The 102,408-nt window shown below is 40.4% G+C and overlaps 1 protein-coding gene across 3 annotated transcripts; it reads right to left on the bottom strand.

Moving 5' to 3' along the window:
- Window positions 1-35,406: 35,406 nt before the first annotated feature.
- HAPLN1 (hyaluronan and proteoglycan link protein 1) lies at window positions 35,407-102,138 on the bottom strand. Of its 3 annotated transcripts, none has more exons than XM_067316282.1 (5): window positions 101,885-102,138; window positions 71,394-71,518; window positions 58,177-58,551; window positions 46,606-46,908; window positions 35,407-39,253 (listed from the first exon to the last, which is right to left on the bottom strand). In XM_067316282.1, exons 2-5 carry the CDS (start codon window positions 71,491-71,493, stop codon window positions 38,964-38,966), a joined length of 1,068 nt encoding a protein of 355 aa, XP_067172383.1. In that variant the 5' UTR covers window positions 71,494-71,518; window positions 101,885-102,138; the 3' UTR covers window positions 35,407-38,963. The 3 variants fall into 3 exon arrangements, with proteins under 3 accessions (XP_067172383.1, XP_067172382.1, XP_067172385.1); XM_067316281.1 differs by having other exon boundaries at window positions 101,979-102,138; XM_067316284.1 differs by having other exon boundaries at window positions 58,177-58,548; window positions 101,979-102,138.
- Between the last annotated feature and the right edge of the window lie 270 nt (window positions 102,139-102,408).

Here is a 102,408-nt window from a genome sequence, read left to right as displayed (position 1 = left end):
TGCCTGAGAGGTCGATGCAATTAGGATCTCATCAGAGACTCGGAATGGAAGAACCAGATGGGAGAAAATACACATTTCTGGAAATGCGACAGGTGGGTCTGCAAGACAGAAAGGGGCTGGCAAGGGGCTGCCAAAGGAAAGGGGAGCCTGCAAAGAGACCTTTGCAGTGAGAAATTTATTTCCAGGGCAGTGGTTGGAGAAACATTGTCTAAGTCTTGACCTATAGGTATGGTTAGGGTCCAGGTCAGTAATTCATTCCCGCAGCCAAAGTACTTGCACTGAGCATATGCAAAAGCCAACACACACATGTAGAGATATTTCCTTGACAGCTGGAGGCTGGAGCTGCAACAGCTGCTGCAAGTTGGAGCTGTAAAAGGCCCAGCAGCACAGAGGCTCGAGGTGATTGGGGAGGAAGTGAAGCAAGAAGAGGAGGAGCTACTAATTTAAGTGCTATTATGTAGCTTCTGAAAGCCTGGATTATGGTAGCAGCCTTGAAAGCATGACTTGTGGATATAATTAGATCCTCTGTGAAGATCCATACTTTGCTGCTCTAGTAAGTTTTACTTTTAGTTTTTATCTCATGTTTTCACGTTGTAGAGTGTGATTTTTGCATTCAGGAGTGCTATGGTTTTCTCTGCTAGAATGGTGTCTGTTAAATGCCTCTTACCTTCCCCCACAAAAAGAAGTCTTCCCACTATTGCATGTGCAAAAACCTCTTGGATGCTTTTTTTTCTCAGCCTGATCCCTGGCCAGCAGCTGCAGAGGTGACTCCTAGAGCTTCTGAGCAACTCCATTTGCTTTGGTGGGATTCATAGGCAGGGAGGTGCATACTCACGGTAAGAAGCAGGTCTGTGGCTCAGTCTAGATAGTAGGAAGGAAAAAAGGAGATTGTGTTTTTAGTTTAATTAAAAGGCTAACAATGCCCAATCTGTGGATTCCTGGGGGGTCCTGACCACCCGAGGTGGAAGATGACTCAAGCTGTTTGTAGGCTTCAACTCTCCAGATAGAAAATTGCTGCTTCATCAGAAAATGCAGAAAGGCTTGCATATCAAAAATGGCTGGAAAAATCTCTGGGCTTAGTGAAGTTTCATCATACCCCAAAAGAAATATATGGTCAGAGAAAACTTTTATGGTCAGAAGTAAACTTTTCATTATATTATTTATTGCAAGCAGTAATGCCTGTAGGCCTCTTGTAGCACACTGTTTTCCCTGAGAAGATATAAAAGGGATATAGATGATGTTTGGACTAAGCATGAACAAAAGCTGTGAGGCACAAAAAAGCCACATAAAGCTGTTGATGCCATAAGGTTGAAAAGTACAGTTGTTTATAAGGAGGACAGAAATACCATGCAGACAAAAACATGATTTGAACACTCAAACAGTAGTAATGGAATGAAACTTAAGAGCCTGCAAAACATCATCTGATGCAAATTTAGGTTCTCATCAAAAAGAAATGTGTTCAAGTAGGGAAGACATCAGCTGTTACTGTTATAGAGGCTAAGTTACTGTTTAAACATAGATAAAGAGAAATGGGACCTTGGGATGTGTTAGTGAGGAGTTTCTTGCAGTGATGGGAATGGATTCATACTACATGTTGCTGTGAAAGCTCCTCTGGATTTCTGGCCACCAATAGCCAGAAGAAATGACTTCAGGCTGGAAATGGTCCAGAGATTTACTTCTGGGATGACCAGAAGAATGGAGAAGTTGAAAGCAAGGCAAATGTGGGCTGTGGCCCTGCATCGATGCCATGATTTTACACAGCAGTTACACTGCTTCTAGTTTCAAGCTCTAGAAGTTGCATCACGTAGTGGTGAAAAGTCCTGTGAAGGTGAAAGTCCCCACTAATTTAAGGTAGGAGGTAATCGGTTTAGGAAAGGGAATAAAAGGTATGGTTGTCTTTAGTAGCAGTTTGGCAATTTCAGTCCTGCATTTCCTAAACTGCAGTGCTCAGGGTATCAATTAAAAATAATTGTTCCTACCTGGTAGAGAAATACATGGTTCAGTGACTTGGCAGAGGTAACACACAGAGGTTTGTAGCAGATCCAGGAAATAAAACTATGTTTCCTAAGGGTCCCATCCCTAAGAATACAGGACTTTGCTAAGAAGTCAATGGAAGTTTTGATTGCAAAGGCACTAGGATCTGAGGCAGGCTGGTCTTTTCAGTCTAAAAGGATCCTTTGGATCACCTATGTACTATGTTAATATTTCTTTTAGTAAGTTTTTAAAAAAGGAAAAAAGCAACAGATGTTCTTCCCTGATTGCATTATTTGCTTCCTGAATGACTGATTCCTTTGATAATGAAAACCATACCTGTTTTTCTACTGCAGCTTGCTCTTCTTTAACTACAGCAGCTTTTAGATGTGCTCAAATCCTGACATAGTACAGTGTGTTGGGGATTAACAGGGCGAACGACCCCTCCTGGTACTGTTCCCATATGGACCCCTTGGTGAGAGGGGAAACAAGCCCTAGGTTGTGTGACTTGGCACAGCTGCTTCTGCGCTGCCCTGCCTGCGCAGAGAGGCAGCCACGTCCAGGGTGCTGCAAGTGAGAGTGCTGAGCTGGGGTTAACATCCCTTGCTTCTTGAAAGGCCTATGAATGGCAATGTGTGCTGTGTTAATGAAATTAATCTACTTCTGAGTTTCAGATCATACCAGGCATGCGGTAAGACAGCTACAACCACTGACAGAACAGGGCTTGGGCCGTTGCAATCTCTCTGATTTAGGACTTGTGCATGCACGAAAAGGGAAAGCGAAAAACATAAATATCTCCTTTAGTGTTGCATTTCCTTGAGAGAGAAAGCTAAATGTTAGTGTTGACTACCAGGATTTTGAGAGGTGGGCAAATGGGCAGGGTGGGGTGATGGTAAAAGGCTGAGCTGAAGCAGGGCATCAGCTTGCTCTACCTGCCTCAGCACTGAGTTTCCTCTCTGCACAGAGTCTGCCTGTGCCCAAAGCAGCAGTGGAAAAGCAGTGGCCAGGCTGGTTATCTGCCTGAAACTGATGATGATACAAGGCTGATATGTTTGGCTTTGGTTCTCTCTGAGCTCGCAGTTGAGTGGACAGCTGAGAAAGAGCCTTATAATGCTACGCCGCCTCCGAGGTGTCTGGTGGGGCTCTGTAGTCAGTGGCTCCTGGGCTGCACACCTCAGCAACTTCTCTTTGCTTTTGGGGAAAATAAATATCTTTTCCTCTCAATAGGTTGAACAGGTCACACTGTCAGGGTATGAAGGGGATCCTAGATCTAGCACTTGGCTCAAACCAATTGGGCCCCATTATGTCTTGTGAAAACAACCTTCACTTGGTGTCTCCATGAGAATAGCTGTAGGGTGTCGGAACCAAGATCTGTCTGCTCATAAGGGTTTGTCACTGACAGCGACTGGTGGCAGATGTTTAGGGAGAAATATAAGAGTGAAACATGTTGTGACACTGTCTTCCCCCTGTCCCTGCAGTGTCAGCAGCCTGGCTCCCTCCCTGCACACCCTCTTTCCTGCCAGGCTGCCGTTTGGTCAGGCAGAGTATGAAGGAACGAAGTCATCAGAAAATAATATTGTTATCAAAGGGAATTACTAGGTCTGAGAGAAAGATACAGGAAGAATGATGGGAGGAAAAGAGCATACGTATTGATTTGAAAATGGAAAATTGATCTATATTAGCTTTGCGTTAAAGAAGAACTTGAATTTACACCAACCAGACCGTCCGGTCTCTCACAGGAGAGACTAGCATCCGCACTGAATGCATATCAGTATAGTACCTAGGTATAATATAAAACATAGACTATTGTAGTTTTCTATAAACAGGGCTAATATGTGTGGTCTTTGTTTGGTAATATTGTAACCATAGAGCACAAACAGAAACGAGTATTTCTCTTCTTAAAAAACTCCTATAATCCTATGGGATTATTACTTAATACAAACCTTTTAGTCTGTGTTTATACAAGTGGCTACACTTCCAATGACTTTCCAGTCCTGGAAAATTGTTAGGAACAGCTGTTTGTACTTGTAAAGACAGACATCTGAGTTTAAAATGACAGACAATGGAGATATGAAAAGATTTTTCAGGATACCTGAAGTGAGACAACATATTGCCTAAGTGAAATGACTTCTAAAGATAATCCTGCATCATTTGCTGTTACTCTTGAACTGAAGATTCCTCCTGCAGAAGAGACTTCAAATGTGAAAGTTAAGAAAAACCTTGGGGTTTGGTCTACAAGACTTTTGCCCTTTCTTTAGAGCATACTGGATAGCTGCTGACATAATTGCATGGAGAAGTAGATTTACCTTTCCTTTACCTTTCAGGACAATGCTTTATTGCCATATATAGTGGAAGCTTCATTTGTCGGGGGGGGGGGGATCCAATATTTATATTTTCATTGACTCAAAAGGGTGACTCCAAGGCAGAGTTAACAGAGCATCAGGGCTAGCCTAAGGAGAGATAAACAACACTACAAAACTCCCACCCTTTCTCCCTCACCCTGTCCCAGAACCACCTGACTCCTGGCATACCTTTAATCTTGGAAAGGCAGCAGTGCTGGGGAGGCTCCCGCGTTGCTGCTGCCGGATTTGCAGCAGGGGAGCAGCAGTGCCATGGTCCCCACTGGGCAGCAGTGGCTGTGCCAGCCTGGCCTCGCATGGCAGCGTGAGCCCAGATGGAGAGGAGTGAGAAATTAGGGTGATGGTGGGGGCTATCGTGGTGTGGGAGCACACCAGGTGCCCATGCCAGCCCAGTACAAGGGAGCCTAGGGGGCCCTTGCCACGTCCCATTGCACACAGACCTCCTGCTTTCCTTGCTATGTGCAGCTTGTGGTTTGGCTGTACAAAGGACCCAGGACTTCAGCATTAAGCTGACCTCATTCTGCAGTGTCCAAGATGATTCAGCTGTGTCAGCTGTTTATTAGCTGCAAATTCAGCACTAGTTATGTGCATGGTCCAGGAAATCGTGAGGCTACTAAGACAGTCTCAGTCCCTTCTTGCGGGAGCAAATCTCCTAAGCATTAAATGCTTGTGGCTTTTCAAAAGTGGGTGCAGATCAAAACCGTTGTCCCTGCGTGTTTGTGCGTTTGCAGCTTGGCACAGTGGCTCTCCTCTGAGGCTCTGCCTCTGAGACGTCACTGGCTGCTGCTACTCTTCATTTGACTTCGGTAGAGCTCACAGACCATGCCTTTCCTGCGCAGATGAATAATACTGCACGTTCAAAACAACTCTACCAACCTCCATGATGATAATCACCAAAGTTAATGCTTTGTTGTGTCTTGTTTTTGTTATCCTCTTCCACCAGTCCAGTGTTGTCCACCGCGGGAACGCGTGGGGTTGCCTCCTGACGTGTTCAGTCGCTTCTCAGGGCAGAGCCTCCTCTCTGGCTCTTGGCCCGTGTGTATATTCCTTGTGAAATCCAGAGTGTAAATGCCTCTGGTTGATCTCGCACCATGGAAGTCGCCCTTTGCCTGTAAACGTTCAACTCATTTTCCACAGATGATGAACAAAGAGCTTAAAAAGGAGGAAAGAATTTTCTCTGCAGCACAAATCTTTTTCATTCTAGTCTCTGCTACATCACTATTTAAATAACAAATAGTTTTAGCATTTAAATGCTAGTATCTCTTTACTTTTCATATTAGATATTTTTAGAGAGCTGTATACATTCAGATATAATGGTTAATATCCCCCCTGACACTCCAAAGTAAAGTTGAAAATGCAATAATTTGCAGTATATGTCAACAGATCTCTGCCTCCTCCATGAAGTAGGATAAATTAGTTAATGATGTCCAGCTTACTAAAAATTCATAAATGCTGACAGATTTGGGGGAATTATGTATTGTGTATCACCATAAGACACGTGTCTCCTGGTGTAAAGAAAAATTGAAAATTTTTAATAGGCCTAATTTTACTTTTGTAGAGTGTGCATCTTTGTCTGAAATAGTTATCTCTCATGTTTTAAGAACAGATTCAGTGAATAGTAATTGGAATCTTAGGTTCTTAAATTTGTATTAATTGGAGAAATTTAAGTCCCTCTTCATCAATTCTGTTGCCTTATGCCAACTACAAACTCTTCCAATGGAAGTTTTGCTATGATCCCTTTTGTGGCGTAATGTAGAGGTAATGGTTAATATAGAGCGTTGAAAATTGACCACCTTTTTGCTGTGTTTCCCAGTGTTTTATGCATTCACCCACTCATTGGTGTTTCTGTGCAATCCAAGCATAGGATAACTCAGTAAGGAGGCTCAGGAAGAAGCATGAAGGTCCTGGAACAGCCAGTTCCACCAGGTCATTAGCAGAGTATTCCAGCACACTCTTAAATCCTCCCTGGCGTGGGACTGGAGGATAAGTGTCAAGGCACACAGATGTCTAAGGGACTGTGCAAGATCACTGTCAGAAGGGTTCCCTTTTAAGGGAGGAGTAAAGGACTCTGGCGCCAGTGATTGATCCTGTTCTGTGGAGGTAGTAAACGAATCCATTGGAAACTCAGAGTGGAATATGTATTTGGATAAACTAGGGATTAATTGTACAGTTGAAGGAAAAAAGGGACCTCCCCTAGCCAGACCAAGGATTTATACCCACTTTAATTTGGGTTTGAAATAATTTAGTTTTATAAGAACTTGTAGCTGTAAGTACAATTCAAGTTTAACATAACCATACAACTTGTTAGGTAGGTTACTTTTAATTAGCAAAGGATTCAGGATCACCTTTGGCAGTTATTTCTAAGCTTATTGGACTTGAAGGGTGATGTGATCAAGGCTTGGTGCAAACCTGGATGAGCACCCTGTTGGGGGCTCCAGGCGGGCAGTGGTGGTGGGACACGCGGTGGCAGTGGTGGGACGCGTGGTGTCTGGGGGGCCACTGTCCTGGGGCTCGGCCACCCTCGCCGAGGGGACAGCTTGCATCACCTGCGAGAGCCCAAACTAGCGCCACTGGCTGCAAGAAGCCACGTTTCCTCTGTACCTCTGGCCCCCAATGAGCAGGGACAGGCCCAGGTGCTGTATAGATGCTGTCTGGGAACTGCTGCCCCTGGCTTAAGGAAGTTATGGGGAAAAATGATTGCCACTGTATAAATTTAGCAGTGGGTGATAATAGACGCTAACGTTGTACCAGCAAACACAAATTGAAAAAGTCATTTATTTCAACCTTACCTTAACAATGTGGGAAAATATCAGTTTTGGCATGGATATTTCAAACATATATATTGCATGACCAGATAAAGAAGAATAGCAAGAGAATAGAGAAATATTAGGAGAAAAAAAAAAATTGTTGTCTGGGGATAAGTTTTGATGGATGTTAGCAAGCCTCCTTCCAAGAGCAGCCTCTCTGCATCCAAGAATGAGATAAGCTCCAAGAAGTACTGGAGTACATAGATTTTATTAAACTTTATTACTTTTGCAGTTTCACACATATGAAGAATTAAATCCATACAGTTATGCCCTAGGACAAAACATATTTGGATGAAATATCTAGGAGGATGACCATAGCAGAAGCTAATTAAATTCTTTTCCCTTTTTTTTTTGGGGGGGGGGGAGGGTGGTGGTCAAATCTCAAAATATCTTTCAAATTTATATCCTATTTTTTTTCTTAGCAAGACTGCTTTTCATCTATTAATAGGATTGCTTTGGGTAGGTAGAATATAAGATTTATATAATCAGCAGATTTATGTAATCTATGCTGAAAAGGACTGCAGTCAGGAAGAAAAACATGGGATAGATTAAAAAATGAGCATGCTAATTGTATCTGCACAGTATGAGCAATGCCAACAAGCCGTGTGTGCGTATATGTGTGTATAATTTTTTTTTATAACTACATAGTGCAACAAGACCCTGCATAGAAATAGCTTCTGATCATAAATACGTAAGCATGAAGAACTCGGTCTTACAAGACTTCACTGCCCAGCAGCTCTTCTTACATTTTCTTCAGGTAGAGCTGGGCTTGTGTGAACTAGTTTTCAGTACTAAAAGGTTCAGTACACCCAAGATTTGAAGTTTTTCTCCAATATTTATTAATGTAATAAGCATCTTATTACACAATATAATTAACATTATACCCCTAGGCAGTGTTTACCAATATAAAGGCAACTAAATAAACAAATGAAGTGTTCATGTTTTGCTCCATTGTGTGTTTAGGAGGAGGTTCAAAATTAAAGAATGCAGCCATAAAATATTGCTCTCTGTAATCTCAAACATTCAAATAGAAGAAGTATCATGAAGAAACTTGATTTACTGCTGAAGCACAATCCAACTTCAGTTTCTAGGGTGTGTATTTTGTGGAAGCCACCAATACGCCTTTGAGAGCAGAAGTGGAGGCTGAGACAAGTCAGGTACTATTTCAGAAATATTATAGATGCACATAAAATTTGGTATTGCAGCAAAGCTCGCAGCTCCATCCAGGTAAAACAACCACCCTGAAATGTCAGATTATTTTTCTCTGTTGGCTGTGGATTTTACCAAAGTAACAAGAGGTCCATTTAAGGACCATTTGGTCAAACTTAAGTACGAAACATCCCAGAACACACACACACAGCCTTTTTTCTTCAGATGTAAAATGGCAGCTGACACCAGAGATTTCAGGAGATTGGCTAGGGGGATTTTAAAAAAAAGCTTTCATAATTTTTCGTAATGTGTCTGTTGAGAAGGATTTATAGAAGCACTTAGCACTGACCTGTTCCCCGTGACAACTCTGGGAGTTCTATCTAGGAGGAAAGTTCAGATGAGCTATGCATTCCTGAAAATCTTAATTCCTTTATGCATGAAATGCAGCTGGCTATAAAAAAAGATACAAATCTCAGAAGCAAGGCTTGCTGCTTCTGGGATAGTAGAGGAAAAAGCAGGCAAGCATGCCAAAGGATATTGTAGCACTGAAGAGAAGAGAGCATGTTAAATGCCAAAGAATAAATGGTTGGCATGCTTTTACAGTGGGAGGCTGGTTGATTGACAGTGAGGAAAAATCTGTGACAAAATTATTATGTGTATATTTATACAGGAATCTAGGAAGAAGAGGATTTCATTATTTTTACATTAAATTGGCTACACATATTATGATTTCTTCATGTGTACTGAGACATGGCATATTCCTCTAATTTGTCTTTATTTAGCTGTTTGAGAAGCAATAAAGCTAAGATGCTTTGAAATGCTTGTGACAACCTTCAGTTTGTTTCCTTGTCAAAGCTACCTGGCATGGGCTGGAGACATACCTTTTCTAAATAATATGTGGGATCCTTTTTGTAATTTAAGAGATCCTACTGGAGGTTTAGTGTCCACTGATTCATGGGTATTATTTGAGATGTATATACATGTATATGTGTGTCTGTGTATTTTTTTTCTTTTAATCAAATGTAATCAATGAAGGTAAATATCAACCAAACTAACCATAGCAAATTAATGCTGCCCATTGACTAAAACATGCAAATAGCAATACTGAGGACAGAGATAAGTCAATGATGGTGACTCTAACTAATTTTTGGCTCCAAATGCTCATGGTTTTCTAAACTCACGTTTTTGATAGCTTGGTCAGGCAATGCAGCAAAACTGCTGCACTGTGTATGTCTGCTCCTCCAGTGGGGAATCTCTCTCTCTCTCTCTTTTTTTTTTTTTTTTTCCTATTGCTATAGGTGAGGTGAGCACACCTGATTTGGGTCACCATGGGGTGGTTCTGGTAGGTGACCCCAGCCTGGATGGGGCTCAGCTCCAGCCTCGGCAGCCTGGCAGCTCTTGCTGGCTGAGATGTAATGTCCTCTGTTCATGGCCATGAGAAGTGTTTGAAGCTGTCATCCAGGATTTCTGCTTTCCTGCTGTACGCATCTTCCATAACTACTTCAGGCTTAATTATCTTTAACTCAAGCAGCTTATAAGCCGTTGGTGCAAAAGTGTCTGTCCTTCTGCCCTTAAGACTCTAAATTGATGGCCTTAATAATTCACTGTGATGGGGTGTTTTGAGTTAAAATATCAGTGCTTTATATGCCAAGACTTTCTAAATTAGTTTCTTTGGTATTTGCTCTGAGTCTCTGCTAGTTCACTGGCATTTTTATTTCCTGTTAGTGGTTGAATATGAGAAGCATTATTTTAATTAGCTCTGTGACTTGCTACCATCCTTTGCAATATGAGGTGTCTTTCTTGCAATTTGATTTGGCTTCTAGCAATGTCAGGCCAAATCAGTCTCAAATACTCCATCTGTTTATTGTTCCAGTTCGTAAGAAAGAGCAACATCCACTGGCCTATGAACTGATGGTTTCTTACAAAGGAAATATTCTGCATGCTTTCTCCACAGATACTCTTACATGGACCAGGAATATCCTTGAATTTTACAGTGCCTTTCCTCTACACTCTGTAGTCATGCTGGAGTATATGATAACTTTTCAAGTATGAATTGACTGCAAAGTTTAACATGGAGATGCAAGCCAAACCTCTCCAGTTTTACCTAAATATTGTTAGCTTGGGGGGGGGGGGGAAGGATTGCAACCCCAGGAGTTCTTTTTCAGCTTTCCTCTTAGACCAAAGGAATAAGAGAGCTTCATTTTCTATCTCTATAAAAATGTCCTTTTTCCAAACTGTATCAATTGGTTGAATAAAAGATATTGTATCTTCCTATAACCTTTGCCTTTTATTATGTTCTTAGACCACCATGGCTAAAATAGCAGATTTAATCTTAAACCAGAAACCCTGTTTCAAATGGAGACCATGCATTATGTGTCTAAAAGCATATTCCTTTTTCCTGCAATATCAGTCAGCCAAAAAGAAAGACTCTTCTTGCAGTTTCTACTTTTTCCCCTGACAATAAGTGATGAAGGCAGGATACCAAGGAAGGTGAAAAGCCAAGGGTAGGTTTACAAAACCATTGGGAGGATTTAGGACCACACGTACTATTTGCTTTCAGCAAGTCTTCTGCCCAAAATTCTTTTAGGAACCTCTGAAATTCTCTTCTCTGGGCTTTATTTACTTGGCCTGTCCACTGACAAGGACTGAACTTTTAAATGTCAATACCTATGTATAGCAGTGGCCATTATGTTGATATCCAGTTAAGCACCTAAAATATAACTACAACATTCCTTGCAGTTTGCATGGAAATTAGGACACTAAAACTCCCTCAGTGAAGTTCATTTCTTTAGCTGTTTTTTTTTTTTTGGTTATGAGTTGATCTTGTGTACTATTGTGAGAATGCTATTGTGAGAATGCCTGTGAAATACTATTTTATTTACTGTCCAAATGAAATAAACTGAGTTAATTTATTTCAGGTTCAGTACTAGTAATAGTCTTTCTAGAAAGGGTAAGGCAATTTCATACCTGTTATCAAATAATTGTATCTTAACGATGTGCTCTTTTGTTTGTTTTTTTTCTTCCTCTCTGACATGAGGAAGTAGTTATGCACCGCTTTAGACAACTCAGATGACCTCTGTCAGCTCCAGATGCTTTTTCCCTCTGTTCCTTTAGAGCAAGTGGCAGAACATGCTGCCTGCAGCAGAGGGGACAAGGCAGCCGTTTGCCTGGGCTCCTCTAGAAACACCAGTGCTGTGAGAGCTGCGGCCAGCCAAACCGCTCCACGGCCACTTGTCCTGCCCCTCTGCTGGGGGAGGACTCAGACGGAGTTTGAATTTATTGCAGCTTAGGACAAAATAATCGGGTTTTGGTCAGGTGGCAGAGGTCATGCTTTCCGGTATTGAGGTTTTCTTCCCAGGTCTGATAAAGCAGGCGCATGGTTACAGCTCTGCAGGGAAATCCTGGCCCCACCAGACCTCACAGTTTCTGGCCCTGCGGTGGCTGCATACAGTTTTTGGTGCTTCCAACCATTTATTCCCCATAGTGCTGTCTGCAACCAGTTAAGGGCAGCTCACTTTAAAAAAACAAAAAACAAACAACCCCCCCCCCCCCCCCCACACACACACACACTATAATAATAAGCTGGTGAGCAGAGAGTTGCCGAAGCGGGAGGCGGGCGGCTCTGGCAGCCCCCGCCACGCCGGGGCTGCAGTACCCCGGCACCGCCGCGGCGGGACCCGGCCGCAGCCGTCGTTCACCCAGGCCAGCGCTAGATGGCACGAAGAGGAGGGTTATTGCACTGGGCCCTTGCTTGCTTCTCTGGACACGGCTCCCAGCACCAGGTGTGGTGGGCAGCTGCAGGGGCTGTGCAAGCAGCCTGTGAGAAAGATTTATTTTTATTATTATTTTTTTTTATTTTATTCTTCAATTGTAGTGATGATTAACTCATTATAAACAATATACCAGCAGAAATACAAACGTGATAGTATAGCAATAAAACCAATGTGTTTTCCTGCTGATACCATGATACAAAATGTGTTGGTTTTATTTGCTATACTATCTCCTGTTTGTATTTCTGCTGGTATATAGAAATGCAAGCCATTTTTACAACTAATGGCAACGTGGAAAGTTTTTAAATGAATTCAAAGCTGCACTAGACAGTTAAGAGAAATCACACATCTGTACACAGAAAGCGCACAAACTCAATTTAACTATTCATCTTCTCTTTTATTATATTTTATTATATTCAGCTCCCACGTGAGATTTGGCACTGAATATAATAACAGAAAGTTTGGACTCCTATATTGCCTTTCAGACCTCTTTCCTTTTCCTGGCTCTAAAGGGGAGCAGCTTTATTAATTAAAATATGTGCCTTAAAATTTTCCCCAATCCTGTGGAATTCTACAGGTCATATTTGCAGCCTTCTATTATTTGCTCTTTGGAGACTCTTGGTGGGAGGGGAATTGCATGCATGTTATTTCTATTGAAATCACCACAATTGTTCAGCAGCATTGTGCACCTTGCTGTTATGTTCATTGCAGAGTTTGGCTGCCTTTTTTTAACTGAGTAATCATTTTAAATGGCTAGTTGGTGCCTGGGTCCCAGACCTAAAGAACTTTAAAATCATGTATGTCGCTACTCTAATAACCAACAGTGGGAAATGGATACTATTTTGACATATTGCTGTTAAACTCTTAAGGTTTTTGGAAAAGGAATTTAGGTGTGATATGGAAGAACTTGATCTACACAATGGAGATTTGCTGTTGAGGTTATGCACACTTGTTGAAGGTATATACACTTGAAAGTATAAGGAAAAACACCCTTTGGTGTAGGTTCAGCAAGTCTTCTCAATTTGAGGGCTTCGAAAGCCACTTTCAAGTGGCTTCCTCTGATGCACTAAAGCCTCCTCACTTTCTCTCTCCAGCCTCTTAGCAGCAGCTCAGGAGCTTCGTTCTCTGCCACCATCCCCACTCTGGGCCTGTGAATCAGAGATTAAAAAACACAAGTTTACAATATTTGTGGAAATAGTGGAGTTAGCCCAGCAAGGGTAAGAAGCATCTGTTAGTCTCTGTTAGGGGACTCTGCCAACATAATACATCAGCATAGGTACACCATTGGAGACTCTGTAATATAGATGTGCTTGTTGTGCCTGTAATGCTTGAAGTCTGTGAAGTTTAGGAGAGAGTCACAGAGAGACTATAATTTTCCTATTATAGGGACCAGAACTGCACAGGGTAGGAGTAGGCAGATGAGTTTTTGCATCTGCATGCAGTGCTGGGTATGGGTATGCTGCGTGCAGGTCCAGGGTTGTCTTAATCACTTAGCGAGAAAGAGTGTGCACAGACAAAAAGCAATGATCATTCAGGGCTGGAGAGAATGACTATGGGGAGCTGACAAGCTCTGTAGGAAAGAGTGCCTAGTAACCGAAGCTGGAGAAATGCAAAGAACAAAGTGGATGCGTTTTTCATAGTCTGCCCAATTACCACTGAAACAAACTGGAACTTGTGAAAGGGAACTTGTAAATTTTTCATGGTTTGATGTTATCGTGTTAAAGCTGGACACGCTTCTGCAAGTGAAGTATCAAACGTGAGTATGTGGTGTATCTAGAGAAACTTAAATGTCCCCTGATAACAGGAGATCAGTTACACCAAGGCTGACTTTGCATTCAGCTCCTGCGGCAGGACTAAGGTATGTAGCAAGCAGCAGGCCTTGCAGGGGGTGGGCAGGCCCTTTTTCTTTGAAAACCTGTCTCCAGCTCCTGGGTGCTGATTTGGTGTGCTGAGACTTTGAAGTTGCATGTGGTGCTGAATCCTTCCACTGAATTTTTAAGGCTTTCAGTTTTGGTCCCAGAACACTTCTGAACCTCATTACTGGCTAAATAGCAGTGCGATTTCTGTGTTTCTTTCTTTCTTTCTTTCTTTCTTTTTTAATGTTTATGTGGTCATAAATGATGTAGGAAAAGATGACTGGAATAATTAAAATCCTGAGGTTATCACGATCTTTCACAATTAATGCCTGCCTGGGGGAAGAAAGAAGCGTCACGTATAAATAGCATGGTTTAACTGCTAAAACAGAAATATGGAATAAAACAAATAAAAACAGGCTCTGGTAGGCTGAGGGTATAGTTTCAAGTTTAGTTTGATGTTGAAATGAGACTAGGGACTACGTATAGAGTGTGGAATCCAGCATTTCAGAAACATGGCTAAACTGTCTGATCTCACAAGATTTTTACTAAATATGATTATAATCATAACATCATTAATAAGATATCAGAATAAGAGGAACCTGTTTCTCAGTTTGGGTAGATCTGAAAACTTTTATTAATCGCCATAGGCCCAGAGTGTTGAGATCCAGTGTCTCAGGTTGGTGTACTGAAAAGTGAAGAGAGTAGTCTCCTCCGTCTCTCCCTGAGACGAGCCAGGGTGGCAATTCCAGATGTGCAAGGTGCTATTGGAGGCCTGGCCTGGAGCGTTTAATGATCTCCATGTCTGAGGCCCCCCCGGTGATGCATTTGAAGTCTCTGACTGTTGCTGAGAGAGTGGTCAAAATCAAAAAGAGATTTCAAAAGCAAAAAATTCCCATTGACTGGAACTTGTACTTCCAAGTTTTATGTGATATTAGTGCAATACCTTACTGAAAGTGTGACACTGGCATGCTGTCATTTACTTAGAATCAAAGAACTGGGTTGGAAGGGACCTCTGGAGGTCTAGTCCAGCCCCTTCGCTCAAGCAGGGTCACCTACAGCAGGTTGCCCAGGATCATGTCCAGTTGGGTTTTAAATATCTCCAAGGATGGAGACTCCTCAGCCTCTCTGCACAACCTGCTCCAGTGTGCAACCACCCCCACAGTAAGGAAAGGTGTTTGGTGTGTGTGGGGGGGGTTTTTTTGTTTGTTTGTTTTTAAATGTTAAATAGAGTTTCTTGTATTTCAATTTGTGCCCATTGCCTCTTGGCCTGTCACTGGGCACCACCGAGAAGAGCCTGGCTCCATCTTCTGTCTTTACTCCCCCCCCATCAAGTATTTATACACATTGATAAGATCACCCTGAGCCTTATCTCTTCCAGACTGAACAGGCCCAGCTCTCTCAGCCTCTCCTCGTATGAGAGATGCTCCAGTCCCTTAATCATCTTTGTGGCCATTTCCTGGACTTGCTCAAGTATGTCCATGTCTTTCTTTTACTGGGGAGCCCAGAAATAGACATTTCCTCTGACAAAAAAATTTAAGAGAACTATGACAATTGAGAGTTGCCTAAATTAAATTTAGTGAATGCTAAAGGAAGAATTTTTTTTAATTTATATATGTGCAATATAATATATATGAATTGAAACATGTTTGTGTACATATATATTATTAACCGAAAATGTTTGTTACAAGTGATATTCTACAATTGATATTCTCAAGATATATGTTGGAATAATCAGTTTCTCCCTTCTTCATAGCAGGTATATTCTTCATAGGGGTCCCAGGAGTCAATGTTGTGCATACAATACATATCTAATGTACAGTGTATACTTGCCATAAGGAGAAATGAGTTTGTGCTGAAGTGTACTCAGGATTGAAATGTGTTATGGTACAACTGCAAAGGTTAAATGCAGATTGATAGGTTTAGGAAGAGTATTTACTCCTTCACGAGTACTCCTGAATCAGAGAGACTGGGATTTTAACATGATTTCAAATAAACTTGCGCTGTCTTAGTAAGTGACAAGTGCAAGAGCATCAGAGAAAAAACAGGTGAACCATGTTGCTGACAGCAATACCTGAAGGCACAAGACTATGTGACCAAACCTTACAAAGGTTATTTGGAAGTTATGATGTTATGTGAAAGAGTCAGGCAATAATGCCTTTTGCCTGAGTGCCCTGTGAAACTGTTTCTGTCAAGTAATGTTATTAAATAGCCTTTTACTCAAATAAATAATGCACAGCTTGTGTATAATGATACTAGGGCCTGGGAATTAGACACTGTAAGGAGTGGAATAAGGCTGCTAATGTTAAAGGAGCAGTGTTAGAAGCCAGTCGGGATCCCTAGAGATGGAAACTTATTTCCATTTGGTTTAAACCTAACAGATATTTGATGGAAGCTCTGATTTTGTAAACTGAGACTTCAGTGACTGCTTTCTTCTGTGACCAGTCGAGACTTGGGGCATTTTGAATAAACTGCAAATGATCCCTTTTTAAACAATTCAGTCAAATTTTATACAGAGTTGATTTACATAATCATAAATGAATTAAACTTCCCCTCTAGGACCAGTGTTCAAAGGTCTTTTTAACATGACCTTGGAGTTAACAGCACTAAAAGTTGTTCATCCCTTTCTCTGCAGACCTGAGCATTCATTTCTCCCCAAGATACTAGTTTTAGCTCTTTGCCCAGGAGCGGTAATCCCAGAAGTAATGCTGGGGCATCCTGATAGCGTTGGAGGAAGCGGAGGTGGGCTTCCTCGCTGTTGGTACTGGGCTTTCTGCACAGTCATCATCAGTGTGCAGCAAAGCCTCGATGGGGGGTTATTTTCTGTAGTGATCTCAGCTAGAAGCCAGTGCTGAACCAAGCAGGGTTTGCGGTGCCATGCACCATGCATGGCTCAGTTAGAAGAGAGGCAGGATTTTAGTAAGCTTTTGACAGCTGTCCAAAGCTTTGACTTGTTCTGTGAGTTGACGTTTATGGCCAATTGGTTGTATTCTTATGCAATTGCTTGGAGATGCTATTTTAACTCTATCATGCAGCAAATGTCAAGCTAGCAAATATGAATAATGGCTTGGTTACACTTTGTTTTTTCTATCTTACTCATTCTGAAGAAAAAAGGCATTTGGTCTCCCTCTTGTTTTTTTTTTTTTCCCCCTTTATTTGGATATAGAATTAAAAAAACATATTTAAAGGATGGGTTGGGTTCATTAGTTGTCTATTTATACAACTGCAACCCCCATTCGAGCTCTGATGATACTACAGAAATTACCCACTGTTTATTGGGAAAAAAAAAAAAGTCCAACACTAGAAACAAAGTAATTATTTTCTCTTCCCTATTCTCTGGAGTTATATTTCAATTTTTTTTTTCTTGATCTTGATTTATTCATAATTTTCCTATGATATTTTGTTATATGAAAGACACTTTTGTTTTCTCATTCTATTCCTTTCTTCTTTTCCCCCACACTCCAGACTTTCCTGAAAAACTTGGTACTGATCTGTGCTTCCATTTTTGTTAGTATAGAAGTAAACTGGACAAATTGGAAACAAATGCTAATTTTAGAAATAGTGCAATAATTGATCCAAATAAAGTGACAAGCAGGCAACATACACCAAAAATTGTCCCCAGTAATACACCTGGGATCTGTACAGTCTTCTGTCGGTGGTACGGACCTTTGCAACTTTTGCATGGGTTCATATTTTTCCAAAGACATGTTTCCAGAGTAACTTTGCAAAACAAAACTAGTGTTCATATATAACTCAAGGTATTTCCGTGGAAGGTCATGTTTTAGGTCACTTTTTGTTGTTTTGTAGCAGGAAATAAATGATGGCGACCTAGAGGCCAGCCTGAAGCATGCTCTAGACTGAGAGCCACAGCATCTCCCACATAGGGAAGGAACATAAGAGGTAGACATGGGTCTGGTTCTAACGTATTAAAGGTGATTTATAATGACTACAGCAACTGTTGCAAATAACACTAAACATTCAAAAAGAACATTCATTATGTTAAACATACATTTTAGCTCATTTCTCCATCTCTCCCTTAAACAACCTCTAAGGTCTATGGAAGTTTTCAGAGTGCACAGTACCGGGATCTCTTTTGGGAACCAGTATAGTCTGAATATTGAGTGACACAAGCCAGTGAGACCTTGCTGTGTGTGATTAAGGCAAGAAGTCCAGATCACTAGGCTAGCCTGGAAATTGGGATCAGGGAGGTAAACTGAATCAGCTCTTTTCTTTTGATATTGGGGCTGGTGCAAGCAGTAGCACTTTGTTGCTCTAATACACAAGAGCAACAACTTTGTGAGTCTGTGCTACATGCTACATTTCCAGAATGCAGCATCCTCAGTGTATCTGCTCAAAACTTGTCGTATATTCCCTCATAGATCATAGGTAGGAAATGTATAATGTTCACATATTCTTCTGCAAGAGGAATATCTTTAATGCAATGCAAGCCAGCTTTCCATCTCCTTTGCATTGCCAGAATACTATAAAGGAGTAGAGTTCATGATCAAGTCCAGTATCTGAAAATGCCAAATGCAGCAGTCCTCCAGAGGCAAAGGTTAGTTTTACAAGCTAAAATCCTCTCTAGAGTAAAACTTCTTTATCTAAAACTTGTTTATTTTGAAAGGTCTGCCCAGGCCTCCAGCACTTGCCTTTCTAAGACAATTCAGGCTATCCTTGGAAAACTCCAGCTGTTCCCGAAAGAAAAAGTGTGGTCCCTGTGACACCAATTTGCCCTCCCCAGGACATCTCAATAAGGGCATATTTCTTCCTTGTCTCAGCTGATTCCTTCCCAGGGCAGGAAGCCCTGGTCACGTGTGCACTAAGGCTTAGGGGCAGGTATCTCCACTGCTTTTGCCTCAGGGGCAAAAGTATGGTCCAGGGTCCAGAGCCAGACCCTGACACCATTTCTTAAAGTTATTTGTACCTTGTTCCTTGAGCAGCACCATTTAAATAAGCAAGTCTCTCCAGCAGAGGTATCTCTTCTTGAAGTGTTTAATCACTTGTCTTCCCAAGATCTTAATGAGGAGTTAAGGTTTCAGAGTCATGGTATGACCGTAATGGACATGCAGCTGACCACAGTATTTTAAGTCCCATTTAACAGTAAAGGAAGTACAATTTGAAATCTGCTGCCTGTTCAAAGGGATGAATGACCAGCTGATAAAAGATATTCTGCATTATTGTACTGCAAAACCAGGGAGCAGAGACGCATAGCTCTGTAACAGAGGCTCCGTAACAAATGGGATCTGAAAGGAGCAGCGTTAGTCCGTGCATGTTATAAAAAAGTGCAAAACTGTGAGACAGGAATTTGGATAAGATACTTTCATGACTTCTGTGACCACAGCTGTGAACTCCAGCTGAGTTGCAGACAAAACTTGCTGATTTCTTGGCTAGAGACAGTAAGCAGCAGGGTCTTCTCTTCAAATGATGTCTGGCAGTTTATCTTGAGATGTCCAGTCAATGAGGCTAAATCAACATGCAAGATGAAGGGGTTAGTGATCTCTCTTTTCCCTCCTCTGTGGGCCTGAAGCTCTCTCCATCTGATTTATGAGTTCCTGTTGATTTCCAAATAGCCCTTGGTTCTCTCTGAAATCTGAGACCCAGAAGACCTTCTTGAAGTTTCCCCTTTCCACTCAGGGGGGAAAAAAAATCGATTTCCAAGTTCTCTGCTGAATGCTTTGTGCATATTACCCTTTTATCCTTTTACTATAAATTTTAGCAGAGGAGAGAGGCTACAGATTATTGCCTATCAGCCATCTTATCTGGTAGATGTCATTTGGAATAACCTATACTTTTGCTCTTTACTCATATAATTGAGTTTACTCTTAATCTATTGTGGGTACTGTGTGACTCCTACTACTGTAGTATCTCTGTGCCTGATGACAGTCTGCATGAAGTTGGGAAAAAATATTTCTATTTTACATGAGACACATACAAGACACAAAAAGGAATTATGTGCGCTCACACAGGACATTGCTAAAGAAAATGCTTGAATTCAGTCTGTACAAGTGTGAAGTGTCCTAACCACCTACACTGACCACTTTTTCTTCACTTTAGAAGAGACCTCATTGCAAGAGGGAGGAAGAGCCACTGATACAGTGACGAGCAGTCATGAAAAATCAATCCAAAATGAAGTTTTGAATAGATTTCAACTAAATTTATTGCTTGATGTGTTCCTGACAGGCCTGGCAGAGGCTTTTGAAAGTGCTGAAAGCTTGAAAGAAATTGATAGTTTGTATGAAATTTTGAAGCAGGAAGTATTAGTTGCATGTGTTCTGGTTTGGGGTTTTCTTTTTCTTATTCTTTCTTCCATAACCTTGATGCTGATTGAAGTCTACTGCTGTGACTGAACATGGAAATCTTGGCTGCCTTGCCGTAGCTTACCGAAGGACCTTGGCGTTTTTGTCAGGAGGGAAGTGAGCACAGCAGTAGTCCTGGGATGTGTGCTGCGCCTGCGATGTGGCTCAACTTCCCAAAGAGCTCTTACTCCTGGGTTTTGAAAGCAATGGTTCAGGTCCTAGCATTAGGCACAACAAAGAAATTGTCCTTTTAGTAAAAGCTATGTGATGCTTGGAAAATTTGTGAAAAGCCTTTCTGAATCTGTTTCTCTTTTTAAAGAGCTGAGCTGGCTGACTAGGAAAGTAGCTGGAGTCTGCTTCAAATCCACAGCCTCAAAGCACCAGAGGCTCTCGGGGCTGTGTGGCTTACAGGAAGCATTTGGCCATATCCCATCAAATATCGAGGAAATGCCCACTTGGGTGTCTGGAGCCAATTTTTTGTCACAAGTCTCTTTCAGTGAAAGAGTGTCTCTCTAAGAAGAAAGAAAACAGTGTTCATGGTTCAGTTTTGTGCAATGGCTAATTATAGAGAACAAGAAATATAAATAAGGGCTATCTGTGTATAAATAAGGCTGTGATCAGGACTGCTTTCCCTCGGAGGAGGCTACATCCTCGTTGTGGAAATCCATAACACAGATATTAACTCCAGTGCCAATGGAAATGAGTGTGTGACAGTCCCAAAAGAGACAGTAGAGCAAGGGTTAAAAGAATGGCATGTATTGACAATCAAGAACATGACTAACAGCAATAAAACTGATGAACACTGAGGAAAATATTGTTTATATCAGGACCAGAAGGCCAGAGCATCAGTAAGTCTACAGCACAGATGACTCATCAAGAGAAAATCTGTGCCCTGAAAACAGAGGGGCTGCAACAGCATTATGCCACACTTGCTTTGCTGTTCCTCTTCCTGCTGTCTCCAGAGGAAGACAGCCTGCTGGCATAAAGATACCCCAAATGAGGAAACAGTAGGCTGCAACCTTGTTTAAGGCTGAGGCAAAAGATCACCCTATAATGACCGTTGACTCCCAAAGAATTTAAAAGACTTATCCAAAAGCCAGTTTGTTGTCCATCAAGAAGAACCTAGGAGACATGAGAAGTTGATAGCTGGCCCTTGTCCTCTTTGTTGCACATTAGTTATACTGGCCAGGCTAACTGGACACATCCGTTCTGGTGCTTGTGAGTATGAGAAAATGACTGAGTGACTGAAGTTAGTTTTGTTTAAAACAAATAGCATGTTCAACTTTGAAGGTCTTGAATTAAGTTTTTTTTAAGATAGTTTTATACAGTGTCTTGTGGGTCTTGTCAACAATGCTGCTAATAGAGCATGAAGCAATTGCATTCAAAAAAGAGATTCCAGTATTTTGAGGACAGTAGTTGCTTTATGTCCTAAACTCTTGATGCTGTGCTTATCAAGTGGAGAACAATGATTTCTTCGCCTTCTTTTGTGCAGTGTATTTGATACAAGATAAGCTACCTGCACGCAGTTGTTCTGAGAGTATGAGAAATAGGACTTTTCAGGGACTTTTCAAGGCTTTAAGTTTTCTTTCACAAATGGAAGATCTTTGCTATCTTTCTGTGATAGGTGTCCGACTTCTGAATGCTGCTGCATTTTTGAAGGTGGTATGTCAGCTGCAAGCACTTCAGAATTAAGTGCTCTGTGGCTTCTAACCAAAAGAGAAGACATGAAATAATGTTACATTTCTGTGCTTTCTCCTTCGTTTTGTTTGTTATGATCAATCTCTGGGACAACTTACCACTGCCCTTTTTCATTAAATAATCTACTGAGCCAAAGCATTGTTCAGCCAAACATAGGTGCCAATGAAAACCGAGTCACATACAGAGTGCAATGAATCATTTGATGTTCAGCTGTGACCTCGCTCTTACTGCTTGCAGCTGACATATATGACTGTCCAGCACAATGACACGTTTTGCCATGGTCTGTGTTCAAGGGTATTTACACTCAGTGTTAGAACAACAACATTTAGAAGACATGCATTAGTCTGTATAGGGTAAATCCAAGCTAACACAGGATTTGATGCTGTTTTGTTGGCCTGAGTCTGCTGCGTATACTTGGAGCCTTCACTAGTCTACGCTGGAAATCTGAATAGGTTAAGTTGCATAATATACTACCCATGATGTTTGGGGGAATCTGAAAGGGGACAATTAAGCCAGTGGAGCCAGCACTGAACCAAGAGCTTTTTCTTAAGGCACCTGGGCTTGAGAATCCAGCGACTCTGGAGGGGTGGTGGGAGGCAGTGGGTGTATCCCCAAACTGTGGCAAGAGCCAAAGGCCTGCAAAGCCCTGAAGCCTGAAAGCACCTGTACCCAGTATCCTGGGAACAAAAATTTGCTGTCTGTATGCATCCAGGCAGGAAAACTGTGCTTTACTGTGCTGTATTTGCCTTTAAGGATGCGGGCATTGGCAATATTGCCTACAAGTTATCCTGACTTGTTTAGCTTAGTTTTTCTTTTTGTTTTCTGCTCTCTGCTGCAATTAGGAGCAGCCAGAGAGGCAGATGCATGTCAAAAGCAATGCCAAGGCCTGCCTACCCCGGACCGGAAGATGTGCAAGATCTCTGAGACAGCACTGAGCACGGGATCCCTAGAGCTGGATGATGCAGCACTTTGTGAAGATGCAGCTCAGTTCCCACAGGCAGTGGGAATCGCTCTTTTAGCATGGTGCTGCATCAAAGTTAATGAGCCCTGCCTTTCAGGACTTGTTCCCTTAGGCCCTGAGTTGTGCTGGGCACAGCTCTGCTACTTGTCGTCTCTTTGCAAAGCTATCTCCATTGTGCAGAAAAACATGCCCTTCAGTATCTCCAGAAAAATATTTGTCTTTGCTTTTGTTCCTAATTTCAGTTATTTTAAGTGCAGCTCCAACTGTTTAAATCACAAACTTATGGAAAAGTCCATGACAAGTGGTAATCAAAAAAGTAGCCTCTAGGTGTATCCGTGGTGTTCACTGCACTATGTGAAATGCACTCTGCTATCCTGTTTCTTCCTCCCTCCTTTCTTTGGCACAGGGCTGGAGATTGCTCAAACTCAGTGCAGGCTGGAGCACAAACTTCCGCACAAGTGCTCTCTAGTGCGGCAATAAGAAAAATTGGCCACAGCCAGGACAGACAAAACTATGTACACTCTCCTTTCAGTTGTCTCAAGAGTATGGACGAATCAGGACCGCAAACCGAGAGATGCCTTCAAACAAATGAGTTTGTAGTAAATATATACTTTCTAAATGGACTGGTGAAGATATGGAAAATTGTTGTGCCCCCCTTCCCCAACCTCCCCTGCTCCTCCATCCAGACAAATTCCCAAAATGGGAAGGGAGGGGGTGGGAAAGACATTTGAATTTGAAATGTTTAACTATGTTGCATGAAAACAGAAATTATTTCTTAAAAAACCTGCTGATACTTGAGTTTTCTCCCACATCCCAGCCTTGTCTCATTTTTCTCCTTTCAGACTGCTCTAGCTCAGTTTTCTCTGTGCAATGGTACACATATGCTGCAGGCCATTGCAAAGAAATATAGATTCCCAGATTGCCTCTACTAGGCAATGGCAGCATGGAATTCACTGTGAGTTAATTAGGCCTATATTTTAACACTTTTATGGCTGTGATGGAGTTGTATTTTCTGGTAAGGTCTATTTCCCCTGTACACATTCTGTTGCAGGTTTACTTTTCATCAAGGTGCTTTCTTCTGGCCCAATCTTGGCAGATTTCCACTGAACCCTTTTCCCTGATCCTTGTGGATACCTGACTTGGTTGGAAGGGCCCAATGCCATTCAGAAAGATGTCAACAGGGAAATACCTATTGCCTTTGAAAATGCAATTAGGCCTATGGGTTTTATTTATTTATTTATTTAATTCAGAAGGGACCATTTTCATTACCTTTCCTGTAGAATTTGGATGCCATAAAACCATGAAATTCACCCAGTGACTTCCAGTCCTAGCCCAATAACTAAAATATAGAGTTATTTGTAACAAAGACATCTGGTCTTCATTTAAAGACTAGGAACGTAATTGAAACTGATGGAGAATTTCCACATATGACAAATACCATCAAATAGATTAGCTTCAATCTGATTAAAACAATACTTTAGAATTTCTTTGACGTTATATTTATCCTTTTGGGGAGTGAGAGAAGAACTAACAGATTCTTTTTTGAAATTTCACTGTGAAATTATGAATTACTACTGCCAAGTTTTCATTATAATTACTTTTTATATTAGAAGTCAGTCACTAATTCAATATAAACTTAATGTAACTGGAGTTTCAAATATATTCAAAGCGAGGTTCTTAAATAACGATCTAAACTCATTATGAGCACAAACTGACATAGAGTAATAGCTACATGAGTAAAAAAAAAGAATTAAGCCAATAAATGAAGTGTGGGAATTAAATGGCACATCCTGAGTCAGTTTTCATTCATTGTTTTATTCACTAGTTTTGGTGCATATGTCTCTCTCTCCTTTTCACTAAATATAGCGTGTACTATAGGTCTAGTAGCACACACAGATCAGAGCAGCAACTGAGCATCTGTGGTCCTTTAAGAAGGTCATAGGATTATATTATGGCTCTGTCAAATGGACTCTCAGAGTCTGATGAGACAATGAGTCTAAGCAAATTCACATTTCAGTGATATATTCCAAATGTTAGTAATTCAAAAGCTATTCTGTAAAATACAATGATCATGGTAGAAGGGCTAAATGCAAATGCAGTGCTTCGAGTTACTTTGGGAGGTGGAACCAGGTGTCTGCGGTGTCATCTGGAGTTATGTAGCATTACTTGGTGGTCACAATTATCAGATTTTCCTTCCCAAACCCCTCTTCCATAAACAACAGAAAAGCAACAAAAACAATATTGATTCAACTTTGGTGAGTGTCAAAGTGCAGAACTCTGTAGTGACCTTACTTTGAAGGACTCATTTTTATTTTGTTTGGCCTTCTGGGATCTAAGTCTTTTTTGTGTTCGTATAGGTGTGCACCAGTGCAAGCTTTGGCTGAAGTCAATCTAATGTTACTGTGTAAATGTAGAGAAAGTGAAGGGAAAAGCAGGTTTCTAATTTTCCTCTATCATGTGGGCAGGATATGTCTTTTACTCAGACATGACAGCATGTCATGACTTTAGTCTGTGAATAGCTAAGAAGGCCAGGGCTACCAAATGGTATTCCTGGGGCTGGCTGTGCCAAGCGACCTCTTGTGCAGATGCAGATGGCGCACGTCGGCTGACCTGAGTGCTGTCCCAGCAGCTTGGCCGGGCAACGCCATGGGAAGCCATCACTCCCGGTGGGTAGGAGCAAGGCAGCAAGGAGAAGTCTTTGCTTCAAATAGAAGTAAGAGAATATCATATAATAAGACTTGATTTTTTAGGCAGGGAGAAAGAAAACGGGCTAGGCAGTCAGTGACAAATTTTTCATCAGCCTCCTGAACTCACCAGTCCCCAAGTAGAAAGTGACCTGAGCTTCCCTTTGGTTTCTCCTCCCAGGCTGGAAAAGACGCCCCGGCCGCTGTGGCGGTGGAGCAGCAGGCAGGAGCCTTGACGACCGGCAAGGGCTGAGACCGACCGAGGTTGGCCGTCTCTCCTGATGCTTTCCTTGCTCCTGCTCTGGAGTGTCCTGCAGGGAGACCTGGGCAACAAGGAAACCTTTCCTGCTCTAGCAGCTTATAGAGCTGGGCTATTTTATTTCTCTCCGTTGGAAACATCATTAAAAGGCGTTTTTCTTGTAACTGATTGGGGCAGTGTTTTACTAATGTCTAGAACTGACTTCCTGAGCAGAAATCTCTCTTTTATGGAGGGCCATACATTTAAACTCAGAAAAAATTTAAAGGAGTTGGGGAAAATATTTAATCCACTACCCTCTAAAAAATATACTATTTTCTATATTTTTCATTTTTGGCAAAGACTGAAGTGAATCCCAGCCAACATGTAAGTAAAACACAGTCAAAGACTGTCCTTGTCCACATGTTTAAAATGGGCTACCAAAAATGTTTCATTTTTTCCAACGTTTTTGTTGGGCGGAGTACGGAAGGTGATTCCCCCTTCACACCCTTACATAAATATTTATACAGAACTGCTTTACTTTAACCTGAAAGGAAAATTCTGAGAGTGCTTCAGAAAGCCTGTGGTAGGAAATAAAAACTGAAAATGATTTCCATTAAATTGCTGGCTCTGAACATGATGTCGTGGGCTTGGCATATGTTGTGGGTTTTGAGTGAAACAAACGGCCATACAGAAAACCCCAAAGTCCTACACTCTGTGTTCACAAAGTTTCTCTGTTACTCAAGAACCTCGGGAAAAGGAAAGGAGGAAATGCTTTATTGCCTTGGGAGGGTACATTAAATAAGCTTGCTGTCCTTTTCTGCCTCCTCACTGAGAAAGGCAAGAGAATAGTGAAAGGATACCGTATCTAAGGAAAAATCCATAACATCATAGGCACAAAGGGAATGTATAATGGGTCATAGGACAAGCACTTTTGCAAACATAAAGAAGTCTTTTGTAAGAGGATTAAAGGCTTGGGTTTCCTTGGTGTGTTATAGCTGAACCAAATCTGTCAATGCTTTCCACTCCAAACCCAGCAAAGGAAAAAAACAGAAACAGTCTAAATGCAGTACTTGGGAAACGGTACTGAATTGAGCACTGCATTTAGATCTGTTCCTGTTTTTTCCCTTGCTGGGTTAGGTTAAGCCTCATAATTCTGGAATGGCCTGTTTCAAAATGCCACGGTCAGAGGCATTAATGCTTTATAAAGACAGAGCTGAGATCGGAAACTGATCTCAGCTGACCTCCCTGGCCTGAATTTACCTTCCTTGTATTTCTCACTTGTGGAGCGGCAGCAGCAACAGGTTGTCCTGGTAATGGCTCTTGTGAGTTACTCAGGCTTGCTGGGCCAAATGAGAGACGTTTAGGCCCATGCATCTGTTTTCAGTCCCATCTATTTAGGTAACAAATCTAGGACACAGGTTAGGTACTTCCCCGGCATAGCTCTCCCAGGTCTGCTTGTCTGCACCGGGGCAGCTACATGTTCTCCATCGATTCCTCTCCTGCTGCGTTTAGCGCTGCTGGAGCAGCAGACTAATAAGCACTTGGTTGGCTTAATAGGATAGTGGCTGGGGAGGAAGGGGAATACTATTCCTGCCTGTGTGTACAAGAGGATAAATACTGGAGAAGGATAAATACTGGAGAAGGAAAATAATCATTTAATGCAAAAGGTATGGCTAAAGAGTAAGCTGGTAAAATCTGGGCCTGGATAAAAGCAGGCTGGAAATTATAATGATGTTTCACACTGTCAGGAGAGTAAGGCCCTGGGACAGCCTCTGGTAGGAGGAGCGGAGGAGAAAAATGCAGGTCCCAAGCTGTGGCTGCTGAGCTGGCTCGCGCGACGCGGCTCCCCACGGCGGCGAGGGACAGGGCCTGGTGGCCGGGTGATCCCTTGCAGCAGGGGGGCTATGCCGCAACGTGGCCATGCCCCAGCAGCACCCCCAGCACTGCGGGGCTCCTCGTGCCTCCCCGAGACACCACCAGCCTTCCCTGATGCCTCAGGGCTGAGAGTCTGGGTAATATTTGTGCAGAAATATTAAGTAACCTGGTGGGGCAGAGATACCTCGGAGCTCTTGTTTTTATGTTACCGAAACACTGAGTTTGGTTTCTTCGCTCAGTAAGTTAGATCAGCTTTAAAGAAAGAAACAATAAAATATACATACTGCTTTGCATTTTTAATACTTATAAATAGACACTTACGAAATAGACAGGGAATCTTTAAATAGCAGAACAAATGCTATAGCATTATAACAAATCATTGCAATGAATCCTTGCTAAAGACTTCTCATTAATAAACCATTACTTTGCACTTGGGAAATGTGGTTGGTTTATTAATGTGGACCTTTAATCCCTGCCATTATGGAAATATTTAGCAGTATAGCTCAGCTGCTTGATCTTAGAGTTCTCATTCATAAATCTAAGTCACGTTTCCTAGACATAATTTTTAGTCTTGCTAAATACAGTTTAGGCAGAGTTTTACAAAAGTGTTTATGTAGTTGGACATGGCTTAAATGGACTTCTACTTCAAAGTTAGGCTGAAATGACTGCCTAATTTGTAATGGAAATGAAATTTGGAAAATTATGCAAAAGTACAAATAAATTACTAATCAGTCAAGGCCTTGTCTTCCAGCTGACGTGTAAATTTTGTCCCCGGTGCAGTCACAAGGGAGACCGTTATCATGTGCATGTAAATAGCAGTTTTGCAGGGGACAAGCTTTTCCAATTTCTTCTATGTAGATGTGTGAGACAGGGCCATGTTGGGTCATGTGAGGGGTGAGATGCATCTGATGTGGGTCATATCTCCAGGGAAGGGCTATCATCACATGAGACTTTAATGGGGTAATACATCTTTGAGCAGGGGTCTTTTAAGCTCACGTGCAGATGGGAGGCTGAGGTGTGTGTGGCTGTACGCGTACCCCATCAGCAGCGGTGTAAGAGGAAAGTCCTGGATGCATCTTGTATGCAGTGGGTGAGACTTCACAAGTCCAGGTGTATGACACCAGAATCAATTTTTCTTGATTGGGTTTTTTTGGTGGCTTTCTTTAGGAGCAGAGCAAGCTGGAAACAAAACCATACCAGACTTGTTTCTGATGACTGTCTGGGTCCTTATCTGCCAGTTTCATTGCTGTAATATTTGGTCTCTTTAGAAAACAGTAAAGCTGGCCCTGCAGGCTGGACCCGGGTCTTGCTCGGTAGGCATAACTCTGTGTGAGGAAGGTGGAGGTATGATTAGGAGTTGCCAGTGTCTCTCCCTGGGCAAAGTGCCAGCAAGTTTTAAGCGGGTGGTTGTTGGACATGTGCTCAAAGCTTGCTTTTGATATTGCTGCTCTTCCCGAGGTCTCGTCTTTAACTTTCTTATTTGGGGAAGATTATTTAGAAAAGTGTGGAGAAGGCTTTGCTTAGTTTCCCAAACACTTAGCCCCTTTAAGCCTGTTTCTAGCTGGAAAACCGGAAGGGAGACTGTGTTCATCTCTGGAAAAACCTCTCAAAATAGTTCAAGCTCAATCTTGTAACTATCAATATCTTATAACACCCAAAATGATGGAGAGGGAGATGGGTTTTTCTTTTTAGAACAGATTGAACATGCTGCTGTGGAAGAACACATTTGTCCTGGAGGCATAATGAGTAATTTAGGATTTTGCTGTGGCGCGGCTCTGAATCACTGTCAAACCTCCCGTTAAGGGTCCAGTGGCTCTGTAGCACCAGCTGATGTCCAGAAAACACATGCATGCCTAATGTTTCTAGGCATCTAGTGTGGTTATGTGACGGGGCGCTGTGTGGCGCATTGCACTCCTGATCCTGCAGTGCACCAGGGCTGTGCCTTCACCTTTGCGGCTCTCCGCCTCCCCCAGCTCTATTCCCTGTCTGTCAGCACTGGCTCCCAAAGCGCCCCTGCACGTGGGCAAGGAGAGGGGTCTTGGCAGGCTGTGCGTCCCCTGATGGGGTCCATGAGGGACTAGGACCACGGGGCATACCATAAAGCACACCTTCCCTATAGTATGTACCCAGCTGTTGACACACTTCTGCTGTTGAGCATGTACAAAATGTGATGATGTCATTCTGGGCCTGGCTTATGCCAAAACTTTGGAAAAGTTTTAAACTAGGCCTTTTATTTGTGTACAGTAGCTGGAGTGAGAGTCTTGGACTGTGAATACTGTGCATGCATACTTGCATGTGTGTATCTGTCCTCTGTCTTTGTTCAGTTTTTCCTGATGAGGCATTTTTAGGAAAAATGAAAAAATTAAGTTACATCTTAGCACCAAATCAGTTGAGAGAGGAATTTGAAAGGAGGCCCCTTGTATTACAGGATGGTTTGGCTGAGTGCCTCAGGTTATTTTATTTATTTATTTCTGGGAGGACTGCAACAGTGGCTTACCTGGCTTCCTGCGGTTTGGATTAAGTCTCACTTCTTTTCCTCAGCAGCTCCCTGTTCAGTGTGCTGCCTCTTCTGGAGCATGTTATTCAGCAGTTCCTCCTCCAGGCATTATGAGGGGAATAAGGAACAGCCTAGCTCAGAGCTAAGGAATTTGCTTGGAAACCGAGTGCCTCCAAGATGCACACCAAAACTCAGCACTGCAATGTCTGCTTCTGGTGTGAATTTAGCTGTGATGTGCCTGCTGCCCCTCACAGAGACAGTCTGATGCTGTGGGCTGCACTGTCACCCAGGCTAAATCCATAAAGCAATGGAAGGGATGGCAGGGTGGTATATTCTTGGTTTACTTTACGTATTGTAATACATTTCACAGTGCAGGTGCCAATTCTTCCAAGGGTTGCTGGTTGTGGTAATAGCCAAGAATACTTATTTTCATGTTTGAATAACATGAAAAACAGGGGTGCAGATGTTCCCAGAAGTGAATCCTGCCATAGTGACCTGTGTTAGTGAGCTGCTTCATCTGAATTAATGTAGTGTATTGTTGTACCTGTCAGGATACACTGTTATAGCTACATTTTTATATTAAAGGACACTGAAAGACAGGCCTATATTCATAAGGGATTACATTTAAGCAGCTCTAATGGAGCAGTTCAGGGTGAAGCCCACAAAGTTCCTCACATCTGCTACTGCGCAGGGCTGGCAACGCCAAGGTGTTGGCAGGGCTGAGTGCCTTGATGACCCTCGTGCAGATGCAGCTCTTTGGAATTCAGCATCCCACCATCACCAGGCTTGGGAAAAGGTTAGGATGAACCCATCATGTGCCCCTACTGTTGTGACTCCTCTTCCTTTAGCCGTATTTTAAGCAAAAGCAGTGATTCAGCTTTCTGTATCCAAAGCAAACACTTTGGCTTTATTTACACTGGCAGGCCTGGGATGGTTCCCAGTTTCTGGGTCTGTGTTCCTGCCCTATGCGCAGCTGAACCCACCTCCTGGAAAGGCACTTGCCCATCTGCATGCCTTGGTTTCTCCAAGGAGGAACGTCTGGGCTCAAAGGGTCTTGTGGCACACCATGGCTTGGTCCCTAATTTGAATAAACAGGAGACTGAGACTTGTATTTATGCCACAGAGCACACCAATCTCTTGGTACATAAACCTAAGACTATGAAAGGCTTTCAGGCTGTGAATTCTGGATTTTCTTCCATGATCAAGCTGTCTAAGAGCTCTTTTCTTCAGCATTTGCTAGTTGAGGTGTTTCTTGCTCAGTTCATGCAGTTGCTGTGAGTCCCAGTCTAAGGGATTAGCTCTCCCCATTACAGGACGCTGTGGTCAGTCTTATCCAGAGCCGGGCACTTACCTTCCCGGGACTGCAGAACTCGCTGTGAAAGTGCCCAAGTCCCTGAGTGAATCTTTGGCCCTACTTTCGAAGGTGTTAGTTTAACATTATGTAGGAGAATTTTTTCTTTTATACACATAGACTTGGAGGTCTTAACAGCATGTTAGAAGTGAGGACAATCCAAGTACAAATTTGCATTTTTAATGCTATTGATCCTACATGTTTTGAAATTCCCACTGTTATGTTATTTAAAAATATGCTAGTCTGTGAGAAATACCAAATTTCCTCTGAAAAAGCTTGATTGAATTCCACCTGCAATTAATCTTGTACAGCTAATTACTGCATTGCTGCTGCAACTTACACCTACCTAAGAAAAGCCTTTTTAAGAATGCATCACAAAATGGGCTGAAAATGATGAAGTTAATTTGTATTCTGGGTGGTGCAGAAACTTAAATGCTGAAAGATGTACAGGAAAAATAACTTAAATATTATGTGTTTATTTTAACTAAGTGTGATTGTCAGTTTTATAACACATCTGAGTATTATCTCAAAGAAACTTCTTTCTTTTATAGGGTGTTTCTTTTGTAGGATGTATGAACAAATGATCTTCTTTATGCCAGAGTAGGTAAAGAGTTATATGCTATCTTTAGAAATTCTTACATTTGGATACAATTTTTCTGGAAGAATTAAGCCTTGAAGGTCATATTTTAAAATTCAGAAAGACAGTCTTTCATGATGCAATCCTAGATGCATTCCTTTTATGATAATTATCTTTGAGATAATTTGATGATTGGAAAAGCTGTGGGAATTTAAATCCTTTTTATAGCTCTGTATTTTGGTTGAGGCCATTCTTGTGCATTAGGATGTCACCTTTTGGTGTAATGAAGGTGAATGTGCCACCATAGAATGAAGAAGCAAAGAAAGAAAAGAAGGGTTAAAATATATGCTGAATGTTAGTTTTGTGCTGAGTACTGTGTTTTTTCAATACTAAAGATCCCAGGAAACTCCCTTGAGATGAGTTGATGCAGTAAAGCTTGGGTATACTTGATTGCAGTCAACAACAGCACAAAATCGTATTTTAACTGGCTTTCCAGACAAACAACAGTTGGTCCATGATAGCAATGTTATGTTGCATTGCTAACTAACTGAAGAAATTTATTATTACTTTCTATAATGAATGGACAGAAACTGGATGACCTGGATCTTAAGGAGCTGATTAGGGTAGAAGCACTTGATAAAATTGGTATGATTGCTGATTTGGACACAGGCTGTGGAGGATTCTCTGTAAACTTATTTTTGTAGTGTCATTTTGAGAGATTTTGTACAAATAGTTTTAAAACATGCTTTTGAGACTACTTAGCTCTAAAACTTAGTTTGGGAGCCTTTTGCTGTGATGTCCAGAGTTTATGCAGAGCAGGCTGTATCCTTCATTCAGGTCCACATGCTTTGGGGTTATGTTGTGGCGTCAAAGGTTGGGCTCTCCAAGTTGGAGTCCCTTCAGAGCAAAAGCTGTAGGACTCAGTATAGTATGTTTAGCCTGCACAGAGGTACAACCGTGTTAAGGTGATGTAAGTATGGTCTGCCAGCAAAAGGGGCACTCCTGTCTCCTTTGTTCTTCTGACCTACAAGCAATCAGGGCAAACGCAAAGCCTTTCTGCTCTGAAGGCACCAGCAGAGCTGCTGTGCCTCGAATCTCCTCATGCTCTGCTCTTTGTGACTTTCACTTGCCCGCAGGCGCAAGCGGAGTGTTGTGCTCCCGCTCTCTGCCTGTCCTATGGGTACACCCACCCTCTCTGTCCTGCCTGCCTGGGGCCAGCGTGAGGGGCAGGAAGGAAAGCAAAGTGAATGCTGCCCGCACTGGGCTCTGGCAGTACTATGAGGACCTGGGCCTGCTGGGCAGCCCTTCAGAAAAATGAAGCAAAATCACTCTCAGACCAGGAAATGTGAAGTTACCTACTATTATTCCTTTGTTTTTCATAGTTCAGTATTGTTATTAAGATATGACTGCATCCACTATTCTTAGTTCGCGTCCTTCTTCCCTTCTACTTCTTCCCCTGCTTTTTGGGGGTGGTTTTCTTGTTAATTTTAATGTTTCAGTTGCTGGTGAAAAGTATCCAAATCAGGAGAACTAACAAAGAACTAAAACCCCTCAAAGACATACTTGAAAATCAAGAAAAAGAATAGTCACTGCTCTCTCCTGTTGCCAGCAGGAAATATAAACTCATTTTATGCTGGAATTTTGAAGTTTGCCATCATCAGAGGCAGCCGTTGATTCAACAGCCAGTTCCGTTAGAATGAAGACTGGTTCATTTCTCTGCTTTGTGTTTGAGTTGGAACTTAACAAATTTGAAATCTGATATCTTTCTCCATTTAAAAAAATCATACCTTTTATTTTCTTCCAGCTGTGAAGGAAATCTGAACGAAATTAACTGGAGAGTGAAGGGTGTCATACATAAGTACAGTGAACAGCAGCACCGGAAGTAAGGAGCTGAAATCCCTTACAATACACCTATTTAGCTAAAGGATGAAAAACAAGCTGTTCTTACTTGTTTAGTATGAAGGCCTACCCTTTGGGGTTTGTTTGTTTGAATTTAAAAACAAAAATAAACCTATCAAATACCCCCTGGACATACTGGAAAATAAACTAGTGCATAATTCATTGGCTTAGTCCCATGTTAGGACTGCTGTTATTAGTAAAACAATTGCATGCCTCCAGCACAATATTGAAGAAATAGATGGACTTTACATTTTACTCGGTAATGGCTTTACAGATTGAGACATTCTCAGACAAAAAGAGGAAAAATATTAGACTCGAAGGGCCTCTAATGAGAATTTCCTTCTTCCAGTTTGAGGCTTGATGAAAAAAAAGAAATCTCTTCCAAACTCTTGATCTATTTTTAATTTGTTTTTAAATTAAACATTTAAACTTGTATCTTAATTATTATTGGGCACAATGGAAGGAAGGCTAACTCAGTGTCTTAAATCCAGTCACTTCCAACCATGAAGACAGTGACTCTACTTTGAATAGTGGGGTGTCGTTCAGTGGAAGCAGCTATTGCAAATGAAAATTCGAATTACTGAAGAACTGTTATTACTGAAGACCATTTTAATTGTCTGCTTAATGCTGTAAAGTCAATATTACCCATTTGAAAACTGTTTTAACTAAATTGTTAGCAAATAAGGGAGGTTCATCTCAGTCACGTATTAATTATAGTATAGATTTCTCTTACTCTGAATGAACAGTTTTTCTAAGCTCTTTTTCATTTATTTTAAAACATGGATAATATACTGAAAGTTTCTAGAGGATTAATATTTCTCAACAAAGTGGTGGTCTCTATATAACTTTTAGGGTTCAATCTCCAGCAGAGATTGATAAAAGAATGCAGAAATAGTGTGATTACAGAGGCTGAAAATCTGGCCCAGTGCTTTGAATAGCTCATTCTTTTCTTGACAGTGGAAATCTTTCTTGCTGTATATTACAAAGAGGGGCCTTTGTTTGTTTGTAGTTTTTAAGACTGTAAGATTATAAAAGTAATTTCATAATTTTTTCCCATACATGAAATATTGTTCTTCATGTTCTTCTAGTGATGCATATGCAGAGTAGCACCAGCCAGGAAAAAAATGACTTCCTTATTTATCTTTTCTTTTATAAGATGGGAGAGAAAGCAAAATAAAAATTGGAACTTTTAACTCTACTTTCAAAATGCTTCGAAGAAGCATAAACTAAATGCTTCGGAATGTGTTTTTCTTTACTGTAAATCATATCCACAGAGTAGACTCTCCCCTGCCCCCAGATTTGTGATCCCTTTGTTTACTATGGCAAAGCAAGTATTTTCTTTCTTTAATCATTTCCTTTTCTCTTTGTCTTTTCTGGGAAAGAAACAGAAGAATGGCCAGTCAATAAGAAGAAATCATCGTATTGAAAAGAACAACATGATTTAATTGTCATTCATGGGCATTAAAATTCAGATACATTGTGAAATACAAGATAATGACAGAGCACATGAATTGATTTTAATGATAGAATTTTCTCCAAAGAACAGAAAATAGCACAGACTTTTATTCAGTTCTTAAGCTGCTTTTTAAGTTTTTTATCCAAGCACCTAGCTAGCTTATTCAAAAATTAGGAAACATCTTAACCTTTGACATTATAAAAGGAAGTGGAGTCAATGGCTGTAAAAATAAATAAAAAAATTTTTTTTTGTCTATTTGTGCCCATTTCTCAAGTAATCATACACTTATTTTTTTTAAACCTGCTTCCATTAGAGCTAATTTTTTTCATACAAACATATTTTCATCAAACTATCCCATTAACTTTATCTGTTATAATAATAGATAATATCATATATCTATATAGTGATAAACTAGCCTGTTCCCAGATTGGACTACTGGACTTTTCAGAAGTAACATGGTGAATGGAAATTCACATCCTGAGACTCTGTTACATGAACATTTGATTGCAAGTAAGCAATATCTTCAGTGTGAATTCGTAGGTGTAACTGAGTGATAAATTTGGCCACTTGTGACGACATTACAGCTCAGGATGGCTCCAGAGGCCCGATTCTGCGCTGTGCTGTGGCCTCCTTGTGCTGCCAGGCAGGAAGGCCTGGCTGCCAGGGTTTCCCCGGAGCTGAGGGGTCAGGCTGGGCGGTGAGGAGCCTGCTCAGCCCCAGCCCGGGTGGCTGGTGATGCCCAACGTGGGCATGCGACTGGGGCTGTGCGCCCGTCCGAACTAGAGCGAGCCTGAGATTGCTGCTGCCCAGGATGTGACCAGCCATCTCTAGCATGTTGTAAGGTTTGTGAGAGGCCAAATTTACCTTTTCTGGCAGCACCTGTGGTTCAGCGAGGGCGCGTTAGCCAGCCCCACGAATGGGTCGGATGTCTATGTTTTTGGCACACTGGAGTTCTCCTTCCTGCAAGAGATGTGTCTGGGTGAAACCCTGTGAAGTTTTCTTGAAGAGAGGGGGAAAATATCTCCTTCCATGTCCCTCTACCACCATGCAATAGGAAAACGGTGCAGTCTCCTCCAGATGTGGCAGATCTTGGGGAGGAGAGAGCCAGCTGCATAAAGGGCTTCCCTCTTCACAGCAAGTCGGGAGCTAACAGGGGTGGCAACCCCTCTGGGATACTCCTTATGGCTTTTTCCATATCACTGCCTCCCTGTCCATGCACCAGAGGAGACTAGGAAATACTTTTTCCATTTTTCCAAGGATTGGATGGGGAAGCAATATGTATTCTTCTTGGTTGCAGTACAGTCTTTTCAGTCCTCTTCCCCTTCCTGCTTTTTTTTTTTCCTCCAAAGTGTTTGGAAAAGATTCTGAGTGGTCCAGGAAAATGTGTGAAATGAACCTTGTTTTAAAAAATGGCTGATGGGGGAAGCTTATATGGTTTTGGGGGCTTGAGCTATGATATGTCTTTTTTTATAACTAAGTGAAAGACTTTCAAGAAAACCTGACTCCTAGTGGATTTTTAAAAAAGGGTGGTTTTGGCACTGGAACTGTTTCATCTGTATATTATAAGCAAACATCCATATTGACAGTGACTCAGCAGGATGGAGTTTTGCCTCAGAGCTTGATGGGAATGAACTCCAGTGCAATACCTCTCCCACTAGGGTAGCTTTCTACTACCATCCTCTCATGTATTCCCCATGGTTTATCCGCAGAGTTTTTACAATGGAACCTCAACCATTTCGGGAAACAAGTTTATTTACTCATGTCCATGGGAAAGTAACTACACAAAACCATTCTTGAAAGCTTACCAGTTGTGCCCTACTTGGATAGTACCCCTATATTTCATTTAGATATGGAAACAATGGGAATCTATAAAACTTTGTGTAATACAAATATTGGTCCTCCGAAGTCTTCATAGTAAATAAGCACAGAGTAGGAAAAAAGTTCTATGTTTTTAAGTGGTAGAACCAATACGGGAGAGGGAATTTCAAAACTGCCTAAGAGATTACTCAAGACCAAGATGTTTTTAATCAGTGACCTCTTTTTATTTATTTATTTATTTTTTGGATATCCAGCTTGAGACACCATAAGTGGAGTAGATTTTCAGAAAGCCTTGAGCACCCACTCTTTTAAAACTGGTTGCATTAAGGTATCTGAAGATGAGCACCAAGAATTGCTGCATCCAAAATAAGTTTGCATCAGAAATCCAAATTCCCTCAGGTTGGCCTTTAGGGAGCACTTAGTGCTTTAGGCAGCTCTGAAAATCCTAGGCACTGTGCACAGTGCATGTTTATCTCTGACACTGGCAGATACAGGTAAACATATTCCACCTAGACCATTGTGGAATTAATGAAATGAAGGATTTCAATAATTTTCCTATGAAAGTGTTTTAACTAAATAATTCTTCTAGATGCAAATGAAATGTAAGCGAGGAAAGAAAGTGTTCTTTCTCCCCTAAACATTAATAGCTGGTTTCAAGTTCTTATTTAATAATCTTGTTTTAAGACTTTATCATTTTAATGTTTTTCCCAATGTTTATTCTTGTGATGTGTAAATAGGAAAGAAATATTAAATATTCTAATGTTCTTTCATTAAGACAATAACATTTCAAAGGCTAATGTAAAATCAAGCTGCTAAAGTTTGCAGTTTTTCTGTCCAGCAGTTCATTTATACAACTGCCCTGAGTAGACGCTATACGCTGCTTAGCAAACTGCCTTTAAGAGTTTAAAAATAAGTCAGTAAAGCTACTCAAAGGTAATACAACACTTTTTAGGCATCTTTAATTTGCATTAGGAAGAAAATAGGGTTTTCTCATTAGTTAATTATTCATCCCCTCATCAATGTTTTATAGACAATAAAAACACAATTGAAATGTTCAGGAGAACTAATTGTGCTTGTTGCTATGCATGGGATCATGAGCTTATTTTTCAGAAAGGCAAGTTTTTAAATGGTAAAATGAGTCCTATTTTTGTGGACTGCTTTAAATGCCGCTTTTATTAAATTGTGTATTGTTCTCATTTGAAAACATTTCCTTTCTATTTTTTTTTTTTTGAAAAACCTCACTGAACCCTTATTAGCAAAAGATTATCCTATTTCAAAACTGCAGGTATAATTAATTTGCAGTGTATCTCAAACTGGTACAAATGTGTAAAATTTGTGTTTGTAAAATTTCTGCTTTGAGTAGCCTTACATTCTGTGAGTCCTAGCAATCATCAAGCTCTATTGCATGCCCCATTCATGAAAAGTATATTTTGTTGGGATGATGTAGCTTAAAGAATTTGGCGCTAAAGCTTCCTTATCTAGAGCTTCCATTAAATTATATTAATTTAAAATATCTATGGAATGATACTTTTACAAAAATATTAAAACAAAACAAAAAAAATTAATGGTTTGGGTTTATGAAAATGACTTTACAGTAAGTAAAAAAGGTTTGTCACAGTTTTGGTAACTTGCATGAGTTCATATTGAAAAGAAATCTTTCACATGTTCTTAATGAATTTAAAACTGTTGTGCTCTAGGTATTTTCAGTTGTATGCTCTGAAACAGTAGACACCATATAGCTTGTGCTTTTTATCAGGGAAGCCTACAAAGCGAACTGCTGCTTCATTAGGACTGCAGCGTTTTCTTGGCCTAGAGATTGGGTAGCGGACACTGCCGTCAGCCAGCCAGCCAGCGTCACAGCGGTCATATCCTAGCAGTTTCCAGGCAGCAAATATCTGGCCAACTTTAGCTATCTGTGCCCCATCCTTCAAGCAAGCCTGAACAGCTTCATCGTAGGTCAGCTTGGTTGGGTGTATTAGGTAGTAAAACCGACCTAACAAGAGAAAGGAAAAAAAGAGTTATTAGTGACATGAACAAGATGCTATGATATAATAAAGATGGCTTTTGAGGAGTAATGGGGAAGTTCACTGCAGAATCATGTCAAGCAATTTGACTTGTTTGGAACCATGCAATTTATACTTTGTGCTATTAAAGTATTTTAATTTTAGGTGTAGTGGGTTTATAAATAATGGGAGGAAAAAAATATGCATATAAATTTATGCTAACTTAGCAAGGCAAGGGATCTCCACCCTCACTTCATTCAGTTGTAACTGAACTGTTGTAATGCATTTTTCCTTTGCCTGCAGAGGCAGAAAAATAGGAGGAAAAAGGTTGAGGAGAGAGATAGTGGAAGATACTCTGTGATTTAGAGGATGGCTTCAGTTCTGCATCTAGCTTTAGGGTGAAAGATGCATTTACCAGCAAAGTCCCCATGCAAAACATCTGAAGAACCCTGTAGACTTCAGGCAAAACAAGTCTCATGCAGCAGTAGCTTATTGATATAGAAGGGAAATTAGTTAAACGTCTAAAGTAGTGTAATTCTACATTATGTTCTCAGCATTAAATTAAAATCCTTATGAGTTTTCTTCTTAGAAGCACAGCACAGTAAGAGCTGACATTTGATAGTATTTGGGTGAGGGTGGCTGGAGGTAATGCATGCAGTTTTACTCGTTGGCACAGCGCTGACCTTGTTTCTGATTAAGTACAAGAACAATTTAAAGTTTTTCTGTAAGAAAGCTGAGATATTACACAGCTTCTCAAAAGCAGAGTTTGAACCTGTAGTAGATCAAAAACATGCCTGTCGTAAGTCTTCATTACCAGAGTCAAAAACATTTGCAGCAGTTCTGCAACTCTGTTTCTTTTTAGGCATCAAAGGGCACATTCTCACCATAAGATGACATTGAACCGATAGTGCTAGTAAAAAAAAATGCGCCCCAGTCTCAAAGTAATGAAAACATATGCCAGTGAGTAAAACTCATAATGGAAGTCTTCTGTACTAATCCATAAGCAGCAATAATACAAACATTAATTTCATTTATCAAGGCAATATAAATTCATTGTATGCCTTTCATTCATTATATTCAAGGTTATTTATCAGTATTGGATTGACAATTAACCAAGTGCTAGGTAGAAATGGATTACAGAGGAATAGCACTTAGCTGAAGGAATGATAGTTTCCAAATAAGTCTTCAACATTTTCAATCTGACTCTTTTCTAAGGGCAACTCAGCTGAAAAACAAAGCCATTTATCCATGTGGGGCTCTTGTTCTAGTTCCAGGGCACACTCTTTGCTTCTTGATTAAAAATGTACTCCAAAATAATATCCTTTTTCTTCCTCATAAGAAAACAGGCAAACACACAAACCTAGTTCTGCTCTATTTCAGATTATTTTCTTGGTGAAAAAAAGCAGTGAGAAAGATGAAGACTTATTTGAGCTCTATAGCCCTGCAAAAACATAGCTTTTTTAAGCATAGAAATGTCAGGTCAGATGAGAATATAACAATAATTGGATTAACTTTATGTTAAGGTTTGAAATTTTGCACTATGACGGGGATCTTTTTTCAAAAAAAAGCATTTACATTGGGGCTGTGGCAGTGAAGAACCTTTTAAACAATTTCACTATTGTCAGATATGATATCCACAGTGTTTCAACAGAAAACATTACTTCTGAGAGCGGATAATCTACCCTTTTGTAAAATGCTTGCTTAATTCCATTTCAGCAAGTTGTCAGCATTTACATAGTGTTGCTAAAGAGAATGTTTATTAAGAATAAACCTGTTCCTACTATATTATTAAAAGGTTTCCCCAAAGCAAATAGGATTTTATACTTAGAGGAACAGGGACTTGAACTGATAGTATGTAAACTTCACCTAGCTTATTAGTTGCTCTTCAAATCATATGTCAATGGAATGTAATTTCCTAGGGATTTGCCGTAAGGTCAGGTTTTTGACATATGACATCAATAATAAGAACTCCTATACTCTGCCCCTTCCTTAAGTAGGAGAACTTCAATAGTAAACCTCATGGGGGAAAAGAAAATGTGTATCCAGAATGATTAAATAAAATACTATCAATAAACTCAGCACAGATTTGCTGGTTTTGCCTGCCAACAGGTTAGAAAGGTTCCTAATATGCTGACTTCTCAATCTTGGTATTTATTAATTTATGTGGCAAGAGATGGAGGGATTAATTGTCTGTCTCATTAATACCTGGTAGTTGGGTTACTCCTACAGAGGACAAGCACGCTTAATCTGACTCCTCACTTCAGATCATGGAGCAGAGGGTCTCCTCACACCTAATCAAACCCCAGCTATAATGGGTATTTTAAACTTCTTCATGTAACATAACAGTTTAAAGAGGAAAACCTGAGCACTTGACCTAAATACCTACACCCTTGTGACTGCAGGAGCTTGAGGGATGCATTGCCAGGGGAGATTTCCCCAACCTCAGCTCTAAATCAAGAGAGCAGAGATCTGAGACTAAGTTTTTGTATTGCAGCCCTGGGTTCGCAGCAGAGAGCCATCATATTTAGAGGCAATGAAAAGCAGCGCCAGCCTGCCTGCTCTTTCTGTGGCAGGAGTTAATGCAGGGCCTTGGAAAGAAGGCTCCTGGCTGTGCGCTCGGAGGGGAGGCCTCCAGTGGCACGGCCCATCCAGCGGTGCACCCCGCTGCACCATGCCGGCAGCGCCTGTAAGAGAGTCACTGAGCGCAGGCCTCTCTTTGCAATAGGCAGGCTGTACGAACGCCAGGGAGCTTACACAGAAATCAGTTAAATTGTTTTCCCGCATCAAAAATAAACTCTTCTCCATTTGTGGTTTCATACAGCAATAAAAGACATTCTCAGCAGCCAGCAGTATATTTCTGCAACTTGTACATTGTGTAGAGCCTGTCATCTGCTCGACAGCCTCAAGTTCAGTGTGTCTTAATAGTAATAGTATATGGCTGAGCAAGGCCATTTCTTCAAAATTCAAGAACATATTAAAAATGTGAGGAGATGCTTTCCATTCCTTTAATGAGAAGATCCTGATAATTATTTTAAAATACAGTGATGATTTAAGATAATTGACTTCAAATTGCCACATGAGAATATATAAGAACAGTTTAAAACATCCTTTTACACCCTTCCCCCCATCTGCAGCGAGTCCAGTGAAACAGAAGCATTGAATTTTAAAAATTCAGTTTTTAAGAATGGATAGGAAGTTTCATTTTGGTATTTTTGCTTTTCTTTTTAAAACAATGGCTACATGTTCCCAGTGGCTAAATAGTCCATTTTTCTGGAGTGGGCAAATGAGCAGTCAGTATACATTATCCAGAAAAGGCTTTATGCATTCTTCTCCCATTTAAACGGAGATGGTGGTTAACTTATCATATGCGTTGTTGTAATAAATAGGTGGTTCACAGCTGCACTTTTAACATGATTCCATAAAATTCATTCTTTGTATTTTTAACTTGTTAACATAAGAGATTTTTGCTTGATTCTGTTAGAACTGATAAAAAATCATTTATGCATTGTGATTCTATGTGCAAAGCATATAGCAAATGCATGTTAATGAGGAGAATGTGCGAGAGAAGTTCTCCTTAAACCTTTTCTTTTCTTTCAAAACTTTTAATTATCTGGAAAATGACAGTTACATTTATATTTAGCTCACTTAACACCTTCCAGTGCAAAAAATTCCCATGACTTTTCTTCGAGAAATTCACTGACCTCCTTCAGCAAGCTTTTGAACTTAGGCAAAGAATAACCACTCAGACTATACCATTACATATCTTTGTCCCATATCTTTTGGGGGCTGCAGAGAGGACTGGGGCAGCAGGAGTCACCTGCTCTTATTCCCCTGAATGGGTGTGTGGGAGCCCACCTTTACCTCCTGGAGGGAGCGTACGGAAACGGAGCAGCTCCATTCCTTGGGGCAGGGAAGGGGGAGAAATTGGGATGGGCTGCGGCCCCCATTAACCTGCAGATGACAGCAGCTTGTCCTGCCACGTGGGGGATGAGCCTGCAGCTTTTCCAAAGAGACTGTGGACTAAATTGGCTCCGACTGTGGAGGATGTGCAGGGAAGCAAACCATGGTGAGGGCTAGGTAGCGAAGTGTGTGGATATCAGGAAATGCCAACGTGGCAAATCCAACTTAGATGCTTCCCATTTGTGGGATATCCATTTTCAATAGTCTTTATCAGCTGAAGGAATCTAAAAGCAGGATGAGAACCATGTTGCCAGTTGATAGTTGCCATTTCTATGGCGGGAGAAAGATTATATGCTCCTTTGCAATATTTTAGGGGACAATCACTGTTACAGCTGGGACTTGAAATCCTGCTACAATGCTTGTACGGAAAGGGACCAAGTTGCATCTTTCCTGTGCAGCCATACCATGTTATTCCTTGAGCTCTGAGTGGTAAGTAAATGGAGAGCATTATGTTAATGTTATTCTTTGTATAGTTTTATGAAATACATCACTATATATTCTTATAAACTGGTCAATTGCTACTACCAGTATTTACATAGTATGTGATACATTTTGGATTTTTTTGCTTTGCCTGTAGAGTCACAAATCACCTGAAGTTCTTATACAAAGCAACAGAATGATTTGAGTATGAAATGGTGATATAGGCTAAACAAAATGTTCAAGTTGTGCACTTATACTAGTCTAAGAAAGACACTGTCAAGGGTAATTTCATAAGGTACTAAGATTATTTTATATTGTGTTGCAGACAAAACTTTGCTGAAACTGTTGCCCTGTGCAGTTAACAGGAATGTGTGCAGAATTCTTTACTAAGGGTATCAAAACAAATTCTTACCCTTATTATTTGGTTTATTCAATTGACCACAGTCAGGGTCCAACAGCTCCAAAATGAAAATACCGAATCTGGATTTGAACTCAACTGTGTTGTCAACTGTGTTTTCATTTTTCACCTTAACAGCTGAATGTAATTTTGCTGTTTTGGACCCTTCTTCAGGTAAAAAAACAAGTTTTGTATATATTTTAGTCAAAGACTTTTTAGTTTCAGCTGTTGAACTATTTAAAAACGAGTCCATTTTGGAATTTCCCCTGAGATTATAATGTGTTTTGGGGATTCCTTTCCCTAAAAAGAACCCGGTGAGTAGAAATCTAAACCTCACACACCCTCATTCTTCCTAGCTGCTCACACAACTGACACTTTCTGAGATTTTTTTTTTTTAAAGCTAGCATTACAATCCTGTGATCCTAGGGCTCTTGGCATTTCTCCAGCTCCCTTACATATATATAGCTGAAAGCTTTTCTGTTTTATACTGTCAACAGATTGCAGCAGTCATTCCCACTGCTGGAAATGCGTGGTGTGCTAACCACATCTCATTTTCCTTGGCTGTTCCTGAGCTGAGAGAATCAGTACTGGATGTATGATGACTCTTCACCACTGCAGGAACAGCTCTTTGCCCATACCCACTATCGTTGACAATTGCAGCCTGGTTGCAAAATGGACTATCATAAGCCTTTTCTCTTTACAGTGAGAAAGCTGATGAAACTGTTAAACAGACATAAACTATCTGAATTGTTGAGGTGAAAATAGGAAGCTGGGATTTTGGGAGAGTTGCTGGGGTTACTGTGGGTATCAAGGTATGACTGGGATGTGAATAGTGGAGGGTACAGCTGGGACATGAAAGGATAACATTGGCTGGGGAGGAGCTGGAAAGGAGGTGGACGGTGAGAGAAGCAGAAGCCCAGATTTCATGCTGATGCCTTGGGAGACTCATCTAGCACTGTGCTGGCGGGGCCTGGAAAAGATGGTGCCAAGCTGTTGATATCACCCTATTGCCATACAGTATTCTGCATGGCAGGCGGCTTTAACAAACTCACCAAGATGAGATTCGTTTGGGCATCATCTTCCCTTTGAATTCCCAACCACCTCTGCCTCTGCCTCTCGCTGCCTCAAACCTTTTTCTCCCTCTCTCTCTTGCTGTCTCAGCGTACAGACCTTGTTTATCCTTTGCTACATTTTTTCAGAAATGATCTTTCTCTTTCCTTAAGAGAGACTGTCCAGTTATTAACAGCTTCATCTGAAGAAAAGGTGGTGGTTAGTGATCAATAGTCACAAACATTTATTCTGCAAGCACTTTAAATATTGCAGCTATTACTTTTTAAAGTTTTCCTTGATTATTTTATTTCTTGTTGTTATTTCTTTAGTACAGGATTAAATCTGTACATAAGAGATGAGCTTGTATAGGATTTGGACTTACATAAATTAAACAAGAAAAAATGAGCCAGCATTTCATATGCCAATGATGTGGCATGTTAAAAATCAGATAAATATCTGTTTCAGATTGCATCCAGCCTAACTTTTGATATTGTTGGTTTGAGGGTTTGGGATTCTTTGGAGAAGGTGGAGCAGACTTAACATTAGAGCATATCTTCTGAGAGCAAGGCTTATGTTTATTTTTTTTGTGTGTGCTCAAGGACAAACATGCTTCATTGTGGATAAGCAATCTGAGCATAAACAAAAAGGGCCATGCTCCTTGGTCTGATTGGGCTGCAAGCCAAACATGTGTGAAGCTGCATAGAAATTACCCACAAGAATGATGTTGTAGAAGATTGTAGACTGCTTTTGCACATTTTCCCTTGCAGTGTTCCTCTTATTCACAGCCACAGTTTTAAATCCTTTTCAGCTACTAGATTAAACCTTAAATGATAGCAAGCTGAGATCAAGTCATTTCCGACCTAAAGCAACACCTACTAATAGCTAAAAAAGCTTGTAGTCACTAAACTAAGGTTTAGAGCACCCCAAGATCATAACAAAAGTGGACAGGTTAGGGCTTTGACAGTGTACTAAGATTAGGAATCTAAATCATTACGCATAAAAGCTAGAAATAGCTGTGCTGATAAGGAAGTATTAGTCATATGAGACTTGGTGCCAGAGCTGGAGTTGCTTGACACAACAGAAGAGACATGAAGTTACAATCAGAATTTTGTTTTGGTGATATAGTAAAGTTGTAAAGCATCATAATTATAACTGAATTCAAAAGGAAAGCTCAGTTAAAGGAATTATGGTTTCTTCATGACTTTAACTGAAATAAACTGGGCATATATCAGCATTAAAAATATACATACAAATTTTAAAGGGGTGAAAGTGGAGATATTTGAAACTGCTGTCAATATAAGTTCTAAGTTTTAGAAATGATTTATGTGAACATGTGGCAAAGACAATTTTACTCTGGATATGTGTCTCTGTAAATTCAACAGTAATATTTTCCAAAGCTAACATAAACTTTGACAAATCAAATATCACTTGCTGCCCTTTGCTGCTATTGGAATTATTTTCTTTTTTAAGCTCAGCAATGGCCTTTTACAAGGTAGAAGCGACTAAAGCTCTTACCATTGAAGTTCGAAGTAAAACAGAAAACGTCGTATCTGCTTTTATCTTTATCCCAGAAGCCATAATTCCTGACCCCTGGCACGGTGTTCCTGCCGCCGCAGGGCTCGCGGGGCTTGGTGATGGGATACTGCACGGAGCCGTCGCTGAGCCAGCCGGCGTTGCACCAGTCCAGTCCCGCTCGCCAGGCCTCGTAGAGCTGGTCGAAGGTGGCGATGACAGCGTCCTGGCCCCGGCATGCCTGCTGGGCCTCGTGGAAGTTCAGGTTGTACCGCCCCAGCCGTGGGGAGTATGGGAATACCACACCTGCGGTGGCAGAGAGAGGGTGAGTCACGGGGGTCCTACACACTGAAGACGCAGAAGCAAGCGAAACATCACTTACAGTCGTCCAAAGGAGAAGTTAACCGCATGCTGCGGCAGAATATTAAGCTGTTTGATTTCTGGGGAGAAATGCTCCGTCAGCAAATCAGCCCTTTTGTTCGAGAGGGGGATCCGAGTGCCTCCTCGCTCACCTGGGGGCTCCGATCCCTGTAACCCGTCCTGCTGCTGGCGGGAGCCGTGCCAGCTCTGCGCGCTGCCCCCATCCGCCGCTCTGCTCTCCCCGCTCTGATCTCACCCCTGCCCTCTGAGAGTGCTTAAAGATGAGTGGAGCTGATGGAAATTTTGCAGCTAAATGTTTTTCACCAGAAAATGTCCGTTTATCAACTGTAAGATAAATTTCTCATTTTGATTAAAAAAAAATTAAGTAGAAAAAAGCCAATTCCTTTTTTTCCAGGGTGCAATTTGGGGATTTTCTGGTACTCGTTTTGAAAGAAGTAGTATAGAGGATAGTAGTATAGAGTAGTATGAGCTATTTTTTTAGATGCAGGCATTAAAATGAAATGTTTTGCTTGACATAAAAAGTGTTATTTTCTTTTCATGGATTCTTGCCAATCCATGAATTTTTCATGATCTTTTGCTCCTGATTCAAAACAGCTCTCTTCCCTCCCCCCCCCCTTTTTTTTTTTAATTTCAGGTTATCCTAGGAATTTCTTGTCAGGCTTAATAACAGCAGTGCAAGGCTAGACTGGTAGGAGACAGAATTAGGGTCTTGAGGTATTAAAGCAGGAAATCTACAGGGAAAGCAAATCAGTGAAGATGTGCATGGCTTTAGCAAAGGAGACTTTTTGGACACTTCCCAATGGCCATGTGGCAGTTCGTCAATGCAGTTGCTCATGGTGGAAGGGGAGCTCCTCATGGAGGACACCAGTGAGTACAGGCCCTTCAACAGGAGACAGTTTTCCCCAATCCCACTTGGTGAGCGAGGTGGTGCATGGGATGCAGCAAAGCCAGGTGGTCCTGGGAGGAAGCAGCATGAAACACCGTCTCTCCCACCAGCCCTATGGGCGCCAAGAGCGGCGCTGGCGTAACTGAAGAGCATGTGCTGGAGAGGCTGGGGGACTGGTGAGTCCTGGCATGGAGGCATGGATCTGCTTATGCTTCCTTGCACCCCATGTGGGATGTGGGACATGGGACATAGGCCACCATCGCACGGCCCACATCTGGGTCTGTTCCCTGTCAGCTGCAAGCTGTCGTGGTGGGCACAGCAGAGACCTTCCTGTGATGGAGAGTGCCCAAGTGGGGATGGGAAACACAGGGATGCCTCCAGAGTTGTTTCAATACTGACATTTAATCAACATCATTGCCTTTTTCTTGCAGATTTGTCCACTGTATATTTTCTTTTTGTTTTACAAAAAAATCTCTGTAATTAAAAACTACTTCTTGAAGCAGGAAAGATGCTTCAGAAAATGTTGAAAAACCACCTCCCCATGTGACTCTGACAAAAGGCAGTACAGAGAAGAGAGAGATTTGAAACAAAAGTTTGGATCAGACCACCCTAATCTTTGGCAAGGTTTAGAAATTTAACCCAGCTCTAAATTTTACAGTTGGCTTTAGCCTAATCTTTATAATAAGCTGAAATAAAATGGCATCAGAGAAGATCCAGCTCAGGATGTTTATTCTCAAACATCTCTTTAGAACTAGGAGGTGTAGGATGTAGAAAGACTGAAGACAAGATAACACATTAGGAAATGAGCCAAAAGCTTTAAACTGGTAAAGACATCTGTCTTTCTTTTTACTTTTCCCTGTTGGTGAATTCTCCTGCCTATAACAAGTTCCTTGTCTCCAAGGCAATGTAGCATAGGATAAAGAAATTGCATTATAGTCATGCTCGACTGTCACCATGCAATGAAGTCATTCTTCTTTTTGAACATTCAAATCCACTTTGGTGTCTATTCCACTGGTATCTTAATGTCGCCTTTCTTTCCCTTCTCTTCTTCACCCATCTATTGTCCAGGTAGTGTTATTTTTGTTAAATAATATCTTTGCTATTACTAAACCCAAGTGACTTGGTCCAAGAAAATAAAGCATTCAAATGTAAACTTGGCAGGGTAATAATAAAAAAGATTTTGTTCTCCTTCAGTAATTAACTAGTAAGTCTTCTGACTTTCTTTCCTTTTGTAAATCCTCTGTTAAAGGGCTTTTCAGTTATTAGCTGTTCTGCCATATAAAAGATGAATAATATGTAACACATTGTGTGCTGTTAACTACAGCTTCTTAAACAAGAAGCCATAAATGTTTCATGTTCATTCTGTATCTCTTGAAATTTTTTTTAATCATTTGTTCTCCCTCAGTGCTAATGGCCAGAAATATCAATGGCTACTGTAAAAATATAGCAAGCGCCAGAGGAGTCCAAGCTTTATTACTTTATTAGAAATCTAATGCTTATTATTTTTCCAGAACTATACCTTCCCAGACTCTTGATTCCTGGTCCAGTACATGTGTGTGATCTGCATATACTTGTCAAAAAAAACTAAAATCACCAGAGATGGATACCTATTAATAAAGGTCTAAACTCATATACTTCTAAAGACTGAGCAACAATTCATCAGAAACTATTCCAACAGATGCGATTCCTTATGGTTTCCAAAATCACTTTTTTAAAGATGGTTACATATGAATGCAAATTTGTTACAAATCTACTTAAGTTTGACAGTTTGGGCCATAACGTTTTAATAACGTAAATATGCACAGAACTGTAATATTAGCTTTGGGCTATATTTGAAGAGACAGGCTAGAAGCTGATTCTTGTTTGAGTTCATCTGCAGTACAAGTCTGCAACTGATTAACATTAATTTCACCCAGCATATACAGACAGGGGTAGCCGTCGGTGATTTTATATAGCAAAATTGACCTTATGCAGTTTTGTGTGACTTTGTGTTATCTTTCGTCTTACTGGTTGTTTCTTCCTCATTTCCCTATCAAGCCTAACACTGAGTTGATAGATAGATCTATACTATGCATCTTCTTTTAGCTACAATTTAGCAGTTTTGAACCTTAATTAATTGAGCAGCAGCGCCTTCAGTCTTGGCTCCTACAGCCCATCAAAAGATAGTGCACTCCATCTGGGCTTGAGCGGACAAAGCTGTCTGGGGGCTTATTGCTGTTCCCCAACTAGAAACCAAATCTAAACACTTGACTCCAATCCTGTGTTTTACTGCAAGACAAAATACCCACTTCCAAATGTTAACAAATTCAGCTTGGGAAATGAAGGAAGAAGAAAAACTTCTAGCCTCGAATGGCTGCTATTGCTGTGGTTTTCAATTACATTTGAATACTTTTTTATTGGTAATATGAAAGTCTCCTGAAAGTCTTCTGTTGGGAAAGGATGGTATTTTTCTCACAAGTACTGGTTTCAGCTGTTTACTTAAGCCTGCTCTCTGGTTCAGTCTGAACAAAATTTCTAAATCCTTTCCCCTATTTTCTGTATTACCCTTCCAGGAGTGTCCTGTCGGCAGTGACAGTATCCGTAGGCAGTCAAGTGCATCCACCAACCTATTGGGATGTGGCTCTTTGTAGGGAGTGAGTTGTTAGACACCTGTTTAAACCCAGGGAATGGTGGTTCTCTCACCCTGCTAGTTTGTGGGAACTTTGGCCTGAAGAGCCTTAACTTGACCTTAGTGACTCAGTTCCTTGCTTTAAGCAAGCAGCTTAGACATTTGTAGAGTTTGAGTAGGGAACATTAATTACAATTCAGATTTAGGAGGTAGCTCCTCTCCCAGACAATCAGTTCTCTGAAATACTCCTGTTAATAACAACTCCTCTTCTGCCTTCCTCCAAAGAAGGAGGAAAGAAACTGAAACACATTAATTTGGTGGTAAATAAATCTGTTAGTGAAAGAAGAAGGCCTGGTAAGGTTTGTTCTATGTGCCTGTGACAGTGCAATCACAGTCCTGAAAATGGTTGTTGCAATGGAAGTTAGGATTTTTACCAAATCAGAACATAAGAACTGGAAGTATAACAAAACCTCCCCATATCTGTGCCTGTGTTTCTGTGAATGCCTTACTTTCAATCCCACTAATGTACAACTCTGCTTCTGTTGCTGTGGTTTTCAATTACATTTTTTGAAGGGGAAACTAGGAGGAGAGAGAGAGGGGACAAGCGAAGCTGGCTGTTTTGCAAAGCAAGCCATCACTTTTGTGCAGAAGGGTTTAATGCTACCTTTTTTATCCTAGCTGGGGAAAATCCATTTTTCTCTATTTGTCTTGAGAGGGAGAATTTTGAACAAGTCTATGAGAATTAGATGCTCAGTTATATCAGAAAATAAGTGGAAAATAATCTTTAAAATGGATTAAGATGGCAATCTTGCTCACTTAAGGAATGGAAAAGACATGATATTTGCATGTCCTTTGTATGCTCTTTGTGTTACACATCTTATACGCAGATAGTCACTGCAGCTCAACACGAGTCCTTTGCAATTGCCTGGTCACTAGAGACATGTTCTCCGTGTAAGTAGGTGTAATGGTTACCCAAGGCAAAAAGATGAGGAAGGAATCTTAGAAAGCTTAGCTCCTATAACAATTTTAGAAAGCTCAGCTCCTATAACAATTTATGGTTGTCTGATAAGGCAGCACTATATGCAACTAGCAGTTTTAAGAGTATTTACAGATAGAACAAAATAAAACAAATTTCTGTGAACTCATATGGAAAAAAAAAGTCTCTTTACAGCCAGAGTAAAGAAATGGTTTCCTTCAGTTCTAGTATAAACAAAAAGTAAGTTTTTTTGTAGCCAGTGTAAACACAGGGTAGAGTAAAGTGTGCTATATGCTGTACTGTAGGGTACAGTTTTATGCTGGCAGGTTCATACACTTGAAGGCAAAATTTTCCATGTTGGGTTTCTAAACTTCTGCAAAAAGTGGAAAGTCCTTCACTTTCCTTGAGAATCCATCTCCAATTCTCTGCCTGTCAAAATCATCAGATGCCTGATTATGTAGCACAGGCTCCATGGATGGCCACTGGCTGTTGGCAGCGGCAGTGGCTCCATTGCCCGTAGCTGGAAGCTTGTAGCAGTGCCTATCCAATAACCGTGTCCCTGAACCAAGCTGATGGGGATGTTACTCGCTTTTGACAAATAGAGGCTAGACTTATCCAGCCTAGACTTATCTGGCCTGTGGGCAGATTATGCCCTTCTTTTTGCTTCAGCCTTTATCAGATTTGAAGACTATTGTTTCTCCTTGCTCTCCTTAGGCTAATCAGTCCCAAATCTTTTAGCATTTCCTTTCAGGTTATGGTTTCTAGATAATTTTATCTTGCTTTATTTTGGACTTTTTACTTTGCGTGCATCTTTCCTTTATAGCACCATTGCTCACACTAGAGACAGTAGAGCCGTGCTGCAAAGACCTGTTACCCTGTCACAGAAGGAATGAGATTGGTCTGACATGATTTGCTCTTGACAAACTCCTGTTGTCTTTTACAAAACTTTGTGTTGTCTTTTAGGTATTTACAAACAGTGTGGCCTGTAAAATCATTTTTTCTGTAGGCAGAACAGATTTGTTCTGTAAAGAATGTTTAAAATAGCTTTTTGTGTATGAATGTGACAGCAACACACAGAAGAAACAAACAGAATACAAAAAAAATTGTAGGCAAAATCTGATATCCCTAGTTGCTGAGTGCATGGAATTGGTAAGCTTTAGGCTCTGCATATTGGTTTCAGTTATGAATCCCTTGTTGCTCACATGCAACTTAAGAGAAAATGATTATATTAGGAAATGATTACAATGACAATTTGGAAGAATTTATTTATACGAAGTTCATGAATTTGTCTGATCTATTTTGAACTGTAAAGTCTTTTCTGAAAGAGATGGCTGTTCTTCTAATTCTGTCTTGGACATAAACCTCTAAGTGGGATCATAAAACCTGATGATTTTCTATTCATGTGAAGCCACCCAAAGAGTTAGTTGCCATCTAAAAGAACCAGTCCACAGAGATTTTTAATAGGTTTATCTAGATCTGCATATTTCTGGCACTGTTGAAAGTACAAAGCAATTATTTCAGAGCCTGTATTGCAAAGTTACTATGTTCAGCTATCTTCTATCTATGTAGAGAAACTATAGAAAAGATTTCCTAATAGATTAAAGCTCTGCCATTTGTTGGGGGTTCAGCATTGTTCCACATCTTGGTCATCTGGGCCATGAATCTTACTTCCCTGAAGGAATTGTGCACAAAATCTGCTCCTGGGAAGTATGACAGAGGGCCAGTGCTGGAGCCTTCATCTGCCTGAGAAGTTCAGCATACAAGCCTAGTATGGTGAGGTTCAAAAGTATCTGGTATTCATAAGAAAGAACAAGAGTAAAACACTAAAATAAAGAAACTTTAACATAAGCTGAGAACTCTCTTTTGCTTATGACTAATGTAACAATATCTACCTGTTATATGAGAACTTGAATTTGGTTAAGGTTTTAACTCCCAAAACATTTGACAAAGAACATAAAAGTCATGATGCTTATTTAACATGTAAGCAGCACAGCATGGCCAGTTCAGTGGGAAAATGGCTTTGGCAACAAGGCTGACATAAAAAGTATCCAGCTCCCTACAATACTTGCCATTTTTCCAGCCACCATTCCCAGCTTAACATTGCTGCCCTCAGGGCAGTACTTGTACTTGTAAGGCTGAGCTACAGAACTAAACAGGGTGATAATGATTAAATGATAAAATAGTGGGCTTTTTTTTTTTCTTTTTGAAGGCTAACTTTAAGTTGCATCATTTTCATTATCTGGTTTACAGTACAGCTGCCTTGGCTCAATGAAGGAGGCAGAGAAGTGTAGGTGAGGTAGAAACAGAGGACGGGGGGAGTGCAGAGGAAGCCTGGCAAGTCCTCCAGCTGTCTTTTTTGGTGAAGCTGGCAGTTTGTGAAACACAGTACTGAATCCTAGTCTTGAGTTTTAGCTCCTAGCCAGCACTGTCTTGCTAGTGGAGGGGGAAAATGGCATGGATCTGCTTCTTTTAAATAGTATCAGAAAAGATCATAAAAAGATGTATAGCATATGTAACAATTATGGGCTGAATCCAATTCCACTGCTTATTCAAAGCTAAAATTACCCAGTTATTGTGGACAGTTTTTTTAATGATGATTCCAGGAAGCCTGTATGTCTAATAAGAACAGATCACTACCGCGTTCAGAGAAGAAAAAGGTCCTTTGAGGTAGAGGTCAACTGTTCTCACTGATATATTAATAAGCTTTCACCTAGCTGAAGCTTTATTGTTTGTACAGTGAGCTCACATTGGAGTGATCAGCTGTTTTGTACTGCTGTGGGGCATTCCTGGATATAAATGGTTTTGTCTTGCTGCCAATTAACATCCTGAGGGCCAGCATCTCAGGACATCAGGCTATTGATGCAAATCCTTCCTACTGTGAGATTAACCTTATTATTTATAACAGATGTAGAATGTTAGGATGGGCTGATAAATTTTTCTTTAGTCCAAAGACAGTGATTTTTTTCCTTGATCTGTTCTGCATTGCCCAAATACATGAAACAGCAATTAAAGCCAGCACTGCATGAAGCTGTAGGTGAGATGGAAAAAAATGAGTGCAGGGGCATGAGAAGAGAGGAATACATCCCCCTTATTATATATATCCATTATAAACATAAGTGCATTTTAATCATTATCATTTTATATGACAAGTGAAATGAAACTTAGACCCAGAATCATTGATTCAATTACCTTAAGTCAGACTAAACTGTCTTATTCCAAACTGAGACACTCAATAGTCTCATCTCAGTTCCGGTAAGGTAAAGTTTTACCACGAGGTTTCCCTAATGAGATTTTCCTGAGTGTGCTTACGAAACTTCACTCTATAATGTCAGAAATGAACAGTTTGACATCTCTCCCATGTCTGACCAAAATCACCAAAAGAGACGTTGTTACATATGTTAAACAGATCCAAGTTAAAATGTGTAAACTTTCCTTTGACTAGAGATTGGAATGTACTTGATTAAAGAAATATGATTCCTCTCAAACATTCCTATCCAATGAATTTCCCTATTTGAGGGGGATGGGAAGGTGGGAAGGAGTGGTGGTGCTGGAGAAGGTGGGTTGAGGGTGGCACATTTCCAGGTGAGACACTGTTCAGTAGCAAGCTAGAGGTAATGCTGTATATAATTGGGATGTGGAATCCAGCTCTCATATTCAATGGGCTGGTGCTATACCAACGTAAACAGTCAAATAAAAAAGTAGAAAATCTCCTTTTTTCAGCTGTGTTTTCAACAAAAGTAGCTCCTTTCTATCTCTGAAGCAAGGATGTCAACGTGCATCCTGATTGGATCTGCCACCCAGAGAGGTAGGATTTAAACAGTGTAACGTCTTTTAACTCTCTCTCTCTCTCTCTCTCTCTCTCTCTCTCTCTCTCTCTCTCTCTCTTTTTTTTTAATTGGACGTCCCCTCACTTTCTGGGAGGAAAGGACTCCATTTGGAACTTGAGGTGAGCCTTCACTCCCACTCGGAGCCTGTAGGCTTCCCAGCAAGGGGTGAACTGGTTTAGGAGCTGCAAGGTACCCCCAGTTAGCAGGTTTGTGTCTTTGTGGATGATAGCTCAGAGGCCTCAGCTCCTGAGGAGCCTGGGGAACCACTGCGTCCCCCGAGGCCGCAGGTCCTGGGTCGAGTCCTTCTGAACCTAGAGCCAGAAATCCTTTTCCTCCCTGTCCTTCCAGTTCAAACCCTGAATTTAAGACACGCAATTTCTTCTGTGTTTACTGTTGACTAACTTATGTGGTCTGTCCTCAATATAATTGCTCTGGGGAACGTCAGGGTTGAGATACCTCGCTCTGTTCACGTGCTGCTTAGGAAATGTAGATGTCTGTCTGAGCAAAGTAGCATGTAAATTCCAGTTGTGAATTTAGCACTTAATTCTGGGCACTGTCAAAAAACACGTAACTGTATTTTGGTAATTACTGTGTGTAGTAAATAAAAAAAGATTTTTCGTTATTTTTTTTTTCCTAATATAGAGCCTTTCAAATATTGATCTAACTACTCTGCCATGTACACAAGTATTTGTACGAAGCCTCAAGCCAAATTTCACATTCTGTTACTACAGCTGTCAGTTTTCTCCTCTTTCCCAAACACTCCTGTGACAGTGGGCAGCATTTGTGCTGGAGTCTCCTCACTTTTAATAGCAGAGAGCTAATGAACTTTGACTCCAAATGCACAATACTACATGGCACCAGCTGAGTACCTGCACTACATTTGCGGTGTGATGAATCCTTTAAAGATTTTACACAGGCTCTGACCCTTATACATTGGCAAAAACATTATAATGCCATAAAACACTGGGAAATCCCAGTAGCCAACCAGGAACAAGATATACTGCTATTTCTCTGAAATATTTTTGAAGCCTGACAGATATATGTGCTTAGGATGTGAGGAGACTGACAGGAGAGTATTATAGCATGCCGTTGTGCTGAATTACTGAGCAAAGCTATATACCAGCTAGCAATTCGGGAATGAACTCCAGCACTGTCCGCAAAATAGTTCAAGAAGAGCAGAGATGTGCTGAGGCCAAACAGAGGTAAAAGCTGTCACCTGTTCCAGATCTGGATTATGTGGCATTTGCTATTTCTCATGTACGCCAAACAGTTGCACTTACCCCACACATTTTTGTTTACATCCTTACTGTCTTGAAATCACCCTGTGAGGTGGCTCCCCTGGGGCTGTTGATCTTGTAACACATCTCCCGAATGCAGGTCCCAGAGCCACAGCCTGGGTAGACCTCCAAAGCCTTACTTTTACTTGCATAAACCAGAGTATGATAAACAAACTGCTCTCACTCCAGTGGCTCGTTCCAGAGAGAGCAGCTGCAGTGAGCAAGCACTGCAGCACTTCCCCGAGCGGAGAGGAGACTGAACACGAGTGCTGTTGGCTAACGGAGGAGAACAAAGTAATATGCCTTTTCCTCCTACTCATCTCTCTCCTCACTCGAAAATGAATTTTAGATAAAGAAAGATGGACATGTATACGGGTTAAGTTATCTCCTAAATTTCAAAGAACAGCCTACATTCTTATTACAGGCTGATTATGGGGGGGTGAAACAGCTGAATCGAGAATCCCACCAGCATGGAAACTGTGAGGGGCTTTTCTGTGCTCAGAAATGTAATACATTAGCAGCCTTTTACCAGGAAAGGAAAAATGAATGTAAGGAAGGTAAGGCCATGCCATCTATTTGGCTTCAAGAAGCAGTAGGCTAGTCTTATTCTGTATGCAAATTAAATAAACACTGTAATGCAAAATAGGCCTCAGTGAAAGCTGAAGATTCATATACCTCACCCATTTACCGGTGGGTAAGCCAGGATTTTGGTTTTCCTTTATTCCTTTTTATTTATTTATTTATTTTTTATCCCTAACTACTCTCAACAGATGACTTGGCTTCTACAGGTTTTTTTTCTCAGACACACACTTGCTGGTAAATATAAATGTAAGTAAAAGTGAAGCATTCTCATGTAGCTCTTAGTTTATTGCTGAATACAGTGCTTTGGGGAAAAAAGGCCAAATACTGATTTAAATGCATTGAGTCTCATAAAATTTATCTGAATTTCGTAAGAGTAAAGAAAAGCTGAATTTTGGTCCTCTCTAAGGTCATTTCACAAATTCTTCTGATGTTTGTGTACTATACTGTTTACAAGAATGTTGCCGAGGGAAATGACTGCAGACTACATGTAGGAATTATCTTGGCAGGCAATGTAGGGATTTATTTTATAAAATTTTAAGGCTGGAAAAACTAAACCATTGTTTCTGGAAAACTACTCTAACATTATTCCTTTTTGCAAGAAGATTTGTATCTGCTTGATAATAGAACATACCCCAAAGTTCTGTGAAATAGCCATTAGGGGAATATTTAATATAATTTTGCCTAAGTTTACTGTAAAACACATAGCGCTTTCTGTAAAGTGATAGGACCAAATTAAAAACATGTGGAGTTCTTCATGCTATGCTTGGTCATTTTTTTGGATCCTCTCACATTGGGGCTCACTGGGGGCTGAAAATGCTATATGCTAGTATAAGAAGTTATAGAAGTCCAAATGTTCTTCTAATTTATGTTGGCTGCTATAGGCTGCCAGGCCAAGATCCCCAGAGCGCAATGAATCCCACTTTTCAGCTTGTTGTTATCACTGATAATACAATGCTGGTGGTATTAGGAAATGCAGCGTTTGTTAACACTGCACATGATTCAGACAGAATTCAAAGCAGAATTCAGGTGTTACCTACCTTTTAAATCCAGAGCCACCACTGCTGTATCATCCTCTAAACCTTCAATCACCTCGCACTTATATCTCCCATAATCCTCTAGCATGATATCTGTGATTATAAGAGAGGCATCATTCTCGCTGCTTTCCTTCAGAAACACTCTGCCCTGGTAGTTTCCGTAGCTCTTTCTGTGATGTCCCATTGCAACAAAGACGTCCACCTCTTTGAGGTAGTCTGAGGTGAGTTTGGTCCACTTGACTCGGATTTTGTGGGTTCCTGAGCCAGCTGTTGATGTGTGTTCATGGTAAAATTTACATGGCAGTGTGACATTGCCACCCCGGTGTGTGAAGACTTTAGTTTGTTCTGCTACCACAAGTAGACGGGGTCCATTTTCTTCTAGGGTTTAAGGAGAAAAATAAAAACAAGGCTTAGTCTGCATTCTACCTTTTACAGAATGGATATATGACCAATGCATTAGCTATACTATACCATAGGTCTGCAGGATTAGTTCCCTGCAATCATTTTGTACCTATGCTGCAGTAGGATATGTAAGCTAGTAGTATATAACTATTTACTTAGTCGCACACATAAAGGCTGATAACACACACTGAAGTGAGATTAAATAGCAAGATGCAGCTTTATTTCTTACTCTGTATATGTAGGAAAGTGGTGTGTGTATACTCCCAGAGAGAAAGGGCAAAGAGGTTCCCAGCATAGCCCACTGTGTAGGTAGAGGCCATCCTACATAATCCATGGTCATGATGATAGAGTTGTATTAATTGGGAGGTACACATGGGGATTGAGCTTTCCCTCCCTTCCCTCCCAACTGCATAGTCTGATAGTTTGTTAAGAGATCTCTTACTTTTGAGGCCTTGATTTTGCAAATCTGATTGATTGCACAGGGCATCACAGTCAGGTGTGATATTAACTGCACATTGGGAACTTCCCTTGCATGTTACGCCAACTTCCCTGCCCCACAGTTTCCTCTACCATCCAGGTGAATATGGTCATCCATAAAAGACTCCACATGAACATTCTGTATTTCCCTGTGGGCTGTTACAGGGCTGCACACCTCCGCTCTTGGGTTTTTTTTTCATAATTCAATGTTTGGATATGGATTGAGCTCAGACGGCAGCATACAAACCCCACCATGATCCAGGATGCAGTGAATCATTCTCACAAGGTAGGAAAAATGTAACTGTACAAATAGCACTATTTATATTGACATCAAAAGTATCAGCATAATTTTAAAATGTCTCATTTTTTACTGGCATTTTATTCTAACCTTTGACTTTGAGTTCCTCTTCTGACATAAATACATCAAAGGAAGGAAATTCAGTTTACCAAAACTGTCTGTCATATTTGCCATGACATCCTCATACCAGTAAAATCCTGTCCTCCTCCCTGACTGGCCTCCTTTTTTTTTTCCCCATCTTTTTTCCCCCCAGGCCTTCAAATCTCTCACTATTTATCTCTGAAATTTTGCTCTGACTTTTCACATGAACACATATTTAAATGACCAACTCCTTTTCTCCTTACCCTTCCCCCAGCTTCTCTGTTCCCTTTACTCTCTAGTAGGTCCGTGTCACTGATGTTACTCTATTAAATCATTGTGTGATAGTTGGATAGAACAGGTACTCGCTTCTCTGGGGCTTCTTTGCTATGCTGTGTTCTCTTGGGAAAACCCTGGGAAGCACAGGTTTGATGGTGGCAGTCAGCTGATGGATCCGAAAGCTAGAGTATTTCTTTCTTTAGCACCTCTTGCCTCTCCTCTCATGCATGGTTTGCAAAATTGATTTAGCAAGCTCAGTGCTTCTGTAGATATTGCTGTCTTCTATCACTGGGGACACCAGCTAAAACTGGCAATGAATCACCAGTGCTCCACTTACCAGAACAGAACTACTGACTTTGCTGTATGTAACAAATTACCAAGAAAGACTGTAATTACACGTGTGTTCAGTATGGCAATAACTGCCTAGATATGTGATTCTCAAGTCTGAGGCTCGATTGGGCTCCCACTGATTTCAGCAGAAGCCAAGGCAAACTTTCTGAACAGGGTGGGTTGCTATAGAGGCCAACCTGATGTCTCTGAAGGCTAACAGCAGTTTTCTGCCAGCTTCAGTGGGCTTGAATCTGGATTTAAAGGACAAAAATCTAGAAGCACTTGCAAAAATTTTATCAGCCAGAGAGGTGTGGATGATGGAAGGAAAAAAGGACTGAGTTAGAGAAGCAGTGAAGATACAGATCTTTCAATGATGAGCCCATCACACAGTATTTGACCCAATCAGCTGTCTGTTTACAGCGCTGCAAAAACACACAGTGTGTCTGCAGCCACGGGGAGTGGAGGGAGATGTTAAGACTTGTAATTTATATATGTCTCCAGAAAGTCCCAGGCTTCTGACTATTGACTGTTCTGCTGGCTAAATAAATATGTTCATTCCCTGTAATGGACAGTTTATGCTTGACTTCACTATCTGTTGATGCTGGCTACACAAAGCAGCAGAAACCTCAGGCTATATAGCATTTTATGATTAAGTCACCTGCAAACGTGTTCAGGAGTGGTAATTTCAAACACAAGCTCATTGAGTTCAAATGTGCTTCTGCTTAAGAATAAAAGGTACCCCAAATTGTGCAGTTCTTTGTCAGGAAATGCCATGTGACGAACATCATTGCTATTATCTGCATGGAATAGATAGCTGGAAAGTCAGTTTCCTTGAACATGAACAAATCTAAGTGCTGAAAGTTATTTTACTAGGATGAGAAACCTCCCTACTTAGTGAAAATTGTCACTACAAAATAGATCAAATGTAGTACCTGTTAGTACCAGATAACTGTTCCTCTTCTTCACTGCCCTTCCTCAGGCAGGGACTGGGTGCTCTGAGAGCAGCACGGCTTTTCCCCCTCGGAGGGAAGCATCTCGGGAGGGAGGTGCTCTGGGGCAGAGCAGCCATTTTCACATGAAGCGGAGAAGGAAGAAAGTCAGAGCAGCCAGGGTGGCTTGTCTGCTGCTTTCCCTGTTTCCTTTGGGGACAAAGAAATTTCACAGACCTCTGTCTATCTTGGGAGGGGAAATATTATGCTTTTGGGTTATTACCAGAAATCTGAATCAGAGCTTAACTATGTTGTGTCTTTAATACTGAAATAGGCATGCTAATAAATATTAGGGGAAAATATTGGAGAGGGAGGAGGGAGAGTGTGACTCAGGCTGCTAATGCTAGCTCTTTCTAACAACAGCTAGTTGGTGCCAGCAAGGCCTGGAGCACTGCCCAGAGCGCTGTCACCACTGAGGCTAGCACTGGCATCCTGGGGCTGTCGTGTGTCTCTCTTCTTGCTCTTCCCATCTACTCCGTCCTTCCGCAGCTGCTATTACCTGGGTTTATATCTCCATAAACGTGAAGAACATAGGGGATGGGAGCCTGGGAAGGAGGGCTGGGGTGGAACCAGCACAGTTCTTCCTTACCCTGGGACATCGCCTATATCCCTGGAGGTTCAAGGGGAGACATAAAACTGGAAATAACACCCTTTCCCCCTGCCCCCCCAACTTTTTTAAAAGCCAGTTCTTTTTACAGACAAGAGATGATATGCCCCTCTCTAGTAAGACAACGGAACAGCAAATAACATTGCTGATGCTCCCAGACCTGGGAGAGGAGGATGGAAGAGTCTCTGGCTTTGGAGTAAAAGCAGATGTCAGACTGAGGTATTCCGCATGGTTTGCTATTGGGCTAGAAGACATGCAGACAGGAAGAATTCAGGATTAAAAATGAGAACCCTGGAGTTTGGCAAGAAGGAGGAATGTCTATATTATCCAGCAGCCAGTGAGAACCAGGGCCAAATTCACCTACTTGCATATTTTTGGGAGCATGGCAAAATGAATGGTTTTGGTCTTTCAGAAGTGAACAGAGAGAGAGTTCAAAAAAACCAAACAACAACAACAAAAAAAACAGAGCAAACCAGAAGCCAACACAGTGTCATTCCTTAATAAAGCCCTCAGAACTGGGGGGCTGATTCTAAGCTGGGTCGGTTTGTTTGTTTGTTTTTTTTTACATGTGACGGTTGAATATATTGTGTAAAACAGTGGGAAATGTGCATGTAACTACTTTTAAGAAGTTTTGTCTGTTCTTTCTGATCTGTATTCCTAGCTTTTTTACCTCGTACTTTTAGCCATGCCAGTCCATTAACAAAGTCCATTCTTTTTCCCAAGGTGACAGTCAGCAACTACATATATGCTTATGTTTATTCTCCTTGGCTTACTTGCAGAGCTTTTACTATTCTGTCCATGTTCTGTGCAAGAAACATTGAATGAATTGCAAACCATGCTCCTGTATCACTGAAGTCTGCTGCTGTGCAAATGTGTCAAGTGCTGAGATAAATCAAGTGATATTTTCATCCTTGTCCTGTTGGCAGTTATGAAATGGGTGGACAGTTCAAGTTTGGCACCTTGACCATTGGAATCGTCCCTGGTATGTCCCAGGTGTGAGCCGATCTCGGCTGTGCCCTCACTGCCTACCGTCCAGGCCGTTCATTTGGCACTCTGGGAGGACTGAGTCAGCAGCCACCTTGCTCAGCAGCAAGTTCTGCCAACACCTTTAGCTCTTGAACCCAGCATTTCAGCTTACTGCAGTAAAATGCTTACATGAGGAATGAATCTTACTTCTTTTCATACAAAAAGCAATGATCTGTTGTGAAGCAGTGATCTGATCCCAGGAGATGGGGTAAACAATGTTTATAAGGGCTTGCCAGAGTGGCTTTCTGGCTGCTTCCCTCATCAGGTTTCTGATAGACTGCTCCTTCTGAATAAAATCTTTGTATCTGAAGGGCAGGATTATCTAAATGGTGAGTGCAAGATGAAAAAACTTGGGATAAGTGTTATTGAAGTGTCCAGCATATCACTCAAAGAAGAGAACACTTATTTTTTCCGAGAACTACTTTCTTCAAAAGTACCATCAGAGAAGTTGTAAGGTAACTGGCTGCTGAACAGCTGTAAACTCTGCAAACACCAGATAATCCCTCACTAAACAGTTGTCTGGAACAGGACTGTTCAGGAGTTTTTCTGTAGATGAGAAAGACCATGCACATGGCCACAGAAGAGCCTCAGATAATGGACTGATGGTGAGGAACGTGCTGGGCAACCTCCAGCTGTTTCTTCTGGTTGAGAATGAAGATGGAAATAGCATGGTTACTAGTTCTGATCTGAGCTCTGAGGTCAGAACTGGGTGGAAATGGTTTGGTAGGTGGGTTTTTCAGCCTTCCAGGTGTATTTTGCCTTGTAAGATGGGTGGCAGTGGAGCTGTTACTCTCTGAGTTCATTGGCTCATACCTATTCCATAACAGAACCAGCCACTACCAGTAACTAATTTGCCATATTTTTTCCACTCCTGCTTCCCAAGTTATCAATTCTGTCTTTTGATTCTCTTTTAAGTTAGCAGCTCCCCCATGGGAAGGATCTGGGAAGAGACCGTCAGAAGGATGTTGGACATCACCACAAGCATGAAGGTACTAAGCTGTATTGGTGTCTGTAGTGACCCTGCCTCCTGTTTCTTCACAAGAAGCAGGAGGCATCACTGCACAAGCAGGGGGCACAAAACTGAGGCAAATGGCTTGTTGCTGATGGTGTGGCTTGCTCACAGGCTGTGGCCTTTTGTTGATCATCTTGGTGCAGTTAGATGTCAAAGGCGATGTAACGCAGAGATAGCTGGGCTAACTAAAGTGGAGTTTGTTCCCATTCCAGAAGCAGTCTGGGGCTCAGGGCAGCACCCAGCTCAGGAGCCGCTTTCCCACACTGCAGCACAGCCTGCCACAGACCAACACTGACCTGGGAGCTTGCTGCAGGGCTCAGCTTTGCTCTTGCTCTGCAGGGCCAAATTGAGCACATCTATATCCTCTGTGGGCCAGAGGATATCTTGCCGCTGTAAATAAGAAGGCACAGGAGGCAGCATGCCACCAGCTTGTTTTATTTTCCACCTGCCCTCCCCTTCTCCCTTGCCTGACTGCTATGCAATTAGCACTGCTGTTCTTGTTACCATTACTTTGTATGCACCTTGCGTTGACTTTAGCGTGATTCCCACTTCAAGAAGGACAGTAAATGGATTTTTCTCATGCTCTTAGAGCTCTCAGTTTAGTATCATCTGCTGGGTTACTGGTTTTGTTCCAAATTCTACTGCTGGACATGTTCAGGGTGATTGTTGTTGTTGTTGTTGTTGTTTTGTTTTTAACAGGCTTCTGTGCTCCAGAGTAATGGCAAGTCAGGTTCTGAAGGCCAGGAACGTAGTGTGGGGTGGAGGGGCAGAGTCAGGCTGTTAGCTGTGACACTTGTCAAACAGATTTAGCCACTTTATCCATTGGAACTATCCAGAATCTTATACTGACCCTGCCACGTAACTTGATTATTCCCATATTTTAATTACAGAGTAAGAGTTACAGAGAGAATTACAGCATATGGAAAAAAATGTGCATTTTAGAAGAAAAAAATCAAAGTCAGAGATTATTTTTTTCTCTTTGAAAGTTTTTATGGATTTTTTTTGTCAGATAAAACTCATATATTGCCTTAGATGTTCCACACAGTTAGCAGAAGATTAGTTAAATAACACTGTCTGTCATCCTACTTTAAATAAACACAGAGTTGTTTCTTGCTTTCCTGCAGTATTATCTGGGACCTGAGTGTAATCCTCATTCTAAGACACCCTCGATGATTCTGTAGAAGTGGCATGTTTTCTTATCCTGCTATGTCTATTCAAGAATTCAAAAATCTGATAACAGTAATAACTGTTATATGATAACAATAACTTCCACTAGCTATAATATGTATGCTACTGTAGTATGTTGATATACATATATGTGTGTGTGTATTAATCAGAGAATCTGAAGGGATGAGAATCAGGTAGAATTACACACTCAAACACTTTTCTCCACCTACTTCTCCCACTACTTGTTTTCTAACTACTTTATAACTAACTACTTTTTTACTTTGCTTTTGGAAAAATTCTAAAAACTTCTGTTTGTACAAACAATGTTTGTATGGCTAAGGAAAACTGTTTGTTCTTATTTGGCCCAAGTATGAATTTCATTTTGTTTATGTCATGAGAAAGAAAATATAAGCATCAAAGTTCTGTGTTTCCACCTCCAATCTGTCAGGAAAAAAATATTTTCTATGCATTATTTTTAAGTTTTGACATACAACTGATAATAGAGATACTGATAAATCTTAATTAAGAAGTTCAGCTAAACAGTTCCAAACAACAGTACTGCTAAAAATACCTGCTTTACCAATGGCAGGGGAGAAATTCTCTCTCTCTCTCCAACACAGAGATGACAAGATTGAGGTAAAACACTTTTCCTCTGATCCTATCTACTTACGCTGAGTAATACACTGGGGAAATTGCTAAAGGGGCCCTAGTAGCTTAAATTCTTGTGTCACGCAGACATAACAGTACATAAAACCAACAGGGAAATAACAAAACTTCAGGCCTTCTAAACTACTCCCCTTTACCCTAAATAAGAAAGAAAGGTGTTTTAAACATGAAGTGTTTCACAGCCTAGAAGCATAATCGCACTTCGAGAAGTGAGTCTGTGCAGTTCTGTGCCTCTTGCTAACACGTTGGTCAGATTAAATGCAGTGCCCCAAAAGAGGAAACAAGATGAAAAGGTTGGAAATCATGATACTGCTCCTGTACTTCTGCACAGAAGGAGCTCTTCACTAGTGGGGTGGTATGGCATGAAGACCATTTGAAAAGACCAAAATACCACATAGAACCAGTGTGGACCTTTTTTAATTCTTGAATTATCTTTCTATGTTGCACATCTGGAATTAGATTCATGCATCAAGTGAAGGCAAAAGAATAATTTAAACTGATGTTTAGCGTGAATCCTTTTTTTTGAGATATTTCAGTCTATAATAGTCTTTCACAACCAAAATATATTAGTAACCATCATTTAAGATCTCTTCAAGAATATGCAGTCCTGAATACCTTTAATGAAATCAACGTGCCAACAGGAGGTAAGACTGCTCTTTGCCTACATTCCCATTACATGCTGTGAATATATACAATTTCTGAAGAAGAAAACAAGTTTTACTGATGTAAAACCAGCAGCTCAACAATGAGAAGAGACTGCAGGATGGATTATGAGATAATTTAAAGTGTCCTGAATGGCAAAAAAAGTAGTGAGAAATTTTAAGGGAAAAAATAAATGCAAGAAAATGGAAAGAAATAACAGGTAACATCACAGAAAGTGGGAAAATGTAGTAAGGTGGAGCAAAGGAAGAAAGATAGAAGGAAAGAGGCAAAGCATGAGTCTTGGGAATGTCAGAATTAGTGTATGAGGTCAGGTTAGTAGTACCTCTACTCTAATATCACGTTTTTCGTAAGTCAAGAAACTCTAGGCAACTTCATTCTCCCTACTGGTTCTGTCTTGTTTTGAAGAAAGAGAGGTGGATGGTGCATAAAATTCATCATCATGCAGAGCAATACAGGTGGAAATTTCATCCATTTTTGTTACTGATTAATGGATTTAACTTTCTTTTTTTCCCATAGGACATTATTAGAAAGTTTTCTTCTCGGTCCATGTTGTAATATTTTTTGGTATGTATAAATATACAGGCATAGAAGGTTCTTGAGAGGCTAGAAGCGTGTGTTGCATCTGAAAAGTAAAGAAAAACTACATAATAAATTCACTGATATTCAAGGAAAAGATAAAGTTTGGTCCTTCCCATACCAAACTTTGTATTCTCTTCCCCGGCCTTTCTTGCTGTATTTTAAATCTTGAATGAATTAGAGACATATGTTAAAGACTCCTACCACCTTCAAGAAATTAAGTTGGCAATTACTGTGATAGCTGAGTCAACTTTTTGTTTATTTTGCAGAATGGCAACCTACAGAAGAATCTTCTTATCTCTGAATGATGCTCTGGCTCTTTGAATTATGAGGGGAAGACCCAGAAACTAGAGTTTACACTGACAGCAGGATCAGAGATATGCATACAGACTGAGAAAACAGAAAGGTATGGAAGCTTCATGAGAACCAAGCCTGTAAGAAAGATGGGAGTCTCAGGCTAGAGAGGATCCTAAAGACAGTCTCAACCTGATTGACATGTGTCTGGACTACTGGTGCTGCCATATTCTTAGTACGAATGGACCAACAGAGGCTACACAGGTAGTGTGCTTTGAGGGCATTTTGGGAGATGTTCAAAGATTGGGAAGTGTTCAACCTGGGGCTTGTCTTGTGGGAGGACACTCCCTAATACACTGATTGCTAGTCCTCTGTGACTGCGACTGGCATTGCCAATAAGAAAAACTCTAAGTGAAGAAATTAGAGGAAAGATTTAGGAGAAGATATCTATGCCTAGAGTGATGATAAAGAAGAGGTGTTTAGAAAAGCTGACAGATGCCATCGTTTTAAGGGAGGGGACAGGTGAAAGATAGACAAGATATGATCTGCCAATATAGTCAGAGAACAATATAATCAATGAAATGCTGTTTGTTCTGTTTAGCAAATGTTGAGTCTGGGAGAGACAGCAGAAGTCTGTATACTAACAGAAGGGCAGCAGAATGGGGGAATTAGATCTTCTGGTTCCTGACACAGAACTGCCAAGGTAGACAGAAACATGCTGAAGTAGCAGTCAGGGCTGGAATATAGTATTAATAGGTGTCTGCTCTTCAGGAAAGTTGGATAAAAAAACAAAGGTGAGAACTAGCACTGTACATCAGTGCTACAATATGTTGTCAAGAAATAAGAAATGATGGCAAGGATGAAACAGGATAAGGATCAAAAGTGTGTCAGGAAGGACTGTAAGAGATCTTACTGCAGTAGTGAGAGAAGTCTTTTAAGCAGGCACAGGTTCACTTCAGAGTGTGCAATCACTATACAGATAAAGGTGAAGCACAATACAGAAATCACCCAAGTATTTTTTTTTTTCCCTGTTTTTAATAAGGTTGGTTTTGATGGTGTGAAGGTAGGTGGTGTGATGTAAATGAGTGCACTGATATGGAATGAAGGCATAAAGGTGAAAGCTGAATTCTGGAAATATAGTGTGTTTGAATGAAAAGGGTGGAAAAACAGGCTCAAATACTAACATTACTGACACTTAGTCTGTCAAACCTGACAGCAGAGATATTAGCTGATCTATCACATTGAGAATGGCACCATAAGTTGCTTGACAAAAGTAAAATAATATATATATATGTAAGGAAAATACTTTAGCCATTAACAAACGGATTAGTCTGACCTCTGCAGCAAACAAGACTTCAGAACAACTTTTGAAGAAAAATTGTTGAAGGAGAGAAATAATTAGATAGACTAGGTCACTAGAAGGTGGGATAAATGCCGTAGACATTTACAAAAGTGTGTCAGACTAATTGTTAGCAACTGTATGAAAAAATGGGTAATAAGGACAGGGAAATGTGAGGTACTGAACTTCTTGGAGCTTAGGGAAGCAACTGATATGGGAAACATGGGAAATTAGATAGGATGGAGAACATAGGTGTTTGGTTAAGTGGGTAAGGAGAGGGGAGACTGCAATTACTTGGACTGAAACATAAGTGATTGGCCTAGAGAAAGGCCAACAGACTTTCTCCTGTATCAGTGTTGAGACTGATATTCTTTAATATTTCCATTAACTTAACCTTAAAAAATAAATGGGAATTCTGAATGATTAAATTTTTGTATGTCATTAAGCATCATTGATGAAAGGAGAATATATATTTAGCATATTTGGAGACAGAAGTAGAGTGAAAAAGTGTGATATCATCTAACACAGAATGCAAGACCTAGTATGAAGAATTTCTGCTCTAAATCTTGTACTTGTTAATTGCAAGTGATAACGAAGGAAAATGACTACTAAATGTTGTCTGTCACAGTAGATTATCGATCACCACTGCAGAGTGGCCAGGGAGAGGGCAGATCTGATCCCAAGGTCTAATAAGCAAAGTATTGCTAGCTAAAAGGCAGAAATATCAATGCCAGCCTAAGATCTTATCTCGACCACAATTCTAGCTGGTCATGTTCAAGAAATACAAATTCAAACAAGAACAAGTGTATGGATGAACTACTAAAATCATGAGGCAACTGGAGGTTGTACTGTTAGAGAAGAATTTGAAATGAGAACTGTGAGGAGATACGATGTTGTCTCATTACTGTTTTAAAGTAAACATCTAAGAAGAAAAAGAGTTGTCTGAAGCTGAGGAATAATATTAGGACAAGCACAAGGCCATACAATGGCTGCAAATATATATTTAGAATTAGAAGTGTTTCTTAAGTCAGAAGAATAGGGACTAGAACTACTTTTCAGTAATGGGATTTGAAACCCAGCTTGTATAAAAAAGAAACTCATTCAATGGGAGATTACATGATGTGCAAAAGGGGACAGAAGACAGCTGAATTCATTGCCTCAGGAGATCCCTTTCAATTCTCTGTACTTGACTACACTACAAGTCTCTGCACCTTTTGTCATTCCAAAGTATTCCCAAGCTTGCAGCACATGGGGGGGGGGGGGGGGTGCTGCCTTCCTTAATATAATGTAAAATAATTTTGTGTGGATCTAACACGTGTTCCACAGACTTTCCTGATTTCCAGCTCTTTTCCAGGTGTAGCTCATCTCATGTGTTTATGCAGCATTGGGCAGAATGCAATCCCAAGCCTGATGTGATTCCACAGTGCAAAGAGGAATGTACAAAATTAATAATAAAAATACCAAGTTCTGAACTGTTTTATTCTTTTTGATTTGTGGTCTGTGCATTTCAGAGCCTGAATCAGCTGATCTTCAAAGCTCATGGTAGAGCTCAATTTTAAGCACTATCCAGCTTTCCTTCAAGGAATAAACTCTTGAGGTTCAGAGCTGAGGTTTTATGGATAAAAAGAATGACCTATCTTGAAACTTTTATCAGTTTTGAACTATCTAGCAGTATAGTCACTTGCAGACTGCACTGTACATACGCTGAAAGACTAATGAGAAGTGAACTGTATGACTTGAAAAGAAACTGCTGATTAGGCAAGTTTAAGATATACAGATTAAAGAAAATTAATTTTGAATTGGTTTAATTATATGCACTAAATTCCTCTTCCAAAAGATAAACAAAATTCAGAGTTAAGAAACAGCTTTATACTGAGAAAAGGCAAGCTATACATTCATTAGGTGTCAGCTTTGAAATTTCTCATCATCTCACAGAAGTGATGTGTCTTCATTTTGATATACACATTTGTTTGACCTTCATACTGTGAGTTTCCTTAGAATGAAACCAGCTGTCTTTTATTCTTTATTTGACCTTGAAAATTTGAATGTCTGTTTAAATAGGTGCAGAGCACCTTTAACTTCTGTGACTTTCTTGGGACTGTTAAGCACTCAGGCTCTCTTAGTATCATGCCTTGACTCTATAATTCATGTTTATAAAGAAGCTCAAATAACACAGTTTTTCAGCTGTTAAGAGAAAGGAATCAAACTTTAAAGAGAGACAGAGAGATGGAAAAATAATGCTGTGCTGCTTAATTTTGCAGTATTAATTTTAAGCAGCCTCAGTAAACATACAACTGAAGGCAGAAAAATCTCTGTTAGTTCTGCCTCCCCTTACTGCATAAATCCTCTGTTTTTTCTTATACAGAATGACCCTTAACGACTGAAGCTGGGACTGAAAAAACAGCTGCATTGTACTGCAGACTCCAACCCTGGTACAGCTATAAGCTGTAGGATTCAAAGGAACCAAACAGGATTATGCAGAAGGGCAGTATAATACTTAGTATGAATAAAGGTATGAGGACAGACACATTTCTTTTGGGGTAAGCTACTTTTTTCCCCCCCCTCATGTTTAAATTGCCCAATTTAAACAGATCTCAGATGTACTGAGTTAAATAATAAGCAGCAATTTTTATATGATATGAAGATTTATATATGACTGTCTTCTTAAAACAAATATATTCCATGAAAAACTAAAAGTATTTCAATCCATTGCAGTTGATTATTACTTTAGGTTGCATGCTTTTTTCTTTATCTTAAGACATGCTGTCCTTTACTCAGTAATCTCTGCAAGGTTGTGACTAAGTGCTGTTAGACAACGTAACTTCCATGTTTTTACATTTCTTAGAGATAATAATAATGCAACAGAACTAGAAAACAAAAGGTTCAGTCTCCAGTAATAGCATTAAAAAATAGTGCAGCAGAATAAAAAATTAAGGATCATTAAGCACATAATTTTGTCTCCCTCAGCAGTCTGAAGATACTGGTATTTTCTCATGGATATAGCTGTATTTCCTTACCTTGTATGTGAATAATTCTTTCATGCTCCAGACTTGAGTTGTCAGAGTGAGGTTCAGCCCAGCAGATAGAAATCAGCACCAGAAAAAGTAGACTCCTCATCTTTACAGTCAAAGAATCTTCTTCACTGTGAAGGCATCAGAGAGGCTTGTGAAATTTTGGAAACCTTTACAATGTTGCACGGCACAACTTGTTACAGCTAGTGATCTTGTAATGCAGCTACAAGGTATTTAACCCACTCAGATGAAAAAGTTACAATAGCTAGTAATTTTTTAGACGTGAAGACTGGACCTTTTTATCATGGACTTTCATTAAATGAAACTGGGAATCAATATTTAACTCTGTCTATGCAGAAATACAACATGAAAGAATAAAAGCATACACACAAATATGCACAAACCAAACTCCTTGCAAGACCATATGTAAGCAATACTGGTGTTTCAGAAAACTGTTCTAGTGTACTTTTGCTTTTCCAAAGGTACTGTAAATCTGGTCTGCTAATACAGTTAAAATGATCTAAAGCTATCACTATGTCTGTATTTACTGTATGATGCAATCTGATCATGATTGATAGATTTCTAGGATTAAAACAATTTTGGCATAGGTTTTGACATTTTAATAAAGATTGCAAGCGAACTTAGCAGTCAGGGTGGTAAGTTTGCTTGATCTAAGCAGTAAAGATGACAAAACATTTCTCAGGCTGATCATAAAGGTCTATTTTATTTCAGATCCACTTACCATTTTAAAGGATGCCTAAGTATACAGTGAAATGTTGGAAACCACGCACAAAGTAGGTTAGAGTTGTATATGCTACCACTGCAGTTGCCCTGATTGATTTTTCATTCATTTCTGCCTAGAATGCTGACGCACTAACTTAGCATGCCAGGTAGGGTCTCTGCAGTCAGCAGAGCTGAGCACTGCAGGGAAAATCTCTGCCAGCCTCTGAGTAGTAATTAGGCAAATGTAGACCTGAAATAGATAAGAAGGCATAAAATACAAGAACTTTCAATCTGATGTGTGTTTTATAGCAATCGCTTTTATAAATGGCAGTTATTTCCCAACTTTGCCTTTCAAGAGACTGGATTTTTTCCCCAATCTTCAGATAGTGTCGGAATTGTTAGTATGCTTTCTTTCTAGTGCACAGAGAGGTTTACATTCCTCTTTTGCCTCTAACAGAGCTAGAGCTGTCAAAATTGCAGGGTACTCTTGGTCAGAACCTGCTTCAGGATCTCAGCTTTGCAAACAACCTCTATCTCTAAATGTATTCAAACCTCTATGTGTTTTAAATCAAGATCCAAATATTGTAATCTGAACCCATCTCTGTTATGGGCTACAAGGCACAAATGCTATTGTCATTTTTTTCATAGAAGAACATGCATGTTACTTGCCTGCCCTTCCATTTCTTCAAAAGAGCTTGGGTGAGAGTCCAAAGTCAATTCAGCATCCCTTATTGTGGAGTATCTAGAGGTAGGACAAGTGATGGCTGCATGCTATTTTCCAGGTGGTCCACACTCAGTAACCCAAGGCTCTCCAGACACTCCCTCTTTCCTGAAAAGCTTGGCAGCCTGATGACCTCCATTTCACAGAACAAGGACAGATGTGGCTCCCTCTAGAGCACATCAGCCTGAGTTTGCAGGGACTGGAGGGTGCACGCAAGTGCAACAAGGTGTTCTTCTTTCCTTGCTGGACTGTCAGCACACTGGCTCAAGACAGAGCAGAGTGTCCATGTGTTGGGACATACATCCCACACTAGGCACCTGATACATTTTGTCTAAGAGGGAAAAATGCTCCAGTTTCTTTCTTTCTTTCTTTCTTTCTTTCTGCTAAGGATTAAACCTTTTTTTTTTTTTTTTTTTTTTTTTTTTTTTTTTTGGGTGAGGGAGAGCGTTACTTGTTCAAAAATAGCTTGGTTCACAAAGCAGTTTTGATTTTGAAGCAGACCATGCAATGCTTACATGAAGGTCCTTCTGTTTGCATTCCAGTCTCCAGCTTTGAGCCCACGCTGGCTCCAAAAGGCCCTGAGCACTGCAAAGCTGCTGCTGTTCTGCAGTGAACTAGGCTGTGCTAAGTCAACACAAGCTGGGAAGGAATAAGGCTGGCAGGGGCTCTAATGCCTGCTCCGAGGGTGCCTTAGTTGCTCATTAACACTTTGGCTCTACCCTCCTCCTGTAAGCCTGCTCTTTTTGATGGTGCTAGTGAGAACCATCCCCCAAACCAACTGACAGATAGTACTGCCGTTTTTGGGGACAGCATCTCCTGCTTCCCTAAGCTGTGTGTGCAGGGTCTGGGAATCCACCAAGGAACAAGAAAGATTTTTTTTCTGGTTGCATGAATGGAGATCTCCACACCTTATCAAGGTCACCTTCATATAATGAGGAAAAGCCCTCCACTTATCCAAAGCTTCCCTGGGGCAATGATTATCAGAACAAGCAGTTACAGGATTAGCCTGTTGAACTGAAGGAGCCATATGCACCTTTTAGAGATATTTCAGTTTACTTGCAGATACAGGCAAATGTTACTCTGTGATGGAGTGAAAGCATCATACAAGTAAGGTAAAAGGCAGACGAGTTACTGACTGATGTGGGACTCAGGAAATCTGTTCTTCCTTCCTTTCTTCCCCAACCTCCTGGATGCAGCTGAACAAATTCCTATGTCACATGCCACAAATATGGTACAAAATCAACCTTAGAGTTTTGATCTGTAGAACAACAGGGGTTTTGGAGGGAAATACCAGATATGGTGGTGCTTTAACTTTGATAATAGACAAGGTGACTGTGGCTAGGCCATTTGGTTTTCCCTAGTTGTTAAGGATGGAAAGGACAGCCTAGTGTTCACTGTATGTGCAGGAGCATATACGTGCACACAGTTAGTGTGTGCATGCATGGCTGTGGTTTCTTTGGCTCCAGTAAAGCTCATCTCCACTGCTAAGGGGTGTTTTTGTCTTTGAAATGCCTCAAATTGCACACAACTAGCAAGAATTTCAAAGCTATTTCATGGGGAAGCAAATGCCTGGCCCACCTCATAAAAAATTTATCCATCACATATCCACACTTAATTCACGAAGCCTGTTATATTTGTGGTTGATCAACTGAGAGTAAAGTTTTAGCTGGGCAAAAGTGTGCTGTTGAGGGAGATAGTTCAATGCTCCATTCTAGTCTGAGCAGCTTTAAGGCTGCTCCATTTCTTTGCCATCTGCAGTGGGGGTGGAGAAAATGAGGCTCTCCGAAGTCAGGTCTACCCTGACCTTGTACCAATCTCCTCCAGGAATTCCCCAGGATGGGAGCTGGGGCATAAAGCCAGAGCCAATGTAAAGCAAATTTACAAGGCCAAGAATCTGACCCTTGCTATTTTGTAGGTTATCCAAAAATCAATCAGCCAGAGGAATTTACATCCTCAACTCTAGCCAAAGAAAAAGAAGTCAGACTCCATTTCTGCAGCAACCTAGGAAGACCTCAGGGGAGAAATGAAAGGTGTGGATGTTTTCATATTAAAATTAATAAAATTTTGGCTAGGAGTCAGTGAATTTTGAGGAAAAAAATGATAATGGTTAGTCATACTCAAGAAATCTGCACTGGTTTCAATTACTGCAGTTTATACAATCTTCTGTCTCGCTAGACTGGGTTACAAAGAAGCTGAATATTAATTTTTAAAGAGAGATCTCAAGGCTCAGGGAAGTGATCATGGGGACTATGCATTAAGTTTTTAATTTCTCTAAAACTGTTCATTCTTAGATGCAGTTTGAAATTCTGATATTAATCATCATTTGCTATACACAACCATAACTGATTTACTTCTGGCAAATCTAAAAGACTATAAAAAACTGCTATTTGTATTTTAATACAATATTCTGAGAATTAACAAAATGCCTTCAGTTAATTCAAATACACATGTAAGAAACAATTCTCTGAAGAATACAGAATACTGAAAAATGCAAATTAGGTTATGTTTCAATCTTTGTTTTTACTACAGCAGCACTTATTATTTATTACTATAGCTATCTTCTAGCTACAGAGCACAAGAGCAGCCACACTGTGCAAGGTCAAAAGACCATCTAAGCTCAATATTTTCTCTCTGACAGTGGTTAAAAGTCTAGGGAATGCCTATGTTTACAGGAGTTAATTTTTATCTTAAGAATGGCGATATCCTGCATCAAATGCTTGCTTTCCATAGATGGAAGACCTATGGAAATCTGAGCTCACAACGCTCAAGAACATATGGAACCATCATCTCGTATGATCCAGCTGCTGCCACTGTCATTCTGATAAGATGGTGCTTGAATGGGACGTAAGCTCTTGCCAAAATCACACCAAGAACTGACTGCTTTTGTGGAAATATCCTTTCTGTTCACAGAATCACAGAATGGTTGAGGTTGGAAGGGACCTCTGGAGATCATCTAGTCCAACCCCCTGTTCAAGCAGGGTCACCTAGAGCACATTGCACAGGATCGCGTCCAGGCAGGTTTTGAATATCTCCAGAGAAGGAGACTCCACAACCTCTCTGGACAACCTGTTCCAGTGCTCTGTCACCCTCACAGTGAAAAAGTTTTTCCTCATGTTCAGATGGAAGCGTCTGTGTTTCAGTTTGTGCCCGTTGCCTCGCGTCCTGTCACTGGGCACCACTGAAAAAAGTCTGGCCCCATCCTCTCGACACCCTCCCTTCAGATACTTGTACACGTTGATAAGATCTCCTCTCAGCCTTTTCCTCTCCAGGCTAAACAGGCCCAGCTCTCTCAGTCTTTCCTCATAAGAGAGATGCTCCAGTCCCCTAATCATCTTCGTAGCCCTTCGCTGGACTTGCTCCAGTAGTGCCGCATCCCTCTTGTACTGGGGAGCCCAGAACTGGACGCAGTACTCCAGAGGTGGCCTCACCAGGGCTGAGTAGAGGGGGAGAATCACCTCCCTCGACCTGCTGGCAACACTCTTCCTGATGCACCCCAGGATACCGTTGGCCTTCTTGGCCACAAGGGCACATTGCTGCCTCATGGTTAACGTGGTGTCCACCAGCACTCCCAGGTCCTTCTCAGCAGAGCTGCTTTCCAGCAGGGCAACCCCCAACCTGTACTGGTGCATGGGGTTATTCCTCCCCAGGTGCAGGACCCTGCACTTGCCTTTGTTGAACTTCAGGAGGTTCCTCTCCGCCCACCTCTCCAGTCTGTCAAGGTCCCTCTGAATGGCAGCACAGCCCTCTGGTTTATCAGCTACCCCTCCCAGTTTTGTATCATCAGCAAACCTGCTGAGGGTGCACTGTCCCTGTTTTAGATCTTGAGACTGAGACTCCCTCACAACACCCATATACCCATAAAAACCCCAAAGAAAAGGGTATTGCAACAATATACCAGGCCATCTTTTTGCATGTGTAATTTCATGGTGCAAAGAAGGTTTAGGGGTAGAGGAAGCTAAAAGGAGATACCTGCAGAAGAAAGAAAAGAGGTACCAGTGCAGAAGGACTGAGAGAAAACTGAACTCCTGGGACAGACACATGCGACTTCTTTATAAAGGGTTCTGTTGTGCTTTTTCCTGTATTTAACAGTGAAGACCAGCAAGCAAGAGCAGTAATTAATGTTATCTAAAACAGATGATAGAATCAGTAAAATCAGTCCGAATAATTTAGGGTTGAAATAGCCCCCAAAATCTGTGGACTATTCACATCTGGACTCCTTACAAAAGGGGATTCAGTGTCCTGCTTTCAATTAGCATTTCTTATGGCTGGCCCAAGACAGCTTCCCACCCAGCACATGCAAGCAACTCAGGAAGCAACTGCTCATCTCTCTACTGACTGTACAGGGAGTACAAGTATTCTGACTCATCCTGGTAGCACTGACACACTCATTTTAGATGTTTTGATGCCAAAAGCGGGCATCTAAATTAGGCAATATGAAAGGCTGCCTTGCTCTTGAAGGGCACCTAGCTTCTTAAAAGGGTAAGTATTCACAGTCACTTTCAAAGCTCTTTCTGTCCTCCAAAGATAATGGTACAACACTCAGTTCCAGCTACAGACTTAAGACCTCAGTTAGCAAAATCAGATGAAAATGCACTGCCTGCTCTGCTCCCTTACACCATCTAGTCTAGATTCTACTTTTCACTTATTTTGCTGAAAAGAAAAGTTATTCCAGGTGAAACAAAACAAAACAAAACAAAACAAAACAAAACAGGCTGATAGAATTAAGGTTAGACAGATTCAGCAGATTGCTCGCTACTTTAAACTGTTCTCCCAAAGGAAATTTTGCTGATGCCATGGCAAAGGGAAAGAACAACTGATGGCATAGTAATGGAAATGGTCATATACTGAATTAGAATGACTTAGCAAGTTTTCGAACACCCCCTCCCATGCTACTTCATCAGTTGAGGTTATTTGGAAAATCGTGAGGACCATGCAAGTCTTGGGGCCATCTAAAGTGCCAGATGGTCAATGTCTGGATAGCAGGTTGTCATGGTAGTTCTCTAACCATAGGCAGAATAGTTCAGTGGAAAAACAGCATGACCATTCAAAGACATCTGGAATCCCCTTGAGTCTATTAATTCCCTGGGAAGAACGCTGATAAATTGCTTGCAGGGAGAAAGAAAATATCTTTAAGATCTCTGAAGCGTCTGCCCTGTGTTAGAAATGAAATTTATTCCAGACACACAGGGCAACAACGACACCAATGCTTTCGTCACTATTCATAGAGTATAGCCAAGGTTCATGTGGTTCGGCTTTATGACTAGAATTTAGAAAATCTGGTACTGTAGGCTCAGTGCGAACATGGATAAGAAAAATGTGCTGCAGTTAAGCCCTATCACGGATAGAATACTGGTCACTCAGTGCTTTGAGTAGGTTTCTTTCTTATTCTTTAAATAGGACTATATACATATGCCTTTAGATCAGGAATCTGGACATTTTTGCTTAAGTAAAGCACCATCACCTGGCTTATAATAGGATCAGGTTCATTACGTGTTCTTCAATAACACCAAGCATGATGCCATAGAAAGGGAGTGCAGTATTTTATGGTGTAAAGTGGATTCTCTAGTTTGCAGTCCCTGTCCCTGACAGTTGCTATTGCAATCTCCATATCTCAGTGGTTTTCAAAAAATTTCTGTGATCCAGCTCAAGAGCTGGGTCTCCAGCTAGGTCATGCTTGTATTCTGCCATCTTCTTGCTGTGACACCCACAAGCCTCTTCCAGCCTTGAGTAACCCCTCTCATTGGAGATCAGTATGGAAACTTGATATCTCTTCCCTCATTTTTCTTGATTCTTGGTCATGTTTATGAAACTATTTTTCATCAGTCTCTTGCTGCTTTCCCCAGGCCTCTTCCTATTACCTAAAGTTCTTCCTCAAATTGCAGCCTTTGTTGCAGCTTTATTTCCTAGGCACCTGGGCAACTTTTGCCAGGCTATTTGCTTTGGGAAGTTCTGCCAGAGTCTTTTCAGCATCTCTAGCCTCCACCCTATTACTGCTTCCCCTCTTTTTCCCAAGGAAGTTTTTCTGTCCTTCTCTCTATGCAGATTTTCTGCTTCCTCCCTCTTGTCAACAACCAGGTGGTTTCCAAGTCCAGATGAACAGATTCAGTCTGTCTTGGGTCTCCTGTGTCCCTACAGTAGATACACAGCCACTGCCTCATAATACAATTACAGGTCACTGCCAGTTCTCTTTTTCATGCTCAGATTTTTCACATAATGACATAAATGTATAATGACTTAAGTTTCTAGCAGGCCCTTCCCCTGAATGTTGATGAAAGCTGGATGCCTATCTTCTTTGGATCATTAAAAAATCATATATATGGCATATCATACAGGTTCTTACAAACCATTCTTTTTATTTGTTTGTAAAATTATCATACTATTAATAATTACTATAGTTGCTGTCTTTTGGAATTTGCATTATTTTATCCAAACTTGCTGCTCTAGATTTCACACTTAAAAGTGAATTTTTAGTACAATCCATTGGCCATTTCTAAGTGATCTGGCTGAATTTTGGCATTTTGTCTCCTTGCTTTATTTTATTTTTTATTTTTTTATTTTTTGCAGTACAGAATGAAAGTTTTTTTGTGAGTAGTGAAAAGACAAAGCATTTTATTTAGTTTTAGATCAGGACATTTGAGTAGGAGGTCTCTGAGACTGTTAGTTCCCACTGGTCACCTTCAGTTTACTGAGCTTCAAAGGAGCAGTACTACCTGCCTGGCAGCTAAACGTTGCCAGGTGCATGACCCAGGATGACAGGAAACAATTTTTTTCTGAACCATTGGTCTCATTTCATATCTTTCTGTGGTGAATGGGAGCTCATCTGTCCTAAAACCAATGCCATCTATAGAAATCAAGCCAGTAGAAGATGTTTTCAGAGCACAGGTCCCTCAAGAGTCCTCCTCTCTTCTCAGCTACTGAAAAACTGCTGATGCTTTGAAGCAGGCCTGAAAGATTTACAAGAGCAAAGTCTTGTTTAATTGCTGCCAAGTGTAAGAGTAAGCTACCTGGAAAAACTGATTTTCCACACTGAAAACATAACAATCCCAAAACCCAAATCAAAGACCACCCCTTATAATAATTAAAAAGAAAAAAAAAAAAAGAGGCAGCAAAATTCCTTTCTGGAAATATGACAAAAATGAATGAATTCAAGAGAAGTTTTGTGTCATTCTAGATAGAAACCTTCTGGATTCTTTCAAACTTTTTGACAAATCACTCCAGCCAAATGATCTGATCACATCTTAAAACTTAGGCTTACACTTTTTGTGTAGGAGATATTGTGAAAGTTAATGGAATGGAAAAGTCAGGAGATGGTCCACGCACTAGAAATATGCAGATAGGCAAGGTCCTGAGTGTTTTAGCTAAGGGAGCTACAAAATTTCTATCCTGGCTGTCCCAGGATTGATCTGATGAAGTTCTCATTCCTTGTCCCCATCTAAGCTGACTATACCTGCCAAAAAAAAAAAAAAAAAAAAATTAACAGTGCCTGCACATCCTTGAAGGATGCTGCTATGGAAGGGAACAGATGCACTGCCAGACTTGCTGGGTGTGGAGCCCAGCTCCAGACCCTTCTGAGGAATTACTAGCAGCCTACCATTTTTGGCATGGATCCTGGTGCAAAGCATAAAATGAGGTCTCTTGTCCAGGCTGCCGTGAGTGCTAAATCCTTCTTCCCTCTTCTTTGTGGTCCAACAGTTGCCCTGTCTGAACTCTCAATGTCATTGGGAATTACTTTAATAAGCAACTCCATTTCCTCAAGAAATAGTAACAGTAATAAAAGACCCTACATATTTTTTTAAACTGCTGCTGCATGTTGCTGAAGCAAGTCTCCCCTGAATCACTGCTTTTAAGATGGTAAACAATTTACTTTTACCACAGCAATGTTTTCATGAAACAGCTGCTTCTTACTGCAATGATACATAAGCTTCTTTTGGATATTCAGGCACAAGGAATTAGCTGTTGGTGCAGCCAGATCGAAGCCATATGTGGATCACTTGTCAAAGCACAAGTCTTTCAACATTTTTGTAAATTGAATTAATCAGCAATCAATGGCAAAATGCACTGAGATCAGTTATTCTAAAGAGGAGGAAGGTCTAGAGGTTAGGGCATTAGTTCAGACTTTGGGGGACACGGGTTCAGCGGAGGTGGTGGGGAGAGGTCATTTTGTCACCGCTCACTCACTAGCTGTGGCAAGGTGCAACAGTATTTTCTGTCGTTCAGTGGGTGTTGCAGAGGTAAATACACTCTGCGTTAGAAGGAACTCACACATTACTGCAATGAGAGAAACACCAGTTTCCAGCAGAAAAGGGGACCTCTTCCTTGCCAATTACAAACACTACAAGCTTTCATGTGCTGCCATATGACAGGTGACCATATGTACTTGTGCATACATACATGCAGATGTTTATTTACATGCTATCAAGCTTCCCTCTACTTTTCTTAACTATATTTTCATCACATTATATTAAGACTGAGAAACACTGGAAAAACACAAGTCATCGGTTTGTTTAGTCAACTTCATGTCAGTTAAATTCTACTGGAAACAAATAATGAACATTTCTAAGATTGTGGATTTTTCTATGACAAATTTTCTAAATAAACATAACACTTCCAAACCTTATTACTAAATGATGTTACCTCAATATTATGCATACCCTTTTCTTTTCTTTCTTTCTTTTTTTTTTTTTTGGCTTAGAACACAATAACATCAGTGGGCATACCATGAAGTCACATTATGGTCTGAAAGCAGGGTTTTTTGTTTTGAGTAAGATAAGTGCATGACATTCAGTTGTTTATAAAAAATATATTCTATGCTGGTTTACAGATATGATAACAGAGATTTGCACAAACATCCTTTGTCAGTCAGATGTGAGAAAGATGCCAAAAATAAGACCATATTCAAAGTTCTAGATTTTATATCTACCAATTGCAGGTATAAGCAAATAGTGATTGCAGTTCTGCATTTTGAATTAAGTTAACAGCAACACTAGAAAAAAATAGAAAAATAACTTATTGGAAACAAGAGGAAAAGACAACCATTTGAAAACTAAGGTTGTGAACTGCAGGTCTTATAGAAATATGTCAGGGAACCTGGACTGGTTCTCTGTGACAAGTGAGTGGTAAATGTACTGCCAGTGGAGGAGAAAAGCTTTGCCACAGGTAGGGCATACGAGGCTAGTTCTGTGTTTTTATAAAAAATTGATACAATTCCTCTACTTGGTTTCCTGTAAAACAATAAAACTTTGACTGTGATCCAACCTGGGAAATTATTATTTAGGATTGAGGAGGCAGAGATTAGTACGAGAAGGCAAGGACTTTTAAAAAGGGGAAATGATATTATAGTTGTGCTGAAAACAGGAGTTTTGCTACAGGAAGTTACCAGATGAGTTCAAGGAGCAACCTTGGGACTAGATTTATTTAAATGGGGTATTTTAATTAAAGATCTGATATAACTTGTGGCTATATATGAATTTAATCTGTGGTTGGTACTGGGTGGAAGGCATTGTTCATATGGAGGGGACGCCACACGTGGTACTGGATTAACTGGGTGATTAGTGAGGTGTCCTCTGGGAGTGCTGACATAGAAACCAATGGGTTTGGCAATAAGCAGAGCTGGAATTACCACTTTGTATCTCCATGGCCCTGGAAATGCCTTCTCCAGCTCCAAAGCGTTGGCAAAGCCTTCAGACACGCCACCTGCCTTTCTGGTCCCAGGAACTTAACGTGGGACACATGCAGACAAGGGTTTGTCAGGGCAACCAGAGGAAAGGAAAACCCATCTTATGAAGAGCTACTAAAAGTGCTTGTCTTGGTTAGCCCAGGAAAACACAGCTGAGCACGGATAAAATTGCTCTTTATAATATATCACAGGGTAAATGCCAGAGAAGAAAAAGACTATATCAGCTAAAATTTAGGAATAGAACAAGTAGAGCCATAAATAAATATAATCTAGAGAGTAAATGATGTTAAGCTATAAAGAACTGGCACAGTCTTCCTCAAGATTGGGGTTGGGGGGCAGCAAGAAACGTAGCTAATTTTAAAGTGGGACTTGCATGCTCTGTGAAAATTGCCTGGCCTGAAAGGGGACTAGGATAGAAGAAGACAAGTCTCATGACACAGGGGTCCCTTTTAGTTGTTTGTTCTTGTATTCCTCATTTTAAGCAAAGTGTTTGATTAAAGCAGGTTAATCAATTCCTATTTCAAGCAGATTTTTTTTCTTTCCTTTTATTGCAGATCCAAACTCTTTTGGCTACTGTTATTAAAGATATGATCCAAGATGCTTATGTGGGGTTTTCTATTGGTCCATATTCTATTTCAAAACATGTTCTCAGTAATACTTGGCACTGACAGTAAAGCATCTTTCTCATCACTGGGACTTCTTATGAAAGATTTCCGAAGACGATTTTTCATATTCTGATTTTGCATCTGACTGTTGTAATTTTCCAAAGTAGATTCTGTTCTTTAAGTAGCAATGCTGTTGTCCCTGATACAGATCATTAAATATCTGCAAATGAAATGGAGACACATGTGCCTGGTTTAATGGTCTGGCTTTTGCAGTACTCAGCCATATGGAAGGTTTAGCTGTGTCTGCTGCAATGATTACGTGCAAAATGTGAAGAAGACATTTCTTAAAGTCCAGGTGTTTGGCAGGGCAATGCAATCTTTCCATGATGTCTTGTAGCTGTGTAACTTTTGAGATTTAGGCTGGTGTTAAAATAAAGGAAAATGGCAGCTCCATTTCTGTGCTGGACCACTCAGAACAATGTCACAAGATGTTAAGTTGAGAAAATAAAAAGAATTTCAACACATAGCCATAAACCAAGGATGTAATAGGAAAAAAACACAGGGGGCCCTTCCCAGTAAACCATCCTGTTTTAACATTTTCATGAGGAAATAGTATAATCATTTGGATAAAATTTCAGAAAAATGTAAGATACAATCTTATAATTATCTGAATAATTTGCAACTCTTTGATAAAATCATAATGCAGAACATATATTAGTAAATAAACCTAAGTTGCTTAAGCAAAATAGCATGCTGAGTATGATATTCAGTTCAGTATGTCTAATACAAGAACAAAGTTACATCATGTGCTAGTTTCAGATGTATTCAGAGTTAAAAAGATGTAACTGAAACACCTCTATCCAGGAAACACCTACATTCTGCATTACAAAATTAAGTAACTGTATAAGCTTACATCAAGAAAAAGAGCATGTGAAAAGCCACAGACAACACCAAGTTGAGATTAGTACATACAAAGAGATTTTGAGAACAAAAGTCTAAGGACATACTTTAACTTGTTGGTATACAAGACCAAACAGAAGATATTTAAAAAAAAATCAATGGCATTGTTAATTGAACTGTTCTGACATTTATTTTGAATGCCAGTAATATCTTTTGACTTTTGGTCAGTTCTTGAGATAAATTAAACCTGTGTAGATTTCAGGAAGAAAAATCAACACAACAGGTTCCTTGACAATCTCTGAATTGGAAAATTCTGTTAACAAAGAGGATATATTGATTTGGATTATACCAGACAAGGCAATGTCTTTGCTTATGCAGTAATAAGAATAGCTGCAATACTGGCAGGCTGAAAAACAATGGGGTTTCGCAAACACCTAAGCAGGATATCCAGTTTAAATAAATGGCAAACAGATAGGACTCACATACTTTTTGCAACTGTAGGCCATTCAGCCAAGTTAATTATTGGGCTCAGCATTTCTACACTCACCCAGAATAAAAGCAAGGCTTTTATTTGTGCCTTAATGTCTTCAGGATTATGCAAGCTGTTTCAACTTCACAGGCATGATTTCCCATTATCAAATAGCACTTAGCAAAGCTGTGAACCCCCTCCAATCAGTGTTACCCAATCCACATCCCCACATCTGAAGAGAAGCTGCACTTAGGAGAGCGAGTTTGTCACAGTGTGAAGGATGGTGGGAATCCCAGGAACAGTGCCATATTGCAGAGAGAGCTCTTACAGAGACCTCAGCTGTAACCTTATGATGCTGCAGGGTTGAGCCAAGTCTGCACCATTACTGCTCTTTTGGAATATATATACTCTTTCCCTAAGCAGCTGCTACAGGTGATCACTAGATGGGGTCATGCGGCAAGGTGGACTTTTGCCTTGACGCATTACAGCCCTTCTTATGCTCCTCCTCCAGCTACCAAAACTTCCCTGGCATTTTGGGGCTGAGTACCTGTCCCACAGACCTCAGGGACATGACTGTCTCCAAAGACAAGAGTGAAATTTCCAAAGTAAGTGCCATTCACTGCAAATAGGAGTGTTAAAACTGTGGCCTGGAGTGAAGAACTGAAAAGCAATGGAAATAATATATTACCAGTTGAAAGACTTCCTCTAGAAAAGGGCTTGAGTGGAGGCACTCCCTGCCCCTAAGGGCTGCTAGGGGGCAAAGCCCCATTTCTCAAGCTGGTGTATTAATAGGGCGGTTGTGGCCATTAGCCTCCGCTGCCCTGCAGGGAAGAAGAGGAAAGTGGAGGAGCTACAAAGGCTGGCCCTGGAAAGTCGGTGTTTGTGCTCCCTCCTTCCCAGATGCTCCATAGTCTCTCCTACAGAATAACTGTAATTTTTCTCCACGTCACATGCAACACTGCCTGTCTTAAGCATTTATCAGCCCTGGATAGATCTGTGCCAAACATCAGCAAGGTTTCCTATTTCCTTACTGCTTTTACAAATTGGCATTGTGATTTTCAACCAGGAAAATAAATTACGGGATAAACAGAGATACAGGCTTCAGCTTAATCCAGCTTGTACCTCAGCAATTTGTAGAAATTTCCCAAGCTACATAAGCTACAGAGCAGCCAGGGCATGGGACACTGTTACATGGTCTCTCACTTACCAATAGCTTCAGTTGTGCAGGGTCAGCTCTGTTTCATTTCTTTCTCAAAGGCCAAATGCAAAGATTCACTTACATCCAAATGCCAAGGTTCACAGGGTAAATGCCATTCTCAAGGCTGGTTTTTCCAGGGAAGAGTTTTTGAAGAACTAAGTAGGAAAGAGAAATAAAACCCCAAACATCCAAACCTATCCTGGTGAAGACCTCCATAAACCAGCCCTAGCAGAGCTCCACCTCCCAGCCTGAGGGCTGCCAAACAAGATGCTGGGGAGCTGTGCTAATCCCTAATTAAGTTTAATCTGCACTAGAAAAGGTCTGTTGATTTAGCTAGATAGGTAGAGCAATGCTGAAAGTACAGTCCTAATGTAAGCATAGTTATAAGAGACAAAAAAAAGTCTCTGAGAGCATAATTTATAGTAGTTTGGTGAGCAAAATAAACTATTTTCAAAGCAGAGGTTTCTTTTGCTTGAGCAGCTGCACCAGTGATACATGCCACAGTGCACAAGTGACCTCTGGAGCAGCTGCAGACACCGAGTCCTCTCCCGCCATCCCCGAGGCCTCCCTGCAGAGAGCGAGGGTCTGCTGGCCCACGGGGGCGGCCCCCTGGGTGCGGGGCTGCTGAGGGCTCCCACCTGAGTGCAAGGCTCGATGTTCTGCCTGAGTCCCAGTGTGGAAAAAAAAGTGGATCCCATCTTAGGTCCCCATAAGAAACTATGTGCATAGTGTGTGCACTGTGTGTGTGTATATATACGTATATAGATATTCATGTATGTATACACAACCATTCAAATTTTGGCCGTTGAACCTATTTTAATAAAATAAGTATGCTTATGACTGGCATGATTGCATCAACAAAAGTTGGTAAGTTGAAGCAGCTGGGAAGAATTCTGTCACTACTTTTCTAGAGATGTCTAGAAGATGCAAGGGGAGAAATGACTGAATACAGAACCTGTAACAAAAACAATTTCTGTCTCTCCTTTTTACTCTAGCAGCATCAAGACAAATTCTTTCTGCTCTGAAAAATATTGATTATCTATGCAGTTGCTATGGACTCCAGGGAGAAAGTGAGTCCAGACTCACATAAAATTGGCTTGCTATCCTCTGGGATTTGACACTCAGATAAGGGACCTGAACAGATCCCAGAGTCAAATCTCCCCCCCATCCCTCTTCCTTCTTGTGTATTGGTTACTTTGTGTCTAAAAGGGGTTATTCATGTGCAACTGCTATTTTGACATTCTCATAGGGCTTGCACATCCAAGGGGAGAAAACTTTGTGATTTTAGGGACCATGGCTAGTATTATAGCAAAATAATATTAAAGAAAATGTCACTGAAATTAGCAGAAGATGAAAAAAACCTGGGTTAATCGGCTGACAAACAATAATAATCTTATAAAATAGCCTTGTCTTTTGGTCTATTTGAAGAACAGATACTACCTAAAAAGTACTTCAGCAAACCTCAAAATGAAATTATATGAAAAGCATAAACATAAGAAATGAGCTTTTTAATAATCTAGTCTCACTAGAAGTGCTGTAGACAGTAGAAATCTATTTCTAAGAAATCAGGTCATTGCTCTAATTAAATCTGACATAGACATGAAAGCATACATACAAGTCTTCATTTAAAGAAGAACAATTTTGCATCTCCAGCATGCTGCTAAAAGATAATACTACATTGTAGCAACGCCTTTGAACCCTGCTAGTTTCATCTGAAATTTGCCTGAGGTGACCCACATCTTTTGAGGTATAGGCATGGGTTTGTTTTATATAAATTTAGAGCAAGAACATTTTTTTATAGACTAACTTGTGGCACTTAGCTTTAATCCTTGCTGACATGAAGGCGGAACAATTCCTGCCATTAGCTACCAGAGGCATTTTACTCTCAGGGAGTCAGTGTCAATGTTGTGCTGCAGGCAAAAGTAATTTAAGAAATGCAACACACTCTCTTCTGTGGGAAGGGGAGAGTAATTGCAGCAATGACACAATTTTTTTTTCCCAGCACATCTTCTCCAAGAAAATGTGGGTGTGGAGCTGTGGGAGGAGAGAGGCATGCTTTCCAGCTGCACATTTTAATGGCACTGCACTTTGAGGTGGGCTTTCCATGGGTCACACAAAGGAACACAGCTCTCCCTCAGCTGTAATGCAACTCCACATGCATAAATGCTATAGTAAGTAAAGCAGGTTGTACTTTGGCTGTAAGGGAAAAATATGACTGCAGGAAAGACTGCAGGTTTCACAGGGCTGGTATTTCCCGTTCAAGCAAGTGGGCAAACTGGAGCGGAGACGCACTGAAGTCTGCCACCCAGCCCCACAATCACTGAACAGCAGCCCTTTCTGCATAACGCAGAAGGTGCAGCAATGGATTGCATCTCTTGGGAGCAGAGCGGCAGTGGGAAGAGAAAATCAAAGCAAGAAAAAGAACTGAGAATGTGCTGTGGCTGTGCACCTTTCTGTATACTTACTACGTGAGTTTGTAGGTGACCCCTATTTCACAACTGGGCCATTAGAGGCTGTAAAACCAGAGGCTATTTAAGAGCAGAGAAATTCCCTTCATTTTTACTATAAAAGGACTGGCACACATATTTTATGGGGGATTTTAAATTGCTCATGGTGGGGGGGGGGGAGGGGAGGGGGGAAGCCTTCAACACAAGTCCTCTGCTGCAAACACCTCTGTTTAAATGTCTCAGATTAGATTTTGTTGGAAAAAAGATACTGGCACACTCATAACCCAACATACTTTCCATTATAAACTAATTTCTAGTGTAAACACTGAATGTACAATCTATAAATAGCACCTTGACTACAACATAGACTTTCATTATGTGCTCTGAATTCAGAAATGATATTTGGGGTTTAGCTGATTTCTTGCTTTACAGTTCTTCATCTCTCCTATCATTTATTTACTATATCTTTACCTTTTAATAAAATTTCATAAAAACCTTCTTTAAATCATGTTCTTTTGACAGGAAATAAAAGATTTGGCTGCAGTGAAAGGACCTGCACTTTCTGTTCAGTGAGCAATAGTGTAGATCCTTGTATCTGGGCATTACTAGCACTAAATCCCAAAAGAACAGTGTGGAAAATGGTCTGGTATCTTTAATTTAATATCCAACCTCTCTATGCTCATTTTGAACTTTTATGGCTATTGAGGAAGGACTTTGTCAGTCAATTGTGAGTTTATCTGAAATAATTTCTTTCACCTTTCCTCAGAATGCAAGGAAAAGACTAATGCTGGCACTTCTTTGGAGGGTGATTGGAGCAGCGGATGTTAGAGGAGTGAGAAAGCAGCTGCTGCTGCACAGTCGTGGCTCTGCCTATTGCTCCTGTTCATCCAGCAGCTGGAGGATAGCTCTCCACGCATCTCTCCTCTTGCTCTGCTACAGCTCTGCCTGCCTCCCAGCCTTGCCCTGTGGCAGAGGAGGCCTGGCCAAGGGAAGGTCTAACCACTTCTCCTCTGAATTACAGAGGTCATTGTCACCCTCAGGATTAAGAAGCAAAGAATCAAAAGGGAACTTGACTTTGTGACATCTTTATGAAGCCCATACCCACATAAATACAATCAGGAAATCTGCAGAGCAAGGGTTGATGCACTGGCCAAGAGTTGGCGCAAGGCTCTAGACATGCGCTGATGGGTCAGACCAGGGGTGCTGTCTGCCAAAGGGGCTTTGTGAAGGCACCCTGCTTGAGAGACAACTGATGGCACGGTCATGCCCAAGGCTACAGCTCAGCTCACAGTTTGTGGCCTGTCATTGCCTACAAGGTGGCAGGGCTAGCTGGATGGAGACATATTTCCAGTGCACTGGAAAATTCATGTTCCCAAGTTCAGCTTTCTCAAACCTATACTAACCACCTTTTCTGATGCCTTCCTGAATACTGTTACTCTGATTTCTGAGTCCCTCCTTCAGCACATGGAGGAATAAAACCACTATGACAGTAGCAGACTATCTAACCCAAGGACCTGGGACTGAACACAAGATATATTGACATGACAGATGATCTTGGTGGCCAGCAAAAGAAATAATTTTACCTGCTTTGAATATGTAGTAAGAAATAGCTAGAAGTATTCCCATTAAGACTATGAATTTATGAATTAATCATTTCAGAAGCTATGTATATTTTAAAGGGAGGATGAAGTCAGAAAATAAGAGTATTATTGGCCTCTGAGTCAATGAGCCAGAAGACATTAGCATATGCAATCTTTACTGTAATTATTTAACGTTTTTCAGGCTGCTGTGTTAACCTTTGGAAAAGTAAACAATGGAAAGTTACATGACTATTTTCAACAAAGTATGACTCAGAATTGCCTTTTTTGTCTTTTTTACATGGAACAATAACCTCATTGCTCAAAGCACTTTGGCCTGATTCTTCATTGCCTTCTAGCTTGTGCATTTATATCTTTGCAAAGTAGACAGAAAAAAACCTTCTTAAACAAGGTGAATAATGGGGTTCCCATGCATTGAAATAGGTGCACAATTCTCCATACTAAGCAGTACCTTATTTTTATTACTATATGTACTTTTTTTAAATTTTAACTTTAATCACTCAAATATGTACTATCTAAAATGACTAGCTGTGTGAATTTCTCTTTTCTTTTTTTTCCCATCTTCTCTCTGCAGTTCGTTATGTTTTGTCTAGAGATGAATTGAAAAGTTTCTGGGGCAGAATGTGACTTTTTTTTTAACTACTTAATTCCCGCTGCTCTCAAGATGAACCTATCTAAATTCTTATCTGTACCTAAATTTGTCTTTTCATCTCCTTACCTCTTTTAGTCTTTCATATACAGGTATCTCTTCTTTATTGTAATAATGGCTATCTATCTGATATACTGTAGATGATGAAACCCCTAAGTAATATGAGTACTAATAACCATTCTAGCTTCCAGAGAACTTGCTATTTTGGGCTTAGTGACTAGCTTGCTATAATTCAGTGTTGCATGTAGGCTCATAAACACCTGTGGAAGCAGGAGTTTGGTGAGAAGACACCTATGGGACACCAGCTGAGGAGTGAGCCATGATGTACATGCATCCACCATGCAGGTACTCTGGAATCCCTTCATTATAATCCCTCCCAAAGCCATTGGAGATGGCCAGTCCTAGACTGGCCTGCATGAGGGCAGATGTACTCTTTCTGGGCTATTGTCGCAAGAAGAAATATATTATGGCATTGCCCTTGAGGCAGCAATATGCCTTGCTTGACTGAACTGATTGCACAGCCACAACTAGATGAACTTATCAGGCTACCTGTGTGAATATCTGTATCTTCACAGGTATATCCTTGTGAAGAAGGGAAAGAAGTGAGGCATTAAGAAGGTTCTAGCTTATTCAAGGTCACAGAGGAACTTACGCCTGAAGAGGGAATTGAAATCGTGTTTCTCAAGCAACAGTAAAATAACTTAACAATAAAATGTCTTAACTACTCAGTAATCCCTCTTCCCTGGTGCAAATAATAAATAATTAAAATATAGCAATTAATATCCTTTCTCAGATGCCTGAATGTTGTCTCAAATTAATATCATGTCATAGTCTCTCTGCTAGCACAGCAACTACAATTCTCCCTTTTAAACAGCAAGAAGTTCACATGGCAAAAATGGTTCTTGGAAGTCTGTTGTTGACACTCCATTGTGCACTGAGAAATTCTCAGTCTCAGTGGCAGAGAGATATAAGCAGCATGGTGTTGGTCTTCAGAATTGCAATCAAGTTACCTGACTAGCAATCATACTAAAATTCCTACAGAAATAGAATGATAAGCTATATTAGAAGGTTAGGGCAAGTACTAATTTATCCCAAATTTATCTGTTTCATGCCTGTAAGCCTTTGGCTATCCTCTAATGTGATTTATTTCAGAATGAAGAAAGCAAAGGTCAGAACTGCAGACAAATCTGTTGGCTCATTCCTCACTACCTAGGCAATACACTACATGGAATATATTTGAAGTCATTTTGAGATTAACAATAACATTTCAGAAGGCCCTTCTGGCACTGAATCAACCACAAAATACCTATCCATAGCTTCCTTACTCAATCTAGAGATGCTGATACATTTAGTGCTGGAGGATTGCATTAAAGATCAAAGCCAAGAGCAATTAAGGGCTGCAGGACGGGAAATTGAAGAGTCAATTGGGTAACTTCATGTAAACGACCCTCATGCTTTTTATATGTTGCCTTTCTTTGCTGAACATAGGCATTGGGATTGTCCAACATTTGAAGGCGATAGTTACCATGCACAGAACAAGGGCACTTCCTCCTCATATGTCTCTATCTTTGTTCAAAGAAAAACAATATGACAATTTTGATTTTCATACTCTTTCTTTCCCTTTATTTTTCCCCTTCTTCTTTCCTTGAATGGTGTCTGAAAATGCTGCTAAACTGGAGGTTTGCCATCATTTTATAATATCTTGTCCCTCTTTATTCTTATGGTCTTGTATATCCGAACAGCCAAGAAAGAATCCATAGCCCACTTTAGCTAAAATTAGTGACTCTTTTCTCATCAGTACCATGAGTCTACATGGTACATGAGCAAATATGAATTTGTCTGTGGGAATGTAAATCATAGGATCACAGAACAATTCAGGCTGGAAGGGACCTCTGGAGATCATCTAGACCAACCCCCAACTCTAACAGGGTCAACTACAGCAGGTTTCCCAGAACCACATCCAGTTGGGTTTAAAATATCTTCAAAATGGAGACTCCACAACCTCTATCACCAATACAGTAAAAAAGTTTTTCTTACGTTTGGATGGAGTTTCCTGCATTTCAGTCCATGCCCTTTGCCTCTTATCCTGTCACTGGCCCCGCTGATAAAAGGATGCCCCTTTCAGTCTTGCTGAGTCCAGTGACACCAAGAATTGTTAGATCAACTCATGCAGTTAGCACACAAATGAGATGATTAAAAAACAAACAAACAAACAAAAAACCCTAACAAGGACTCTGCAATTTACTTCTACAGTTCATATTCAAGCTTTCCATTGCAAGTACAAATGCCAAAGAGGCTTTTCTTGATGGAAGATTCTCATCTAATACTAAGAATCCAAAACTGATGACCTTATAAAACAAACCCACAAAATGTTATGAGAATTGCAAGAGGTGGCCATTGCAACTTCGAGGGCATCTGCCGGTATAGTCATATTTAAGCTTCCATAATGGAAAAATATGAACAAAGTTCTTTTTAAGGTAAACCCATATAAATTTCCTCTTAGCTGCATTGGTCTTACTGAAGTCTAGGAGGAGCTTACACTTATACACAGAACTGGAATTGTCTTTTTTCATTGTTTTCACATCTACAAAACAGTGGCCTTTTTCTAAGAAGACAACATGCCTCCTCAAAAATTTGGGGAAGAACAAGTTGTAGTTGTTGACTGTTTAACAGAATCTTTAAATTGTCTTTCATTCATATTTGTTTGCACATTGCACAGTAGCTGACCTTGCAAACCCTTAATTGCAAAAGAGGCATACTCTTCCTTCTGTTTTTCCTCTGGAGTATAAAGAAAAACTGTAAATTTCCCTGAAGTAGGTAGACACAATGGGACTGTGACTCCCAAAGAGCCATTGCCATAGGTTGCATTTGTCTGAGTGTTGCTGGTTTAGGAGAACACAGAGAGACAAATTTATTGATGATCCTGGATCTCTAAAGACTTTGAGTCATCGTTTAGTGTGTATCAAAGTCTGATATAAGAAATAGGCTAAATTGGCTGTTTGGCATCAAAGGAACTCCAAGATGGTTTGCATCCACATTGGAGACCCCGAACTCCCTCTCTAGATGTTTTTGTAAGGGTAAGCTCTTGGCCTCTGACATGTGGGCCGCATTATTTTACCACATCTGAAAGGTTTTATTTAACTTTTATGAGAGAAACTCAATATAAATTGGACAGTTGGCACTAATACAAAAAAATGCATAAAACCTGTAAATCACAGTTCCATGGCAGTTTCTGGAGTAATAAAATAAAATAAAAATAATGAATCAGTGAATATTGCTGTCTTCAGAAGGAGGGGTGTTTTCTGAGATGACTATTTTGCACATTGCAAGTCACAAAAATAAGTACCCATTTGCTCAAACCCATTATCAGCTGTTAAGAAAGTCACATTTCCCCGGTATAATGTCAGGAAAAGGCTGAAGTCAAAATAAATTGTAGTTACTGAGTAATGGTGCATTCTGAAAAAACATCCCTCAGTTAAAGTAACAGAATCTTCATCAATCAGCAGATGTACCAGAAATAAGTCACCCTCATAACACGATCTGAAAGGATCTATGTCTTTGGAAATAAATGCTTACACTTTCCCTTGACATTTACAGTGTTTTTCATAAATGCTATAGCTTTAATTTTCTGATAGGCTACCAGTATTCCTTGACAATGCTCTATTCCAGTGACATTATCTCTGAGTTTCCTGCACATTTTTGCTACTTTTGATCCATCTTGAAATACAGTAAATGTAAAGTTTCTATCAACCTGATACCTAAAATGAATCACTCAATGTAGTGGCAAGCATAGATGAGGATGCTTCTTTTGCCTCAGATTTGCAGTAAATGATTAAAAATAAGTAATTCTCAAGGTACGTTTACCCAGATGAGATTCGAAGTCAGACTGGCCTCAAGCATATCTGCAAAGATCACATATTTGAATTACTACACCCAGAAACTAAGAATTGTTCTTGTCATGAGCCACAAACTCTGAAAACTCATGAACCCCTTTTGATTTTCTTAAATACTCTTCTGTGAGGTTTAGATGCCCAAACAACCACTGATTCTACTCATAACATTCAAAAGTAGTATCTTCCACAAGAAACTCTGTTAAAAACTGTTAGTAGAATCACAGAGAAACTGTCTTACAGAGAACCACAGAGATGGTCTTCACCTTCTTCATCCTTCTATCCATTTTGTCTAGCCTGGTATTAAAACCTGAAACAACAGAGAGCTCACAGACTTTCCAGGCAGCATATTCCTGAGCTTTCTCATCCTTATATTTAGAAATCTCTTTCCCCACTCTTTCTTCCTGGAATATGGCACTCGTTACTACTTCATTTATCTGCTATAGACACAGGGAGCAGATTCACTTTATAGCACCCTTTTAAGATTTAAAGACTATCCTTCAAGGTATTCTTCTTTAACCAAACGTAACAGGTTTTTCAGTTCTTCCAAGTCATGTTTCCTAATTCCTATCATTATTATTATTTTCCTGAAGAGTTTCTTTAGCTGGTCTTTACAGCTCTTAAAATTCAGTGCCTGACGCTGGGAACAAGCACAAACATGACCTTAAACCTTATTCATCTTTGTGTATGATTTTCTTTTTGCAACAACGTGTCACTGTTGACTCATGTTTTGGTTGAGTACCCCAGAACTACTCTGAACCAGCTATTCCCCATTCTGTATTTCTGTAGTTGATCATTTCTGCCTAAGTTTAGCATATTGCATTTATTAATTTTTTTTCCAGGTTTTTCTCCAGTTAGGCAGATCATTTTAACTTCTATGCATGGCTTCCAAAATGATTTCCTCTCTCCCAGTTTTGTGTTGTCTAAGAACTTAAACATATTTTCTATTCCATTGTCCAGGTTACTAATAAAAATATTGAAGATTACCAACTCTGACTAGCCCTGGAAAAACCTCACTTGATATGTGCTTCTATTTTCACAGTGAGCTATTGATTTCCTAACCAGTTTTGAAAATATATTACAGTAGTTTCATCAAGACAATATTTTCCTAGCTTGCTTATGAAGAAGTTACATGTGCCACTATCATCCTTCCATCCTGCTGGGAACAGCCCTCCTGGGTTTGGAAAGTTTTTCCTGTTGTCTGATTTGATCAGAATGGGACACATAGTAAAGTACAGATGAAATCAGATATGAAGGTTGCTTTTGAAAAATCTAATGGTTTATTCTTTTCTTACACAAAATACCGATAGAAGTTCACCAGCCTGTCTGTCTGGCTTGCTAGTGAAAGCTAAATCCCAACCTGGACAACTATTCTAAAATTATATAGTCAAAGCTATTAAAGTAACTTAAGTTACAGTGACCTGGCAAGAATTGATATTTTGTTCCAGACATTTAGAAACCCTGAAACATTTTATATCTGAAAATAAAAATGATGTTTTTGGTAATCTTTCAGGTTAAGCATGAAATTAAAAATGCAGAGCCTAATTACTGCATGTACAGCATCCCAGCTGTGAAAACAAGCTGAAGCCACCTCAGGCAATAAGGAACATTTACCAGAAGGTGGCAGCCCCGTTATGGTCTGCGCTATACGAACACCCCCACACACCCCACACCCCCACACACCCCCACACCCACTCATATTACTGGAATTTCAGTCAAGTAACTACTGCACCTATTTGAACATTATTATTGCCTGACGTGCTTCTTATAAATCTCTTGGTTGAGCCCAACGTCATAATGTTTTCACAGCTATTACAAAATGGGAAATTTTGGAATGTGCTTTTTTCCGTTTCTAAGCAGTTTTTTTAATGCTGTGTATGACTCAGGGTTTTTTTCTTCTTTCTTGAAAGTATGTTTATGGAAAAAATAATCACTACATAGCTATTTTGGGGTGTGGCATGTATTTTCTTAAATATTAACAGATGAACAGTTGTTCCCAGTTCCAATTGAAGGGTTTTGCGAATCATTTTATCAATGAATGCTTTTTTCCTGCATTAAACATGTACTTCTGCATATAGAGTCTGCTGCTGCAGGCCTTGATTCCTCCACTTTTTGTAAATGTGCAGAACCTTACTTGAAAGAACACTTTATTGACATCAGTGAGCTACTAATGTCTATAAAGTCAAACACATTTACAGGTTAGGCACTTTACATACTGCTTTTTGATCAGCCATGTGAGAAATTACAGATGTCATTCTGCAACTAGATGAACAGTTTTATTCACTGAGTCCTCTCTGAGTTTCTCTTTATTTCAGTGAATTACTAGTGTAAGTAAAGTTGTTTATGTATTGTTATGTAGGACCAGAACATAACAGCACACTGATATTGTACCATCGCTTTTTGTGTATATGATCTTCTACAACACAAGTGCCAAGCAGTAATAGCCACTAACTAGGGGAACAATGACTCATCAGTTTTAAAACAATGGAGGTAATAGTCTGTGTGCTAAAAACTACAAATCACCAGTGGGCTGCCGTTTAACACAATCGATTTTCAATCATCAGGCTCTGAAAAATAAATTACACTTTCTAACAGGGCATGTGAACATATGTATACACATATGCATAGCAATGCAGAGACTCACTGCTGTGTATGCATATAGACATTATGGTAAGGAAGGAATACTAAATGTAATGGAATGTTATTTGTAACAGATATTGCATCTTGTGGTATACTGCACTAATACTTATTGATACACTTTACAGGACAAGTCACCAAGTAATATGATGCAACCAGTGTAAATTAATATGACATAACACATGCAGAAAAGAAAAAGAAAAAAGAAAAAAAAAAGACTTACCTAATACTTTTACTTGTAAAAGTACACACCAGAAGTGATCAAACCCAAATTTGAACTACTGCTAAATAACTCTTTTTTCATTTCCCTCTGGAGTAGTTTGAAACATTTGTTGAAACATTTGTTTTCCACTACTTAGATTTCTGCCAAATACATTTCTAATCTAACCTGTCTCCATTGCCCATATGGTCCTTGTACACAAGAAGTGTTTAAAGTAATTAGGCGATATTATTAATAGAAAGCTGTCTCAAGATAATGGTCTTCTGCTATTAAACAAATGCCAAGATGACATTTTTTGAAGCAAGAGGCATATATCTAGTGATATTCTTCTGTTCTCATGATTTTATTTCTATTATGCCAGACAATTAACGATGTGGATTCTGTCGCTATATGTACCCTGCTCTAGAAATGACAGCGGCTCAATGTGCCATACGTGGAAAGCTCACTTATGGGAGAGGCTCGGTGGCCTTGTGGAGGCTCTCGTCATCGCTGCTGGGGTTGGATTCTAGCAGCAGCTCCTCTGAGTCTCAATTCCAGGCTGGGATGAGTTAAAATGAAAGATAGCTACCTATGAAGCATAGCATCAATAATTTTGCCCATTTGCCGCTGTGGCATTTTACCTTCCTAGACTTTCATTTGTGAACTTTGCCTGATGAATGGGAAGGCAGAGTTCCTTCTCATTTTAGTCATTAACTCATGCATCATGTCAACAACCTCCTGTGATCATGTTCCATACAACACTTGAGAAAAGTTTTCAAACTAGTCTATGTAATCTTCAGACTGATTACTGCTCTGTGATTTCTTAATGCATCTTTAAAATGTTTGTCTTCAGAGCCATTGATCATGTTCAAGATTTCCTCTGTGTTGTACTAATTAAAAGGAAACGAAGAATGTGTTTTCAAAGATAGGGAATGAGAAGTACATGGAAATTGTTTGTTCTGTTAAATGTGGTGTTGCCATTTGATTTACCATTCAGACAGCGATGAAAATCAGGAGCAAATGAAGCACAGAGAGCTTGATTTTGCGAGGCATTTTAGTACCTATTTGCTCCTTTAGCCACTGAGAATAATGCACAGCTCCATTGCTGGGTTTAGGTGCCTAGGATATGTGCTCAGTGGGAGCTGCAATGATGGAGGAGTTCCAAAAAAGCTTAGAAAGAGGGAGCGTGTAGCTGGTCACATAGCATAAAACCAGTCACAGAGTACGTCCAGACTGACATACGCCTGCCTGAATTCCTGTCATTTCATTGGCTTCTTTAGAGCTTTGAGAGTTGACATCATCTAAAGATCTACTCCTGAATAAACAGTTTGGTGGACCAAAAAGCAATCTTTCTTTCCCCAATAAAGAGAAAGCACAGTCCAGCAGATATGTGTGTGAGGTCTGAGGAAGGTGGAGATAGATGACATGCACAAAAAAGGAAGATGGAGAGGGTTTATGACCTTTTATTAGCCATCAGAAATAATTTGACATTTTCTTTGTCTATGGCTAGCATTGACAAGATATTCAGGGACTAAAAAATGGTTTAACAACAGGACATTCTCTGTGACAATGGAGTTTTGGAAGCAGTGGTAGCTTTGAAATCCTTACTGCTGAACGTACCTTCTCTCCTGCCATAATATTTGTACAAAAATCCCTTCACTTTCTCTGTAGTTGTTCAGTAATGTCAAACTAAGTATTAATTTGTGGATATTTGCTACAGAATGATTTAACAAGTCTTTGGAAACAGATATTGGTGACAAATTATGTTAAATAAAAGCTAAACTGCTTTTTACCACATCTAATAGACACTTAAAAATCAGAAAGAACCTCCCCTAAAAATCTAAGCTAAAAAAGAAAAAAAAATAGCTGATATCTTTTAATGGTAAAACAGAATAAAGCTGACCTTTTACAGTCAAGTAGCACCTGGATTAGTTACAGATGTTTAGAATTAAAGAAAAAAAATCTTTGGAAAAACTATTTGCAATATCCACTAGGTGGCATACAGTGACCATGTTTAGGTCATCTTATCTCCACAAAACCTCCCATTCATAGCGTAGATAAAGAACTGCGTTATTAATTTATACCACTGCATCCACTCTACACCTAATATTTGTTTAGCCAGCTGTTTCCTCTAATCCTCCTTCAATGCTATTGATTGAAATCCTAAGTATATTCAGACTTTTTTTTGCCCCAAAGAACATTTTGTTACCTGCAAATTACAAGCTACCTTTTCAAGTGCAGTACTGTATGCTACAGTTACTAACAGTGGAGACAGAATGTCTAATACTTCCTCACAAGCAACAGAAGACGCTTGTAATATGAAAATGACCTTTTTCTAAAAATGTACTTTCAATTTGCAGGAAACTTTAAATAATGAAATACATGGCCAGGTTTACAATGAAACATAGAAATGTGAAATATTTCAAACCAAGGATAGTTAACCACTGCTTTAGTGCAAAGGCAAATAAAAAGCAAAAATATTAATTTCAGTCCTGACTCTTTAATCCTTGCAGTGAATTGGAAGATTTTGAATATATTTAAATGTAAGCAATTGCAAAGTTGCTCTTCACTTGAAGATCTCAAAGTCCTTTCTAAAGCTTGGTCAATATTATTTCCTGATTTTTATTGAGAGGCAGGGAGGCTAAGTGACTCGATTAAGTAAGCGTTGATATCAGCTCTGTTGGTTCCAAAGCCCAGACTGTGACAAATAGTGGACAACAGGATTTCACTCAGTCACATTTCTACATAAAATCAGAGAGACTGGAGAGTTCTCAATGCAGTGGAAATTGTTCCTCTCGCCCGATTACAAATTGTAAAAATAAAAGTGCACTACAGCATAGCACAGGAAGCTCCCACCCTTTTCTGAAACTTCTCCTCCATAAACCCAAGTCTTTGTACTACCTTAGGTTTTTTTGTTTTTTTGTTTTAATAGCTACTAGTTATTTTGACCGTACTAACAGAAAATGAGAAGAAACTGAACCCATTTGGTATATAATGAAAGGATGCTTTGCTGTGGAAACCTGTTGCATTACCCTGTCAGTCATGTCTCTAAATAGGACATTGCTATAGCTAATACTTCACTTCATAATGACGTGGGGGGTTTTCTCTTTCTCGTTAGAAGCTGCTTAGACACTTAGGGATCTTATTATGAAGACAGGCCTTTTGGCACATTTTCAGTGCAGACCAACAGTGTCTTGATAATTACATTGACATTTTTATTACCTATTTAACTTGAAATAATTGTTCTCTACAAAATTATTTTTCTCATTTTGTTTGAACTGCTATGTTGAAAAGTACCATGAAATTATCTTTCTTTCTTTTTGTACCTTCCTGCTTTATTTCCTTCATTTCCTTTCCCTGGTCACTAGAATACTTAGTACGGGTAAGCACATATGATTTAGAGTATCAGATAATGCATTCAGAGTAACTCCACTTAGCTATGCTTTACAGGAGTTAAAGATCTGCCTCCACTAGATATGAAAAACTAAGCAAAGCATGAGCTGTCTCTTTGTAGCACGAGGATTTGGCACTCTGTTTGACACTCCTTGGCACGAGACTGCTGAGTCCTGATTCTCCCTCCACAGGAGCTGATAATAATTTCCCTGTTCATAATACATTTCTCCACGTGCTGAAAATACTTAGGCTCTAGAAACAGTGCATATTGAGAGGGTATGTATCCATAGTTACACAGCTTCACTGCATCTGTGTTCTCAACCACCACATCATACACATTCCTAACAATGTTTTCCTAACAAAACAATGGAAATCTTTCTAGATAACTTCTTTCCACATTCAGGCACTAAAATAGCCTTAGTAATCATTAATACAATACATTAAGAAACCACATGATTCTCTTGTGCACATTGCCAGATTTCCAGAGTTAAGGAGTTATATGAGTTTATGACATCACACAGCAACATATACTGCAACATTTTCTCCCCCAAAAGACCCGAGCAATAATGAACTCCCCTTCGTAACGATATACAAATAAAAAGTAATAAGCTACCTTAATTCAAACATGCAGATTCATTCAAACTCTTTACATCTGAACCTACCACGCAAGTAGTTTTGCCATCAGAAACCTTTCAAATGACACCTTTCTCTGTATTCAACCAAAAAGCAAACAAACAGCCAATGAAACTATATAGTTATCATAGCTATGGACCAGCTAACAGTCAGTTACGTGTTCAAAATGCTATGTCATCCCAACTTCCTTGGTGAGTTGAGATGATACAGAAACTTGTGCCAAATGTTATTCAGGCTTTCTTTGACAATAAATAGCCACATGTGACATCAGCATATAATTTATCACATAATATCAAAATAATTTCCCTTCTAACTGGATAGTCTGTGCTTTATGCAAATCCACTTCCAGCCCTTCAAATTCTTGCTCAGTCTACTGTCCTCCTTTTTCTATGTCCTAAAAACTCCTAAAAGTATCTAACAGATGAAGGAATCCATCAAGAAAAACGAATCTCTGTGAAATGTGTAATCCCATAGGAGGAAGCCATAGGTCTGAGGTATACAACTTTATATTTCAGACTGAATCTGCAGTTGCAATATGATCTCTCCTTTGGTAACACGGAGCACTTAAATACATAGAAGTTAGGCAGTTTCACAATTCGTCTTTTCCCCTCACCCCCCTTCGCTGCCAAATTAGATCGCTTGAAAATCCTTCAGCACAGCCCTGGAGCTGATGCCACAGCCGTTGCTTTCTGGATCCCCATCCGATTTAAAGTAAGAAAGGAGTAAAAACCTTTCCCAGAAGTTTGGTTGTTTTTTTACCTTGCACAGAGCTCCAAAGTTAAGATGCTCTCACAACTCCCCACCAGTGGGAAAGCGAGGACAGCCCAGCGCAGAGGAAGTTTTTGGTGCTCACCTTGAGTTGGGGTGCGCGTGTGTGTGTCTCTGTCCCGACTGTCCCTTTGTGGCTCTCAGTGGCAGAGGACCTGATTCAGGGAAGAGCGAGCCACTTTCTCACCGAGAGGAGAAGAAAAGCAACACGTCAGAAGCTAAGTACGCCTCCGAGATGCCTTAATTACAGCTCAACGTGCTTCCCCTTCAGACCCCAGCAAGGAGAGGAGAAAATAACCACCCCACCCCACCCCACCCCACCGCCCCGGCGGTCACACGCGCGCGCACACACACACACGCGCGCACACACACGCACACACACACGCGCACACACACACGCACACACGCGCGCGCACACACACGCACACACACACGCGCACACACACGCGCACACACACGCGCGCACACACACACGCGCACACACACACGCGCGCGCACACACACACACACACGCG

Source organism: Apteryx mantelli, chromosome Z (genome assembly GCF_036417845.1).
Source record: "Apteryx mantelli isolate bAptMan1 chromosome Z, bAptMan1.hap1, whole genome shotgun sequence".
In the NCBI taxonomy this organism is placed as follows: Eukaryota; Metazoa; Chordata; class Aves; order Apterygiformes; family Apterygidae; genus Apteryx; species Apteryx mantelli.
This window is presented reverse-complemented; position numbering and strand designations above follow the sequence as displayed.

Coding starts and splice junctions, on each gene's coding strand:
- HAPLN1 (XM_067316282.1), bottom strand. CDS start 71,493: ATGAGGAGTCTACTTTTTCTGGTGCTGATTTCTATCTGCTGGGCTGAA. Junction 46,909..58,176: donor GGTGGCTCTGGATTTAAAAG/GTAGGTAACACC, acceptor CTGCCACCGCAG/GTGTGGTATTCCCATACTCC. Junction 39,254..46,605: donor TTTTACTTCGAACTTCAATG/GTAAGAGCTTTA, acceptor TTCTCTTGTTAG/GTCGGTTTTACTACCTAATA.